We start from the raw sequence: 144,179 nt of genomic DNA on the forward strand, positions 1-144,179 counted from the left end.
AGAGAGACTCACTATCCCAAAACAATCAGGAGCTGCACCTGGATCAGGCAGGCGCAGGCTGCGGCCAGCCATGACTATGAGAGACTTTTGGCATTTTTGAAAAGTAGTGTGTACAGAGAACCACGTAGTGACTTGGTACTGCAGTGGGTGTTCCCAGAGATACTTTTGAAAAGAGGAGCTGAAGCTTGCTGGGCAGGAAACCTGTGTGCAGCTTCCCTGCCAGCAAAGGGACAACATTGAAAGTACAGTTTGCTCCCACTGAATACAGCCGTATCAGCAGATCAGAAGCTTGCAAAGCAAAGAGATTTCTGGTCCTCAGCCCAGTGCACCTAGCAAGCCGGAGGCCGAACAACAGAGTTTGGGACTGTGTCTACTGTGAGGACAGTGGCCTGAAAATTAGGCAAGAGTTGAGCACCTGAGATTATTTATAGCCAGGCAGAAACCCCTTCCCAAGCAGAGTTCAAACCTCTAGGAAGGGAAAGACATGCCCAGCCCCAACCTCATGCAAGACTGCAAGCACCACATCCAACAAGGAAGCTCTGCAAAACAGTGAAGACAGGCTCAAGAAGACGCTGCCAGGTGCATACCCCCAGGAGAAAAACAGGAAGAGAAACTCCAAAAGGGCCCATTTTAAACCTCTCTCAGGAAGACAAAATACACTGGTTACCAAGGCCCTATTCTACTGAGGCCAGCAAGGCAAGGAGACCAGAAATTGGTGCAACAGGGGAGATTCAGGGCCCTGCCCAGCCTTGGCTCACACACAGGGCCTGCCATCAGCACCAAGCAGGTAAGAACTGACCTTCTTACACAGGTTGGCCCCTCCCTTAAAATGGATAGTTAATTCATTAGAAACTACACATTATTGGAAATAAGCTGGGACAGACAAGCTAGGTGGAACAGCACCAGGGAAACACACCCACAGTTTTCCCAGAAGACTGAATAGTGCCTCCCATGGGAGACCCAGGGATCCCACCTTCCCAATCACAATAGAAGGTCCCTTCTAGATTCAGATGAAGGTGATACAGGTGGTGCTGCCAGAAGTTCAATGAGCCACCCCTCAAACTTAAACTGATAAAAAGCCAGAGGTGGATCCAGAAGAGAAAGACAGAAGGCAAACAGTAAACTTTGCTGAGACAAATTCCACCTCATTCTTCTTCAGTATTTGCATTATTTTCTTTTTCTTCAATTGTATTCCAACTAATTTGCTATTTTTTATTTTATTTTTTATTTTTATTTATATTTTTATTTAATTTTATTTTTATTTCAAATCCGACCTTGTACCCGTCTCTTGACTTATGCCATTTTGACTTCTTCCTTCCCTTTCTTATTTTCATTTAAAATTGTATTCTCCTCTTTTCTATGCTTTGTTTCTATTTCCTCCTATTATAATTAATCCTCCCTCTATGTTCTCAGAATCATTTTTCTTTCCTTTAGTCAGCTCACATTCTTTTTCCATTTCTTATAATATTCTTATTTTCTTTCCACCTTTATTAATCATTGCTGGTTTAGAATGAATATTGCTGATATAGTAGGAGGATATTTTTGCTGGCATGGGTTTGATTTTCTGAGTAGTTTTTCTTTGTTCTGCCAGCACCTGTACAACAGTATACAAGACACTGTGAGAGTTGTGAATCTCAGCCAACTGGAGAGAATTCATTGATGAATGAGCCATCAATAATCAAAGCCCAAATACAACAAAAGAGTCCACATAAACTGAATAAAGGGCATCCCTAGAGCATCCATATCAGGAGCTCAAAGAGACTGCACCACTGAGTCCCACAGAACTCCTACCACAGAGGGCCACAAAGACATTCAGGCAAAGCAGAGCAATCTGAGACACATTGAAAGAAAAAAGAGTCACCTTAAATGGGGAGACAAAGAAACAGCCCCTAATCGAAAGGTCTTAAAAGAGGAATCCCCAGAAAAAGTGCTAAATGAAAATGAGGCAAGCAATCTATCAGACACGAACTTCAAAATAATCGTTATAAGGATGCTCAAGGAACTCAATGAGAACTACAAGGAACTTTACAGTAGCCACAAGGAACTCAGTGGGAATTACATCAGCATGAAAAAGGACATGGACTATGAATAAGAATCAGAAAGAAATGAAGAAAATGATATCTGAAATGAATACACTAAAAGGAATTAAAAGCAGGCTAGATGAAGTAAGGGACCAAATCAGCAAGCTGGAAGATGAGGTTAAAAAACAAACAAACAACAACAACAACAAAAAAACTCCCTGTCAGAGCAACAAAATGAAGAAGAAAAAAAAAAAAAACTTAAAAAGAAAGAGGATAGTTTAAAGGCGCTTCAGGATATTAAATGTAACAACATTAATATCATAGGAATACCAGAAGGAGAAGAAAAAGAGCAAGAAATAAAAAACCTGTTTGAAAAAATAAATACAGAAAACTTCCCTAACTTGGTGAGATAAAAAAGTCACACAAGTTCAGAAAGCACAGAGGGTCCCAATAACTATGAACCCAAAGAAGCCAACTATAAGATGCGTCCTATAAAATGGCAAAATTTAAAGACAAAGAGACAATCTTAAAGGCGGTAAGAGAGAAACAGCTAGTAACATACAAGGGAGCTCTGATAAGCCTATAGGCTGATTTCTCAATAGAAACACTATAGGCCAGAAGAGATTGATATGAAATATTCCAAATAATGAAAAGCAAGGGCCTACAACCAAGACTACTCTATCCAGCAAGGTTCTCATTTAAAATGGAAGGTGAAATAAAGAGCTTCCTAGACAAAAGAAGGCTAAGAGAGTACATCTTCACCAAGTCACACTGAAAGAGACACTAAAGAGACTGATTTAAGAAGAACAAAGAGAGAGAGAAAGAGAGGAAGATAGGTAAAAAGGGGGAAAATGGCAATGAACAAGTACCTATCAGTAATAACCTTAAATGTAAATGGATTAAATGCTCCAGTCAAAAGACATAGGGTAGCCGAGTGGTTAAGAAAGCATGATCCAGCATATGCTTTCTTCAAGAAACAACCACAGAACAAAAGATCTACAAAGGCTGAAAGTGAAGAGATGAAAAATATATATATTCCAAGCAAATGGACATGAAAGAAAAGTTGGGGTAGCAATATTTATATCAGACAAAATGCACTTCAAAACAAAGGCGCAACAAGAGACAAAGAAGGTCACTACCTAAAACTTAAGGGAGTTATCCTATAAGAGGATATAACCCTTATAAACATATATGCAACCTATATAGGAGCACGTAAGTAAATAAGAAAAATCTTGGAGGACTTAAAGAAGCAGATCAACAGCAACAAAGTCATCATAGGGGATTTTAACACTCCACTCTCAACAATGAATAGATCTTGCAAACAAAGAATCAACAAGGATATCATGGCATTGAACAACACACTAGATCAAATGGACTTAATGATATTTACAGAACATTTCACCAAAAAGAAGCAAAGTATGTATTATTTTTAAAATGTACATGGATCATTTTCAAAAATAGACTGCATGGTAGGACACAGAAAAAGCCTTAGCAAATTCAATAAAATTAGGATCACATCAAGCATCTTCTCAGACCACAATGGCTTGAAAATAGAAACCAACCTCAAGGAAAAACCTCAAAAAAATTCAAATATATGGAGACTGAATAACATTTTATTAAATAATAAATAGGTTAAGAATGAGATGAAGAAAGAAGTAAAAATATTTCTGGAATAAAACTGAACATGAACATACAACAGCCCAAAGCCTATGGGATACAAGGAGGCAGACCTCTGAGGGAAGTTCATAGCAAAACAGGCCTACCTAAGGAAGAGAGAGCACTGGCTGGTATGGCTCAGTGGACTGAGGACCAGCCTGTGATCCAAAGGGTCACTGGTTTGATGTCCAGTCAGGGCACATGACTGGGTTGCAGAACAGGTTCCCAGTTGGGGGCGTGCAAGAGGCAAACACATATTGATGTTTCTCTCCCTTTCTTTCTCCTTTCCTTCCCCTCTCTCAAAAAATAAATTAATTCAATATTTAAAAACAAAAAGAAAATAGAAAGGTCTCAAATAGACAACCTAACACTAAATCTAAAAGAATTAGAGGAACAAAAACAAAAGAGTCCAGAGCAAGTAGATGGAAGGAAATAATCAAGAACAGAAAAAAATCTAATGAAATAGAGACTAAAATAAAAATTCAAAAGATCAATAAATCCTGGAGCTGGTTCTTTGATAAGATAAACAAAATTTACAAACCTTTAACCAGACTCAGCAAGAAAAAAAGAGAGAGGACCCATATAAATAAAATCATAAATGAAAGAGAAGTAACAACTGACACCACAGAAATACAAAGGATTGTAAGAAATTACTGTGGACAACTATATGCCAAGAACCTGGACAACCTAAGTGAAATGGATAAATTCCTGGAAACATACAACCTCCTAAAACTGAATCAAGAAGAGGCAAAAAGCCAGAACACACCAATAATAACTAGTAAAATTGAAGCAGTAATCAAAAAACTCCCAGCACACAAAAGTCCTGGACCAGATGGATTCATGGGCAGTTTTTTTCAAAGAATAACATCGATCCTTCTCAACTATTACAAAAATTCAAGAAGAGGGAAGACTCCCAAACTCTTTTTTCAGAGGCTAGTGTGATCCTAATTCCAAAACCAGGCAAAGACACAATAAATAAAGAAAATTCTAAGCCAATATCTCTGATGCATGTAGATGCTAAAATCCTCAACAAAATATTGGCAACCCCGATCCAGAAATCCATTAAATAGATCATACACCATGATAAAAAGGGATTCATCCCAGGGATGCAAGGATGATATAATGTTTACAAGTCAATAAACATAATACATCACATAAGCAAAATGGAAGACAAAAATCATATGATCATATCAATAGATGCTGAAATAGCATTTGGTAAAATCCAGCACTCATTTATAATAAAAACACTCAGCAAAGTGGGAATAGAGGGAGCATACCTCAACATAATAAAGGCCATATACAAGAAATCTACTGTCCACATCATACTCAATGGGCAAAAACTAACGGTGTTCCATTACGACCAAGGACAAGCCAAGAGTGCCCGCTTTCACCACTTTTACTCCACATAGTACTGGGCATTCTAGCCACGGTGATCAGATAAGAACAATAAATAAAAGGCATCCAAATTGGAAAGGAGAAAGTAAAACAGTCATTATTCACAGATGACATGATAGTGTGCATAGAAAACCCTATAGTCCCCACTAATAAACTACTTGACCTAATTAGTGAATTCAGCAAAGTAATGGAAGACAAAGTCACTATTCAGAAATTGATGGCATTCTTGTACAACAAAAATAAATTATAAGGAGAAACCAAGAAAACTCCCATTTACTATAACAAGAAAAATAAAGTATCTAGGAATAAATTTAACCAAGGATTTAAAGACCCCTGCTAGAAAAAATATAGAACACTGAAAAAATAAATTGAGAAAGATACAAATAAATGGAAGCATATACCATGTTTATGGATTTGAAGAATTAACATCTTAAAATGTCCATACTACACAAAGCAATCTATAGACTTAACACAATTCCTATTAAAATACCAATGGCATATTTCATGATCTAGGACAAATTTTCCAAAAATTTACATGGAACAAAAAAAGACCCCAAATAGCCTCAGTAACCCTGAGAAAAAAGAACAAGGTAGGGGGAATCACAATACCTGATATCAAACTATACTACAAGGGCACTGTAATCAAGACAATTTGGTACTGGCATAAGAACAGACACAGGGGTCATTGAAACAGAATAGAGAGCCAGACATAAACCCATGTCTCTATAGTCAATTATTATTTGACAAAGTGGACACAAGCAAACTGCAGTAAAAACAGTCTTCTCAATAAATGGTGTTGGGAGAACTGGACTGATACATGAAAAAAAAATGAAACTAGATCACCAACTTATACCATACATCAGAATAAAGTAAAAATTGGTAAAGGAGTTAAATATAAGTTGTGATACCATAAAAGTCCTAGCAAAAACATAGGCGGTAAAATTTCAGATATCTCATGCAGTAATATTTTTGCTGATATATCTCCTAGGGTAAAAGAAATAAAGGAAATATAAACAAATAGGACTACATCGAATTAAAAAATTCTGCATGGCTAACAAAGCCATCATCAAAACAAAAAGGGAACCAACCATATGAGAGAACATATTTTTCAATGATACACCGGACAAGGGTTTAATCTCCAAAATATGTAAAGAACTCATATGACCCAACACCAGGAAGACAAACAACCCAATTTAAAAATGAGAAAAGGAACTACACACATACTTCCCAAAGAGGACATACAGAGGGCCTATAGAGCTATAAAAAAATGTTCAACATCACTAGCCATCAGAGATGCAAATTAAAACCACATGAGATATTACCTCACACCTCTAGGAATAGCCATCATTAATCAAACAAACAAGTGCTAGTGAGGATGCAGAGAAAGGGGAACCCTAGTGCACTGTTGGTGGGAATGCAGACTGGTACAGCCACTGTGGAAATGGTATGGAATTTCCTCAAAATCCAGAAATCCCACTGCTGGGAATATACTCTAAGTCTCCTGAATCACCAGTTCAAAAGAACTCATGCGCCCCTATGTTTATAGTAGTGCTATTTATGATAGTCAAGCGTTGGAAACAGCCCAAGTACCCATCAGTAAACGAGTAGATTAAAGAACTGTGGTACATTTACACAATGGAATACCACCCAGCAGAAAGAAAGAAATCCTACTTTTGCAAGAGAATGGATGGAACTGGAGACTATTGTGCTAAGTGGAATAAGCCACTCAGCAAAAAACAAATACTATATGATCTCACTTCTAACTGGAATTTAATGAACAAAATAAATTAATGAGAAAAATAGAGCCAAATACATGGGAACATAGAACAGACTGACAGCTGTAGGAGGGGAGAAGGCAAGGGAAATAGTGGAAGGAAGGGGAAGAGATTATTCTTTGAATATGTATGAATTATTCATGGATGTGGGCAGCTGAGAAGGGATTGACTGTGGGTAAGAGGGGTGGGCTAGGAGGAGGGAGCCAAAATGGAAAAAAATGGGACAACTGTAATAGAATAAAGAGTAAAAAAATAGAGAGAAAAATAAAATAAATGAAAGTATAGCAATCATCCAGAAAAGTATCAAAATCTTAAGTGAACAGCTAGATGAATTTTTCAAAGCTAGCCATATATGTTAACTATGAGAGATAAAGATAGTAAATGCCACAAACTTTCCTGAAGCCTGTTTTTGAGTTTTATATAAATGGGATCAAACAGTAAAAGATAAATAAATAAATAAAGTGCCATATGCACATTCTTAATAGAATACAAACTCCCATGAAGAGAGATCTTCTATCAGTGATCAGAGCCATTTAGAAGCTATTAAGGGGTGGCAGAAGGTTGAAGAGTATAAAGGGGTGATAAATAGTGACAGAAGAAAACTTGACTTTGGGTGGTGAACACACAATACAATATTCAGATAATGTACTGTAGAATTGTATATCTGAACCCAATATAATTTTATTAACCAATATCACCCCAATAAATTTAATAAAAATTATAAAACAAAAAAATATATAAAGAAAAAAAAGAAATATGATGGCTTATACATTAAAAAAAGAAGATACTTTCCTGGCTGGTGTGGGTCAGTGGGCTGAGCACCAGCCTGTGAAACAAAAGGTCACTGGTTTGATTCCAGGTAAGGGCCTGGGCTGCATGCCAGGTCCCTGGTTAGGAATGTGTGAGAAGCAACCGATTGATGTTTTTCTCCCTTTCTCTTTCCCTTCCCCTCTTTCTAAAGATAAATGAATTCTTTAAAAAAGAAGCTATTAAAGAAAAAGAGCAGCATATTTAATATTAGGTATTGTTTGTGTTTAATATAATACTATACCTAAAGAAGTTCTTTTACTTTTCTACACCAAAAACAATTACCCTTAGCCAATTAATCATATACATAGTCCACTGGGATCTTTTTCTACTCCAAGCTAATAGAAGTGACCCGCAGGAGTGAAATCTTGATTGAGTCCTCTATGTCTATACAATAATTCTGACAGATGCATTCACTCCCTGTGACAGAGGCACAGTTCCCTCTTTCCCAATTCCCTAGAAGCCTTCTTCCCTCTGTGGAAGCCTTCCTCCTTGACTTCTCCCATGGACCCTTCAGTCTTTCCACTCACCTTACCTCTGATAGTTCAGCCTGCCCTACTCCTGGTCAATCAGAGTTTTAGTCATTCAGTTCTATTTATTGTATCACCTTTATTGACAGAGCTGGAAAGATCCCTTGATGTACAGAGTGAAAAAAGACAGAGTATCTTGTTCCTTTTTAAATTCAGATTAAATTTTTGTGAGACAGTTAAATCATTTATGATGTGAAGAATGGCAAGTATTAACACCTAGTCCCTTAGATCTACAATTTTTCCCTGACCTAGAAAGTTCAAGCATTTCTTTTAGTCTTTCCCTGTTCCAGTCTTGGTTCTTAACGTGAGTAACATATATACTAATAATCATAATTGCATCTCACTTGAACAACAGTAGTGTGCTTATTGCCAAACACCATATTATTTTAATCTACAAAGTATGCTTAAGACATATATGGATTCATAGATAACTACAGGAATTGTTATAGGAATATCCATAGTAAGGGATTCATCATAGTAAGGGGTTCTCATCTGATGCTAGATGATGGTGGTTTTCTTCATTTATTCATCAGCATCACTTATCCCTTTGCCCAGTGCAAAGACTCAAGCCCATAGATCAGCCCTTTCAAAAATTTTTTTTCACAATGACCCCATTTTTGTAAATCTTGCTATATTTTTATAACTTTTCCATTTATTGAATCAGAAATATAGAATATTTTTTATAATGATGTTTTTGCTTAGCTATGCAAGTGATATGTCTCCTTGAGTAGAAAAACTTTGTGACCATCCATCCTGTCACTATATTAGTATTTTAAAAGTTTTCAAAATATCTTTTCAAAAGGGAGGTCTGGAGGTGTTTTCTCAGAAATGTAAAGCAATTTCTCCAGTAAGGATTTCTCACTTCTCTAATTAAGAGGAAAAAAATTAAATATTTGTTCTAAACATGCCTTTGTTTTCTTTAGTATTTTATTCTTCAGACAGTAAATTGATTTTATATTTCCATATTAGAAAGTTCTTTATTGTTATTGTCATCTGGCCCTTTATTTTCTATGGCAAAAAAAAAAAAAAAAAGTATTCTCTATTGTTCATTAAGTTTTATTTTTCTGAAGAAAGTTTTTATTTTTTTAAATTTTATTTTTATTGCTTTTCTATTACAATTGTCCCACTTTTTCCCTCATTTCTACCCTCCACCCAGCCAACCCCTTCTCCCACAGTTGACCCCGACACCATTGTCCATGTTCATGGTTCATTTATATTACTTCCTTTACTAAACCCTCCCCCTACTTATAGCCCTCCCTCCCTTCCCCCTCCCCCCTGATAACTGTTACTCTGTTCCTTATTTAATTTTGTTTATTTGCTTGTGTTGTTCATTAGTCTCCTGTATGAGGTGATATCATATGATATTTTTCTTTCATTGCCTGTCTTATTTCACTAAGCATAATTCTTTCTAGTTCCATCCATGTTGTTGCAAATGGCAGGAATTCCTTCTTTCTTTCTGCTGCATAGTACTCCATTGTGTTAATGTACTACAGATTTTTAATCCACTCATCTACAGATGGACACTTAGGCTGTTTCCAGCACGTAGCTATTGTAAACAGTGCTGATATGAACACAGGGGTGCATAGGTTCTTTTGAATTGGTGTTTCAGGATTCTTTGGGTATAATCCTAGGAGTAAAATCGCTGGTTCAAAAGGCAGCTCCATTTTTAGTTTTTTGAGGGAATTCCATATCGTTTTCAATAGTGGCTGCACCAGTCTGCATTCCCACCAACAGTGCACTAGGGTTCCCATTTCTCTACATCCTCGCCAGCACTTGTTTGTTGATTTGTTGATGATGGCCATTGTGACTGGTGTAAAGTGGTATCTCATCGTGGTTTTTATTTGCATCTCTCTGATGGTTAGTGATTTTTGAGCATTCTTTCATATGCCTATGGACGTTCGGTATATTCTCCTTGAAGAAGTGTTTGTTCAGGTCCTTTGCCCATTTTTTAATTGGGCTGTCTTCTTTGTGTTGAGATATATAAGCTCTTTGTATATTTTGGAGATCAATCCCTTATCTGATGTAACATTGACAAATATGTTTTCCCATATGGTTGGTTCCCTTTTCATCTTGCTGATGTTTTCTTTTGATGAACAGAGAAGCTTGTTAGTAGGATGTAGTCCCATTTGTGTATTTTTTCCTTTATTTCCCTTGCCTTAGGAGATGTAACAGTGAAAATATTGTTACATGGTATATCTGAAATTTTCCTGCCTATGTTTTCCTCTAGAATTTTTATGGTGTCTGGTGTCATGTCTTACATTTAAGTCTTTGATCCATCTTGAGCCTATTCTGGTGTGTGATGTAAGTTGGTGGTCTACTTTCATTTTTTTGCATGTCCCTGTCCAGTTCTCCCAGCACCATTTATTGAAGAGGCTCTTCTCATTCCATTTTTCTTCCTTCCCCCTTTGTCAAATATTAGTTGACCATAGAGGCCTGGGTTTATTTCTGGGCTCTCTATTCTATTCCATTGATCTATATGTCTGTTCTTATGCCAGTACCAGGCTGATCTGATTACAGTGACCTTGTAGAATAGTTTGATGTCAGGTATTGTGATTCCTCCTATTGCGTTCTTCTGTCTCAAGATTACTGTGGCTATTCGGGCTCTTTTTTGGTTCCATAAAAATTTCTGAAGTATTTGTCTTAGGTCTGTGAAATACGTTGCTAGTATTTTAATAGGGATTGAATTGAATCTATAAATTGCTTTGGGTAGTAAAGACATTTTAATGATGTTGATTCTTTCCATCCATGAACATGGTATTTGCTTCCATTTATTTGTATCTTCCTTAATTTCTTTCTTAAGGGTTATGTAGTTTTCTGAGTACAGGTCTTTTACCTCTTTGGTTAAATTTATTCCTAGGTACTTTATTTTTCTTGTTGCTATAGTAAACGAGATTTCTTTTCTAATTTCTATATCTGATATTTTATAGTTGGTGTACAGAAATGCCTTAGATTTCTGAATATTGACTTTGTACCCTGCTATTTTGCCAAATTCACTTATTAGGTTGAGCAGTTTTTTCATGGAGTCTCTAGAATTTTCTATGTATACTATCATGTCATCTGCAAATAGTGAGTTTTACTTCCTCTTTCCAATTTGGATGCCTTTTATTTCTTTTTCTTGTCTGATTGCTGTGGTTAGAACTTCCAATACTATGATGAATAGGAATGGAGAGAGTGGACATCCTTGTCTTGTTCCTGATCTCAGGAAGAATGCTTTCAGTTTTTGTCCATTGAGTATGATGTTGGCTTTGGGTTTCTAGTGCATGGCCTTTATTATGTTGTGGTATGCTCCCTCTATTCCCAGTTTGCTGAGTGTTTTCCTCATAAATGGGTGTTGTACTTTCTCAAATGCCTTTTCAGCATCGCTTGATATGATCATGTGGTATTTTTCTTTCATTTTATTTATGTGGTGTATTACATTTCTTGATTTTCAAATATTAAACAATCCTTGCATCCCTGGGATGAATCTCACTTGATCGTGGTATATGATCTTTCTAATGTGTTGCTGAATCCGGTTTGCCAATATGTTGTTGAGGATTTTAGCATCTATGTTCATCAGTGATATTGGCCTGTAGTTTTCTTCCTTTGTTGCATCTTGACCTGGTTTTGGAATTAGGGTAATACTGGATTCATAGAAAGAGTTTGGGAGTCTTCCCCCTTCTTGGATTTGTTGAAATAGGTTGAAAAGGGTAGGTATCAGTTTTTCCCTAAATGTTTTGTAAAATTTGCCTGTGAAGCCATCTTGTCCAGGGCTTTTGTGTGCCAGGAGTTTTTTGATTACTGTTTCAATTTTACTCTTTGTTATCAGTCTGTTTAGGCTTTCTGCTTCTTCCCAATTTAATTTTGGAATATTATATGTTTCTAGAAATTTGTCCATTTCATCTAGGTTGACACGTTTCTTGCCATCGAGTTGTCATTAATTTCTTACAATCCTTTGTATTTCTGTGATATCAGTCATGATTTCTCCTCTTTCATTTCTGACTTTGTTTATGTGGGTCCTCGCTCTTTTTTTCTTGATGAGCCTGGTTAAAGGCTTGTTGATTTTGTTTATATTTTCAAAGAACCAGCTCCTACTTTTGTTGATCTTTTAAATTGTTTAATCTCTATGTCATTTAATTCTTCTCTGATCTTGATGATTTCCTTCCTTCTACTCGCTCTGGACTTTGTTTGTTGTTGTTCTAGTTCTTGTAGCTGTAGCATTAGATTATTTTTTTTTTATTTGAGATTCTTCTATCCTTTTTAAGTAGGCCTGTATTGCTATGAACTTCCCTCTCGGGACTGCTTTTGCTGTGTCCCACAGGTTTTGGGCTGTTGTGTGTTCATTATCATTTTTTTCCAGAAACTTCTTGATATCTTCCTTGATGTCATTGTTAACCCATTCATTATTTAATAGCATGTTATTCATTCTCCATGAGTTTGAATGTTTATGGGTTTTTCCTTGCAGTTGATTTCTAGTTTCAAGCCATTGTAATCTAAAAAGCTGCTTGATATAATTTCAACTTTCTTGAATTTATTGAGGCCTGTTTTGTGTCCTGCCACGTGGTCTATCTTTGAAAATGTCCCATGTGCACTTGAAATAAATGTATGTTTTGCTTCTTTGAGGTGAAAAGTTCTATTTATATCAATTAAGTCCATTTTGTCTAGAGTGTTGTTCAATGCCTCAATATCCTTGGTGTTTCTTTGCTTTGAAGATCTGTCCATTGTTGACAATGGGGTGTTAAAGTCCCATACTATGAGTGTGTTGCTGTTGATACATTTTTTGTAGTCTTCCAATATTTTCCTTATATATTTCGGTGCACCTATGTTGGGTGCATATATGTTTATCAGGGTTATATCTTCTTGATGGATTGTTACCTTAAGTATTATAAAATGTTCTTTGTATCTTTTTATGGCCTTTGCTATGAAATCTGTTTTGTCTGATATAGGTATTGCTACCCCAACTTTTTTTTCATGTCCATTTGTTTGAAATACTTTTTTCTATCCCTTCACTTACAGTCTGTGTAAATCTTTTGTTTTGAGCTGTGTCTCTTGTAGATAGCATATACATGGGTCATGTTTTCGTATACAATCCACTACCCTATGTCTTTTGACTGGAGCATTTTATCTGTTTACATTTAAAGTTATTAGTGACGGGTATTTATTCATTTCCCTTTGTACCTGTGTTCCTCTCCCTCTCTCTTTATCTTCTTTTTCTTACAGCATTCCCTTTAGCATCTCTTGCAATTCTGGTTTGGTGGAGATGTGTTCTTTTAGTCTTCCTTTTTCTGGGCAACTCCTTATTTCACCTTCCATTGAAGGAGAATGTTGCCGGGTAGAGTAGTGTTTGTTGTAGGCCTTTGTTTCTCATTGTTTGAAATATATATTTCTTGCCATTGCCTTCAGGCTTCTAGTATTTCTGTTGAGAAATCAGTTGGTAGTCTTATCAAAGCTACCTTTTATGTTATTTGCTGTATTTCTCTTGCCACTTTTAGAACTCTCCCTTTGTCTTTGAATGTTGCCATTTTAATTATGATGTGCCTTGGAGTAGGTTATTTTGGGTTCATCTTCATTGGGACCCTCTGTGCGTCCTGAACTTGCATGACTTTTTCTCTCATCAAGTTAGGAAAGTTTTCTGTCATTACTTTTTCAATCAGGTTTTCTATCCCTTGCTCCTCTTCTTCTTCTTGTATTCCTATGATTCTGATGTTGTTTTGTCTCATGTTGTCCTGCAGTTCTCTTAAACCCCCTTCACTCTTTTTTAGTCCTTTTTTATTTTGTTGCATTGTTTGGGAATATTTTTCTACGTTGTCCTCTAACTCACTGCTCTGATCCTCTGCGGCATTTAGCCTGCTTTTGATTGATTCTACTGTGTTCTTCAGTTCAGATATTGTATTCTTCATTTCCTCCTGGCTCTTATTGATAGCTTCCATGTCCTTTTTCATGCTGGTGTAATTCTCAGTAAGTTCCTTGTAGTTTTTCTGGAGTTCTTTGTAGTTTCTGCTGAGCTCATTGAGCTTCTCCATAATCCATGTTTTGAATTCCATATCTGATAGTTTGCTCCCCTCTATTTCATTTAGCACTCTTTCTGGGGACTCTACCTTTCCTTTTGATGGGGGTTGTTTCTCTGTCTCCCCATTTTTGTGACTCCTATTGTTTGTTGGTGCTTCTTAGAATGATCTGCTTTTATTTTTGGCCTTTATGGTGTGACCTTCTTTCACACAGTGCTTGACCTGCTGCCTCCACCTGACACCACTTGGAGGGGAGCAGTCTGCTTAAGTTATTGCTCCTGTAGCACCTGGGATGCTTCTGTACTGTGACCTCGTCCGCGGCTCTCCCAGCTCTTTCTTGAAAGCCAGCACCCAAAAGTTATTAAAAAGTGCCTCTAGTTCATTTCACTCTCCTTTGGCCTCAGCCAGAGGCGAGTGCATTCCCTAAGGGGGCCAGGGGCCAGTTGACCTGTTGCGCACCGGGACAGGCTGGTCCAAGGCAGAATGGTTGCTCTCCTGTTCCCACGGAGGGGCAGGCCTCTCTCTACATGCTGGTGGGTGGGTTTGTTGTGGGCCTATTGGGGTGGCCAGCGTATTGGTTTCATGCCTTTTGGGGCTGGTCCAGGTAGTGCCTGTGTACGGCAGCCAGCGCGCTGGTCCTGTGCCCCTGTGCAGTGGCTGGAGAGTTGGTTTTGCACCCTTTGGAGTGGGGCCATGGGCACCTGTGCACGGCAGAGGTGGGCATCTCTGCCTGGCAGCCAGTGTGTTGATTTTGCACCTGGTAGGGCGGTCTGAGGGGCACCTGGGTACAGTGGCCCAGCGGACTGGGGCTGTTCTCTGTGTGCAGTTGCGTGACCCAGGGGGAGGGTTGGGGAGTGGGCGAGTGTGCTTCTGCACCTACACTCCTCAAGAATCTCGTCCCACCCCTAGCCTCTCCTCCCCTCTCTGCAAAATACAAAAGAGAAAAAGAAAAAACACATTCATACACACACAGCAGTACACTGTTCCTTGCCTCACAACGCCAGATACCATCTGGCCCACTCCTGACTCTGCCAGCGGGCAGAGCCCCGCTCTCCTTCTGATTCCTCTCTGGGGAAACCTGGGGTCACTAAAGTATCTGCATACTGCCAGCCGCAGCTCAGGGAGCCAACCCAGTCAGAAATCCTATCTTGTCCGTTTCTCCTCCACTATCCTTACCAAACAGGTCGCTCCCAGGCAGTCTTTCTGATCCAGCAGCGCCAAAGCTCAACTCTTGCCAGTATCCAGATGTTAACTGAGATGTTCTGTCTGCAATTAGTCCAAACTACAGACAGGTCTTGGGAGCAAGCAAGCGCTGCCTCCCCTCACTCCTCTGCCATCTTCTGGACCCCAAAGCAATCTTTTTCTGAAGAAAGTTTTAAATACTGGCCTGACACAGTATTTATTTAAGCAATAAAAAATTAATTTAATTGGCTGTTAAGGCTAATAATTTAAGTAACCATAAGACCCAGCAATTCGACTTCCGGCCAAGATGGAGGCTTAGACGGACATGCTAGGTCTCCCTCTACAACTAGAGAGGAATACAACTACTTCAAAACAAAGGACAACTAGAAATTCCAGAAAATAAAACTACACGGAAGCCCAACATATGAAGTTATAAACCAGCGGTGCCATTTGGGCAGGTAAGAGTTAAAGAGGGCAGCGCTGTTTGCGGTCGCACCTGGGACAGCGGCGGGGCGGCGAAAAATCCCTGCGGCAGTCAAGCCCCTGCCGGTGCGCGACCCCAGCGCTGGGGAAAGCAGCCACCGCATCGCCTTGAACAGTGAGGCCCAGGGGGGCGGGAGGACGGATCCCCGTCTCCTAGCTGAATAACTGTGTGAATCCATCTTGGACCCCCGCCCCCAAAGAAAGCACCACAGGGCTGCGAAATAGGTCGCGGACAGGCAGGCGCCGGTCGCTGATTTATGACGCGTACACAGGCACTGCCCCCGACAGCCGGCCCAAGAAAACAAAACGCATCTGTCAAAATGAGGCAGACAACTATAGAAATCCCGGTGGCACAGCTCACCAGGCAACAGATAGAGAACCTGACAGATGAACAGATAAGAAACCTGTCAGAGGCTCAGTTCTGGGCCATTGTTATCAGGTGGCTTACAGAATTCACAAAAGAGCAGGAAAAAGATAAGAAAGAAGCGAAAAACATTCATAACGAAAGGAACAAAACCACATACAAGACAGATGGTGAGGAAAAAAAATCCAGAGTTCATTTCAACAAACTGGAATATGGAGAAGGAACAAGCAGTCAACCAATGCAGAGAGAGGAAATGGGAAGCAACAATGAGAGGATCAGAAACCTCTGGGACAGCTATAAAAGGCCCAACATAAGAATCATTGGTTTGCCAGAGAGTGAGGAAGATGAACTAGAACTTGAAAAATTGAGTGAAAATATAATAAAGGAGAACTTCCCAGACTTGGGGAAGGGAATAGACTTGCAGGTCCAGGAAGCAAGGAGAGTTCCCAAGAGACTGGACTCAGGGAGAACCACTCCAAGACACATTATAATCAAAATGTCAAAAATTAAAGATAAAGAGAGAATCTTAAAAGCAGCAAGAGAGAAGAAAAGAATTATGTACAAAGGGGTCCCAATTAGACTATCAGCTGACTTCTCAAGGGAGACCCTACAGGCAAGAAGGGACTGGCAAGAAATATTCAAAGTAATGAAAATCCAAAACCTACAACCACGAATACTCTATCCAGCGAAATTGTCATTCAGAATAGAAGGACAGAGAAAGTCTTTCCAGGACAAAATAAAACTGAAAGAGTTCATTAGATCCAAACCACTGTTATATGAGATGTTAAAGGGACTGGTTTAAAAAACAGAAGCTAGGGAGATGAAACAAAGGCAAACTAAATAGGCAACGAGAGTGGAAAAGGAACTGTGGGTACGGGAAGCATATTGGGGGGAGGTCAACAGGGAGGGGGAGTGGGGAGAGGGAGGGAGATGATATAGGAATTGGGGATCATGGTAGGAGGGAATGGAATAGACGGAGAGAGGTTGGGAGGAACTGTATGCACAACTAATGGACATAATCTAAAAAGGGGGGACAACTGGAGGGAGGGGGGCCACCGGGTGGAGGGGAGCAGAGGGAAGGGAAAGTGGCACAAATGTAATATTTTAATCAATAAAACACATTAAATCTGAAAAAAAAAAAAAGAGACCCAGCAATTCCACTTATGGAAATTTATCTGAAGAAAACAAAAACACTAATCCAAAACAACATATGGACCCATATGCTCATTTTTCTTTATTTACAGTAACCAAGATATGGAAGCAAAGTAAGTGTCATTGATAGATGAAAGGAAAAAGAAGATATGGTACATATACACAATGAAATATTACTCAGCCATAAAAAGCATGAAATCTTGCCAACTGCAACTACGCAGATGGCCTGAAGGGTATCACTTATGCTAGTGAAATAAATCAGACAGAGGAGAAGAAAAACCAACAGTATGATTTTACTTATATGGTAGAATCTAAAAAACAAGCAAATAAACAAATAAAACAAAACAGAAACAGAGTCATAGATAAACACAGAATAATCTGATTGTTGCCAGAAGCAAGGAGATTTGAGAGATGGGTAAAAAAGGCACACAGATTAAGAGGTGCAAACGTCCAGTTTTAAAATAAGTAAGTCACAGAGATGTAATGTACATCATAGGGAATATAGTCAGTAATATCACAACATTGTACAGCAATAAATGGTTACTGGACTTATTGTGGTGATCACTTTGTCAGGTATATAAATGTTGAAACATTCTGTTGCACACTTGAAACTAATTAATATTGTATTCCAAATTTAGTTTTTCAAAAAGGAAAGAAAAAAGATAAAAAAGATTAATAAATGTCACTAATATTGCTGTCTTTAAATAATTATAAGCCTGGCCAAAATCTTGATCCTATTGTTTGCTTACTTCTGTATTTGGTTTTATACCTGACAGAATTTTTGTTGCAAGTAACTGCTTGAATGATTTAATTAGAAAAGGAAGCAATTGACATAATCTCTGGAAAAGCGGGAGGCCTCTGGGGAGGCTCAGACAAATGGAGAGGCTAGTCAGCTAGGTCCTGAGCTGAAGACACTGTGGCTGCTGCGACTCATCATAGGACATGGGCACCACGAGGGCTGCTGCCCCCACTGGCACACAGCTCCTGCAACCTGGGCACGACCGCTGCTGGTCCTGCTGTAATGACTATGTACATGACAAGTACAAAGACTTTAGTGCTGAGGAAACACATTTAAATCCAGATTAATTTTCTATTCTTCAGAGAATACACAGTAAGGAAAAAAACCCACCGAATATGTAATCTTATTCACTAGGTCAGGAGTCAGAGCAAACTTTTTTGTAAAGGTCAGATAGAAAGTAAATGACTTTGCAGGCCATTTAGTCTCTGTCACAAGCATTCAACTGCCTTTAGAGTACACAAACAGCCATAGGCAATATATAAATAAATGGATGTGGCTGTGGGTTAATAAAGCTTTATATCTGAACACTGAAATTTGAATTTCCCATAATTTTTACATGCCATGAAGTGGTCTTTCTTTTTTTTTCCAGCCACATGAAAACAGGCAATGGGCAGGATCTGTCCTACAGGCTGTAGATCACCAACATCTGTATTAGAGCATTAAGATTTCACACCATGGTGCGGCACTCTAAATGCATTTACATAAAATTCATATATACTCACGCTTTAGGCTAAAACTTCTGTGTCAATTATGCTCTAACTTGTTTGTTCCAAGTCTATCATTAACCTACCAAAACCATTAGGTGCATAGATACTAATTGAAGGTTAGCTTTATTTTCAAATATTTACAAGTGTGTTTTGGGTTTAAACAATTACTGTAGTTTTCAATTTATTAAAGTTACAAATTTTACAAAGAGATTCTTCAGGATATTATATTCATCCAGAATATCATTTTTCTTCTGTTCACAAGTATAGTGTATTTTTAAAAACACTTTCTAGAGACATTGGTTCCATTTTACAATACTAAAGAAAAACCTTTAAGTGTTTCAAAACACATTCCACTTAAATTAGTTTGCCCATTCAGGAAGAACACAGGTACCATCTCCGTTAACAAAAGTTATTTACAATCTAGTTTCAGTCTAATATGAGTCCTGAAGCTACTGACATGGATACTGAGTATTTTCAATGAGCCATCTTTAAAATAACTATTTCTTTAGCTACAACAGTCAAAGGGAAATTAATCACAGACACATATAACTCCTACCTAGGTTGACCCATGGAATTTTATTATCTGTTATTCTTAAAACGTATGCTTGTATTTAACAATTTATCTTTAATGACCCTTAAAGGGATGATGGGATCACGAGGTTTATTTTCAACCTAAGGAGAAAGACCACTGAATGCTGTGAAATATTACATTTTTTCATATATTTGCTATCAATAAGAATAATTGACATGATATTCTCATTGAATTTTGGATAACTCATGTTGGTTCATATGACTTGTAGTTAAAATCCTGAAGTCCTTCTATTAAAGCAAGCTAAGATGAACAGTGAGATGTAATGCTCAGAGGTCTGTTATCAGCGTGGCTTTTTCTTTCCAGTCCTCATCAGAGCCACCTGAGGCCAATGCCAATACATCACTCAGAGTCATCTGTGATTCAGGCTCTGTTTCTTCCCGATCTCAGTCAAATGGTCACAGCAAAAACTCCATGAAACCATAGCTGTGCACTAAGAGAGAGCCAGCAGTGTGGCCTCCTTATGCAAATGGCTTACACATACTGAAGCCCTACAGTAGGGATCTGGTTGAACCAAAATTATGACTAGATGGATATGGTAACATGATGAGCCACAGGTTTATCTGCTGCTCTATAGTTAACTCTTTAGTAGATGTGAGATAGCAGGAGTAAGCCAAGGTATGTTTCTGAGGAACAGAATGGTTACTTTCCCAAGAAAGCTTGGCATCATTTAAAAACACTAGGGCCTTCAATATACTTTTTTTATTGTGCTTGCTACCAATTTCCTACAAGACCATAGTCAGCCAGAGAATGTTAGTCATAAAGGATAAATTAGTATAGATTATAGTGCAGGCAAAGACATTAAGGACCCTATCAAAGATAGCAGCATTTTAGAACAGTAGGTAAGTTACTGTGAGCAATACAGTCAAAACTAATATATCGTCGTCGGCAGCCATCCGTCTCGAGAGACAATGGTGTAGCTTCTTAAGAGTCTATCTGCACCGCCGAGAATGGTTGTGCAGTCCGACTTGGGAGTGACACGGTATCTGTCTCCTCCTGTGTTGAATCGACATCTTGCGATGACGCTGGAGTGTCCTCTCCAGTGAAGCTGAAGCTACAGAGCCTGGGCAGGGTGATATGGAGGGTCTGCTGTTGCCCATGCAGCAGACCCCCCCTCTCTTCGCAGCTGAAGGGTCCAAGGGAAAGACGGAGTCAATACAGCTTGGCTTCAGGTGCGCCGCAGGAGTTGCCGGTGTTGACTACAACGTCAAACCGCCTTAGGGACTCCGGCTCCGGATTTTCTGTCGGGGTTTACTCCCTTAGCCTTTCCCCTGAAGAGGTATGCCGCAAGGCAGCGGAGGTTTTTTGGAGTCAGAATTTTCCTTCTCTGATGTGCCCTGACTGGAAGATTGAACCAGCGACACTTAGCTCGCAGGCCGACGCTCAATCCACTGAGCCAAACCAGCCAGGGCATCAAAACTAATATATGCTGCACACAAAATCGAAGATATCAACATAATGTTGTTTCTCTTTGTTAGAAGAACCAGTCACTTGCTTTAGTAGTAATATCCTTGTGTGTTTGCCCCTTTATAGCGATCAACAGAAATTTCACTGAAATATGTCTTACTAAGGAAACTTTATTCCTGCTACTCCCTGCCATTCAGTTGCCATGATCAATAGGCCATTAAAACAGCAAAACCAGCACGATGCCTTGTCATGGGATAGTAAGATTGCCAATGTCACTGCAGACTAAACTGTGGCACAGAAATAAGTGGTCGTTGTGCTGTAGGTCATGATGGTGAAGGTATATTGCTGTCCTTAGTGGGGTGAAACAAATTATTTTTAAAGTTAACATCTTCCTGAAATAAAGAAAAAAAAACTGATGAGACCAATGGTTTCATTTCAAGTGTCTAAGATAATACTAATTAGTGTCTAAGATAATACTAATTAGTTCCAGCAAGAATACCACATTTGGGACAAAGTCTGCAACAAAAGTCACCACCAGATTAGGCTTACAACTGTCCATCATCGTTATCATGTCTCATTTATCTTCTATAATCAACAAACTGGAGAAGTAAATGTCAGTGTGATACAAATAATCACATCTGAACCTCTCACGCCTTTGATGATTACACTAATCTCTACCATTCCTTCAAAAATGTGGTAATACTTTTTCATTTATTATTTGGTAAAAGGGAAAATCTAGGGACTTCTAGGGTCTCCAACCTTACTTTATTTTCTTTCCCTTTTGACCTATGCAACCAATGGTATCAGCTGATTTTGCCACTTTCTGGAGATATGTACAAATATCCTATATCTGGATTTTTGACTCTGATGTAGTCAAAAAACCCAGAAAGAGCAAAATGAAAACACTGAATAAAAAATAGTATTCATAAAGAATCCATTGTGCATATAAGAACATTTTGTGAACTGGCAGCTTTCTAATCAACAGTGGAATGAGGCTCAGAGATATGCTATTCCAGAACACCTTATATAGTGAAAATGCAAAGGCTGTTTATTCTTTAATGATAAACATTCTTTATAGCATGAGAGTTTTCTTAGTGATAAGGGAAGGCTTAAAAGTGGTTACATTATGCCAAATTTTGTGAACAGCTTAACTTTCGTTTATGATGTTAATTGGTATTTAAAAGAAATAATCTAAAAGCTAGATTTAGATTTGCTTGCATGACTTAAATGGTTTTGGATGCTCAGGAAATTTTCAAAGATGGTCTCCATTTTGTATTTAAATATATATGCCATATGCTCAGAAACTGAAAGAATGGTCATAGGAGTTTCTGGAGGAAATGATTCACAATATGTATCTTTCCTCAAGAATAACTGGTTACTTTCTAAAGTCCTGTCACTCAGTAAAGAAACTCAGGCCTTAGAATCGAGTGACCAGCCATGAATTTCAAGCATTATGACTTTAAGACACATGTATTTTCCTACAGATGAGAATTAAATAGGACTTTAAAATATTAAACAACTACTGTAATGACAGGGCTCCCAGTGAGACAGCATCAATAATTTCAATAATTTTGGTTTTTTTAATAATCATGTCTTCCCTGCTAAGCATTATGTAATTAATAGGCAAATACTGATAAGAAAACTAGAAGTATGTAGAGGTAAGCTTAATTTTTTTTCAAATTGAAAAATTTGTAAAGATATTTGTAAAAAATGAAGTAACACTCATCTGAAAAAATAAAATGGGAAATCTTAAGAGTTGAAAAATATTACAATGTGGTAAAATATGTATCAATCATTAAAAATAGGTAAAATCCCTGTAATGGATGGAAGAGGAGATATATTGAACATGTAGCTGGGTGCTGAGATCTTCATTAATGGCATGACTAGAATGAATCTGTTAATGTTCTTGTTTCTCTGCATCAGTAGCTTCTAATTCAGAATTTTGGATTATTATTTCTAACTGGCCATGGCTAGGTTAAAGCTCCCAATCATGGGTCTTGTTTGTGAATGTGTTGTAGGGTGAATATTTTTTAACTTTATTTTTATTGTTGACACTATTTTAGATGTCCCCATCCCCCACCCCTTTGCCCAACTTTACCCATCCCCCAAACCCCCTTCCCTCTAGCCACACTGTTGTCTGTGACTAGGGTTATGCATATATATAAAGTCTGTCCAGAAGTATCCAGCCATGTAATAAGAAAAATAGGGACATTTATTGATGAAGATACAAGAAACATTGTACATAGGACAATATACATCTCAGTTCACTTCAAAGTAGGCACCCTGAGACCTCACACAAGTCTCTCAATTGCCATTAGCTGCCCCATTGTATTTTCCTTAATTTCATCAATAGCTGAAAATCTTTTCCCTTTCAAAGGTGACTTCAGTTTTGGGAAAAGCCAGAAGTCATAAGACACCAAATATGGGCTGTAGGAGGTCTGAGTCACCTGGGTGATTTGATGTTTCACCAAATCACTCTGCACAAGACATGCTGCATGAGTGGGCACATGGTCATGATGAAGCTGCCAATCACCAGTTGCCCATATCTCCAGCCTTATGAATCATTCAAATAGTTTCTGAAGAGGAATGTTCAAGCTTAATGCAAAATCTGATGCAGATTTGTTACTCAGTCATTTTAAATGTGAAGGCTACACAGTACACATGCTTACTCAATGGTGTCTACCACCCCCACTGACTAGTACAGTGAAGTCATCATTGTTCACACATACACATTCCAGTTCACTCCCCTTGGCTGCCAGGCTACATCAATGTTGTACAAACTGTTCAGGTTATACTAACATTGATTGGACTTTTTCCAGACAGACCTCGTATGTTCTTTACCTAATCCCTACACCTTTCATCCACTCTCCCCTACCCTCTGACACCTGTCAGTCTGTTCCATGTGACCATGCCTCTGTTTCCATTTTGTTTGTCAGTTTATTTTGTTCATTAGATTTCACATATAAGTGAGATCATATGGTATTTGTCTTTCTCTGACTGGTTTATTTCACTTAGCACAATAGTCTCCAGGTCCAACCATGCTGTAACAAAAGGTAAATTTCCTCCTCTTTTGGGGCTGAGTATTAGTCCACTGTGTAAATGTACCACAGCTTTTTTATCGACTCATCTATTGGTGGCCACTGGGGCTGTTTCCAGACCTTGGCTATTGTAAATAATGCTGCAATGAACATAGGGGTGTATATATTCTTTTAAAATAGCATTTCAGCATTCTTAGGATATATTCTCAGAAGTGAAATCACTAGGTCAACAGTCATTTCCATTTTTAATTTTTTGAGGAAACTCCATACTGTTTTCCACAGTGGCTGCACCAGTCTGCATTCCCACTAACAGTGCACTAGGGTTCCCTTTTTTCCACATTGTCACCAGACTTGTTTATTGATTTATTGATGATAATGATTCTGGGAGATGTGAGATGATATGTCATTGGGGGCTTTTTTGCATCTCTCTTATTATTAGTGACCTTGAGTATATTTTCATATGTCTGTTGGCCATCTGTATGTCCTCTTTGGAAGTCTATTCAGGTCTTCTGCCCATTTTTAGTTGGATAGTTTGCCTTTCTGGTGTTGAATTATAGAAGTTCTTTATATATTTTGGAAAATAGTTCCTTATCAAATGTATCATTTCAAATATGTCCTCCCATACAGTATGTTTCCTTATCATTTTCTTTATGGTTTCTTGTGTTGTGTAAAAGCTTTTTAGTTCAATGTAATCACATTTATTTGTTTTCCTTGCCCTAGGAAATATAGCAGCAAAAAATATTGTTATTAGAGATGTCTGAGATTTTACTGCCTATGTTTTCTTTTAGGACTTTTATGGTTTCATGACTTATATTTAAGTGTTTTATCCACTTTGAATTTATCTTATATATGGTGTAAGATGGTGGCCTAGTTTCATTCTTTTTGCATATACCAGTCCAATTTTCCCAATACCATTTATTGAAGAGACTATCTTCACACCATTGTAATCTCTTGCCTCCTTTGTCAAATATTAATATTAATTGATAATAAAGGCATGGGGTTATTTCTGTGTTCTCTGTTCTGGTTCACTGGTCAATATGTATGTTCTTATGCCAATACCCAGCTGTTTCGATTACAAAGGCCTTATAGTATATAGTGATATCAGGTATCGTGCTATTTCTGACTTTCTCAAGATTACTGGCACTAACTGGGGTCATTTTTTAGTTCCATATAAATTTTTAAATATTTGTTCTAGATCTGTGGAATATGCCATTGGTATCTTAATAGGCGTTGCACTGAATCTATGGATTGCTTTGTGTAGTATGGACATTTTAATGTTAATTCTTCTAACCCATGAACATGGTATATGCCCCCACTTATTTGTATCTTCCTCAATTTCTTTCTTCAATGTCCTGTAGTTTTTTAAATATAGATATTTTACTGACTTGATTAAACTTATTCCTAAGTATCTCATTTTTTTGTTGCAATAAGAAATGGAATTTTTTTAGTTTCTCTTTTTTATAGTTCATTATTGGTGTATAAAAATGACACAATTTCTGAATATTAATTTCTGACCTGCTACTTTGCTGTGTTCATTTATTAGATATAGTATTTTGATGGAGTCTTTGAGGTTTTCTATGTACAATATCATGTCATCTGTGAACAAATGAAAATGAAGATGCAACAACCTCTCAGGACACAGTGACAGCAGTCCTGAGAGAGAAGGTCATATCATTACAGGCCTACATCAAGAAGCAAGAAAATTCTCAAATAAATTAGCTAACCCTATACCAAAAAAGATCTAGAAAAAGAACAATTAAAAAGCCCAGAGTAAGTAGAAGGGAGGAAATAATAAAGATCAGAGTGAAACTCAATGATATAGACAAAAAAAAAAAAAAATCGATGAAACCAAGAGCCTGTTCTTTGTAAAGATAAACAAGATTGATGAACCTCTAACCAGAAGTTAAGAAAAAAATGAGAAAGGACCCAAGTAAATAAAATCAGAAATGAAAGAAAAATAACAACCCACATCACAGAAATACAAAGATTGTAAGAATTGTAAGAATATACTATGAACAACTTATTCCAACAAACTGAACAACCTCGGTGAAATGGATAAATTCCTAGAAATATAAAATCTTCCAAAACTAAATAAGGAATAATCAGGAAACCTGAATAGACTGAATAAAACTAATGAAACTGAAGCAGTAATCAAAAATTCCCAGCAAACAAAAATTCAGGACCAGATGCCTTCACAGGAGAATCTTCTTAAACATTCTAAGAACTAACACCTATCTATCTCAAACTATTCCAAAAAATCCAAGAGAAAGGAAGACTCCCAAATTCTATGAGGCCAGCATTATCATAATTCCAAAACCAGATAAAGACACATCAAAGAAAGAAATTATAGGCCAATATACCTGATAAACATGGATGTTAAAATCCTCAACAAAATGGTGGCACACTGGATCCAGAAATACATTAAAAATAACATACACCATGATAAAATGGGATTTATTCCAGGGACTCAAGGTTGGTACAATATCAGCAAATCAATAAATATAATACATAACATAAACAAAATGAAAATCACATGATAATATCAATAGATGCAAATAAAGCATTTGATAAAATCCAGCACCCATTTATGATTAAAAAGTCTCAGTAAATTGGGAAGAAAGGGACCATATTTCAACATAATAAGGCCCATATATGAAAAACCTATATCCAATAGAATACTCAATAGGCAAAACTCTAAGTGATCACTTAAAATCAGGAACAAGACAGGGATATCAGCTTTCACCACTCTTTCCCAACATAGTACTGGAAATCCTAGTCATTGCAATCAGAGAAGGAGAAGATATAAAAGGCATCCAAACTGGAAAAGAGGAAGTAAAATGGTCATTATAGCAGGGTAAAATTGAGGGTATTTGAATATAGAAGCATTTTTCTTTTGGTTATAAGATGTGGGGATATCACTTTTCCTATAATAAACCTCCAGAATTCAAAATCAATAAAGGCATTATCATTGAAAATGTTTTTTTTTGTTGTTGTTGTTTTTGTTGTTTTGAGAAACATAACATTTTAACAGATGAAATAAACACTTCAGTATATGCAAGGTAAAAACTTGACACTTGGGGAAAAATCACTTTATGGTGTAAATTAGAAAAAAAACACACAGTAGATTTGTCCCCACCCCCACCTCATTTGCAAATCACACAGCAAAGTCATGGTGTAATGTTTAGAACTCCAGACTTTGATTTTGTCTATCTTGTTAACATTGCAGATGCAGGCTCATGTTCACATAGCACTCCATATATTTGTTAAATCAATTAATTTGTCAATGAACGAACACCAGCAACTGCCTAAATATAATAAGGATTTTCAGATGCAAGACAGCCAAAAAATGGCAACTGCTTCATGATATTTTCAGTGTTGTTTTTCCTACATTAAGTAGTCTTCCTGATTCCTCTGCATTCATCTACACTCTCACCCTAATAATTTCTCTCTTTCCCATTCTGACCTAGCTCAGCAGACAAAAAAATTATGGAGTAAATATTTTGGCATCAAAAAATTCATAAAAGTCTCGTTGCAGGTTGCCTTTCATCACATTGAATACTGCTTGCCGGTCCCTTCCTGCCTGCAAAGTGTCCTCTGAGAAATCAGCCGACAGTGCTATAGGTAACCCCCTGTAGGCAACTCTCTGCCTCTCTCTTGCTGTCCCCAGAACTGTCTTTATCTTTCACCTTTGGCATCTCAGGCATGATGCGTCCTGGTGAGGTCCCCTCTGGGTCCAGCTCGCCCGGGACCCTCCGTGCCTCCTGGACCTGTATGTCAATCTCTTTTGCAAAATTTGGGAAGTTTTCCTAATTTTTTTCAATTCTTGCTTCCTCATTGCCAGGATTACTCTATCCAGCAAAGCTATCATTTGGAATGGAAGGGCAGATGAAGTGCTTTCCAGAGAAGGTGATGCTAAAGGAGTTCATCATCACCAAGCCATTATTATATGAAATGTCAAAAGGAATTACTGAAGAAAAAGAAGACCAAAACTATGAACACTAAAATGACAATAAACTTACAACTATCAACAACTTAATCTAAGAAATAAAAACAAAATTTAAGCAAACCAGAATAGAAACAGAATATTAGGTATAGGGATCATTTGCAGGGTTATCAGCTGGGAGGGGGGAGGGGGAGAAATGGGGAAATGGTGCAGGGACAAAGAAGCATAATTGGTTGGTACAAAACAGACAGGGGGGTGTTAAGAATAATATAGGAAAGGGTGAAGCCAAAGAATTTATATGCACGACCCATGGACATGAACTAAGAGGGGATGGGATTGCTGGAGGAAAGCGGGGTACTGGGCAGAGGGGAGCAAAGAGGGAAAAATTTGGACTACTGTAACAACATAATCAATAAAATATACTTTAAAAAGTTCATAAAGTCTCTTTGTTTTAGAGAGTACACTGGGCATAAAGAATCTACTCATCTGATTTTTAAAAATAGAAATAAATATGACCTATTGTAGTTTTCAAATAGAAAATTCTATAAGTGCTAAGTATGAATAAAATAACAAAATAACATCTTAATATATAGCATCCATACTAATTTGGCACATTTATCTTTTACAATCACAAAAATTTAATAAAATATTAATTCTTTATATCCTATACATACATGAATATGTCTCAAATATTTAGTTTAAACAGTTAAATTTTTGTTTATTCTCTTTTGTAATACAAGAAAAATATACAAATTATTTAAATAATTTATAAAGTAGGAACCAGATACCCAAAATATTACAGAAAGTTTTAAGTAAGTAATGTGAGAATCCAGATGAGAACTTTGAAATAATGTGCTTTAAGTATTCAATGACTAGGTTACTACCCAGTGTTTAGCATTGTCATTATTAAGCTACCCAATCAACTTGGCAAATCATCCCTAGTCTTTGTTAACTCAGCTCACCGAGGCTACCCACTCCACCAATATAAGGTAGGGAAAGTAAAGAACACGTTATTTGTATCATTTTTTTCTATTGAATCACTAAGAAGGAGGGCAAATGGTAGGAGCAAACTAAAAACAAATAGATTTCATAAGAAAATATAATAATACCATATGTTAAGTAAGAGAGAATATAGTGTGAAGGTGTGTGTCATTCTATTATGATGACATGTTCTTGTCTCTATTATCATCTATCCAAGGCAATACAGTAAGATCTATGTCATTCATTGATAAGTTAAATATTTGATTAAGAAATTCTAACCTGAGTCTCAGTTTCTGGAAGCAGAAATAGAGAGTGAGAAAGAAGAAAGTTCCACTTAAGATTAATGAAATTCTCTCCTAATTCCTGTGCAAATGTTTTGTTTTTCCCTACAGCTTTAAATGTCATTATTTGCACAGACTTTAGTAAAGGATTTTCTCACTCAACCTTCATAATAACACTGAGAGGTAGGTACTGTTTTTTGCCTGTCTTGCATGCATCAAAGCTGAAAATCACTGAGTTGAAGCTATGTCTAAATTCCCCAAAACTAGATAAAACACCATTTGAAATACACTCATTCTGGCTCTGAAGCTAGTTCTACTCAGAGAGCTAAATTCTGAAAGCGTAATATAAAACTGTGTCTTAATTATAATATTGCAATTATATCTAGAAATTACTGAACATTACCATGAGTGAGAAAATATGCTAAAAGCATTATATGTATTTTCTCATTTAATTCTTAAACAAAACTGTAGTATTAGTGTCACCATGTTATAGATGAAGAAACTGAATAGACTTTGAGAGTCTGACACACAAAAAAAAATACTTTTTTTTCTTTTTGCTGTTCATTAAATTAGCTGTGGCCCCTATTAAGGAACAAAAGAAGTTCCTTGAATATGGTAGATACCAAAAAAGGAGTGGGAAGGTGAGAAATCTAACCAATGCATAGAGAACAGAGAGGAAAGCAAGAGGCAGGTAGAAGAGTGACAGGATAAATTACCTACATTACAATTTTGGTTCACTGCAGCCTGAGTCTAGTCATGCCAGACAACTCCAGCATCCCACTTTTGAAAGTAAGATTACAGGCCTACACTCTATTCTACGGGTTACTGATGATTATCAATGTCCAAACGCTTTTTTGTATTATGTTTTTGTTGTATTATATTTTAAAGAAAATACACAGTGCCATTTCATAGAGCTCCATTGGACTTCAGAGTTCATGTATTATCTCCCATTTTCTTTAAATGCTAATAGTATAACTTTTCTTTTTCCAAGGTAGCATTTATGAATAGTACATCTCTGAAAGTTACTTAAGATGATTTAAATGACACATATCTTTGGCCATTGCATGTGTTCAATAAATAAATAAGGTAACATACCTAGCAAGATAAGATGAATTCTCACTTCAGAATATTCACTAGCATCTGTAAAGTTCAGTAAATAAATAAGGTAACATACCTAGCAAGATAAGATGAATTCTCACTTCAGAATATTCACTAGCATCTGTAGAACACCTGGGTACTCATAATAACCCTATGACATGCTAGCATTATTATCACACTTTTATAAATGAGGCAGTTGAATCTGAGACTAACTTGCTGAGTATTAAGACAATAGTAAGTGCAAAACAAAGGCTTAAGCCCTCTTCTTATAAACCCCTGTGTTTTATGCACTTCAGAGAGCAGAGATTAGGCTCAAATAAATAAGTACTGAATTTCTATCACAGACTGTGCCCAAATACAGGCAGAAAAACTTAACAGAGAGGTACAGGTCTTTAGCTATAAATGAACTAGGTGGTTTCTGAAGTGCCTCTTAACTCTGAGAGGCTGAGTTACATTAAATATAATGTTTTTGTACATCACGACTATCTCAGTCTCAGCTGCCTGTTCCATGCCATTGTTGCTCTCAGGTTGTTACATGGCGATCGCAGACTCAAGGAAATGTAGTGGCTCTCCACATAAACGAATGGCTTACATTGTGCCATTATGCTTTAGTTTTTAACACATTTTTACATATGTGGTTTTGTTTCATTTTTGCCACAACCTATGCAGTAGAGAACACAGCTGTTTTAATTTCTGTATAACAAAATTGATAATTAGGCCCCTACAAGAAGAAGAGTGGCTTTTCCAGATTTCCAAATTAATAATTCATAGAATTGGGGTAGACTTTAGTTCTTCCCCCTACATTTTCTGCCTTTAAGATGTGTACCTAATATAATTCCTCTCCACCCAACCCCCACCTTAGTTTTTCCAGGAATGGAAAAGAAACATCTTTAAAAGCTACATTTCTCTTGAAATGTCCAGTGCCTATTAAGTGTCACTTTGTTATCTGTAATTTTATGCTTGCTTTACACCAGGAAAATGCAAACATTAACCAGGTAATGAACTGTTTTATCTCTGATGCCAAATAGCCTATATTCTATTTGCCTCCTTTTAAATTTGCTGCTTCAGTGCTTTGTGGAGAGACTTGGTCTTAATCTATAAGAGCAGACTGCCAGCAGTTAGTTGAAAAACAATTTGCCTTAGCCTTTGCATGGCTAGTTTTTTATATTGAAACGATATTGGCACAACACTTACACCATTTGATAACTCAACTGCACTGACAAGAGAAGTTAACCAAGAAAGAAAGGACAGCCAACAATGTTGCTGTCACTGCTATCTAATCAGGTGTTGCTACAGAACAAGCTAGAAGCTTTGCAGAAAGGAAGCTACCTTGAAGAATCAGTTTGCATAGGACTGGGGAACATCTGTAGCTCTTGGCCTTTATAGCCTTTTCTATGTTGCCAGTATTTCCTACATATTCTGTGATACGTTCCTTGAAGTTAAAAAGACATATGGGCTCTAGACAGAAGCAAAGCTAATTCTACATTATTGAAACTTTCTTTTCTCTCAGAGAAAAGAATCCATTTACTTTATTGTTCTGAGAAAAAAAACAATGAGCATACATGAGTACAACTTGATTCCTCACCTCCTAACTGCACACATAAGCTGATCCTCTTAGCTCCATAGACCCTTTTAACACACCTATATGAAAACTCTATGCTGTGGTGCAATGCTATTCTAACTTAATGAGAGGCAAAAAGAGTCTCGTTTTTTACACAAATGAAATCACCGTTGAGCACTCAAAATTGTAATTTAGCAGATGCCTGGAAACTACAGGCTGGTAATAAAGGTGAACATATGGGCAGTAGCCTCCAGGGAGGGAACATTTCAGAAGCTGCAGGGAGTCATGAGAGCAGAACAAATGCTGTGGACAGTGGAGGGGACCAGAGTTGTCTCAACCTGCATGTTGAGTCATGTTTCTCTAAGGCTGTTGTGCTTCCTGAAGTATAATATTTTGCCAACACCTGCCTTAAATGAGGGGGTAGCAACAGAGCCTGAGATAATGGGAGGACTATACATTAGTAAAATTAAATTAAGGGATGTGTCATTTTAGATATTTTAAACAGTGAGAACCAGAAGACTCAACTCAAACAGGCCTGGAAAATTAGGAAATGCATTATTTCACAACTTAGAAGTTCAGCAGAGCAGGCTCCAGAAGCAGGACAGTTGGTGGGATCATTCTGCTTTGTGCTCTGCTGCCTCACTGTCAACTTTGTCCCAAGTGTGCACCTCCCCTCCCGCCACTGGTTACCATATAATCTCCATGGCACTTAGGGAATCAGGTCAACTGAAAAAAAAAATTGTCATCCTCAATGGAAAGAAAAATATTGCTTAGCTGTGAAGAACTAAATTTGCAATAAATTACTTTAGAGGAACATTAAAAATATGAAAGCAATCAATTGCCTAGTCTCTAGTGTGGTCTTGTAGTGGGAAGAGAACTTTCAGAGGGCATTTATTCTATAAACTTATAGTTTATTATTTAAAACTTGAAACTGTTACCAGACCCGGAATGCCAGGTTCTTGAGTCTCAACATCATAGAAATGTGCACTGAACTTAGTACAAGATCTAGCAGATAGTTTATTGAAAATAGCTTGTAAACAAGGGAGTCGACCAGGAAAGAGTAGTTGAGCTCCTTGAGGGATCTTGTGGAGGGCTTATACAGGAGCCTAGGGGTGGGGGTAGAGCTTGGAAATTAGGATGAGGTTCATTGTCCCATGATTGTCATCTGGTGATAGTTGATCTCAAGGTGGTTATGAGATGTTTACCAGGGTCAGTGGACTACTCTAGTTACCATTTGATTGACAAAACAACTATATTGCAGAACATGGTGTTAAGAAAGCATGTGCCTGTGCCCTAACTGGGTGCTCAGGTGGGTAGCTGTCCCCTACGCCAAAAGGATGCAGGTTCCATCCCCAGTCAGGGCACATGCCCAGGTTTGATCCTGATTGGGGCAAGTATGGGAGGCAACCAATCAATGTTTCTCTCTCACATCCATTCTCTCTTCCTCTTCTTTCTCTTTCCCTTCCACTCTTTCTAAAATCAATAAGCATATCCTTGGGTGAGGATTTTTTTTTTTAAAGGATATTATCATCATACATTCCTTCCTTTAAGAATGCAGTTAGGTTAACTTCAATTATGGAGTTTTACTGAAAGCAAGGAGTCAGAGTCAGACTTCCAAGATGGAATCCAATGTTACCTCTGTACTGTCTCAAAAGAACCCAGCAGAATAGATATTAACCCAGATTATATAGCTCAGAAAACTGAGGCTCAAATGGAATTAATAACTTGTCACAAATATAATATCATCATGACCAATTTTACCAAACTCATTGGTTGGAATAGAATCAAACACTACAGAGAAAAGTATCCTTGTCTTTAACTAAAGTTCATTATAATAGGGCAACCAGAGATGTCTGTACTGGGATATAAGAGGAGGAGGAAATATCTTATTAATAGATCAAAATCAAGAAAGGATAATATGAGCTGGGATTTAAAGGGTAGGTGGGATTAGGATCGGCAGAACTGGGAAGGAAGACACCTGAAACTACAGATTAATTTGATTAAAATAAGCAGGTATGAAAGGAATCTGGTCTGTTGAATGTAGGCTAATTACAATGAGCCAAACATTTCTTATGCACTGCTTCACACTTTGGTAATGACCGCAGTAACTAGCTCTAAGCATTTTTGACCAGCTTAGGCCAGCTTCTTGTAAGTGTAATTCAAGTGTGCCCACCTTAGCTACCTACGGTGGGTCTCTTTCTTTCTGTCCTAAAGTTTCTCAGACATAGAATTCAGATAACTGCAGAATCCCTTGGCACTGAGATGCTTACATCTCAGAGTTCTGGAAGAGTTAAGAAGTAGAGTAGCCCCTATCCAATAGACCACTAAAGATGTTAGCTAAATGCCTATTCCTTCCATTCTTCCAGTTGATGGAGGTTAGCCACATGCCATAAAGTGTCTTAGAAGACCTCCGCAAAGAGGAAAGAACCCATGGACATGGAAAACAATGTGGTGACTGCTTGGGGAGGGAGATATAAGGGGACTAAATAGTAATGGAAAAAAATATAATAAATATTAAATTTTAAAAAATCACATGCTCATAGTTTCCAACTCTAATCTGCTTTCATTTTATCTGAGAATTTACATACCTGTCTCTCCCACTAATCTTTTAAAATATAATGGTCTCAAAATATGTTGGAAAATAATGGACAAATAAAAGCAAAATAAAAATGTGTCACACCATCACACAAAATAATAGTTCAAGTGACCTTAATCATCAGTGGAAAAATATAGAAAGAAAAGGGCTGACATAGAATCTGAACTAAGCAAAAGAATCATCAGAGAGTATGGAGAAGCTCTAAACCTGCATAAAACTGGTTTTCCAGAGGGAGAGGGTAATTAACAGGTATAAACATGAAAGAAAATCAAAGAAGGAAGGATTACAAAAGATATTCCACTTGAAAACTAAAATAACCAATGACTTGAGAGTACAGTTTTATTAAAGTGACAAAAAACAAGTCATAAAATTTTGAAGAGTAAAAAGTGGTAAGAAAATAAAATTATATAAATTCTGGTCTTTGGAAAGTTTTTCACTGAATGTACAAAAATGTGGAAAGGGAAGGAATAGCAGTTTTGAGACTTTGGAAATATAAGCTTGTATGACATTTAAGGGAAAGGATATAAAATAGAGAATCCAAAGTACAAGAAATTGACCTTGTTAACATTAGACCACATTCCTAGAAGTAGATGATGACTAGCATTCAATACAGAAATGGGTAAGAAGAGTTTGTCTTTAAAATGAGATGATATATAGCTTTCTTTGAGGTAAATGACAAAAAGAGAGAATGGGTATAGTTTTTTTAAAAAGATTTCACATGAGAAAAAAGAACAAAGGCAATCATATTTGGTCACAGTGATATTAGAAATAAATTTTTTAAAGATAATTAAATAATTTAAATTTAACTAATTAATTCAAGCAATATAAAAGTTGATTCAGATTCTCTTAGACTGAGGAAAAATCCCATCTTCACAAAAATAGTTATTAATTATATTACAAGTAAAAATAAATGAATGATGACTTCTGGAAAAGTATTTAAAAATAATACTGAGTATTAACTTGTTTCTCAACAAAATAAAGTAAAACACATTTGAAATATAGAGAATATTTTTAAACTTGTGATGCAAGAGCAAGAAAGCATTGATTTACCTCTAAAAAATATATTTTTTCCCTTGACCTTTCTCTACCTTTAATTTGATTTATCCTCTAATCTCTCTCAATTCACTGGCAAGCCCCTATGCACATGAAGAAAAATCTCCATTTCGGTGACTTGGCTAGGTCTACCCTTTTCTCTTCTCAATATCTACTCATACTGTGAAGCCATTTTAGACTCCATTTTCTCATCTTTAAGTTTCAGTCAAACACTAGGATACTAACTCAAAAAGGTTTATGCATCCCCTTGTTCATAGCAGCATTATTTATAATGACCAACATATAGAAACAACTTAAGTGTCCACTGATGGATGAATGGATAAAGAAAATGTTATATATATATATATATATATATATATATATATATATATAATGAATATTATACGGCCATTAAAAAAATAAAATACTGATACTTGCAACAATGTGGATGAACCTTGAACTTTGAGGGCATTATATAAATGAAATAAGTTAGACAAAGAAAGACAAATACTATAAGATCTCACCTATATGTGAAGTCTGGAAAAAAACAAACAAAAACAAGCTCACAGATACAGATTGGTGGCTGCCAGAGGAGGGGCGGGAGTGAGGGTTGAGCAAAATGGGTAAAGCGTATGAAAAGATACAAACTTTCAGTTATAAAATAAGTGATGGGATGTAATGTAAAGCAGGATGACTATCTTTTATAATGCTGTATAGAATTTGACAGTTGCTAAGAGTAGATCTTCAAAGTTCTTACCACAAGAAAATAAACTAATTATGGATGGTGACAAATATTAACTATACTTATTGTGGTGATCACTTCAAAATACACACACATATTGAATCATTATGTTGTGTGCCCGACACTAATTTAATGTTATATGGCAATTATACCTCCATTGAAAAGAAAACCACTAGGACCAATAAATTCTGCAATGGATTTAGGAATTTTTTTTCCTATTCTTACTTTTAGTGTTCAGAGTTATTTGCTTATTTACTCTCATCCACGCTATTACATTTTACTAATAGGTCAGTTTACTAGAAGCCTTCTTTTCTAATCCATAAAATGTCAGCAGTAGTTTAACACTTCTAAACAGATTATCTAAATCAAAACTTATCAGAGATTTCTCTATTAGAGCCTAACAAATTAAATACGTATCTTCATCTTAATTTTTTAAAAGTACTCATAAAGTAGCCCTACTAAATTCCAATCATTGTCTTACATTTCTTTCAGATTTTTATTTTATGAGGCTGGCAAAGAGTATGACCAGCTGTTATTTGGAAATACCCAATGGTCTGAACAGCTCTTTTTCAGCTCAAGTAATCATCATTTCCAGGAGAGCCCTTGTCTCACCCTTACCCTTAATTATTTCCTGTAACAAGTAGAGCCATTCCTCAATTCCTTAAAATCCTTTCAATAGCTTTTACACTGATACAATTTTTAAACTAGCATCAACTTCACCTTTAGATTAAAGAGAATTCCCTTTTCTTTAAATATAAAAAGAATGCAGACATTGGACTTTTTTAATCATAATTACTTTGCACCCTCCATTGAAATTATAAATCAAAGTGTGAAAATATATTAAATATAAAAGAGTGAATGTTCCTTAAATATCGATTTAGATGGCTACTTCCTTGAGATACATGTTAGATCTGTACCTTATTTTTTCCCAGTCACAGTGCCTCTTGGACATTTAAGAATTCAATAAAAATTCTGTGAATTAAATCATATTTTACTTATGAAGAATACAAGTATGCATGTACACCATCATTGAGAAGATAAGTTAAATGACAGGATTTAGAGATTCTTCTATCTTATCCTTTTTACTTAATATTATTTTATGTTGTTTTAAACTAGTATAAGTAGAACCATCTCAGCAAATGTTGTACGTTTGTTAAATGTACTACAAATTTAAAATTTGTTCAGTCCTATTTGTTGAGTTGCACAAAAATAATATCATAAGTTAAAATATTTAACTTTTTTTATTAAAGTATAGTCTCCATAAGAAAAAATGTAAATAAGTCTATAGCTGAATGAATCACCACAAAGTGAATAAAACTATGAAATCATTACCCACTTAATCAAACTAAAACAAGTATCTTCAGAGGACACCTCTTCCTGCAATATTTCAATTGCCAATCTCATCCTCTTTCCCCAAGAAAATTGTTATTCTTACTTCTTTCAAAATAAGAATTGTACTGTTTGGGGACATTTTTTCCCCATTAAACTTTGTTTTAATGGATCTCAAAATTCCGTTTTGTTTTAATGGGTTTTGAAATTATGTTTCCACTATTTATTTATTTTTAGAGAAAAGGGAAGGTAGGAAGAAAGAGAGGGAAAGGAACATCAATGTGTTGTTGCCTCTTTTGCACCCCCAACCGGGGACCTGGCCCACAACCCAGGCATGTGCCCTGACTGGAAATTGAACTGGTGACCCTTTGTTTCACAGGCCAGTGCTCAGTCCACTAAGCCACACAAGCCAGAGCTGTTTCCATTTAAAAGGTACTGATTTTAAGAACTAATAACTTTTAAAAAGGCCATGCACACACTCACACATACACACAAAACCTAAATGGTCCACAAAATGTCCTCCTTTCCTTCTGAAGGTTTTACGATGCGTTTTAATTTTTAACCAATCTTTTACTATTAAACTTAAATGGCCAATTGAAACAAAGCATTCTGACACCATCCTTACACCAGTGATTAAAACTGGGACAACAGATATTGGGATAATATTCGTTTAGCCTGCTAAGCTTTCTGGGCAGACTTGGTGCCTTTACCAGTTCTAACTGCCTTCTTGTCCACTGTTTGATGACACCCACAGCAACTGTCTGCCTCATGTCATGAACAGCAAAATGACCCAGAGGTAGATAGTCAGAGAAGCTCTCAAAACACAACATCAGCATCCCCAAATTTCAGATAATTTGGGCCATGTTGCAGCCTTTTCCCAGAAGGATGATCAATCTTCTCCTTCAGCTCAGCAAATTTATGAGCATTGTGAGCTGAGTGACAAACCAGCACAGGCGTGGTACTAGCACTGATGTGGCCTGGCAGGTTCAGGAGAATCGCCTGGGCTATACAGCCAGCAGCTTCCACTGGTGAGTCATTTTGCTGCCACCAGCCACATTGCCATGATACTCATCTTTGACAGATACATTCTTGACATTCTTGACACTGAAGTCTACAATTTATCAGGAGAGCTTCTCTCAAAGCTTCATTTCGACTGACCTTATTTTAGTTGTAATGCTGACTGGAGCAAAGGTGACGGTCATGCCTGGTGTGAGAACACCAGTCCCCACTCAGCTCACAGGGACAGTACCAATACCACCAATTGTGTTAGACATCCTGGAGGGGCAGACACAAAGGACTGGTAGTTGGATGAGCTGGTGGTAGGACCAACCAATCCAGAGCTTCAAGCAGCAGGTTCCATGGCATTGCCATCTTTACAAGTGACTTTCCATCTTTTAAACCAAGGCATGGTAGCACTTGGCTCCAGCATGCTGTCGCCATTCCAACCAGAAATTGGCACAAATGCTACTGTGTCAGGGTTGTAGCCAAATTTCTTAATATAGGTGCTGACTTCCTTGATGATTTCCTTGTATCTCTTCTGGCTGTAAAGCAGCTGAATGAAATCCATTTCATTAACATCAATAATCAGCTGTTTCACACCCAGTGTGTAATTCAGAAGGGCATGCTCACAGGTTTGCCAATTCTTGGAGATACCTGCTTCACATTCACCAACACCAGCAGCAACAATCATGACAGCACAGTCAGCCTGAGATGTGCCTGTAATGATGATTTTGATAAAGCCTCTGTGTCCTGGGACATTAACAATGGTCACATAATACTCGGTCTCAAATTTCCATAGGAAGAAATCAATGGTGATACCATGATCGCATCCAGCTTCTAGTTTATCCAAGACCCAGGCATACTTAAAGGAGCCGTTCTCCATTTCAGCAGCCTCCTTCTCAAATGTTTCCATGGTTGTTTTGTTGATCCCATCATACTTGTGGAAGGTGGCCAGTAGTGGTAGACTTGTACAAATGACAATGATGTTGACATGAATCTTTTCTTTTCCATTTAGGCTTAGATTTAGTGGTGGTTTTCATGATACTTAGATTCTGAAGGCAAACCCATTATCAAAAGCTGTTTTTGGACTTTATATCAGAGGGATTATACAATATTATACTGTTTTGTGTTTGCTTCTTTTGCCCAATATTGTACTTGTGAGATCCATCTGTTTGTTTGTTTTTTTTTTTAATAGCTACAATACACTCATTACATGACTACATAACAATTTACTTTATGGTTGATGGAAATCTGGATGGTTTCCAGTGTGAAGCTATTACAAATAAAACGACCACAAACATTCTCAAGTAAGTCTTCTGTGGTACACGTGAGTGTATTTCTGTGGTATATGTATGCCTGGGAGTGAAATGCTTTAGAAGTAAGTTATATGTTTTTTCATTTTTAGAAGACAGTGACAGTTTTCCAAAAAAGTTGAGCCGGTTTATATTATTGCAGTATTATAGTATTGCCTCTAGTATATAAAAGTTTTCATCACTTCATATTCTTGCCAATATTCACCACTGTCTTTTTAATTTTTATGTATTTACTCATTTATGTCTATATGTTAGCCAGCTAGTTGTGTGTGGTGATATTTCATTGTAGTTTTAGCATATAGTTGAACATGTCTCCATATATTTATTGGCTACTGGTAACTATCTGTTTTTCATGAAGTGACTGTTAAATTCCTTTGCCTATTTCTATGAGATGATTTGTTTCTACTATTAAGTTTTATATAAAATTTCTTCATGTTTTCAAAGCAATAAAGTTGCTTATATATCTTGCAAATATATTTCCTGTTATATGGCTTGCAATTTTACCACCATCTTTATGTTGTTTTGTAAATTGATGAACACAAGATTTTATTTCCAACATATCTCTTTCCCTGGCTGGTGTGGCTCAGTGTATTGAGTGCTGGCCTGCAAATCAAAGAGTCACTGGTTCAATTCCCAGTCAGGGCACATGCCTGGGTTATGGGCCAGGTCACCAAGTGGAGGCATGCTAGAGGAAGCCACACATTGATGTTTCTCCCCCTCTCTTTCTCCTTCCCTTATTCTCTTTCTTAAAATAAATAAAATCTTTTAAAAAATATTTCCTTATCCAATCTATGTTCAGGAAAATATTCTCCTATACTCTTTTAAACAATTCATTAAAAATGCCCTATATTGGCAAGTATTTAATTTTTTTTCTTTTGGATCTTGTATTGGGTCATTTTCAGAATAGTTTTCAATACCATAACCCTTTCCTAGTATTTTACAGTTATGAATTTTTACCGAGAAGCTATGATTCTACAGCAGGTATTTGTATTGAATTTAGTTATTTTCTCCCAAGCTATTGATAGAAAATTAAGTTTCATAATTTTACTTTCAATTGAATTTTAATGATTCTATGTGAATTTTTTTTAAATGTGGGTAAACATAGCTTAAATAATATAAATATTACATTTTTATTTTATTTGAGAACTCAACTATTAGAAATTGCTTGCCTTTTCTAGAACATTATTTTGGCCATATGTACAATTCCTTAATTTTTATTATAACATTATTACATAATGTCTTCTAAAATCAAAAGTATGCCATTATAAATAGTAGGTAGGCATTACCATTTAAGAAAAAAATTATTGAATTCATGACATGCCAAAACAAATTTATGGCTGATAAAATGAATGGTAATCACACATGTATAATTAGTTTTATTTTTTAAAAATTCAAACAATGACATAAATTAATAACTAATATCAATCACTGTGACAGAACTAAAACTAATTACCTAAAAATGGTGAAATAAATATTGGGAATGTGAGTGGCACACAAAATTCTCATACACAATGACTAATTCCAAGTTAGTTAACCACTTAGTGCAATGGCTCTAAAAACTTATGAGTACATAAAAAGCCTAGAAAAAGCTTGTTAAAAGTACAGAGTCCCAAATCCCACACTTAATTATTTTATTTCTATAGGTCTGATATTGAGAATAGAAATCTGAATATTATCTGGTCCCTCAGAAGATACTGATAGAGGGAGTATAAAATCCACTCAGGGTTAAGCTTGTCCTGGGTAAATCCATAAAATAAAAGGAATCTATCACTAACATCCTTGTGGTCCCCATTTCTCTCAAGCTCATCCTTTCTGCATACTTAAGTCTGGGGTTCACACTGACCAGGCCCACACTGAGCAAGGTTTGTGGCAAGGGATCTTTCTAATCAACAACGAGCAAGATTCTTCTTCAGTGAATAAAATTCAAATAATTATAATATTTCACTTTATTAGTTCTCAATATTATCACCAACCTAGATGCAAAATACAGGCTAAAAATTATATTTTCTAGCAAATAATCAAAATACTATATATTATTTATACTTCAATTAATATGCTTAAAGTATAACTAAAAATATGTAAAACAAGTACAATTAACCTACAGTAGAAGAGACAGTGGTATAGGGTATGAAAGGAAGAATTAAATCTATTATAGAACACTTCAAAAGGGAAAATAAAAACTACATTGATATTAAACAAATATAGAATAATGTTTAAAATTACATAAATAAAGCAGAAGTTAATAATAGGTATGTTATGGAGTGGATCTCTAAGTAAGGGGAAATTTTTCCATTTAATTTTACTTTATGTGCTGTTTGAATATTTTAACATGCATTACTTTTATAATTACATCAATTATTGACTTTTTCTAAACTATATTATGTGATTCTCATTTTAAAATGGCTTTGGCATGCTGTATCTTCCTATTCATGGAGTTAAATTTTAGTATAATTCAAAACCTAATCAGTACACATGTTCAGCACCTATGAAAGTTTCGTGACATACTCAAGGAGTTCTCAGTATATTGATATCATATTTCATTAAGAAAATATTCAATAAACACTTAACTGTTACTTAATTTCTTGACATGGAGATATTAAAAGATCCTCTAAAGCAAAAGATGGCAAATTTTTCTATAAAGGGCCAGATAGTAAATATTTAGGCTTTGTGGTCACTAAGGTCTTTGCTGCCAACTACTCAGCACTGCTGTTGTAGCTTTAGAAGAGCCACAGTCAATGACTGAAGGATGAGCGTGGCTGAGTTCCAATAAAGTTTTATTTACAAAAACAAGTGACTAGCCATATTTAGCACACAAGGCCTTATTTTGTCAACAAATGCATTCTAAAGTAATCCAGACTTGTCTGCATTTCTACATGCCTGTTTCCTTGTTACCTATTTGTACAATTTTGTCCCATTATAATATACATCTTAATATTAAAATTCTGGGCAAGTTGTAGCAAATTATGAAGTAGATCTAAATCATTTTTCTCTGCTTCATGCTGAGCACATACTGCTTTCCAAGTTTTTTTTTTTTTAATCAGTTGATTTAATAGAATTATAATTGGTTTCATGATCCAGATCCTTTACACTGATTAGAAACAGGGAAGTTTCCTACACTGACCCTTGAGAGAATGCAATCAAATCCACACTTGCTTTCATGTTGTCTACCTGAAAATTCTAATTCCCTGATGCTTGTAACTAAAAGGGCTAAATGCATTGTGAAGTATTTTTTTAAAATGCTTGCTACACTAAGATAAAAATGATGTGCATTGCAATTCAATTGGGTCACTAACAGAATGACCTAATTTCTATTCAGTATGCTCTGGTACACTTTCAGATGTCGATGAGAAATAATGGGCCTACACTGAATATTGCCCGCCAGCTTGATAAAACTGACAAGAAAGAGATAAGAAAGTTCAACATCCTCTTATTTCCATGTTTAGCCCTTAGGGTGTTTTGTATTTGAGTATTGTTGCTGCTTTGTCTGGTAAAGCCGGGTTAAGATTATTTATGGAAAGATTGTGATACGCTCAGAAGGAGAGAACTGACAGCAATTTGAGACACATACAATGGAGCTTGAAATCTCTAAACAGAAATTCATGCTGATGCCAAAATTTTTTTAAAAGTCATTTGAATCCACTGATGTTTAATTTTGATGATACCACACAAAAGAGGTACATTATATATAGTGGGCTCTTCTTATTTTTCTCAGAACCTAAAAAGGGCATGTGCAGAAAGTTTTATGCTGATTGTTGTATAGTTCTGCCCTCTAAAGTTCAGAAAAGGTGTCTGTCTTCGAGTACTACAAATTTCAGCCGTCACAGAGAAGAAGCTGAGTTCATAGTAAGCAGGATTAGAGTGGGAAGGTCTTGTATTGCATTATGCCCCGCCTACACCTAGGCTGCGGCTGGAATGTCACTCCTTTGTGAATCCTAGTGATTCGTTTTTGCTCCCAGTCCTGAAAGCTCCTCACTATGCACCTACCTCCAAAGTAGAAAACATGTTTTTCTTTCTTAATGCTCTTCAAGAAAGACATCGCTCTCCACTTTTGGCGAAACAGAAGTGAAGACCAGTGGATCTTAAAATACGTTTGATATTTATGTGTATACTTTCCTACCAGGTAGTCCTTCCATTGACAGCCCAACATCTATCTTTTCTTCTTTTAAACAAAATAAAAAATTCTCTTAGAGATTTTGTAAGTACTGCAAGTTAGAGTTTGACTGCAACACAATCCTTCCTCATAAACCTTTAAACTAGAGAATGGGTGACTTCTTAAGGAGCAAGCACAAACTGCTACTGTTTCATCTCCTCTAGCACAAAGATTTACAACATTAATTTGGAGAGGGCAAGTTTACTTAGCGTCAACATCCACAGGCTATCCCTCTTTTCCGCCTCTGAAGCAAGCACTAGACTATCTCATCCTCTAAAAACGCATCATTTTCTACATATGAGGATATGTGGAACATCATAGGCAAAGGGCTGAATAACTCTTCTAGTCAAATTAGGGTCTCTTAGCCATTCTGAAATCAAATCAGTTACTGAAACCCATTTTCCAGACACTAAACTGGCTCTGGAGGCACCTGGTTGGAATTTGTTGATCTTCCTATCACTCACTACCTGGTAAAGGCTGACTGCAAATTGTTGGGGGAATATAATTAAAAACAAAATCTGCCATCCCAGAAAATCTCTTCACAATAGAAGAAAAACAGTTTTATTATAGAATAAACATTAAATCAGAATCTGATGTCCATCACAAGCAATCACTGAAGAGTTTACAAACACAGAAAGAAACCTCATCCTTTTAATCAGGTATAAGCCATTACATACATGTTGTCAAGGTAAACGATAACTAGTCCTCAAGTAGGAGGACTTTCAGCACCATTTATCACACATAATTCCCTTAAATTTACCCGGCAATTGGGCTGGCCATCTGTGATAGCTAATTGCCTGTATCATAAGGAATAATAAAACTTCACACTCATATCTCCAGAACATTAGGTAGAACTTGGAGCCTGATGACCTATGTTAAATTCTCATGTGGATGGGGACATGGGGGCCCTGTCTTCTTTTTGTAATTATATTTCCATATGACAGCTCCCAGGTCCTTGAGAAAGATGTTCCCCAATTATAAAGCTGAAAAAAAGGCTTTTATTTAGTATTTTAAAAGGCTTTTATATTAGAGATATTGTGAGCTTGGTTCCAGACCACTGTAATAAAGAATATCACAATTAAAAAAATTATAATCTTTTTTCTAGTGGAAGGTCTTGCCTTCAATTTGAGCATGACACACAATAAAGTAAAGTAAAGCCCTGACCAGTGTGGCTAAATTGGTTTGGTATCCTCTCACAAAGCAAAAGGTCACGTGGTTCAATTCCCAGTCAGGGCACATGCCTGGGTTATAGGTCCTGTACTCATCAGGGTGCATACAGAAGACAACGATAAATGTTTCTTTCTGACATTAATGTGTCTCTCTCTTTTTTTCCATTCCTTCCCTTAACTCTAAAAATAAATAAATAAAATTATTTTTTAAAAAGTGAAGCACAGTTATGCCTATATAAATAACTGTGCATCTCGATTGAGCAGAGAAAAAGTTCACAATATAAGTATTCTAAAGTAAATGCTCTAAGAAAAGGGAGATGGGGAATCACTTTTCCCTTTCTGCACCAGGAGAAATTACAGTTTTTAATTTAGATTTGTATTTACACTTTATAGAATCTATCTTGAGAAGGTTCCCTAGCATCATGCATATACACCCTACTGGGTCTGCCCTAGGTACCGCTCATTGTGACATTGCAAGATATGCATTTGCTTTCTTCAAATCCTTGAATAAATTCATGTATGTTGAGAATTCATACATCCCTCCTAACAGCAATTAGGTTTGATATTATTTATCATTTACTAACTACAAGTGTCTTCTGCTTAAAGTTCCCTAAAACCTTGAAAACTCAGTTTAGTAGCTTTTGAGTCCCTTGTCCTCTATTGTCTATTATTCCCCAATAAAGAAAATTTCACTAATTTGTTGATATGCCACTTTGATACTCATATAAATCTCAGTTAGTCACTAACTTAAGGGCAGTAGTTTAAAGAACAGTGAAGAAATTCCATGAACCATTAAAAAGAAGAAGAACAGTAACTGCAGCACTACTATGTGCAAGTGTTAAATTTTATAAAGTAGTCAGTCCATAATGAAGTTAGTGCTGGGAACCATTGGGCTTTAAAATAGCTAATCAATTAGTGAATCAATGCTTATGTATTTCCTGCAGATATACATAAATAGATAACAAACAAATACAGGGAAAATATTGAAAATAACAACTTGTTTAGTACTTAAAAGATTAAGCAGCAAAAATTACTAAGAATTTAGGTCATATGAGTAAGAAAAGTTGTTTGATTAAATTCAAAGATATCAAATTCTGTCTCTAAGACACAAAGTTAATTTTTCCTGTACATGTAAAATATTGATATAAAGTGAACTGGCTTCAAAAATCAAAGGAGTGGAAACAAAAATTAATAACAAAAATATAAACAGAGGAAAGAAGAATGTCATTTGGGGGAAAAAAATCCACTTAATGTCTGAATCAATGAGTTAAATCCAAACATTAATTATGGAATTCTTAAAGATTAACAATAATGAAAGCAAGATATTAAAATGCATAAAAATTTTCCAAAACTGTACTCTGAAAAAATATGTAATATGTAATTATTTGTGTTATTAAACAAGAAACTATGATACTATATTAAACTAAGATTCAAATTAAAGTATAAATCCTGGTGTAAATTGCAGTTTTAAAAACATAATAATAACAAAACCTGCCAAAGCTTAGAGACTCTCTTCAAAACTATATTCAGACACAAATGCAGTCTTTAATCATTTTTATTGTTAAACAAAAATAATAACCATAACATAAATTGAACTTAGTTTTAAAATTTATAATTAAGACAAATGTAACTGAAGTAGAATTGAGCAATGTTAAATTAAATAAAAATACAGATATATTTTTAATAAGAAAGGAATAAAAGTAGCATGACTGAATTTAATAATTTTTGATTTTATGTAATGTATATATGATGTTTTCTGCAACATAATCCAAAAAGCAAAGGTAAAAACAAAAATACACAGACTTAGAAGGCCTAAGTATTTTAACTATGAATATAAACTATTTAAAATGTAAAAATACCCATTCGATATTCCAATTATCTTGGAAACTAATTTGAAAACTATAAAAATTATAATTTTAGGTATACACACACATAGAAATACACAGCCTGTCCAGAAAAAGTCCAGCATTGTTAATATAAGAAGAACGGTTTGAGCAACATTGATATAAGTTGGCAGTCAAGGAGAGTGGACTGGAATACACATGTATGAACAATGATGGCTTCACTGTACTAGTCAATGGGGGTGGTACATGTCATTGAGTGAGCATGGGTACTGTGTGGTTGTCACATTTACAATGACTGAGCAAGTAGAGCAATGAATCTGTATCAAATTTTGCTTTAAGTTTGAACACTCCTCTGTAGAAACTATGCAGATAATTCAGAAGGCCGCAGTGATGAGCAACTGGTGATTGGCAGCTTCATCACAACAATCCACCCACTTAGGCATCTCATCTCATGCAGTGTTTTTTGAAAAACAGCAAATCACCCAGGTGACTCAGCACCCCTACAGTCTAGATGTGGTCCCCTGTGACTTCTGGCTTTTCCCAAAACTAAAATCACCTTTGAAAGGGAATAGATTTCAGACTGTCGATGAGATTCAGGAAAATATAATAGGGCAGCTGATAGCAATTGGGAGAACTGTGTGAGGTCCCAAAGTGCCTATTTTGAAGGGGACTAAGGTGTCTTTATCATATGTACAATGTTTCTTGTATCTTGTATCTTCTTCAATAAATGTCTCTATTTTTCATATTATATGGCTGGGTACCTCCTGGGCAGGCTTCTATACTGGCAATAAAACTGTTACACAGTAATTTTAAATAAAAATTTAGTAGTATATACAAAGTTAAAATGTGTTTACCTTTAGACTCTAGCAATACTCTTCTAGATACATATGCTAGAGAAATTTCTACATAATAACACAAGAAGATATATGTGAGGGTGTTTACTATGACATCCTAAGGTGCAGTTTACTATGCTTCAATGTGTTCAACTGAAAGATTAAATGTGGCATTATCCTGAGCTGGAATACTATGTAATTAATAAAATACATCACAAAATCGATTGACTTTTTAGCAGGAATTATCTCAAATTTAAAAGGGCTGAAAAAAAAAGCAAGTTGCAATAGAATATGTACATTAAATATATATAATTTTAAAAGCCCATACAACACATTATTATTCACTTATATGTATATCTATAAGTGAAGGTAGAGATGGAGGATTGGCAGGTGAAGCATTAACTTGTTACAATGTATTTTTATGATGAGAAGAAATGGTATTAAAATAAAAGTTTTTAAAAATGGGAAAAAATGAGGTCTCAACTAAGGTGAGTGATGAGGTGAATCAATCTAAGCCTGTGCACCTAAGATCAATAATGAAATGAATAACTCAAATTAACTAAAAATATGCAATAAGACCATATCTTAAAATTAAAGGTCTTGGGTTTTTTTTTCTATTTCTATCAATCTATGAAATGACTGTGAATATGACATTGACAAGAATATGTAAGTGTGAATGTCTATAAAACTTTTTGCAATCTTTCCATCCCACATCAAACAGAAATATAACCAAATTAATGTGTAGGTATCTCCTTATGTTTATAAAGCATGACAGCTGGCTTGCTCAAGGCTGAGTTGGTAATTCTCCATAAGAGACCGCAGCCCTTAGACATCAAAAGGTAGAAATTTCACTTTTTCAGATAACTAATTCCTAACACCACAATGGAAATTTGAATGGACACACTGAAATGCAAAAAGCAAAAACTTCACTCAGATAAATAGAATTCACTCAGTACCATCTCTAGTGAATGACTGGAAGAGTTTTCTAGATAAACTTTCCATGAGGGAATTGATTGTGTACTGCAGTACAGAGGATTTGATTAGATATTTATGATAATGTGCTTTAGTCATTACATTCAGACAGGTGCTGAGAAGTAATTAAAAAACAAAATAACTCTCAAGTTTTTTTGTAGATTAGATTTAACTAATAGATTAATAATATTGAGATAAATTTTAATCATCATATGTGCTCCAAATAATTGATAAACAAATGGCCCTATTTCCATAGGCTTCCCTGGTCACTTGGCAATTTTTTTTGTGCCTGTATCTAGAGACACCTGTGGTCATGTAATCTCTTCACGTTGCTTCTGTGGTTGTCTCATAAGACAACTCTTCCAGTTACCCTTGACCTTGTTTACCTGCTCAATACAGAATTGAAAATGTCAAGATTCAATCCTCTAATTCAATAATTACAATGTTCTTCCTATTGAACTGCAATACAGTATTCTTTCACTTATCATGGATATTACGTTCTAGACCCCCAACCCCCACAATAGGTGAAAATCCACGAAGTAGAAACCTTACATTTATCTTAGTATTTATGTATATTGTAAGGCTTTATAAACCCTTCCCACACCCTTATAAGCCATTCCCAGTCCTTTATTAACCTTTCCCACTCCTTTATTAACCTTTTCCTCACTTTTATAAACACTACTTATGTTCTTAAACATATTCTACACTCTTAAACTTACATAACTTTAACAACATATGTATACAGTACTACGAAATCCCACGATATAGCAAAAAATACATGATAAATAATTAAATATAATATTTTTAGAAATCCCGCGATACAATGAGGCCGCGATAAGTGAACCACAATATAGAGAGGGAGTACTGTAACTGCTTTTCTCTTCCTGTTTTTAAGATTCTCTCTTTGTTTTTAACCTTTAGAATTTTAATTATGATGTATCTTGGAGTGGGCCTTATTGTGTTCATCTCATTTGTGACTCTCTGCTTCCTGGACTTGCACGTATACTTCCTTCGCCAAATTAGGGAAGTTTTATTTCACTATTTTTTCAAACACATTTCCAACTCTTTGCTCATTCTCTTCTTCTTCTGGCACCCCTATGATACAAATGTTGTAATGCTTGAAGTTGCCCCAGAGGCTGCTTACGCTGTCCTCGTTTTTTTTTGGATCCTGTTTTCTTCCTGTTTTTCTGATTGCTTGTTTTTTGGTTCCTTATGTTCCAAATCATTGATTTGATTCTTGGCTACATCCACTCTTACTGTTATTTCCCTGTAAATTGTTCTTTATTTCAGTTAGTGTATGTTTCATTTCTGACTGGATCTTTTTTATGCTGCTGAGGTCATCTCTAAGTTCCTTGATCATCCTTATAACCAGTGTTTTGAACTCTGCGTCTGATAGATTGCTTATCTCCATTTTGTTTAGTTATTTTTCTGGAGTTTTGATCTATTCTTTCATCTGGGCCATGTTTCTTTGTCTCCTCATTTCAGTAGCCTCCCTGTGTTTGTTTCTATGGATTAGGTAGAGCTGCTATGACTTCCTGTCTCAGTAGCGTGACCTATTGTAGTAGGTGTCCTGTAGGATTCAGAGGCACAGCCTCCATTATCCTCCAATCTGGGTACTCAAGATGCACCCTTCATGTGGTCTGTGTACACTCTCCTGTTGCAGCTGAGCCTTGACTGCTGCTGGCACATAATGGGAGGGATTTACCCAGGCCATCAGCTGCAAGGACTGTCTGTGACCATTGATCACCAACTGTCTCCCTCCATGGAGGATCAGCTGTGCAGGGTCAGGGTGGTGGTGCTTCAGTGTGGTCTGTGATTGTCTACTGGGTGTGCAGGCTCTGGGGTTTCCCGGGTAGTGCAGGCCAAGGTCAGCCCTCACCTCTGTTTTGCCTGGGGCCACCTGGCCTGAACTATAAAGTAATCTGAGATGGCTGCTACTTGTTTTGGTCTTGCAGATTTTCAGAAAAAGCCAAGCTGTGAATCTAGGCTGGTGGCTGCTAGTACTGGGCTTGTGGTCACTTAGCAAGAAATGCAGGGGCTGGGGGCTCACTATGGCTGGCTATTCCTTGTTTGAGAGGATTTGGGAAATTATGAAGCATGAGCCAAGACCACCCATTCATATGGAAAAGCAGCTTGGGTGGCCCCATAAAGCTGGGTGGGAGAGAGTCTCTGGGGATCTCCAGGGCGGAGCAAACAGTGTTAACCAGGCTGATAAGTCTCAGACATGGCACCAGCCTGCTGGCTCTGTGGCTCTGTGAGGGGAGGGTTCAGAAAATGAACAATGGCCTCTGCCTGCCTGTTTGGGAGAAAGCTGTTCTTCAACTCTCGCCTTGATAATCAGACACTTCAGTTTCTCCCTGTATGCCAATGGAGCCTTTCAAGCTGCTACCCTGGTGCTGGAGCTCAGAGAAAGTGAGTTTAAGTTCATGTGTGGGTTCTTTAAGGAACTGCCTTGGACTCTAAGTTTCCATCTTCCTCAGCCTCAGTCCTCACTGGTTTTTGCAGCCACAAGTTATGGGATTTATCTTCCTGGCACTGAAACCCTGGGCTGGTGGGGCTGGTGGGGCTGGTGGGACTGGTGGGGCTGGTGGGCCTGTTGGGGCTGGCATTCCTTGCTCCCTAGATATCCCTCCCGAATTTTTATCCACTTCATGTGGGTGTGAGACCAGCCCATTCTGTATCTCCACTCTTCGAGCCAGTCTGGATGGATGTGGTTCCTTTTATTCTGTAGTTGTCAAACTTCCATTCCACTCAATTTTGAAAATTCTGAATTATGGTTGTTCTATTTTTTTGTAATTTTGATGTAGTTGTGCAAGGAGGCAAGTCATGTTTACCTATGCTGCCATCTTGACTGGATGTCCAAAGTGAAGATTTAGATTGGAAATGTTCATCAAGGAGGAATCAAAAAAGCTAAAGATGAAGTTAGCAGCAAGCTTTGGGGATTTTTTTCAAAAGCACTTTGGTAAAATGGGCTTCATCTAACTTTTTAAAAACAAAATTCTCAATTCAAAGAATAATAAATATCTCTTTTCACTACTTTTGTCATAAAAATGCTTTTGCATTTTCAAGTACTTCTGAATCTACTTTAGATATATTCTAGGATTATCCAAATAAGTAAATATACTATAGAAAAAAAGAAGCTAAGTTTCTCACTGTCAGAGAAACGACTTACATATAAGGATAGATGGAAGTCTAAGATGCTCCTAGTGGAATTAAAATAAATATGGATGTCTATGTGTTCATGAATTATAATATATACATATATTGTCTAGTTCTGTAGTTCTGTGTGATGAAAGGACCAAGAGGCAAATATACCCTAGTAGCAATGAGCACACCAAGTACCCAAATCATGGGGAAAAATATGTATATAAGTATATATAATGATAATTATATAAAACTACATATCTATATATCTGTGTGTGTGTGTGTGTATGTATATATATATAATCATTTTAGGAAACTAGAAATATATATCCAACACAAGGTAAGCACAGCCTCAATTTGTTGTTTTTAAATCCTTGACCGAGGATATGCCTATTTTAAAAATGGATTTTAGAGAGAGAAAGGGAAAGAGAGAAAGATTAATCAGTCGCCTCCCATACATGCCTTGACCAGCGATGGAACCTGCAATCTAGGTATGTGCCCTGACCAGGAATCAAACCTGCGACCTTTTTGGTGTACAACATGACACTCCAAGCAACTGAGTCACCCAGCAGGACAGCCTTGATTCCTTTTGTTTCAAAGTCTTTATGGCCACCAATACATAATGATTCATTTCATCTATCAAGCTAATACCTGTATCTATAATGTCCCAGGCATGTGTTATATTCCTGTTCTCTAACCATACACAATACAGAAGCTCTTTCTCACCTCCTGCCCCTTATTTTCAGGTGGAGGGGACAGATATTAAATAATAGAAATGAAATATATCTTCAGATCATGATAATCACTGTGAACAAAATAGAAATGTATCATGAGAAAGGAACTTGACTGGTTTGACAGGGAAAAAGAGTGGTCTCCTAAACAGGATGATGAGGAATGACAAACCTCTCTTGCTTGGTTAACTAAAGGGGGTTAGTAAGTTTTCTCTAACTGCAGAATTGCATTTGTGAACAAAAGCGTAGAAAATATTTTGGCCTATTAGACAAATAGTAAAGAAACCACTGTGCCTGGATCTTAAAGGAGAGAGGGGTGTGGATTATGAAACTTAGAGGTAGGCAGAAATAAATTTGTGAACATTCAGATTTGGATTTTACTTCAAAACTCTAGCAAAAGCTCAATATAATCCGAGATTTAAAAGTTTCAACTTAGTACTTTCAGCAGAGGGTGAAAATTTCACTTCCATATTCTTAAAACTAGAATCGTCTTTTGTTAAATGCAGTGATATCTTACCTTGGGGAATTAAATTTCATGTATCAAAACTGAACAGAAGTATACAAAAAATTTTTTTTTCCAATTTGAATTATATGGCACTTAATTTCCCTCCCCATCCCTAAACTGAGCCTGGAGCTCCTTTCTCCCATATAACTTTTTGAGCACAAATAAATATCTCCAGGAAAGTGGACATACCTAAGGAATATAAATGTCCTCTAGCTGCAGAAAATCAATACTATTGCCAAAAACATAATTTATTGATAATGTGTTAAATGCTGTTTTTTCTTTATTTAAGATAATAGGAATAAATTAAATTAATATTTCCCAGAAGCTCTTAATTGTACCCTACTCTTAGAGAGTTTTTGGTATGACCTTTAACTCTGTAAAGGAATATTCCAGGTCATGCCTTCATTATTCATGGTTGTCTAATAGCAGATACCAGTTAACAAATGCATGTATTCATTAACTCTGTTGCCATTTGTGCCTAACTTCATGAGCTTATTTTGGAAAGGCTCTAATCAATGGTTAACTATTTCTATTCCTCATTTGGTTATCTCTGAATTCACGGTCTCCTGGTCTCAAGGATGACTGCAGAAATATGACCATAAAACAGTAACTTCTCATTACACCTGGAAGCAATAGGAGTATAGTATTTATAATCTCATTATCTCAATGGGTAGTAGTGGATGTGCACATGCTCTCATTATCTCTACTAGGAGTTGAAATGAATTTATATATATATATAGTCTCATGTACTGTGCTGTGACGTTGGAGAGTTACACATAAAACTGAGTGTTCTGCACCGCAAGTAATATAAGGTGTGTGGATACTAGCTGAAGTACATATACTTTTTTTTCTCTTAGAGTTTCCAGCTTTCATTTCCATGTGATATGTGCTTCTCAAAGTTTTACAATTAGAAAATTCTGGTAACAGTAGACAAATAAGAAAGGGAAATGAATTAAAATACTGAAGAAAATGTGAGTTTAGAAAAAATAAGACAAACTATCAATGTTATGGATTATACCCTCTTCTTCCCCCCACACCCTTCCACCCTGAGACAGTCATTCAAATAAAATACAAATGAGAGATAATATGGTAAGAAGTTCACATGACAAAGAAATAATTTTAGTTTTGAACTTTCCTGTTTTCATTTCAATCTCTTAGCTATCAGCTTCTTTATATAAGGAATTATAGAAAATATCCTTTGGTTATAATAATTCTTCATAAATGAAGCAGTTTAGTTTAGAGCACTTTGTAAATATAATGTCAAACAATCTCATAACAATTTCAGAGAGGTAAGTAAAGTTCAAAGAGAAGGACAAAGAAAAACGCTCGGTTCACACAGCTTATAAATTATGCTTCCAAATAAACTCCTCCAAAATGAAACCAGAGACAAAGGTAAAATTTTAGTCCTCAAAGGCTAAATTGTGGTATAAATTTCCAAGCAGCCTGCTAATGTGTTATACAAACAAATCTCCTAAACTCAATTTTCCCACTTTTTATTGAGAAATTTAATATTATTTAGACTTATGGCTTCAAATAAAGAGGAAGTACATACACAACTGTAGACAATTTCAATATTACTAGTAGGTTCAATTCACTAACCTTAGGAACAATTAAATCACTTCCCTTTTTAATATTTACATTAAATTCTAAGGCCATTCAATTTCTTTGTCTTGGAACTTCTCACCTCATTTTTGTCTTTACAAAAATCCAAAGAGACTAATTCTCTTTCCAAATTCACAGCAAAGAGAGAACTAGAGAATTAAATATTTTTGACTGCTATTCTCTCATGCAAGTTTCGCTGTGGAAAATACTTTCACCAGTACTAAGCTGATCTTGTTAGTCCAAGTCTCAGTGCAGCTTGTACAGTTCCTGTCAGGCATTCAAACAACAGTGGTTATCTGATTGGTCCCCTAGGTTAATTGGTCTTTAGTTTACTTTCAAATGGAAATATCACTCAATGTTCCATTCAGTGATTAGCAGTATCCGGCTCAACCCTACCCTACTTGCCTTCATCCACTGATAATCCTCACACACAAGTACTTGAGCTTAACGTTGGGCCCAGGTTCACTCCAACTATGCCCCAAATAACTTCCCTTTTTGAGGTCCTAGGACTTCCTTCCTGATCACACCATCCATCAGAGCTTCTAATAATACTGAACTCTGTTGAGAGGTTCCTACTCTTATACTCTCTTACCAGTAGGCACCAAGGCAGATATTTTTAACCCATTTAAGGAGATCAGGTAGTGTTAAGGCAGTAACATTTTGCTCTGGCTGGATGGCTCAGTTGATTGGAGTGCTCTCCATTGGAGCATTGTCTGTAGACAAAAGGTTGTAGTTTTGATCCCGCCGGGGCACCAACCAATGTTTCTCTTTCACATCAATGTTTGTCTTTCTCTCTCAGGTATCTCTCTTCTCTCTCTTCTTTCTCTTTCTCTCTCTCTTTCTCCCCCTCCCTTCCTTCTTTCCTCTCTCTCTAAAATCAGTTAAAAAAAAAACATATCTCAGGTGAGGATTAGAAAAAAAAAAAGAGAGCTAATGTTTTTATTAACACAAAATATCTTGTCATATCTCTCTCCTGTCCAATGGCTGCTTTCAGGCCTTATATTTACATAACTGAGAGCATCAGTCAAAGTGATCCTTCAGAGATCGTAGGAAATCCCTCTTCTAGGAACAATCCAAGAAAAATCCAGCAATTTAAATCATGATCTTTCCACATCAGACTAAACTAAGCAGATATTACTCTATGAAATTATTTATCTAACGGAGAGTTAAGAAGTGATGAGAAGTGATAGGATTTTTTAAATCCAAATTTATTTTTATAATTTATTCTAACAGTAACAGTACAGTGTATCATTTGTTCATGTGGCAAATACTTACGGGTTAACACTAGATATGCACAGCAGTGAATAAAACTGCTAAAAGCTGCCACCTTGGAGCTTTCATTCTGGTGGAGTATGAAAGACAGCAAGCAGTGAATAGATTAAGTAAATTACATATCATATATAAGAATCCAAAGTGCTAAGGGAATAAAAGAGTAGGATAAGAGAGATCAGAGTGTAGAGGGAAAGAGTTTTGATTTAAATTACAATAAGGTAGTCTAAGTAAATTTCCATGAGAAGCAGGCCTGAGGATGGTGAGAGAATTAGCCACAGGACTAGCTCTTACCCTTTGCTACAGCTTGGATGGACCTGAAGAATATTATGCTAAGCAAAATAAGCCAGTCAGAGAAAGACAAATACCATATGATTTCATTCATATGTGGAATCTAATGGACAAAATAAACTGACAAACAAAATAAAACCAGAGGCATGGGACAGATCTCAGAAGGGAGGGAGTGGGTGGGACTGGAAAAGATTAACCAAATAATATATTTGCCTATCTGCACAACCCAAGGACACAGACAACAATGTGGTGAAGGCCAGGGTGGGGTGAGAGGGGCTGGGTGAAGGAGGACAAAGGGAAGAAAATGGGGGACATCCGTAATAGTATCAACAATAAAATAAAAAATATATAATAATAAAAAGCATTCCAGTTAAGAGGAGCAGTTAGAATACTTTATGACTCTTAAATGCCATATAAGGAATATAAGCCTTCAAATGTGTATAATGAAATTACAGAGCTCTGAAAATGGAATTTGGGGAAGCTATTCATAAACTGACTCTTGATAGAAATCACCCAAATTTCCAAGTATTTCCTCCAGAACCTTCCTTAATCTTATCGCTCCAAAAACAATATTTTGTGAAATGGGTACTATTAATATTTGCTAAAGAGATGTTAGCTGCTTTATTTACATTTTAAGGAATGAAGTCTGGATCCCAGAAACTTAATAAATCTGAACAGCATCTATATTTTTTACATAATTAGTCTACATATAATAAAATCATAATCTTTATATTGTCATGTAATTAAAAATTTCTACCTCTCTTTGTCTCTAGATAGCAATCTCATCATAGTTTATGAATTTTATCAAAAACTTATAAACTGTACGCATTTCAATGAACTATTATATCAAATAATTTTAGTTTATTCTGCCAGCACAACAGAATATGATTCTATTATACTCCTTACTAACTCTGTTTGGTTAGCAAGTTTATAAGTAACAGCTCTTAGTAAATATAGACCAGACATTGGATTTAATTTCTAAGTGGGACCTAACCATGATTTGGTGCATAGCCACAGATCCATACATACCATTAGAGGACTGAGAAGGCTTTGCTCCTCTACACAAAAATAACTACTTTGAAATCTGTGCCCTTCATTTTCACAAATTTCTATAATTGTATGTGCTATAGAGTATCACCACAAACACATAAGTAATGTGTTGCACTCTGATATTATGATAGCTACAATGTCAAAGGGAGTAGGAGTTCTTCAGCTCCATTATAATCACATGGGACCACCATTGTATATGCAGTACTTTGTTGAGCAAAATATCATTATGTGGTTCATGACTATACATCCTGATTTAATATTTATATAATTATGAAATGACCCCCATGAAAAGTCTAGTTGTTATCTGGTACCATGCAAAGTTATTGCAAGATTACTTAATGTACTCCCTAGTACATTACTGCAGACCTTCCGTGGATCAAGGGTGCCAGGAAAACCGCTGTCATCGATAGGGAACTGGCACGACTAAACATCGACATTGCGGCTCTACAGGAGACCCGGTTGGCCGACAACGGAACTATCAGAGAAACCAACTACACCTTCTACTGGCAAGGGAAGTCTCCGGACCAACCAAGACAGCACGGTGTTGGGTTCGCTGTGAAGAACACGCTTGTTAACTCCATAGAGCCACCCACAGGAGGCACAGAGAGATTACTTACCCTCCGATTGTCAACAACTTTCGGCCCAGTCAGCATTCTTAGCGCGTACGCCCCAACCCTCTGCGCCACCACCGAAGAGAAAGAACAGTTCTACCATGCACTGGACGAAGCATTATCCAAGATTCCCAGAAGTAACGCTCTCTATCTCCTTGGAGACTTCAACGCAAGAGTAGGAGCCGACCACATGGCCTGGCCCACCTGCCTTGGAAACTTTGGGAGAGGAAAGATCAATGAGAATGGTCAGCGACTGCTTGAGCTTTTGTGTCACCACGGCCTGTGCGTGACAAACACATTCTTCAAGTGCAAAGAGATCCACCAGGTGTCATGGAGGCACCCCCGCTCCCGCCATTGGCACCAGCTTGACCTCGTCATCACCAGAAGAACGGATATTGGCAGCACCCTCCTCACCCGCAGCTACCACAGTGCAGACTGCGACACGGACCATGCCCTCGTGGTAAGCAAGGTGCGCATAATGCCGAAGAGGTTGCACCATTCCAAGATGAAGGGTCGCCCACGCATCAACACCAGTTGTGCCAGCAACCCAGTTAAGACCCAGCAATTCATCAACAAGATGGAAGATGCACTCGGCGAGGGAGTGGCGGCAGATGACATTATCGAATCCAATTGGCCACGTCTCCGCGACGCCATATACAACTCCGCCATTATTGCTTACGGGAAGAAAGAGCGGAAGAACGCTGACTGGTACGAGGCTCACTGGGAAGAAATGGAACCCGTGATCGAGGCTAAGAGGAAGGCCCTACTGGCTTACAAGGTCACGCCCACTCCCAGTACACTTCAAGCTCTACGGGCTGCCAGGAACAAAGTCCAGAAGACCGCCCGCCACTGTGCCAACACCTATTGGCTAAACCTGTGCAGAAGCATTCAGGAAGCCGCCGATATAGGCAACGCACGAGGAATGTATGAGGGTATCAAGAAGGCAACAGGCCCAATCCCCTCCAAGATCGCCCCCCTTAAGTCCAAGACAGGTGAGGTCATCACTGACCAGGAACAGCAAATGCGGCGGTGGACCGAGCACTACCTCGAGCTGTACGCAACGAAGAACACCGTAACAGACACTGCTCTTAACGCCATCCCAGACCTACCAGTCATGGAGGAGCTAGACACCCCACCTACTGCGGCAGAGCTCGGCAAAGCCATCGACCGCCTCGCTTGCGGGAAAGCACCAGGAAGCGACGGAATCCCTCCAGAAATCCTAAAGAGCGGGAAACCAGTCCTGCTACAGCCACTCCACCATCTACTCTGTCGCTGCTGGAAGGAGGGTTACATCCCCCAGGATATGAGAGATGCCAACATTATCACCATGTACAAGAACAAAGGAGACCGCAGCGACTGCAACAACTACCGGGGCATCTCTCTCCTCAGCGTCGTTGGCAAAGTATTCACCCGGGTCGCTCTTGCCCGCCTGCAGACCCTTGCTTCCCGCGTCTACCCAGAGTCCCAGTGTGGCTTCAGAGCTGGCCGATCAACAGTGGACATGATCTTCTCCCTACGCCAGCTGCAGGAGAAGTGTCATGAGCAGCATAAACCACTCTACCTCGCCTTTATCGACCTCACGAAGGCGTTTGATCTGGTCAGTCGAAGCGGACTCTTCAGCTTGCTACGGAAGATTGGCTGTCCACCACATCTGCTTGCTGTGGTCATGTCCTTTCACGACAACATGCACAGCACGGTGTCCTACAACGGCGCAACCTCTGAGGCCTTCCCAGTCAGCAGCGGAGTAAAGCAGGGCTGCGTCCTCGCGCCTACGCTGTTCGGAATCTTCTTCTCCATGCTCCTCCAATACGCCTTTAAGGACTGCAGCGAGGGTGTCTTCATTCACACCAGATCCGATGGCAAGCTCTACAACCTGGCCCGTCTACGAGCCAAGACCAAAGTCAAAGAGGTGCTCATCCGTGAGATGCTCTTCGCCGACGACGCAGCTTTGACATCACACTCCGAAGAGGGACTCCAGCAGCTAGTCACTTGCCTTTCCCACGCATGCAAGGAGTTCGGACTAGCCATCAGCCTGACGAAGACGAATGTTATGGCTCAAGGCACGGGGACTCCCCCATGCATCACCATCGACGGATACACCCTGGAGGTTGTCAACGACTTCACTTACCTCGGGTCCACCATCTCGAGCTCTCTGTCAGTCGACTTGGAGGTCAACCGGAGAATCGCCAGGGCAGCCACAGTTATGGCCAGACTGAACCGGCGAGCGTGGAACAATTCCAGCCTCACTGAGAAAACCAGACTGCGCATCTACCAAGCCTGCGTACTCAGCACTCTCCTCTATGGCAGCGAGACGTGGACCACCTACGCAAGGCACGAAAGGAAACTCAACAGCTTCCACATGAGGTGCCTGCGACGCGTCCTGCATGTCGCCTGGCAGGATAAGGTCCCCAACACCGAGGTGCTGAAGCGAGCCAATATGAGCAGTTTGCATGCAGTTCTTAGCGAGAGACGCCTCAGGTGGCTCGGCCATGTCAAAAGAATGGATGCAGGCCGTATCCCCAAAGACCTCCTCTACGGCGAGCTAGCAGAAGGCAAGAGGATGACAGGGCGCCCAAAACTGCGGTTCAAAGACATCTGCAAAAAGGACATGACACAATGCTCCATCAATCTCAACACATGGGAAGTTCAAGCAGACGACCGCCTAGCCTGGAGGCTCGCGGTCAGGCAAGGTACGTCACGCGCGGAGGCTGCGCGCAACGAGCAGGCGGTCCAGAAAAGATCGAGGCGGAAGCAGCGTCAGCAGCAGCAACAACAGCCATCTGCCTTCACCTGTACCAAGTGCGGCAGGGATTGTCACTCCCGAGTTGGACTGCACAGCCATTCTCGGTGGTGCAGATAGACTCTCAGGAAGCTACGCCATCGTCTCTCGAGACGGACGGCTGCCGACGACGACTCCCTAGGCTGAACATTACATCCTTGTGACTTACTGATTTTATAACTATAAGTCTGTACCTCTTAAACATCTTCACTTATTTTGTCCACCTCTCCCATCTACATATCTATGAGTTTCTTTCTTGTATCTATAACTCAGTTTCTCTTTTATTCTTTTGTTTCTTGTTTTTTGTTTTTTGTTTTAGATTCCACATATAAGTAAGACCATATGGCACATGTCTTTCTCTATTTCACTTAGCATAATATCCTCTAGGTCCATTCATGTAGTCACAAATGACAAGATTTCATTTTTTTATCGCTAAGTAATATTCCTTTGTGTATATCACTGCTTCTTTATCCATTCATCTACCAATGAGAACCTAGGTTGCTTCCATGTCTTGGCTATTTTAAATGCTGCTGCAATGAACATAAGGGTGAATATATCTCTCTGAATTAGTGTTTCCATTTTCACTGAATAAATACCCATAAGCACAATTGCTGGATCATGTGTTATTTCTAATTTTAATTTTTTGAGGAAGCTCCATACTGTTTTTCCACAGTGGCTGAAGCATTTTACTTTCTACTGACAGTGTACAAGAGTTCCCTCTTCTCTACATCTTGGCCAACACTTTTTACTTTTTGTTTTTGCAACAACAGCCACCCTGACAGGTGTGATGTGATATCTCATTGTGGTTTTGATTTTCATTTCCGTGATGATTAGTTATGTTGAACATCTTCTCATATGCCTTTTGGCTATCTGTATGATTTCTCTGAAATAAATGTACATTTTCAAGTGCTCTGCCCATCCATGAATAGGGGTTACTTGTTTGGTTGGTTGGTTGATTTTCTGATATTAGGTTGTGTAAGTTCTTTATATATTTTACATGTTAACCCCTTATTAAATGTATAATTTACAAATATCTTCTCCTATTCAGTAGGTTGACTTTTTGTTTTGTTTGACTTTATCCTTTGCTGTGAAAAAGCTTTTTAATTTGATGTAGTCTCATTTATTTATTAGTTTTGTTGCCCTTTCTTGAGAAAACTGGTCTAAAAAAGTATTGCTAAGACCTGTGTCAAAGAGCTTACTGCCTATGTTTTACTCTAGGAGTTTTGGTTTTAGATCTTACACTCAAGTCTTTAATCCATTTTGAATTTATTTCTGTATATGGTATAAGACAGTGGTCCAGTTTCATTCTTTTGCATGTAGCTGTCCACCTCTCCCAATGCCATTTATTGAGAAGACTGTCTTATCCAAATTGCATATTCTTGCCCCTTTTGTCATAGATTAATTTACCATGTATGCATAGGTTTATTTCTGGTCGCTTTATTCTAGTCCATTGATCTATGTGTCTGTTTTCATGCCTGTACCATATTCTTTTGATTTGTCAGCAGCCGTCCGTCTCGAGAGACAATGGTGTAGCTTCTTAAGAGTCTATCGGCCGAGAATGGTTGTGCAGTCCGACTCGGGAGTGACACGGTATCTGTCTCCTCCCGTGTTGAATCGACATCTTGCGATGACGCTGGAGTGTCCTCTCCAGTGAAGCTGAAGCTACAGAGCCTGGGCAGGGTGATATGGAGGGTCTGCTGTTGCCCATGCAGCAGACCCCCCCCCTCTCTTCGCAGCTGAAGGGTCCAAGGGAAAGACGGAGTCAATACAGCTTGGCTTCAGGTGCGCCGCAGGAGTTGCCAGTGTTGACTACAACGTCAAACCGCCTTAGGGACTCCGGCTCCGGATTTTCTGTCGGGGTTTACTCCCTTAGCCTTTCCCCTGAAGAGGTATGCCGCAAGGCAGCGGAGGTTTTTTGGAATCAGAGTTTTCCTTCTCTGATTCTTTTGATTACTATAGCTTTTATAGTATAGCTTGAAATCAAGAGGTGTGATGACTCCTGCTTTGTATCTCTTTCTCAAGGCTCCTTTGGTTATATGAGGTCTTCGTGGCTCCATACAAACTTTAGAATTATATATCTAGTTTTGTGAAAAATGCCATTGGTATTAATGAAACCAGAAAAGTCAGCGTTCGTGCTGTCACTGCCAGAACCAATAAGTAGAAACAAACATTGAATGTTTATGGGTGCTTTATTCAGATCCTGGTGACCTCAAATTCCCCTATCCTGATGAGGACTGCATTGAATCTGAAGGTTGCTTGAATAGAATCAATGTTTAAATAGTCCTAATTCTTCAAGTTGGTAAACACAGTATATCTTTCCATTTTTTAATGTTTTCTTCAATTTCTTTCATCAATATCTTACAGTTTTCAGAGTACAGATCTTTCAGATCCTTGATTAAATTTATTCCTAGGTATTTAATTCATTTTGATCTAATTTTAAAGAAGACTTTTCTTAATTTTTTTCTCTGATAATTCTTTATTAGCATATAGAAATGTAACCAATTTCTATGTGTTAATTATATATTCTATGACTTTACTAAAATTATTTTTTAGTTCTAACATATTTTTTTGGTGGAGTATTTGGGGTTTTCTCTATAGAGTATCATTGATCTGCAGTGACAGTTTTAGTTCTTCCTTTCCAACTGGGATGTCTTTTATATCTTTTTCTTGTCAAATTGCTGTGGCTAGAAAAAGAAATAACTTTGTTGAATAAAAGTGCCAAGAGTAACCATCCTTGTCTTGTTTCTGATCTTAGAGGAAAAGCTTTCAGCTTTTCACTGCTGAGTATAATGTTAGTTGTGGATTTGTCATAAATGGCCTTTATTATGCTGAGGAAGGTGTGGGGAAGGGGAGGCATTCTATAGTCCTATGATTAGGTAACAGTTTAGGTATCAGTATTTTTGTGAGCCTATTCCTCCAAACTATAAACTTAACACTTAGTTCCTCTCCTCCTCAGGTGTGACAAGGATGCCTAGAGTGGGCTTAAAGGCCAGAGCCAGCTGAAGTTGGTTATTTCACTTCCCAGGTTGCTTAGACTCTAATAAAACCCCAGCACGTTCAGCTTTGCTCAGACAGTTTGTCCTAGGGGCAGACTTCATCAAGAAGAACAGAATGATCTGATATATTTTCAGATGGTTCATTTTTCCTTCTTCCTTATGGAAGGGTGAAGGGACAATCTCTGATCTTCACTGTGTGAATCTCACAGAGCTCTGTGAGGCAAAACTCACAAGTGTGGGATTCCCCCGATGACTGGGTCATCCTGCAGTTTTAATCTTTCACTTTTCCACACTGAGCTTCCAGAAATTGATCAATTAAAGTTCAGGTTTCCCTTACCTTGGACTGGTTTCTGTGGAAGTTTCAGTTAGTAAGCTTCTGCTTTGCTAAGTTGTGATTCTCTGTATTAGCTTGTCACTCTCTCCAATTTGGGGGCAGCAGTTTACTGTATGATCCCATTTCTCTTATGGATCTGTTAGGTAGCAGCTAGGAATAAGCGGCCAGAAGGGAAATAAAGGAAGAGTCCTCACCATTAGAATCCAACAAAGAACTTAATACAGGAGACAGAAGCAAAGGAAGACATGTCTCACCCACTGACCCAGCAGTCCCGAGCCTGGTCCCATAAGATTGCCAGACATTCTGAACAACAAGCAAAACCATAATAGTACAGGAGGAGGGAAAAGTCCTTGAGACTGAGCTTCTGTAAGCTTCTATAACAATCTTCCTAAGATTGCTGTGTGTCTTGAACCTCCCAAGGCCTAGAAGGCACAAGGGGAGACCTTGAAATTCTATGTACCATTTCCACTATCTGGGAAAGAACCACCACACATATCTACGTTTGAGTAGTCACATCATCCTGAAGAAACCTGGCACCACCTTTACCCACCAATCAACATGTAAGTCCCTTACACCCCTCCCATCAATTATGCAAGTCCTCAGAACAAAGGACCTGATGTCTCTTGCCACTCTTGCCTCTTGCCACCCTTGCTTTTGCCACCCAAGCTCTTGCTTTTACCCCCACCTTAGCTAGGCCCCTTCTCTTCCATGAGAACTTAGCACTAACAGACTTGGCTTGCATGCTAATAGGTTTGCTGATCTTTAATTTTTTACTGTGTCGACAAGAAGAACCAAGTTAAGTTTCTCCCTTAACAGATCTAAAAAGAGTTGTTAATATTTTATTTTGTTCAGCTTTTTATTTGTTGTTAGGATGGAATGTGTATTTCTAAGCCTTTTACATAAAAGACCAGAAACTAAAAGTCTGCTTCAGGTTTTTCAGAAATATGCTTATTTTATACACAAAAGTTTGTCTTTGTGGCCTACCCTTCAACATCTTCCTGCCTATTTTTTAACTTGTTTAGGATGTGATAGCTTGAGTTGCTGAAGTCATCTTATAACCAGGATGGAAGACTCTGCTGACATACTAAGGAGGGCAGATAAGAAAGGTGAAAAAATTTGGTCCCCAAATTATCTCTTCTATATCTGAAACTGTCCACCTCTGGAATTCCTGTTATGTGAGATAAAAGTAAGTCTGTGTTAACCAAGGACGCTTAACGGTAAGTAGTTTACACTTCTCTTCCACAACCAGAGGGTAAATATAGCTTAGATCACTCTACTCAGGGAGATAACAGAAATCCAGTTAGTACCATTTGTGCCAGCCACACCCAAGGACAGATGAAGTTAAGAGAATAAATCTCATTTTGGTACATCTGCATAAAGTTGATGAATATTCCGTGAGATCCTCCCCTAAACCACCAGCCTTTAAAACTCTCAAGACAGGACCCAGCTGTGTTCTTCTTTCAAGAGCACACCCATGCCTTTCCCTCCCTCTTCCTCTTCTCCAACAGATGTGCATCTTCTAAACTCTAAGGGACCTCATGAGACTTGTAACCAAGGGAGCAATTGACGGCAGCAGCTCATCCCAGGTTAGCCCCCTGAACTTTTCTCCAAGGCCCCTTTTCTCTGGCTTCTCAGTAAGCCAAAACAGTCCTGCCTAGGCTCTCTCCTGCTGATCCTTCTATCCTGAGCCCTTCCTTGTTTCACTGTCCCCAGCCTTATTAGGCAAACTCTCAAAGGAAAAAAAACAAAAAAAACTGTGTTGTCAAGTCACTTGTGGTCAGTTTTTCTTTTGCTTTGCAGCTATAAGTAATCCAACTAATAGATTTTAAAAAGAAGAAAAAATCCAATGTTAAATCAGCCAATTTATGGTACTACAGCCTTTTCCTTTCAAATTGTTAAAGCAGTCATCTCTTTGTATTCTGTTCTCCCTCTCTGTTATTGTCCCCAAGACTGATATGTGGGACTATATGAAATATTACTATGTTATTAAGGGCTCTTGAAAGGATCAAATCTCATCTCTCCACTGTCTTCTGGCTCTTCGTAGTTCTCTGCTGCTAAATGGCTAGCAAGGCTCAATTTCTGCTTAGTACAACTGCTCCTTTCGACCTTGGCAGCATGAGTATTTACCTTGCATTTTTTTTTTTTTTTTTTTTTGGTGTTTGTGAATAGTTTATTCTCTGCTACTTCAAGTTCCATGGGTCCCTGCCTGTTGATTCTGCCCCAGTTCAATTATTGCTGATGCTTCATATCCCCTGAAATGGCTATGACATTTATTCAAACCTTATTGAATGATCCCCTTGTGCTGTTTGATCACAGAGTCTTGCTACAAAGCACATGAAGGACCTACTTGACAAATTTTGCATCTCACTGAAACCAGTGAAGGCCAGGGGTAATTCAAGAAAGCCAAAAAATGGCAATCATAGTGGCTAAACACTCTACAGCATAGATAATATTCAAGTGTACATATCCCATCTTGTCATAGTTCAGTCACTTTCCACAGTCCAAAACATAGCTGGGGAATAAAAGACACATTATTTTGAAGTTCTACACATTCTTTGAAATGCTCCCCTCTTTGGTAGCTTCAGTCCTAATAAGAAAGACGAGCACATTTCTCTCACTACCTTGTTGCTCATCTTAAAATCTATTAGGGACCAACAGAGTAGATTTTCTACTTAATATTTCTTTTCATGCAGGCTTCCTTAACACCATGTCTTCCATACTTCTACCCCTTTCAAATATTATAATGATAGAATAACACTGAGGAGCATAATTTATGGGGAGAAAAATGAAAAGGTTTAGTTGTTAAACAATGCAAGATATTATTCCCTTTACCAAAGCAACTTAAATTGATAAAGGCTAAGTTAATAAGAGAGAGATTTTACTGGAATGATAGTGGATAGCTCAAAAAACTAAAGAGAATGCTTTATAACTGATCAGAAGAAAAGCAAGGGTAACTCAGTATGTAATGAAAACCAATGTAAGACTCTTCAAGGTACCAAGAATTAGTACACATAAATTAGTTCCAATCGTGCTCAGTCATTTTACATTCAGTTTGCTCAAAGTACAAATTCCCAGGGAGGAAGGTCACCTTGGCCCAGTTTGAATTTCATTCCCATTTTGTAGCTGAGACACGACTGGACAAACTCACTAGCTCAAATGGGAGAAGAATAATTGCTCACACAAAAAAACAGGGTTTTCTTATAAGAAAGCTAAATAGATGTGGGCATCAAAAATGACAGATGTCTATTACATGAGGAGAGCATTGGACAAGGAAGATATCTCTACCTCTTTCTCCCTCTGAAAGATTTCCATACTTAATAATCCTTAACATAATGCTGCTGTCATTTCCTCTAGAGTAGAAGATATAGTTCCACATCAGTAAGCAATAGAAATAAGGATTATTTTACAATTAACGAATTTTATCTTCTTAATCATTTTAGTTGATGCTAAGGGGACTCAGAAACACTAGGGTCCAGAAAAATAGCACAATTAACTAACAAAAAACATGTGGATTAGGTTTTAGGAGTATCTCACCATCATCATTTAAAAATAAACACTTAACTATTTACCATCAGTAAAGAAGCAAAAAACTTCCAGTCCCAGTTACATAACTAATATAGAATTATGGCAATAAAGTTTAAAGAAATTGTATTTTTTATTTGATAATCCTTGACTCAGTTTCCCAATATGTAAAATTGGGACAGTGACTGTGTTTTTCTAAACTATCTTGTAGGAATCAGGGAAAAACAAATAAGATACTAAAAATAACATGTTTTAGAGTACAAACTATGCTCCTTAGCATCAGTACTAAAAGTTTGCATTAAATTAATGCTAGATAGATGAAGACTTTCATCAAGAAAGAATACACTGAATATGGCTTATGTAAAATACATTATAAAATTATTATAATCTTTCACAAACAAATTTTTGAATCAATATTTATTCATAACTCTCTCAAGGCTAACTTCAAAGTATTCAACTGAATCACTAATTCTACTTTTTCCCCTGAAGAAGCAACATGTAGTAATCTTCAACAAAATATTTCTTTTCTCTTTCTGAAAGGAAGACAGTCAACTGCCAGAGATGCCAAACCATGACATATCAAAGATATATATCAACATACCAAAAAGAGAAAAATAATCTTATCCCTCTTCTATTTTATATAATCAAAATAAACTTTGATATTTTGTTGCCAATATTTCATAAAGAAATATAAAGGAATTTTCTCCCTTCTCATACAAGTGTTTGGCAGAATAAATCCTTACAATATTATGAACAGAGTCCTTAAATTACATTCCAAGGCAAAAACAGATCTCTCTAGGGTATGTGATATTCTAGGACATCAGAAATTTACAGTTTTAAGAAGTTCTACCTGAGAATATCCATTTTTCAGTCTGTCCCCAATGCCAATATACAAGACACAGACTATTTATAATGCAGTAAACAGACACTCAAATTGGCCTTTTTTGCTGAACAGTTTAAACAAGGCCACTAAAACAATGACACCCAAAAATGACCTCTTTCATCTTGTGTATATTCAATCGATATTAAGACACGAGAATGACTATTGCACCAAAATAAGTAGTTTGAAATATCTTGCTCTACTTGCTCTAGAAATAACAGCATGGATAACAATTTAAAGTGTGGAAATGTATTACAAATATATGAAATATGAAAATGTATATATTCCAAAATGAGATAAAATGCAAATTAATGCATGAAATGATGATTGTGCTTTAAGTCATAAGACAAAAAACTACCTGACCAATAAATAAATAATTAAATAGATCATCTAGTTATTTTGGCTAGCAAAAGTCCTACACCCTCTATTTCCATTGATTTGTCATTTAAAAAAAATGTTTTTGGAATTCATTTATTGTTTATATTTATTTGTGTAATATACAAACCATAAACAAAAGTTGTGTTTATTTTTCTAAAATAAATTAATCCTACTTCATTAAAAATATGATGTAATCACACTTCAATTCAGATAAATAAAATATATTGACTAAGTAACTTCTAGAATAGCATGAGTTATATTTGGATATGCAATACAACAAACTCATTAAAAAGAAGTCATAGCTTTAAACATAATCATTTATCAAAATAACAATATTCAGAGTAGTATTTTTATAAACTAAGATAATACTATTTATTACATATTATGGATGTGATTTGAAAGGACAAAATAGAGTCATGTTCCCAAGAAATACAAAAGAAGAAAGCCATATATTAAATTAGGACTACATTTAGAGTTTGCAAAAGCTGATACAATTTGCATATATGCTATATCCTCAAAGAATGAGTGAACTGATAATCAACGATGAAAAATGTCATTAGTCTCTACCTTAGCAGAGGTGATTGTAAGCTTTTGTAAATAGGTGTTTTTATTAAACTAAATGTAACTATTAGCAATTCTCAATTTATAGTCAATAAAATATAATAATAAGATAATATCAGCAGCTCTTATTTATTGAATATCTAATCTTTACCAAGCACTGTGCTAGTTACTAGTAACATGAATACATTGTCTAATTTAAAATTTATAAAAATACAGTGACAGATAATTTCTGTATACTGATAGGTACTTGACATTTAGAGAAATGAAAAATGTTTTCAACTCTAGTAACCTATATTAATTGGCATCTGTAGTTCAGTAAAAAATAGGTTCTTTTATTTTTTTGATAACAGACTTACCAACCAGTTCTTGTTCAGTTTATCTAGCTCAACCTCCAATTCAGTCAACAGGATTAACTTTTCTCAAGGCAGTCAAAAACAAGCAAAATTAGGGGGAAAAGGTGCAGTTGACATGATTTTTCATGTACTTTATCTCTGCGATATGGAAAGGGCAAAAAATTTAAGCCAGTGTGAAATAACAAGAGTAGGATGGAACATTAGCCAATTTTATTTTCTTCTGTGGTTATTTCTTCAAACTGAATTAAACATTTTTAGTTAAAAAATTTTCTTGTAAATTAATTACTATTTAAGTTCTAGATAGCATTTTAGTGAAAGGACTAGAAAAATCACTGACATATTTAAGAAATTTGAGAATTATCTATTTCATTCTTGCTTACAGCAATTAGAAACTCAGAGTATATGATGTATGCTATGTACTTACAGAGTTCTTAAAATGGTTTTAATGTGTTTTCATGACTATTATTTTTGAAAACTCTTCTTGGAGGATGCAAAATGTGATAGAACTACAATTTATTTTTTAACAAGTTAATGATGCAGTTATTATAAGTAAATTCAAGAACATAGTGATAATTCACATGCCTTGATCCTGTTCTTTCTTTTACACAATTACATACATAATTCAAGGTTTTTATTTGTCATTTGATTTGGGTTTTCAAGTATAAATAAAAAGATACTCATCAAAGATCACTGAATTTAAAACAACATAAAATTTGACAATATGTTTATTGATTGGCTATAAATTAATAGTCTACTCAGTTTAACTAAATGTCTCCAAATAGGCATATAATTACACATTATCAATGACTTCTTAACAGCTAATTCTAAAACCTTTTTTTCTTGAGGTTCTTCCTCTTCAGTCTTCAAATCATCTAAATCATCTAAACAAGTTTCCCACTGAAACCTGAATCCCTTGAGTTCCATGATGCTGTTTATCCCCCTCATCTTTGGGGCTACATCTTCTTTGCCTCCATAACCACCTGCTCTTGTTAACACTGTTCTCCTTGTATATGAATTCTAAGGTCTATTCAGAGGATATCTTCTTTTATTTCGCAGTTTCATAAATCCTCATTGGCTGCCCTAGCACCGTCATGCATGTAACTCCAAGCTTTTCTTTAGCAATGGTGGGGTTTGTTTTGTTTTTTAAAATATCGTTGTTTTCATGCATAATTATATTTCTTTATGGTTTCTACCTTGAGTTTTGTACGAGAAAAAGGCATTTAAAATATAAGGTTTAATAAATATTGGCAGGGACGTTCTTCTACATACTTTTTTTTTTTCCTCGTAACATGTTTAATCTGGAATACATTTTTATAACAGATGTAAGATAAAAAATAAACCTTTAGTTAGTTCACTTTATTAAGCAAAGTATGTCTATTTCTAAGTTACAATCTTATTGAACTTTAATTTAGGATAATAAAGTTTCATTTCATCTCTTAAATCTATCCAGTAGATTTCATATGATTAGAGGATTACAGAAAAATGAGAATTTTATTGTCACTTTTCCAACACTATTTAACTTTTTAAAATATGAATAATAGTTTAAAATAATAACATCAAATACCCTTGAATTAATTACTTTAGAACAAGCTGACTATCATGTTTTATTACTAATTGGGATGGTAGCTGCTAAGGATTATTTGTTGTGATATGGAACCATGAGTAATTTTTCTAATCTAAGAACACTAAAAGCTTCATTTGCTTCATTGTGTAAATCATGAATAGATCATCTGCTAAAAATATAGTTTTCAAATTCCCTATATTCTGAAAAATTTGGATTATTTTAGTAAGTATTTGTACTCTACAAATTAATAAAAACTGCCTTTAAAGTTATTTGGCCAGGCAACTTTGAGTTAAATTTTATAAAATGTATATAATTTTCCTATTTTATTCTCAGATTTTTATTCACTTCTTTTGTTTGTTAATTAGCATTTTTGTGAGGGTGTGAGAGGTGAAACTGCATTGTGAGCAAAAACAGTTTCAGCAGAAACTAAGGACAATCATGATGTTGGAATTATAAGAAATGAGCTTCAAACTTGCAACTACAAAAATGTTCAAGGACTATAAAAAGACTGCAATAAATTAAGGGTACATATTATAATCCTGCATAGAGCAACTAATCAAAAAGTAACACAAAAAAATTTAGTTTACAAGCTGGAGAGATATTAAAACAGAATACTGAAAAACAACCCACCAAACAAGACAGAAAAAAATACACAGGGGAAAAAAAGAAACTCAAAACATGATGTAACAATTAGAAAATAATAAATTGTCAAACAAATGCAAACATTACAAAAAACTGTTTACTATAAATGTGTTAAACTCTCCAATCTAAAAGCCCTTAGGCTTTTATTTTCAGTGCATAAGATCTAAATAAACAATGTCTATAAAAGATGGACTTTAAAGATGGCTATCTCTTGAAAGTAAAAACAAAAAATACACACAAGAAAACAGAAAGCATAGTAACCTGGATCAGCTACATTAATATCAACTAAAATAGACTTCAGAAGGGTTACTTGCCCTGACCAGTGACTCAGGTGGTTGTAGTGTTGTCATGTAACAGAAGGGTTGCAGGTTCAATCCCTTGTCTGGGAGCATACAGGAGGCACCAAATAAATGTTCCTCTCTCACTGCCTTCCTCTCTTACTAAAAGCAATGGCGGGGGGGGGGGGGGATCCTCAAGTAAGGATAAAAGAAAGAAAAGAAATATTACTAGACATAAAGTGGGACATTTCAAAATTATATAAGGATTAATCAGGATGATATAATAATAAATGTATATATACCTAAAAACTTAATTTTAAAATACATAAAGCAAAATTGAGAAAAATCAAGGGAGAAACAGAAAAATAAAAAATGGGGATTAGAGATTTTAACCAGATGCCATTCATAAATTCCTAGGTGATGTCACCGCAAATCTAAGCAAGGTTTAGGATGTGGTCATAGACGTTGCAATCCTTCCAGAATTGCAGCAGTGCCTTCTCCAGGTTTCCCTCAGTTGCAGCAATAACCTGGGCAATGGTTTTTCTCAGGTAGTAGGCCTTAAAAACTATGATAACTTTTTGATCCATAGGTTGTATCAAAGAGATAGTGTTTAGAGGGAGAAACAGCAATTTTAAAAAAGATGCCCAGGACCATTATAAACAATAGGCAAAACTGAGAGGTGTTATTCTCTACACAGTACTTAATTTCACTAGCATAGCAATTCAGGAGGGCATCTTGGAAGAGGAGCTAAGTCATCCATGACTTCTTTTTTTAAAATATTTTATTGTTGTTCTATTATAGTTGTCCAAATTTCCCCCCTTCTTCCTTCCTCCACACAGTTCACCCCCTACTCCTACACTCAGTCCCCACACTGTTTTCCATGTCCATGGATCATTTATACATGTTCTTTCACAAGTCCCTTCCTCTTCATTCCACCATGTCTCCCCTGGTCACTATCACTGTTCCATATGTCCATGCTTCTGGTTTTATTATGCTCATTAGTTTGTTTCTGGTCATTAGGTCCCTCTTATAGGTGAGATCATATCATATTTGTCTTTCACTGGATGGCTTACTTCACTTAGCATAATATTTATTCTCTAGTTCCATCCATGCTGTCATGAAAGGTAGGAGTTCTTTCCTTCTGCTGCATAGTATTCCATTGTGTAAATGTACCACAGTTTTCTGATCCACTCATTTACTGATGGGCACTTAGGCTATTTCTATCACTTGGCTATTGTAAACAATACTGCTATGAACATAGGGGTGCAGAGCTTCTTGTGAATTGGTGTATCAGGATTCTTTAGGTATAATCCCGGCAGTGGAATTACTGGGTTAAAAGGCAGTGTCATTTTTAGTTTTCTGCGGATGTTTCATACTATTTCCCACAGTGGCTGCACCAGTCTGCATTCCCACCAACAGTGAACTAGGGTTCCCTTTCCTCCGTATCCTCACCAGCACTTGTTTATTGATTTGTTAATGATGGTCATTCTGTCTGCTGTGAGGTTGTATCTCATTGTGGTTTTAATTTGCCTCTCTCTGAAGGCCAGTGATGTTGAGCATCCTTTCATAAGCCTATGGGCCCTCTGTATGTTCTCCTTCGAGAAGTCTTTGTTCAGGTCCTTTACCCGTTTTGTAATTGGATTGTTTGTCTTACTGATGTTGAGTCATATGAGTTCTTTATATATTTCAGAGATCAAACCCTTGTCTGAGGTATCATTGGCAAAAATGTTTTCCCATACAGTTGGATCCCTTTTCATTTTGATAATGTTTCTTTATCTGTGCAGAAGTTTTTTACTTTGATGTAATCCCAGTTCTTTACTTTTTTCCTTTATCTCCCTTGCCCTAGGAGATATATCAACAAAAATATTCCTGCATAAGATATCTGAAATTTTACTACCTATGTTTTCCTCCAAGACTTTTATGGACTTTTATTTGTCTTTTATTCATCTTAATTTTATTCTGGTTTATGGTGTAAGTTGGTGGTCCATTTTCATTATTTTGCATGTACTTATCCAGATCACCCAACACCATTTATTGGAGAGGTTATTTTTACTCCATTGTATATTCCTGTCCATTTTGTCAAATATTAATTGACCATATAGACCTGGGTTTATTTCTGGGTTCTCTACTCTGTTCCATCAATCTATGTGTCTGTTCTTATGGCAGTACCAGACTGTTTTTTTTTTTTTTATGTGTTTTATTGATTACAGTGTTACATTAGTTCCAATTTCCCTTCCCTCTGCTCCCCTCCACCTGGTGGCCCCCCTCCCTCCCCTTGTCCCCCCTTTTTAGTCCATGTCCATTGGTTGTGCATATAGTTCTTCTCAACCCCTCTCTGTCTATTCCATTCCCTCCTACGATGTTTCTTAATTCCTATATCATCTCCCTCCCTCTCCCCCTTCCCCTTCCCTGCTGACCTCCCCCCAATATGCTCCCCATACCTATAGTTCTTTTTCCACTCTCGTTGCCTATTTAGTTTGCCTTTGTTTCAATTCCCTAGCTTCTGTTGTTGTTTCTTGTGATGCAGTTTTCATTTTAGTGTTCATAGTTTTGATCCTCCTTTTTCTAAACCAGTCCCTGTAACATCTCATATAACAGTGGTTTGGATCTGATGAACTCTTTCAGTTTTATTTTGTCCTGGAAACACTTTCTATGCCCTTCTATTCTGAGTGACAGTTTCACTGGATAAAGTATTCATGGTTGTAGGTTTTAGATTTTCATTACTTTGAATATTTGTTGCCAGTCCCTTCCTGCCTGCAGGGTCTCCCTTGAGAAGTCAGCTGATAGTCTAATTGGGACCCCTTTGTACATGATTCTTTTCTTCTCTCTTGCTGCTTTTAAGATTCTCTCTTTATCTTTAACTTTTGACATTTTGATTTATATGTGTCTTGGAGTGGTTCTCCCTGGGTCCAGTTGTTTTGGAACTCTCTGTGCTTCCTGGACCTGTACGTCTATTTCCTTCCCCAAGTTTGGGAAGTTCTGCTTTATTATATTTTCACTTAATTTTTCAATTTCTAGTTCTTCTTCTTCGCCCTCTGGCAATCCGATCATCCGTATGTTGGATCTCTTATAGCTGTCCCAGATGTTTCTGATCCTCTCATCATTTTCCTTGCTTCCCGTTTCCTCTCTCTGCACTGGTTGACTGTTTGTTCCTTCTCTATGTTCTGGTTTGTTGATTTGAACTCTGGATTTTATTTCCTCACCATCTGTCTCGTATGTGGTTTTGTTCCTTTCAGTATGAGTGTTTTTCAATTCTTTCTCATCTTTTTCCAGATCTTTTGTTAATTCTGTAAGCCACCTGATAACAATGGCCCTGAACTGAGCCTCTGATGTGTTTCTTATTTGTTCATCTGTCAGATTCTTCATCTGTTGCCTGGTGAGCTGCGCCACCGGGATTTCTATAGTTGTCTGTCTGCCTCATTTTGACAGATGCATTTTGTTTTTTTGGGTCGGCTATAGGGGGCAGTGCGTGTGTACTCGTCACAACCCAGCGACCGGCGCCAATCCGCAACCTTTTTCGCCACGCTTTGGTGCTTTGTGGTCACAACCCAGCGTCCGGCAGCGATCCGCAACCTATTTCGCAGCCCTGTGGCGCTTTGTGTGGGGGCGGGGGTCCAAGATGGATTCACACAGTTATTCCACTAGGAGACCAGGATCCGTCCTCCTGCCCTCTGGGCCTCACTGTTCGGGGAGATGCAGTGGCTGCTTTTCCCAGCGTTGGGCTTGCAAGCTGCAGGGGTTAGGCTGCAGCTGAGATTGCTTTCCCTGCCGCTGTCCCTGGTGCTACCGCAAACAGCCCCGCCCCCTTTCTCTCTTCCTACCTGCCCAAACGGCGCCTCTGGTTTATAACTTCATACGTTGGGCTTCCGTGTAGCTTTATTTTCTGGAGTTTCTAGTTATCTTTTGTTTTGAAGTAGTTGTATTCCTCTCTAGTTGTAGAGGGAGACCAAGCGTGTCCATCTAAGCCTCCATCTTGGCCGGAAGTCCCTCCAGTACCAGACTGTTTTGATTGCAGTGGCTTTGTAGTAAAGTTTAATATCAGGTATTATGATCTCTCCTAGTTTGTTCTTCTTTCTGAAACTGCTGAGGCTATTCAGGGTTGTTTTTGGTTCCATATAAATTTTTGGAATATTTGTTCTAAATCTGTGAAATATGTCACTGGTATTTTAATAGGGATTGCATTGGATCTATATATTGCTTTGGGTAGTATGGACATTTTAATGATGTTAATTCTTCCCATCCACGAACACAGTATAAACTTCCACTTATTTGTATCTTCCTTAATTCCTTTCTTCAGTGTACTGTAGTTTTCTGGGTATAGGTGTTTTACCTTCTTGGTTAAGTTTATTTCTAGGTACTTTATTTTTTGTTGTTGCTATATTTAATGGAATTTTACTCCTAGTTTCTGTTTCTGATATTTAATTGTTGGTGTACAACAATTTCTTTGATTTCTGAATATCAACTTCATATCCCGCTGTTTTGCTAAATTCTCTTATTGAGTAGTTTTTTGGTGGACACTATAGGGCTTTTTATGTACACAATCACGTCATCTGCAAATAATGAAAGTTTTACTCCCACCTTTCCTATTGGTTTTAAGAGGATGAAGCAGGGGAAATAGTAAAAGTGTGGAATAGAAACAAGCCAAAGCTAGAGAAAAAATAAAATTTAAAACAAAAATAAGAAGAGGAAGAAAGAAGGTAAAATGCAGCAAGAGAAGAGAGCAGCAAAATATGAGATTTAAAAAAAACTAAAATATAAAAACTAGTGAAATAACTGGCACAAACTGAAGGAAAAGAAATGAATGTTAAAAAGCATAGTCGTCGACTTCCAGCCAAGACAGAGGCAAAGACCTACACACTGTATCTCTCTCCACAACTAAGAAGGAATACAACTACCTCAAAACTAGAAACAACCAGAAGTTCCAGAAAATCAAACTGCATGGAAGTCCAGCAAACAAGGTTATAAAGAAGAAATATTCATCCAGACAGGAGGGAGGGACGGATCAGGGGCAGAGAGGATGCGGTGTGATGGTGGCAGCAACAGCAGAAGGCCGGCAGAAAGTGCAGTCACATGTTTTAAAAAGTCAGGAAGGACACCCGGGTAGTGTTCCAAGTTCCTCACCAGACTGCACAGCTCTTGGTCCCAGAGTGGGGGAAAATAAAGCTTCATTGTTTCTGACTGTGCAGACAAGTGGTGGTTGGGGTGGAAGCCTAAACAGCCGGTTTCAGCAGAGTCCGCTTGTTTAAAGGGCCCCCATGGTACTAGAACATCTGCAGACTCACCCACTCTGGGAACGAGGGCCAGGGAAGCAGCTAGAGCAGCGCCAGTCCCATACAGAAGAGGGAGAAGTGCCTGGAAAAGGGGCAAATGCTGGGCAGGTGGCATTGTTCCCTCTCACACCCCTACCCCACATATGGCACCACAATGTGGTGAAACAGGTTACCCTGTACTGACGAATCCCTAAGGCTACACCGCTTACAATGTAACAGGAGCAACAGCTCTGCCTGAGACGCAGAGGCAAACAAACGCAGGAGCCTGTCAGAATGAGAAGACAGAGAAGTATGGCCCAAAAGGGGGAATGGATCGAGGTTCCAGTGGGAGAATTAAGCGATGAGGAAATAGCCAACCTAACAGATGAGGAGATAGACAACCTAACAGACACAGAATTCAAAACACTTGTGATAAAGATGCTCACAGGCTTGACAGATATGCTTGAATACGGCAAGCACATAAGAGAAGAAGTGAAGGCTATGCTAAGTGAAATGAAGAAAAATCCACACAAAACCAATGGTGAAGGGAAGGAAATCATGGTTCAAATAAATGATTTGGAACATAAGGAAGAAAAAAACGGTTAACCAGTGCAGAATGAGGAAGCAAAAATTGAAAAAAATGAGGAAAACTTCCCAAATTTTGTGAAGGAGATGGACAAACAGGTCTGGGAAGCACAAAGGGTCCGGGACAGGCTGGACCCAGAGGGGACCACACCAGGATGCATCATGATTGATATGCCAAAGGTGAAAGATAAAGACAGAGTCCTGGAGGCAACGAGAGAGAGGTGGAGAGTTGCCTACAGGGGGGTGCTTATAGGACTATCAGCTGATTTCTCAGAGGACACTTTGCAGGCAGAAAGGGACTGGCAAGCAGTATTCAATGTGATGAAAAGCAACCTACAACCAAGACTACTCTATCCAGCAAAGCTATCATTTAGAATGGAAGGGCAGATGAAGTGCTTCCCAGACAAGGTAAAGCTAAAGGAGTTCATCATCACCAAGCCATTATTATATGAAATGTCAAAGGGACTTACTGAAGAAAAAGAAGATCAAAACTATGAACACTAAAATGACAACAAACTCACAATTATCAACAACTGAATCCAAAGAATAAAAACAAAATCCAACTAAGCAAACCAGAATAGGAACAGAATCATAAGTATGGGGATCATTTGGAGGGTTACCAGCTGGGAGGGGGAAGGGGGACAAATGGGGAAATGGTGCAGGGATTAAGTAGCATAATTAGTTGGTACAAAATAGACAGGGGGGTGTTAAGAATAATATAGGAAAGGGTGAAGCCAAAGAACTTATATGCACAGCCCAAGGACATAAACTAAGAGGAGTGGGATTGCTGGAGGGAAGCAGGTACTGGGCAGAGGGGAGTAAACGGGAAAAATATTGGAGCTACTATAAAAACATAATCAATAAAATATACTTTTAAAAAAGTGTAGTCGGATATTTTTTATATATATATGTATATATATGTATATATATATATATTTCCTCAGAAATTCTCTCTCTACATCATTGATTTCTTTACTCATTACTCATATATTAGATATCATTTAAAAATCAGTTCTGTTGTACTTGCTTGACTTCAGTCACTAACAGAAAAAAAGGGCAGTGTCTTCTACACTATGTGTTTTATCCCAAGCAATTAGGACAGTGTTTGATATAAAATAATAATACATGCTCACTAAATATGTAAAAAGATTATTTAAATGAGACTGTAATATGTAAATTCTATTGTCTTTTATATTTTGCTTTTATGATTTATCATTTTCTTAACTTTGTCCTCTTTCACTAAATGGGTTCCCCTACCACCCTATCTTATATTTACTCTATCCAAGTGTGCTTTGTAAGAAAAACAGTCAATCATGCTTTCCTCTAGAGTCACTTTTTCAGATTTTTTGTCATGACTATGCCTTTAATGTATTCAATCTCATCAAATGTTCTTTTGAATTTTATTAAATATGAGTTGAAGATTTATAAAGTTCTCCTGTTTGTTACAGAAACACTGTTTTTCAAAGGGCCATGATTTTGTCCCAATACAGAAATTAGTTTTTTTTTCTTTGTATCTTATGCTAAGTTTTTTTTACAAGTTATATAAATTATGTTCATTATATTCATAAATTGTCATCAGGCCTTTGACCTGAAAATCCATATTAACCTAGGTCCCGCCTTGCCAAGAGGACTCAAATAGAGGATTACACAGCATGAAGTAATCAAATAGTATGTTAATTATAACTGGGCCTTTGGTCTAAAATCACTACGCAATGCATGAAGGATGTGAATGAACTGACATGGAACATTCTTTTGCCTCATATACATTAGACTGGTAACCAAAGCCAAAGCAAATAAAATTAACAACTTCCCCTAAGCCATGAAAGTATCAGAATTTATAATTTCATTGAGATGAGCTGTGCCCAAACTTCAGAAAACAGATCTAGAGAGACAGAGTAAAACACAGAGTTCATTCTCAATGTCTAGAAACTTCAACCCAGCCATTTCTAAATTGTAGCAACAACTTTCGGCAAGGTTGTTATGTGAGAACCAGATGGACAAGGAGAAGACAACAAACATAAATGCAGAGGAGAAAGGATAAGAAGGAGACAATAAAAAGAAAAGGATTCACTTTAACAAGCAGCCCTGGCTTGCTTATCATATGTGGAGATAGTATTTTCCAAAGAGAGTTGCAACACAATCCATCAATCTCTATGGTCTTCTCCAGTGTGACCCTGCCACTTCACACACAAGGCGTGAAGGCTATTTCTCTATCACCCTGAATTTAGACAGGCCTTGTAACTGTTTTGACTAATAGAATATGGCAGAAGTGGCACTGTACCAGTTCTAAGCATAGTCTTTAACATACCTGGCAGCTCCTGCTTCCTGACACTTGTACTTTCAGAACCCAGTTGCCATGTTTTAAAAAGCCAAAGTCACAGAGAGAAGCTATGCTTCAGTCAACGTGCGCAGCTTATCTTTAGGCCAACATCAACCACCAATCATGTGAATGAATCATCTGAAATGTGCTGTCCAGTCAAGACTTCAGAAGACTTCAACCCTAGCCAACATCTGACTACAAATATGTATAAGACCTCAGAAAGAACCACCAGGGAGTCTGGTCAAACCACAAAGTTGTGAAAGATAATAATAAATTGCTGTTTTAAAGCACTATGTTTTACAGTAGTTTACTACTCACCAATCTATAACTAGAAAATAATTTGTACCTAGAAGTGGAGTACTGTTACAACAAAAACTTAAAAATATATGTCATTAGCTTTGGGATTGGGCAGTGAGCAGAACATTATTCATGGGATTAAAATGACAGTGGGTAAATTTTTATTCGATGATGAAGAAAAGATGACATTTATTCTACAAAGTAACGTATGGGCTGTTATTTTTACACTTTATTATTCCTCTTCTACAAATAAGAAAATCGTGGCTTAGCATAAATTTAAATATCATATCTAGAGGAAAACACCTATTTGCTAGTGGCAGATGAGTGATCCATACCCACATTTGTCTGACACCAAAGGGTATGCTCATTACTACTACATAATATGATATATGAATAGAAAGATATTGCTATTTTCCTATAAGCAGAGGTGTTTCTCCTTCTTGAGAGAAGTAAAGCAAGGAATGTTATTAGTAACTCCTAGAAACAAACACCAAGTGAGGTAAATTGTCTTCCTCTTCTTTCTGTAAAATGGCCAGTCTGTGTTTTCCTAATAAGGAACTGATGTCAGTTCATACCATCAGTTAATTATACAACACAGCCTTTTGAAGGGAGGATGGAGGTAACTGAATCATGGGCTGTTTAGTAGTAACTGTTTTCTTTGTATAGACTCTCCCTTGTTTCTGGAGAGTCCTATGCACCAGGGCCAGATTCCATGGCACAAATATAATGAGACCATGTTTACTCTCTATCCTGGAGCTGCTGAAATATATATTAGCCCTGTTGTATTAAGAAAAAATCATGTCATGGGGCAGTCACAATTTCTGTCTTTATTGTCACATGTACCTTTGGTCCATACTCTAAATACAACATGTGATTATCTATAGCTTCTCAGGTTTTTGACTGTCATGCAAGTAAAGGGCAGTTCATTTTGAAAAGTACTGATAACAGTGGAATGTTAAAAGGCTACAACTGATTTCCCAATCTGTCCTATAGTTTCACACCGTCTTCATCTCTACTGCTTCCAAATAGGCATAACAGGATCTTATTTTGTTTTCATATTTGTACTTAGATGTGTTTTTGAGACAATGGTTTGATATCGTCGTCGGCAGCCGTCCGTCTCGAGAGACGATGGTGTAGCTTCTTAAGAGTCCATCCGCACCGCCGAGAATGGCCGTGCAGTCCGACTCGGGAGTGACATGGTAGTATCTGTCTCCTCCCGTGTTGAATCGACATCTTGCGATGACGCTGAAGCTACAGAGCCTGGGCAGGGTGATAAGGAGGGTCTGCTGTTGCCCATGCAGCAGACCCCCCCTCTCTTCGCAGCTGAAGGGTCCAAGGGAAAGACGGAGTCAATACAGCTTGGCTTCAGGTGCGCCGCAGGAGTTGCCGGTGTTGACTACAACGTCAAACCGCCTTAGGGACTCCGGCTCCGGATTTTCTGTCGGGGTTTACTCCCTTAGCCTTTCCCCTGAAGAGGTATGCCGCAAGGCAGCGGAGGTTTTTTGGAGTCAGAGTTTTCCTTCTCTGATGTACCCTGACTGGAAGATCGAACCAGCGACACTTAGCTCGCAGGCCGACGCTCAATCCACTGAGCTAAACCAGCCAGGGCGGTTTGATATCAGCATTTAATATAATGACATATGCATTCAATTTAGGAAAAAATCTTTGATATTCATTGTTACTTATTTTTCAGTATTATATAAATTTTCCTATTTTCATATTACTTCATTACAATATTATTGCATACAACCTTTCAAGAAGTTTATAGGTGGGTGTTATTACCACATTTTAACATGAAAATAAACTAAAACTCATTGTGGCTGAGTATGATGTTCCAGGTCATAGAACTGAAGTGGCAAAGTGAGAGTGTGTGCCCTGGCCTATAAGACCCCTTCTTGGCACATTCTCTAGTCCTTTAAGAGATACTACCTGCCACCCATATTTCCAAAAAACAAAAGTGTGCATCATGGAAAAAAACAACTGCTGTGGTAGACAAAATTTTTTTAAAATATCTACTTAGTACCTCACAGATCATGTGATCTTAGTCACTTTTAGACTTAATTTACTATCTATAATACAGTCAAATTATCATGAGGAATTCAAGGATTCTCTAACAGACAACACCCAAAAATCAAAATAGCCAAATAAACAATTTCTTCTTTAAAATCTGCTCTTCATTTTCTTTCCAATTTAAGGCATAACAGCATCAATGATCTAAGTTTGAAGCCAATTATCTTTGACTCTTTCCTCACTTTCATTTTTAATGTTACCAAAAACATTAATTCTAACTCTAAACTACCTATCACAATATTCTAGTTTTTTATTTATATTGCCAAAAAGAATTTCCTATTCCCTGGGTAACTGTAATTACCTCCTTGCTTCTCCCAGGCTAGAAATGCTTCCAAAAATAATGGTTCTAAATTCTAAAGTCATTTCTTAAAAAAACTGGCCATAGTCAAGTTTGAATTCTGAATCCTAGTGACCATGTATCTTCCACCAAAGCAAAAGTGAGGTATTCTGTACTACTGAGAACACATTCCACATTCTCATACTATGTGCTCAGACTGGCCTTTTAGCCTCTAATGTTTTCTCTCTGTGCCTGCCTACAAGAAATTTTAAAGACAGGACTCAGCTACCACTTCTTCATATAGAGTGTTATCAAAAAGTTCAGCTAGAGATAACTATATCTCTGTTTTACTTTATTATAAAAATTAAGTTTTGCTAATTGTATGAAAACATTACTAAACTCTGCCTTGAATGAAAATGATTTGAATAAAAACTTCTAAGGAGCACAGAACAGCATAAATAACACTGTATTACTGCTTCCCAAAGTCCTTACACATCATGAGTTCAAATTTATTGAATATTATTTCCTTTGTAATTGCTACCTTTATCATATATTTTCATTTTCAAATCCTTTTTTTAAGTCCTCTCTGGTCTTCTTATTCTGGAAAGATTCACTTTAAGACTTTATACATAAATGTGAGAATGCATCAAGCAATTGCCAGTAAAGTCCTGGAAACAAATTAAGATATGGTTTTGAGAAATAGTACCAGTCAAATATAATTCTAGAACTGGGCATATAAAACACTTGTTGTTTCTTTGGGAAGACTCTCATTGCCAAGCCTGAAAATGATGAAGTGTTAGTCTCTGTGAAAAGAAGCTCATGCATCTTGAGTTTGAGTTGGAAAGTGGCCATATGTATGCATCAACTTAGACATAATTTTCTACTTAACTACAGCACATAAAACTCATTATGTGTGCTCCGTTTGATTTTTTAAAATCTGAGTGCACAATATTTTCTTAAGTATGTCTACAATCTAACTCATAAATCAAAGCACATGTGCTTTTCTGTAAAAATTCAATGGCATTACAAAAACTGAGATAATCCAATAAATTCTAATTTTTTGTCAAAGTGATAAATGATTTTTGGTTTCACTTGTTATTGATGTAATATTTAATTAATTTAATAATTATTATTTATTACTTTAATATTAATTAGGCTTCCACTAGGACTTTCTTCTTAAGATAATTTAATAATTTTATTTTAAGAACCAATTGGTAATTTAGGCTAAAGAAATCTGCCCACTTTGGATTCCAAATTTTACTGGAAACATGTCAGACACACAGCATAATCCACTGTTAAAAAAAAATAGAATGTTTTAAAGTAGGATAATTTTGAAACTTATGTTGAATTACTATATTTCTAAACTAAGTCATAGGAAAATGAAACTGAAATATAGGCAAAGTAATATACAAGAGCAGGAAAAATATCCCTTGATAATGCAATTATTCCAAGTACTTTAAGATAAGATTTTTTAAAAATACTGTGTCTGAGTGCATTCGATTATTTGTAGTACTGCATGGATTATCTCTAAAATTACTAATGTAGTTTAAATCTATTTGTTTAAATATCAAACAAAAATCAACATCATGAGCTGCTACTATAATTAAGCACTGGTTTGTGAGCGATTCTATTTTTGGCTCCCATTTACTTGTGCAACATGTAGAATCATCACCTGGAATTCATCCTAGTAGTCTCTAACTTGTACAGTAGCAAAATGAATAAACTTTGCTGCCGATTCAGTTATAGTGTCACAGTAATTTATTTTCCCTCTTAACATAAAATTTATATTTTTAATGTGAGCAAGATCTTTAAAATGAAAAGAAAATATGGTGTCATTTCCTCTGGTCAATGCCTAAGGTATTAATGTGACATCTAGATGTTCTTCCTAAAGTAGCAGAACCAGCAAACTTCAAATGCCTCTGCTGCCTTAGAGCCCTTATTTGGAAAAGGGGTAATAACACTTCGGCAAAGTCCTCAAGTATTTAGTAAGTCTGTCTTTAGTAAGCATTTAGTAAGCATGTTATATATACATATCTGTTATATTTGTGGAAGATTTCAAAACATTCACTAGACATCCCTGAGCATTTAGCAAGAATTTTTATTTAAGATTCTATTCAAATGTTAGCATAAGAGTGCCCCAAAATATTTAAGGCAAAAATTAGGTTGCTACAGCATATTTGATACCATTTAGGTATTGTGAACTAAAATTAGTTGAGGTAGCAATGCTTAGACATTTAAAATATCTAAAATCAATTTTAAATTTTTAGAAAAAGAAGCATGATAGGACTTTCACTTTCAGTTCAAAAATATTAATATAAATGGCTTCAAAGTGATCACTCTCATTCTTACAATGAGGAAAAACCTGGGAAAATGAAAATGAGTGACTTTTTTGGATCCATTGGAGAACCGAGGTCTTGGGGGCAAACTGCCACTCTAAGACATGGAGAGAAAGGTGAATCACAATTGAGATCTATGTACCTACAGCAGAAACTGCTAGAGCAGTGGACAGGAACACTTAAATGACAGTTTTGACAAATTGCTACACACTGTGTGTAGACTAACATGAAAGTGAAAAGTTTCAAGGTGGCCTAATGATTATGGGGCCCATACTTTCCTGAGTTTTCCTTCCAAGAACAGATCCACTGTTATGGTGAGGATACAGGAAAGAACCACTGTAGCCATGGCAAGTAAGGATGAAGAGAAACATTGTGAAACACGTCTAGAGCATTCACCATAACAAAAGCCTACCCTCCATGGGATAGTAGTCTGTCAAGTCACAATTTTAAAATTTTGAACCCTAATTCTAACTGGGGAGAGGGATTCCTCTCAACTACAGTCCCCACTAGATTTATCTCACCTAAAGGGAAAAAAATTGCATGGCTCAGGATATCAAGAAAATAGACTGAGGACTTCTGGCCAAGATGGAGGCCTAGACAGACATGCTACAGCTCCTTCCACAACTAAGAAGGAATACAACTACTTCAAAACTAGAGACAACCAGAAGTTCCAGAAAACCGAGCTGCATGGAAGTCCAACAAAGACTTAAAGAAGAAATACTCATCCAGACAGGTAGGAGGGGTGGAGCAGAAGTGGAGAGGATGCGGTGTGGTGGTGGCAGCAGCGGTGGGAGCGACAGGCTGGCAGAAAGTGCCGTCACATGTTTTAAAAAGAAAGGAGGAACACTGGGGAGCATTCCCAGCACCACACCAGACTGTGAAGCTCTCGGTCCCAGAGCCGGGGAAAATAAAGCCTCATTACTTTTGACTGTGAAAACCAGTGGGGGTTGGAGCAGAGAAAGAAACTGCTGATCTCTCAGCAGAGTCCGCTTATTTAAAGGGCCCCCACAGTCCTAGAACATCCGCAGACCCACCCACTTGGGAAACAATAGCCAGGACAACACCTAGAGAGGCACCAGTCCCATACAGAAGAGGGAGAAGTGCCTGGAAAAGGGGCGAGTGCTGGGCAAGTGACATTGTTCCCTTTCACACCCCTCCCCCAAATATAGTACCACACATTTTGAAACAGGTCGCCCTGTACTGACAAATCCCCCAAAGTTCTGCCCCTTACAAAGTGACAGGAGGGACAGCTTGTCAAAATGAGCAGAAAGAGAAGTATGGCCCAAAAGGGGGAATGGATCAAAGTTCCAGTGGGAGAACTAAGCGATGAGAAGAGAGCCAACCTAACAAATGAGGAGATAGACAACCTAACAAATGAAGAGTTCAAAACACTGGTGATAAAGATGCTCACAGGCTTGACAGATGTGTTTAAGTACAGCAATCACATAAGGGAAGAAGTGAAGGCCATGTTAACTGAAACAAAGGAAAATCCACACAAACCCAATGGTGAAGGGAAGGACACCAGGGTTCAAATAAATGATTTGGAACATAAGGAAGAAAAAAACAGTCAACCAGTACAGGATGAGGAAACAAGAATAGAAAAAAAAAATGAGGAGAGGCTTAAGAACCTCTGGGACAACTTTAAACACGCCAACATCCAAACCATAGGGGTGCCAGAAAGAGAAGAGGAAGAACAAGAAATTGAAAACTTATGTGAAAAAATAATGAAAGAAAACTTTCCAAATTTTGCAAAAGAAATGGTCATACAAGTCCAGGAAGCACAGAGAGTCCCAAAAAGGACCACACAAAGACACATCATAATTAAAATGCCAAAGCTGAAAGAGAAAGAGGGAATCTTAAAAGCAGCAAGGGAAAACAAAGAGTTACCCACAAAGGGGTGCCTAAAGAAACTTTGCAGATAAGAAGGGACTGGCAAGAAGTATTCAAGATGATGAAAAACAAGGGCTTACAACCAAGACTACTCTATCCAGCAAAGCTAACATTTAGAATGGAAGGGCAGATAAAGTGCTTCCCAGACAAGATAAAGCTAAAGGAGTTCATCACCAAGCCATTATTATATGAAATGTCAAAGGGACTTACTTAAGAAAAAGAAGATCAAAATTATGAACATTAAAATGGCAACAAATTCACAACTATCAACAACTGAATCTAAAGAATAAAAAAAAAATCCAAGTAAGCAAACCAGAATCATAGGTATGGGGATTATTTGGAGGGTTATCAGTTGGGAGTGGAGAAGGGGAAAAATGGGTAAATGGTGCAGGGATTAAGAAGCATAATTTGTTGGTACAAAATAGACAGGGGGAAGTTAAGAATAATATAGGAAAGGGTGAAGCCAAAGAACTTATATGCATGACCCATGGACATGAAGTAAGCAGGGTGGGATTGCTGGAAGGAAGGTGGATACTGGGCAGAGGGAAGCAAAGGGAAAAAAAATTGGAACTACTGTAACAACATAATCAATAAAATATACTTTAGAAAAAAGAAAATAGACTGAGAATATTGAAATCAGAAAAGTAAGTAGGAGTGGGAGACAGAAACACTTGTGAAGGTCAGAGCCTGAGATGCAGGCCCGCTGAAAGACTAGGACTTAATTGGATTATAGAATGCTCCTCTCCCCCACACTCTACCACCACACTAATGCTGCTCCAGTACATTATAGCTGAAAGAGCTGCAAGAGGCATGCTGTCTCTGAGAGCAGTACATAGAGAAGCCCCAAAATCAGGAGGAGAAATCAATAAAGGATATTACAGGAATTTGAAATCTATGGCACCTACTGCTACAGCAAAGATCAAACACAACCCAACTCCCAGTCAGATTAACATAAACACTCACATAAAAGCCTATTTACTTCAGTTCTTATTATCCAATATAAACTTGCCTAGTCTACAACAAAAAAATTTAAAGGCCTGCCAAAGGGCAAGAACAAATGTTGTCTGAAGAGACAAAGCAATTATCAGAACCAAAATCTGATTTAACACAGATGCTAGACTTAGGAAATTTAAAATAACAATGATTAATATTTTAAAGGCTCCAATGAAAAAAGTAGACAACATGCAATATTAACAGAGATAAAAAACTACAAGGAATCAAAAGTAAATGCTAAAAATCAAAAACACAGTGAGGAAATGAAGAATGCCTTAGATGGATGGGCTCACTATCAGATGATACAACTGAGGAATCAGTGAATTTAAAGGTATATCAATAAAAGTTCTCAAACTACCAAGAGTGAACTATAATATAAACTTAAGACTCTAAGTGATGATGTGTTAATATGTACTCTGGTGAATATAGGTTGTGAGGAAAGTTGCATGAGTGTAAGGTAAGTGGTATGTGGAAACTCTATGTACCCTCTTCTAAATTTTGCTGTGAAACTAAGACTAAGCTCCCCAAACTGAAGTGCAAGAGAAAAAAATGAAAATTAAAAAAAACTGTGGGACAATTTCAAAAACTGTAACATACCTATAATTGGAAGTATAGAAAAAAAACAGGAAAGAATGAAATAGGAAAAATATTTTAAGTGATAATGACTGAGCATCTATTAAAATGAATGGCAATGACCAAAACACATATTACTGAAGCCCAGAGAACACCATGCAGGGTAAATAAACATGCAAAATTTCACCCAGGTATATCATATTTAAACTGTAGAACATCAAACAAAATAGTGGAAGAATCAAGAGATAAACAAAGAACAACAATTATGCTAGACTTCTCATTAGAAACCATGAAAGAAAAGAGTTGGGCAAAATATTTAAATAGTTGAAAGAAAAAAATATACCAACCTGAAATTACATATCCTGTAAAATTACTTTTCAAAAGTGAATGAGAAATAAAGACATTCTCAGATTAATCAGAAACACAAAATTCATTGCTAGCCCACTCACCCTTCATGAAAAATTTAAAGAACTTCAGGCAGAAGAAAAATGATATAGGTCAGAACTTCATTCTGCATAAGTAAGCAAAGAATATCAGAGAAGGAATAAATGAAGTTAAAACATTTTTATTTTTAAATTCCTAACAGATCTAAAAGATAATAGTTTGTTTAAAGTAATGCTAGTTAAAAATGTATTAGGTGGTTATAGTGTATGGGTAAGCAAAATAAATGATACTAATTGCTATAGAATGAATTATGTCTCCCTAAAATTATGTTAAAGTCCTAATCCCCAACATTATTTATTAGGAGATAAGGCCTATAAGAAGGGAATGAAGTATAATGAGGTACCAAGGGTGGAGCTTTGATCCAATAGGATTAGTGACCTTATAAGAAGAAATATTGGAAACCTGGAGACTTTGGGATCTCTCTCTACCACATGAAGACACAGCAATATAAAATCTGCCTTCTTGTGTGTGTGTGTGTGTGTGTGTGTGTGTGTGTGTGTGTGTGTGTGTGTGTGTGTGTATATAGAGAGAGAGAGAGAGAACCCCTGGCTGGTTTGGCTCAGTGGATTGAGCGTCGGCCTGCGAGCTAAGTGTCGCTGGTTCGATCTTCCAGTCAGGGCACATCAGAGAAGGAAAACTCTGACTCCAAAAAACCTCCACTGCCTTGCGGCATACCTCTTCAGGGGAAAGGCTAAGGGAGTAAACCCCAACAGAAAATCCGGAGCCGGAGTCCCTAAGGCGGTTTGACGTTGTAGTCAACACCGGCAACTCCTGCGGCGCACCTGAAGCCAAGCTGTATTGACTCCGTCTTTCCCTTGGACCCTTCAGCTGCGAAGAGAGGGGGGGTCTGCTGCATGGGCAACAGCAGACCCTCCATATCACCCTGCCCAGGCTCTGTAGCTTCAGCTTCACTGGAGAGGACACTCCAGCGTCATCGCAAGATGTCGATTCAACACGGGAGGAGACAGATACCGTGTCACTCCCGAGTCGGACTGCACAGCCATTCTCGGCGGTGCAGATAGACTCTTAAGAAGCTACACCATCGTCTCTCGAGACGGACGGCTGCCGACGATATATATATATATATATATATATAGAGAGAGAGAGAGAGAGAGAGAGAGAGAGAGAGAGAGAGGGAGAGCTCACCAGAAACCAAGTTGGCTGGCACCTTATTCTTTGACTTCCCAACCTCCAGAACTAGTAGAAAACATATTCTGTTTTTTAAGCCACCCAATCTGTGGTATTTAGTTATAACAGACTAACAGAGTAATATCATAAGCAACAACAGGAATTAGGAATATTCTGAGTACCTGTACTACTCTGAAGTGGTGTAGTACTTCTTATGGGTAGACTTAGATAAGTTAGAATATATATCTTAAAATCCAAGGAAATCATTGGGAAATCGTTTGTTAAAAAGTACAATTGATATACTAAGAAAGGAGATAAAATTGAATTATATAAGAACTCAAAACCAGGAAGGCAGAGAAAGTGGTGGTGGGGGGTAGAGGAAACAAAAAGCAAGGGCAATGAATAAGAATGGTTACAAATAGTAGATAATAATAAACTATGACAATGAACAATAATCACTTTAAATGTGCATGGTCTGAAAACATCAATTGAAAGATAGGAATTGTCCAAGTGCATTAAAAATCAAAGAAAAAGGAAAATAAGACCCAAATATATGTTGTTTACAAGAAATATAAAGACTACATAAAGGTGAAAAGTAAAGGGATGGAGAAAGCTATGCTAATACCAATCCAAAGAAAGCTGGAATAGCTCTATTAGTTTCAGACAAAGCAGATTCAGAAGGTTATCCAGGATAAAGAAGAGCACTGAATAATGAATGATAAAAAGGTCATTTCTCCAAAAGACATAAAAATCCTAAATGCATATGTACCTAAGAACAGAGCATCAAAATACAGGAGGGAAAAAAACAATATAACTTAAAAGAGAAATAGACAAATCCACTATTACAGAGAAATCAACATCCCTCTGTCAGTAGCTGGTAGATTAATTCAGTGGATTTGCATCACCTGCACAGCAATAAACTTGATCTAATTGACATCTATAAAATACTCCACTCGACAGCAGAAAAATCTGTATTTCTCTCAAGCTCACATTAATATTCACCAAGACAGACCACATTCCCGGCCATATCTTAGTTTTAAAAGAATATAAATTACACAAAGTATGTTCTCAGTCAACAATGGAATGAACTTATAAATCAATAACAAAAAGAAAATCCCCAATAATTTACATAATAACACAATTCTAAATAACTCATAGGTCAAAGAAGAAGCCCCAAGAGAAATTTTAAAATATTTTAACTGAATAAAAATTTAAAAGCAACTTACTATGATTTGCAAAAGGCAGTTAAAGCATGGATTAAAGGGAAATGTATAGGAATTTAGAAAATTCCTTGATCCTTCAAGCTCTCCCCACACCTGGAAACCAAGTGGCAACTCCACGATAATTTGTTCTCATTCCTTAGAGAAGAGCATTACATCCACCCCCCGAATCCTAGAAGACTCTCTCCCAGGATAGCATCCCAAGACAGAAGGAGGACCTTCTCCCAGAGCCGCTGGAGAAAGGTTGCACCCGGCTCTGCTTCCTCAGTTTCCTGGCTGGCCCTCTCAAGGCCGGACGGGTGATGTCCCCAAGACCTCAGAAGAAAGAGGCCAATAGCTAAGTCTTGAAGGAATGGGACCCCAAGGCCAGAATCTGACTTCTCTGATGAGGCTACCAGCAAAAGTCCACCCCCACCAAGGGAACTGTTAAGACATCTAGTGTGAAAGCTTCCTGGGACCAGAGGCGAGGCAGGAAAAGCTCTCCCCCCACCCCCCACCCCCCAGGAGGCAGTAAGGGTCCTATTCCCCCTTCCTAGGCGGCTTTACAACCTGAACTGGGACAAGCTGGATGACCTAAATTTTATTCCATTGGAGACGGCAGAGAGGCCTGGCTTGTGGCCACGGAGAACTCACCTCCAAGCCAGCAGGTGCTTTCAGCTTCAGGGGGTGACAGCCCTGTGGAGCAGACCACGGAAGGCGCTACCAAGGGAGCAGCGGAGGAAGGAGGGAACCTCGAATTCTCTGGCGGCATCTGCTTGCACCAGCAGTCGGGCGCAAGCCCTCTTCTGCAGCCTTCGGAACCTTCCTTGGATCTGAATGAGGAGTCTTGATGGGTCTCAGCTGAGGTTCTAGGCACTGGGACCAAGGTGTATTATCTGGAGCAGCTGGTGCTTCCCGTTCAAGGAGAGGGCCTTGAGGAAACAGTCCTTCTACCCCAAGTTCCACCAGCTCTGGAAAGGCAGAGACCTGGGAAGGCGCCTTTGAGGCAAGCCTGGGGCACAGCGCAGGAGCGCTTTCCTCCAGACGTCTGTCTGAGTCGACATTGGTAGGACTTGAGTTCCTGAGAGCTCGGAAGTTCCTGTGCTGGGCCCGCCTGCATGTTCTGGGGCTTGGGCGCCCTTCTGGGCCACGAGGGCCATAACGCATGGACCGCAGTACTGGCAGAACGACCTGGAACTGGCAGTGGAAGCGACACAAAAGGAGAATCTGCTTCTAAAGAACAGGGGTGAGGAGCTCCATGGGAAAAACCTAGAGATAGACCCAGTCAGGGACAGTTTGAGGGGATTCAGCATCAGACGATGGAGACTCAGAAAAAGAAGGAACTTGCCAAAGCCGAGGCCCAGAAAGTTCCGAAAGAAGACTCAGTTACTGCAGACCTGAACTCCATGGAAAAGTCTTTTTCTGGCCTCTTCAGACAGTTTGAGAAACAGAAGGAGGTGATCGAAGGCTACGTGCAAATGGAGGAAAACGTGCTGTTGGAATGTGTTGAGGATTACATAAAAGAATGGAAAAGCAAGGCTGGGGACACCATGCAGAAGAGAAACTTAAGCTGGCAAACAAGGACAACAGCCAGGTCCAGAGCCAGACCCAGATCAGAGGTCTTGGCCCTCCAGGTGAGCCTGAGGAAGGAGCAGTTGTGCATCCACTTCCTAGAGAAAACCACTGCACAGAAGACAGGAGAAAATGATGAACTGACCAGAACTTGTGACTTTGAAGGCAGGAAACAGAAAAAGTAAAAATTAACTCCAAACTGTAATCTGTGCATATAGAGACATAAAAAGTATGACTATATTTATATACATTTTTGTTTTAAATAGACAATGATACAGTTCTTGGCAGTGTATGACCTATTACAGTTTATCTTAAATATCAGAGAAATGCTAGGAGATCTAGATCTCATGAACTATGTGGTAGATTACTACAAAAGTCAGAACGTGAGGCATAATTTTAGTAAGTACTGAAGCTTAAAATAATAAGCAAGCTTGCCACTTGGTTTAGACCAAGATCTTAATATTTTCACAATTTTTCTTTATACTAATTTTAAAATGAAAGAGTAAAAAGGGAGGATGATGCAAATAAATGCAGATAATCATAAAAAATATTAAAATAAAATTATTTACATAATAAAAAACAGAACAATTTAGAAATGAATAAACAAGTCTGTTTTAAGTATAGGGTTTAATTTGTTACATGTGGACAATATAATATTTTTAATGACTTTAGAAGTCCAGGGAAATACAGCATACTTTTGCTAATCTGAACCAACTATTTAAAACAATTCATGATGGTGCCAAGTGGGTACTTGAGATATAAGGAATATCACTTTGTAAAATATATGATCGTCTAATCACTATGTCATACACCTAAAACTAATGCAAAATAATATTGACTGTAAAGTTTAGTAATTGAAAAATAAAATAAAACAATTCATTTGAAGGGTTTACTCATTTGTACCATAAACATTAAAAAGAGACTTTCATTTTTTCATAAAGTGAACCTTAACAAAGTTATGCTATTTGCCAAGATCCAAGTGCAATTAAAAAGCCAGTAGAGTAGATGTATATCTAAGTCAGGAGCTGCCCTCTGACCCACATAATGAGCCACTGAGTAAAAGTTATATTTTATTGCAGAAAAGTCTATACTTAAAACTTTTAGTAAGGACAAATTTAATATAATAAGTAATCATCATAATGAAATCAACCCTCAGATACCCATCATACAGTTTCAATAATTATCAAATCGTCAGACTCACAAACTCATCCATTTCCCAACTCCATATCATTATGAAGCAGATCTCAGACACTGTGTCGTTTCATCCATAAATATTTTACTCTCTCTCTCCATGATAAAGTTTTAAAAAGCATAACCATAATACCATTATTAAAAGAAACAGTTGATTCTTATTATATTTACCTAATCAGTAAGTCAAATTTCCAGATGTCTTATAAATGTCATATTTCTTTTTGATAGTTTGTTTAAATTAGAATACAAATAAAGTCCACATTTTGTGATTGGTTGACATGCCTCATATTTCTTTAATTTTCATTTTTGCCCCTAAGTTTTTAAATATTGGCAATTTTTAAAAAATTACATAATACTCTGCCAGAAGGAAATTAATTTATTTGAATTTATTAAGTCAAAAAATTATTTTTATCCTAGAAGAAATCACTTTAATGTGTATACTTTATTGATAAAGGAATTTATGCATAAATGGATTAAGTAATTTTTCTCAATGAAGGTGACAAAGCTCAAAGTTATTAGACAGTGCCATTAATAAAGGAGAGAAATATAATTAATAATTATTGGTGGGGCTGTTTTAAGCATTTGAAATAGGTGTTTTTCAGCCAATAGTTTTCAAATCATTTTCATTGAAATCTATTCAAATAAAACTCCTTGCAATTTGTTCAAATAAAACTTTAAAAGATCTCTCAGACTCTACAGAGAACTCTTAAAGACATTTTTCTAAGTATTAACCCTCAGAGATTATCTGGACAGAATTTTCTTCTCTAAAACCACTCTAAAACTTTCTAATATTATAACAACACTTGAATGGAGAAACTGAACAGAATTAAATTCTTTGTTTCTAAAACTTTTATTAATTGAAGTGAGCCTCCTCTCACGACAGAAGGAGTACGTTTTGCCCATTAGTTTAAACATTTCTAAGGCAAAAAATTGCTTCTAGGCATATCATTACATACTGGCGCGCCTATTCATTTTCTCCTGTCACAAGAAATACTTGATCCCCTGTCAGCACTTGAGCTCTTTGCCATTCAACATATGATTAGCTACGAGATGGATCAGAGATACAGCAGAATGAATTTACACAATATATGCATCTGCACTGATTTTTCAGAGAATGGATTTTTTGCTGCACCATAAATCAAGTCTGTGAAGAAATCCCCATCTTATAACTAATATAATACTCTGATGCCCCTGTATGTCAGAAGATAAAGGGCAAATACTTTCTGTCAATAATTAGACCTTTTTCAAGTTTACTTCTTAAATATTTACAACTGTACCCATATAAAATCAAGGTGTTCAACATCTCAGGAGAGTACCATTGTGGATAATGCAAGTACTGAAAAGAACACATTATATTGGACACAAATAGACTAACACATTTTGAAAGTCAGGGCATTTACTATACTTGAAAGTTTTTCATTAAAAAAGTCATCTTATGTTTTTAATTTATAATGCATATTAATTTCAAACATGAAGGATATAATTACAAGCTGTCATAAGGAATGCTATCAATGTTTAAAATGGATTAATTACTTGCCACTGCTACATATTCATTTAAAAAGTATTTTCATATGCAGCAATTGATATTGTGAACATTTGATTTATTCTCCACTTCTTTTTAATTTTTAATTTTTAACAGTCAATATTATTTTATATTAGTTTTAGGTGTACAGAATAGTGGGAAAACAATGATATAATTTGGGAAGTGACCCCCTTGACAATTCTAGTACCACCTGGCACCATACCCACACACAGTTAATACAATGTTATTGACTAAATTCCCTGTACTGTATTTTTCATCCCCATGACTGTTTTGTAACTGCCAATTTTTAATTCTTAATTCTTTCACCATTTTTACCTAGCACCCCAACCCTCCTTCATTATGGAAACCATCAGCTTGTTCTCTGTATCTATAAGCCTGTTTCTGTTTTATTTGTTCATTTATTTTGCTTATTAATTACACATACATAAGTGAAATCATATGGTATTTGTTTTTCTCTGTCTGACTTACTTCACTTAGTGTATAATACCCTGTAGATTCATCCATGTTGTCACAAGTGGTAACAGTTCATTCTTTTTATGGCTAAGTAATATTCCCTTGTATATATGTACTATTTCTTTATTCAATAGTCTACTGATGGGTACTTAGGTTGCTTCCATATTTTGGCTATTGTAAATAACACTGCAGTGAACATAGGGGTATATGTATCTTTTTAAATTAGTGTTTTGGATTTTTTCAGATATATGCCCAGAATTGGAATTGCTGCATAACAAGATAGTTCCATTTTAAATTTTTTGAGACACCTCCATACTGTTCTCCAGAGTGGCTGCACCAATTTGCAATCCCACCAATAGTGTACAAGGGATTCCTTTTCTCCACATCCTTGGCAACACTTGCTTGTTAGTTTATTGATGATAGCCATTCTGACAGGTGTGAGGTGGTATCTCATTGTGGTTTTAATTTGCATTTCTCTAAAGATTAATGACATTGAGCATATTTTTCTGTGTCTATTAGCTATTGTGTGTCCTCTTTAGCGAAGTGTTTATTCAACTCCTCTGCCAACTTTTTAATTGTTTATTTTCAATTATTAATGTTGAGTTTTATGAGTTTTTAATAAAATTTGGACATTAACTCCCTATTGGATGTATCACTGGCAAATACCTACTCCCATTCAGTAGGTTGTCTTTTCATTTTGTTAATGGTTTCCTTTGCTATGCAAAAGCTTTTTGATTTGATATAGTCATGATTGATTGTTTTTTTCTTTTGTGTCTTTTTCCTCAAGAGATATATGAGAAAAAATATTACTAAGAGCACTGTCAGTGTTTACTGCTTATGTTTTCTTCTGAAAATTTTATGGTTTTGGGTCTTACCCACTTCTTTTGGTCATATTTGTAAAAGTATTTTGGTATATGGTCCAGAATCATTAGCTTCGTATAAATATTTTTATATTAATATATTTTATATTTTTCTGGTTTTGTTACAGATATAGTTAATAACACCATTATTAGAATAAAGCAAGTCAGGTGCTTAAAATCATAAAATACCTTGTTTTCTATTTCTCCTGATAAATATAGCTTATATACATTTTCGGTATATTTCCACTAAAGGAACATGTGTTTTTTTTTGGTTTCTTTTAAATATCTGCACATAAATTTATATATCAAAAATCATCATTTTAAAGCTGAATCTATAGGACAGCAAAATACTCAATGACTCAAAAAACCTAGGCAACTTTAAATAAATATATAAATTAATAGATTGCAAACATATCTGATAAAATACATAATTTGATTGATAGCTAAGGTAATCCACAAAAATGATCAATTAGATTGCCCAATATAAAACATAGCTTGAGTAGATATGTACTGACACATAAAAGTATTTAAAATATGATTTAGATCATCAGTTTTCAAAGTCTATTTCTTAATAATCCATAAAACTAAAACTTATCTAGAGAAAACATATTCTTTCAACTATTAGTACATTAGCAATCTTGGATTTTCAGCAGAGGCATTTGTAGGCTCTTGCTTTGGAAAAATAATATTGTTCTGTTTGTTTTACTCAGAGTCTATTCAATAATCTAAAGATGTTTTACTATAATAAGCATTTCTTTTTTTAAAATATGCTTTATTGATTATGCTGTTACAGTTGTCCCAATTTCTTTTCCCTTTGTTCCCCTCCACCCAGTGACCACCCTCCCTTCAGTTGTTCCCCCCTAGTCCATGCCAATTGTTTATGCATATAGTTCTTCTCAACATCTTCCTGTCTACTCCACTCCCCCTACTATGCTTCTTAATTCCTGTATCATCTCCCTCCCTTTCCCTCCTTCCCCCTCCCTGCTAACCTCCCCCTACAATGTTCCCCATGCCTATGATTCTTTTCCCACTCTCGTCGCCTACTAGTTTGCTTTTGTTTCGGTTCCCTGGCTTCTGTTGTTGGTTGTTTTGATACAGTTTTCATTTTAATGTTCATAGATTTGATCCTCTTTCTCCTAAACAAGTCCCTTTAACATTTCATATAACAGCGATTTGAATCTGATGAACTCCTCTAGTTTTACTTTATCCTGGGAGCACATTCTCTGCCATTCTATTGTGAATGACAGCTTTACTGGATAGAGTAATCGTGGTTGTAGGTTTTTGCTTTTCATTACTTTGAATATTTCTTGCCAGTCCCTTTTTGCCCGCAGTTTCTTTCGAGAAATCAGCTGATAGTCTTATTGGGAACCCTTTGTACATAATTCTCTTCTTCTCTCTTTCTGCTTTTAAGATTCTCTCTTTCTCTTTAATTTTTGACATTTTGATTTAATGTGTCTTGGTGTGGTTCTCCCTGAGTCCAATTTATTTGGAACTCTCTGTGCTTACTGGACCTGTAAGTCTATTTCCTTCCCCAATTAGGGAAGTTCTGCTTTATTATATTTTCATATAATTTTCCCATTTCTAGTTCTTCTTCTTCACCTTCTGGCAACCCTATGATTCGGATGTTGGCCTGCTTATAGCTGTCCCATAGGTTTCTGAGCCTCTCTTCATTTTCCTCACTTTTCATTTCCTCTTTCTGCAGTGGTTGACTGTTTGTTCCTTCCCTATGTCCCAATCTGTTGATTTGATCCCTGGTTTTATTTCCCTTACCACTAGTTTCATATGTGTTTTTGTTCATTTCAGCAGGACTAGCCTTTGTTCTTTCCCTGTCTTGTTTAAGATCTGCTGTTAGGTCTGTAAGCATTCTTATAACCAAAGCTCTGAACTGTGCCTCAGAAAGATTTCTTATCTGCTGCTTCATTACATTAGATATTTGTTGTCTGGTCATCTGCATCACCAGGATCTCTATCATGATTTGTGCCATCCTGACAGTTTTGCGTTTACCTTTGCTTCCTGGGCGGGGTTTCCACACTTATCATGCTATAGGGGGCGGAGCCCTGTGCACTAGTCACAAGTGGGAGACCCTTCTCACCACCCTGTGGCATTTTCTATGGGGGTGGGGGTCCAAAATGGATTCTTGCCTTCACTCACCTCTGAGAGACTGGGAGTCTCCTCCTCTGTCTCCACTCCCTCTGGCCCTCACAGTCTGGGGCAATGAGGGTCTGCCTTCCTCAGCATTGGAATCAGAAGCTGACGGGTCTGGTCTACAGCTGGGGTGCTCCCCAGGTGCTTCTCGTCTCCCCTTAAATACAGGTGTCTGTGCTTACTGCCTTCCCACCACCATTGCCCACTGCTGCTGCCGCCAGCACAGCTTGACCTCTCCACCTAGCTTTACCCCTCCTACCCGTCTGGACAAGCACCACTTCTTTATAACTTCATAGTCAGACTTCCATTTATTTTCTGGAACTTCTGGTTATTTCTGGTTTTGCGGTAGTTCTATTCCTTCTTAGTTGTGGAGGGAGATGGAGCATGTCAGTCTAGACCTCCATCTTGGCCAGAAGTCTCCTGTGTGTGTTTGTCTCTGTGTCTTAGGGAGAGCTGTCACTCCTGTTATGTTGTGAAGGGCAGAGCCTTAGGGATTCGTCAGTACAGGCGACCTGTTTCACCACATTATTGCGCTGTATATGGGGTATGGGTCTGAGAAGAAACAATGTCGCTTGCCCAGCACTTCCCCTTTTGCAGACACTTCTTTCACTTCTTTGTGAGACTGGTGCCTCTCTAGCTGTTTCCCTGGCTCTCATTCCCAGAGTGGGTGGGTCTGCAGACATTCTAGGACTGTGGGGGCCCTTTAAACAAGTGGATTCTGCTGAGAGACAGACAGGTTCTCCCTCTGCCCCAACTGGTTTTCACAGTCAAAAGCAATGAGGCTTGATTTTCCCTGGTGCTGGGACCGTGAGCTGTGCTGTTTGGTGAGGAGATGGGAACCCTCTCCAGGTGTCCCTCTGACTTTTTAAAACATGTAACTGTACTTTCTTCTGGCCTGCTGCTGCCGCCACTGCTGCCACCACCACACTATGTCCTCTCTGCCCTGGCTCCACCCCTCCTACCTGTCTGGATGAATATTTCTTCTTTATATCTTTGTTTGTTGGACTTGCATGCAGTTTGATTTTCTGGAACTAATTGTTGTCTCTAGTTTTGAGGTAGTTGTATTCCTTCTTAGCTGTGGAGGGAGACACAGCATGTCTGTCTACACCTCCATCTTGGCCGGAAGTAACAAACATTTCTTATGGATGTTCAAGGTAGCATTGACAGTCTATTTTTACTTTACATATTATATGTACTTTATTTCTGATATTTTATTACTTTTTATAAAAATTTAACTGCCTTCTAAATTTATCAAATTGTAAAATTATCCAAAGTTACATATTTATCCTTCTAGTGAGTACTTCAGCTCCTATCATTCACTTCCTGATTTACATGCTATTTTTGTATATTTGAGTTCTATCTTGTGTTAACCCACAGATATTATTGCTTCTGATAATGAATATTTGTGTAGATTTATAACTATATTTGATGCTTTCTTTTTTCATCGTATCTTCATGTATCTCAGGCCTGCTACTTGGGTTCAATTTTCCTCTGCTTAAATAATATCCTTTCAAATTTTATTTAGTGAAGTTCTCTTGGTAATAAACTCAATTCTATTATTTTATTGTTTTGTTTTGAAAAATGGAATTGCTTATTCAATTCTACATTGACAGTATTGTTTTGTTTTCTTTTTAGGTCATTTTACTTCACTGCTGCCTCCTCTCCATTGACACTGAAGAAGTCAGCTACTTGCTATTGCCATTCTTTTAAAGTGAATTGGCTTTGCTCTCAGGCTATTTCTGAGATTCTTCTTTGCCTTTAGAGTTCTACAGTTTCATTTTTATATATGTCTAGGTGAGAATTTCTTTAAATTCTTCCATTTTGAAATCCAATGGACTATTTAGGAGGCAATGACTTCATTGAGAGGCAGTTCTCAATGGGTCCATCTTACACTTCTGTACATCTTATGAAGAGATACTGGCAGCTTTGTTCTGCATTGTCTTTTTAGGGATGTCTGCATGGAAAACAGCCTTCGAATACAGAGAATGTCTTCCTCCAGGTTAACGGAGAAATTTGTTTCTTGATCAAGATAATAAAATCAATGTGTTTCACCAGGCAAATATTGGACAGGGTTGCCAATATCACCTTTAAAAATTTGTGTTCCCTAAACTCAGCGTTCCTCAGCTGTCACACAATGCATTATGCATGCCATATCTTGTCAAGATTCCTACTGTTCCATGAGTAACAAAGTTGTTTTTCTCTGACCAGAAACCTTGTATCCTCCTGCCAACTTCTATAAAACTATGGCAGACTGACTTAATAGCTTGCAAGTACTGTAAAATCTCAAACCCTTCAAAGTTATTTTATTAGTTCTGCAGAATCCTTAGCAATTATTTATTTATACATTTCCTTCCTGGTCCCCTAATTAAATATTCTTAGTATTTTTTTAATTCTATTTTTCTTTCTGGACATTTTTTTCATGTGTTTCATCTTTTTTATTGTCACATTCAATTTCATATTTTTAGGTATATCTTTCTAGTTCATTAAAATATAATCTACTGTATTAGTCTGCTAAGGCTGCTGTAACAGAATACCACAAATGGGCTTAAACAACAGAAATTTATTTTCTCACAGTTGTGGAAGCTAGAAGTTCAAGACAAGTGTGTCATTAGGGTTGGTTTCTGGTGCGACTGCTGTTCTTATCTTAGACTGTTGCTTTTTCATAGTGAACCTCACCTGGCCATTTATCTGGGCACATGCATCCCTGGTGTCTCTTCCTTTTCTCATAAAGACACCAGGTTTTTTAGGTAGAGCCCCACCCTCTGATCTCATTTAACCTTAATTACCTCTTATTTCCAAATACAGGCTCTATTTTCAAATACGGTCACCTGGAAATTAGAGCTTAAACATATAAATTTGTTGTGGCAGGTGGGGGAGAACACATTTCAGCCTGTTACATCTACTAATGGTCTTTTATAAATTTTTTTTTGAAAATATACAGCAGATTATTTGGTAGTATGGAAGGATACAGAAGAAATTTATATATAGTTGATATTATTGGAGAGAACAAGAAATCAGTAGCTATTACTGGAGAGAACAAGAGATTACATTTCATTTTCTTTTATGCACTTCATGTTACATATTTCTGCATGGCTTTAATTTTTACCATATGGTAGACAGACTTTAAGGTGACTCCCCATGATGCCTCTATCCTGGTACTTATGCCCTGTATAATTCCTCACTCTTGTACACTTCCTTCCCCTTGAATGTGGACATCTGTGACTTGCTTCTCACCAATAGAATAAGTCAAAGGTGATAAAATGCCACTTCCATGATTAAATTGTGTTAAAATAAGAGATTTCAGCTTAGTTGTAGGCTCACTCTTTCTCTCTTGACTGGCTTGATAAAATAAAGGACTATGTTGGGAGGCCCATGTGGAAAGAAGTTGAGGGGAAGCCTTTAGGCAACAAAAAGAAACGAGGACCTTCAGTCTCACAACTGCAAGAAAATGATTTCTGCAACAACCTGAATGAACTTGAAAGCAAATTTATTCCCCCGCTAGTTTCCAGATGGGAACACAGTCCTGGCCAACACTTGGACTGTAGTCTTGAAAAGTCCATAGCCAACTTGTGACCCACAGAAACTATGAGTTATAAATGTGTGCTGTACATTGCTGTTTGTAATAATATATTATGCAGCATGGGAACTAATACATGTCATATGCATATAAAACTTTAAAGTATAAAATACATTTCACAGAAAGTTATAACTTCATGTTTTGACAGAACAAGTATTCATAATATAACAATTTAAGATTTTTAAAAATTAAATATCTTTTTCATTTCTGAAATTTGTATTTTATTCAGTTTGAAGTATGCATGGTCATTTAGTAATCTGTTTCTGCTGTTCATAGTTTTAGTTTCTCCTTTCATCCCTTTAAGAAGTACTTTTTAAAAGCTCCATGTGGTAAATCCAATGCCTCACATGATTCTGTTTCTGAGCCTTCATTGTGTTGCTTCTACTGTATCTCACTTATGATACTTTGTTATCTTATGAGTTTTTTGATTTCCTATGAGAAGGCTGACATTTTCTGGAACATTAAGTGTGAGAATTATTTGAGGTCTGTGTGAAGTGGGTTTCTCTAGGCAGGCTCTGCTTTTGCTTCTCTCAGGCAATTAGGGCCACTATCAACTCAGTCACTTCAAACTAAATACAATGCTTGAAATTTTCAAGACAGGTGGTGAAATTTCGTGTTATGGCTGATGTGTAGTTATTATTCCCCTTCTACTCCTTTTTTTAGTCAAGTTTTGAGGTCAGCCTGACCACCTAAATTTTTGCAGTTTTCTAAAATGTTTTCTCTATTTCAACTCACATTTACTCTCAAATTTATTATAGTCAGTATCTTCGTTTCCCCCAAATTCTTCAGAAACTACACTCAAGAGATACCAATAAATTTTATGTTCAAAGCACTGGCTTCTTTTTTATTTTATTTTTTTCTTTTTTGGAGTGTTTAATTCAAACCTATATTTGCTATTTCTAAAATGCTGATCCACAGACCACTTTCTTGTTACACAAGTATACCAATGAAAACAAAAGGCAAAGAGAATCACTGCCATCCCTACAAAAGGAATGGCTCCTTTTCTAACATTCTTTAAAAATATACATTGTACAGTCCTTGCACCTCACCAAAGGTGGCTATGTAATAAATACACTGGCTTAGTTCTCCTCACTGTTCACCAAGGTCCAACAACTACCTGTTATAAGCCCTCTCCTTTTTGGATTTCTCCAGGGCTTTGTCCATGGTTTTCTCGTTCTCCCCTCGACATTTGGGACAGTACCACTTCCCCTTTGGTTTATGATTCAGTCCTACACAGGAGAAGTGGAACCACTCAATGGGACACTCATCGTTGTCACAGCCGATCATTTCTCCATAGGAGACCTGATTGCACAGACAGTACGTGGGCTCATTTGGGTCAATGGGAAGGTCTGCAGGTGATGCTTCCCTTTCTGCTTTGGCCTTGGAGCGTTTCTTCTTCTTGGAGGCCTTTGCTTTCTTCTCCTTCGGTGTTCCTGAGGTGATGTCATCGTGGTCATGATTATTAGCTGCATTCTCCCGATTCTCATTGTTCCGCTGTCGCGGAGACCTCTTGTTATTGGGCTTTTCTGCCTGTGTGATTGTCTCATTCTTGGACTTATCCTGGCCGGCTTTGCCACTGTGGCCAGTGGTGTCATTGACCTCCTGGTGTGCCTCAAAGAGTTCCACATGACTGTCTACCTGCCTGGTCCGGTTCTCCACCAGCTCGACCATCTGACTCACAATCTGAATCTTCTCGTCACCCAACTCCTCGCTCCAAATCAGGGCTCTCTGAATGCACTGCAGTACTCTCCTCTTCTGAGTGCCGTCCGTCTCCCATTTAAACTTCTCATAATACTCATCCAGTTCCTTCAGGATTTCTTCATAATGGCATATATTTCTTGGATGCCCCAAGCAAAGTACTCTAACTGCTCCACAGCAATATTTCTTGGTATTCCGCGTCGATCTCCCGCATCAGCGAGACGTTTCTCTGCAGGTCGAAAGGCAGAGACTCGATGGAGTCCAGGTAGTCCTCCACATAGTTCACCAGGTGGATCTGCTCCCCGTTGGCAGGGCTCAACATGGTCCACCGAGGTCCCCGGCGACTCGGCGCGGCTTTCCGCTTCCTCTAGCCCCCGCCCCTTCGGAGCCCAGCCCTGCAAAATGCAAACCTCCTGCCCGCAGGTGCCCCGTGCCGCTACATCTGCGAGCCGCGCCGCCAGGGCCCGGGGACCGGCGCGGGCGTGCCGGGCCAGCGCTAGGCAGCCTCGGGTGCGGGGCTGGCGCGGGCGGGCGCGGGAAGGGGCGCGCGCTGCCCATCGCGCCGCACTTATCCAACGTGGAAAACCCAAATACCCAATGGCTTCTTTTTAATGTCATTATTTTACTTCATTTAACACTATGGGTCACTTTTTCCATGTCTTCTGTATGGTAGTTTTTCTTGCTCCTCCTACCAATCATCTCTCATTCCTCATTCCTTTCCTGACTGACAAAATTCTTTTAATACACAATATTTGTCTAACCCTCTTCTTAATTTTCCATGTTTTATCTCAAATTCCTCCTTCATTTCTTGACTTCAAATATTAACTATACTATACTAATCTTAATTTTATGTTACTGTTACCAGTGGAGGAGCCTGTATACTTGCCCACCCCTTCTCTCCAAGACAAGGTGCCTGATGCTCTGTAGACTGTGACAAGCTGCAGAGAGGAGGTGGTGTCCCTATGTGAGTGGGCATGGAGCTCAGAGGCTCTGCTGATCATGGAATCTTGGCCACACATCTTCCTGGCCCAGTGGTGTCTCGCCTCCTCAAGTGGGAGCTGTGGTTGCGTCCAATTGCAGTGTAGCATTCACTCAGAGATGGCAGAGCTGCCTCAGTGTGGACCAAGTCCCCTAGAGTAGGAAAGCCAGGCAACCTCAGGATGCAGTGCAGTCAGGGGAATCTCCCACACTGGCCAGGATGGCAGGATGGTGGCATGGGGAGACTTTTCCATTGAGCACACTAAAGGCTAAAGGAATGAAAGGATAGGTCCCCAAGTGGGCTGAAAGCTAGAGAGATGAATGGGCAGGGCCCAAGCATGCCAAGAGCTAGAAAAATAATTGGATGAGGGGAAAGGCTATGCCTCCCTGTCCTTCACCCATACCAGATTGGGGGTGGGACCAGGGGAAGGCAGGCACATGCTCCATAGAAGTCAGAATGGCAGCAGAGGGAGGTACTGGACCAAAGAGGTCTGTCAGTCTAGCCTGGGGAGAAAAGGGGTTGATCGAGAGGTGGACCAACCCAAAGCTCCCAAAAGTTTAGGAAGTTAATTGGTCATTCTGATAAAGCACCTGGTCTGTCCCACACCCAAAATAATATAAACCAATGGGAAGAAAGAAACACACTCTTGCTCATTGCTCACGTGGTCTTGGTAGCCACATGGCCCATGGCATCTAGGAGAAAGCCTCTCTCTTCTCTTTCTCTCTCTCCTTCCAACCTGGTGAAGCATTCACCAGTGCATTTGCATACCCTCTTTTGGGGGGAGCACATGACCTTGCAGCCCTACCAACAATGTGGCCCATGACCATGTCAGCTCTACACGCAGCCTCCAGGAAGGAGTCAGAAGCCAGACAGTAGCGGGAACAAACTAAGCTACCTAGATGTCTGCTTAGCAGCTGCCTGCAGACTTCAAAGGACAGTACTTTTTAAATGGATCAGGCAATCTGGGCGCTGGCCTTTGTTCTGATCTTTCTGAGGATGGCTGGGCTTGGTCTGGGTTTTGTGGAAGAGATGACCTTTGAGATGGCGAGTCCTCCATTCTACAAGATAGCAGAGCATCCAGATGAAATCCTTTCCTTTGCATTAGCACCCACCTCACAGGTTTGACTTTTGTGGTGGGAGGCAACTGAACCTCTGTTTTTCTTTTTGTTTGGTAATATTACCCCAAGCTGTAAACTCCAATAATCCTGATATGTCCACAACTACAGAGTTATAGTCATAATAGCCCTGTGTATTTTAATTATTCATTAGATTTCAATATAGTATCAAAGTACACCAATTCACTGTTTTTCAAAGTCTATCTCTACTCATTATTTTTAATAATAATAACAATAATAATAACTGCATATCCATGCTACACAGAGAGAGGCCTGTCCAGCATTTTTCTCCGTTCCCACAAACTTAAAGGGAAATTTTCACAATGTCAGGAGCCTTTGATGTCCTGTAAATGGAGGGGGAGGATGACCTCAAATTCCTTGCAGCAGGAACCCACTTAGGTGGCAGCAACCTTGACTTCCAAATGGAACAGTACATTTACAGAAATGAGAGTGATGGCATCTATATCATAAATCTAAAGAGAACCTGGGAGAAGCTTCTGCTGGCAGCTCGTGCCATTGTTGCCATTGAAACCTCGCTGATGTCAGTGTCATATCCTCCAAGAATTCCAGCCCGTGAGTTGTGCTGAAGTTCGCTGCTGCCACTGGAGTCACTGCTATTGCTGGCTGCTTCACTCCTGGAACCTTCCCCAACCAGATCCAGGCAGCCTTCCGGGCGCTGAGACTTCTGGTGGTAGTTACTCGTCCCAAGGCTGAGCACCAGCCTCCCACAGTCTTATGTTAACTTGCTGACTATTGCTGTGTGTAACACAGGCTCCCTTCTGCACTCCGGACATGCCTTCCCTTGCAACAACAGGGGGCTCACTCAGTGGGTCTGATGTGGTGGATGCTGGCCTGGGAAGTACTGCACATGCATGGCACCATCTCCCATGAACATCCATGGAAGGTCAAGCCTGATCTCTACGTCTACAGAGATCCTTAAAACACTGAGAAGGAAGAGAAGGCTGCTGCTGAAAAGGCTGTGACCAAGGAGGAATTTCAGAGTGCATAGATTGCTCTGGTACCTGAGCTCACTGCTGCCAGCCTGAGCTTGCTGCCTTGTCTGGAGGCGCAGGTGCCCTCTGTGCCTATGCAGTAGCTCCTACTGAAGACTGGAGTGTTCAGCTGCACTGAAGACTGGTCTGCAGCCCCCACTGCTCAAGCCACTGAATGGGTAGGAACAACCCATTCTTAAGCTGTTCTTCCACAAACTCTTAACAGAATGGAAATAAAGTTGACATAAAATAAATAGTTTAATAATAATCGCGGAAACATATGTAGAACATATCTGCCAGATACTGCTCTCAGTGCTTCACATACATCACGCTATTTAATCCTAAAAAGAACCTTATAATGTAAAGGTTATCACTATTTCCTTTTTACAGACTTATGGAGCTGAGACACAGGGAAGTTAAATTATTTGCCTAAGGTCACACAGCCATTTAGTGGTTAATCTAGCACTCACTGTGTCTACAGAATCCTGTCTTGATTGATACTCCCATAAACAGTCAGTTAATAACTTTTCTTCTTCCTAGAAACATATATACATATGTGAATTCTATGTCTAGACTCTCTCATTAAACAAATTGTCATATATCATAATAATCAATAGAAATAAATTTAATTTAATATAAATCCTAAGTCCTTATCTTACTGCTAGATTAATTAATGTGCTAGGGGTAATTAAATCAGCATAAATATCATAGCTGAATTTTATGAAAAAGATCAGAAAAATGTTATGCCCATTAATAACCTCTGTAACTCTTAAAGCAAATATAAAGCAATAAGGATAATTAAATCTTGTGCTTCAGGAAGCACGTAGCTTTGCTTAAGGAGCAGGAAGGAAAATATGCCTCTATTGTCTGCCCTAGAGAGAATCATTGAAAAACTCAGTATGTATATTAATAGGGTAAAGGGGGTAACATCTGCTGTTTTCTGAAATATTACAGCTGTGTCTGAGATAGAATTCACTGATTTATGTGATATTGAATTATGATAACTTTCATTTACAATAAGGTGAAAACAAGTTCTTCTAATTTCATTTTAGTTTTAATTTACTATCTATAGTACAAAAAATGTTATCTTGTAAGTGCACCAAATATTATAGTTTAGAAGTGCTTGGCAGGAAATGCTTTTAATGATTTTTAATTTTTGTTTTCAAAATTAATTTCAATGATATTGAGTTCTTAGAACAAAAGTTTACTTTTATTTTTTCCCAATTGTTCCCACACTGGCCTGACTCTGAATTGTCAATAGACTACTGCAGGCAGCAGAAATAATAAACATGATGAGTATGAAATACCAAGCCAGTTACAGAGCAAAATGCTTAATTATAATTCATAATAAAACGGTACTATTTTTAATCCTTTAAAATAAAGATGGTCTAGGATTGGCAGCAATTGCCTTAATAGACTGAATAGAAAATTCAAATGTAACGTCTGAAAAAATGATAATTTCTAATTTTAAATACATACCTTTGTGCAAAGTGACTAATCTACCAACTTTAGTGGTCTCATACACTCATATCAATGAGTTTTATTAGACTTAAGAACTCTAATTCAGGTTCTCAATTTCAGATTGTAAGTATATTTTTATTTTAATACTTTTCTAGAATTTAATTTTATTCCTATCTGCCCTCACTTTTTTCATGGCTGGGCCTCTGGGCTCTGCCAATTTGCATATTTGAATTAATGAACCAAATAATGTTTGAAAATCTAATCTTATTAAACGCCTTTAAATTCAACACTTCTCCCTGACTAGTTAGACCTTATTAATTAACCCACATGTTATCCAAACCTCATGCTGGCTGCAGTTGGTTGTCTCTGGGGGTCAAATTAACCAACTGGTTCCCTTAAATAAACACAGTACTGAGTGTGAGTTAGATCTCAAAAAAAAAAAAAACCTCATTTTCCCACTAACCTGAGACTCCATGAATTATAGAATTTACTGGTTGACTAATTGCTTAAGAGTTGACAGTTATTGAGCTAGGATTTTTCATCTCATTTTCTCTCCCCTGAGTAAATCTTTGTCATTAGCAAGTTTAAAGAGGAAAGTAAAATGATTTATATGTTCCATATGCTACAACTGCACTAATGTTAACTTCATTGAGTAGTAATGGGCCTAAGGAAAGAGGAAGGAAAAAAACTGACAGTTAACTGTAAAAACATATTAAAATATTAACAACATCCCTTTCAATGAATAAAGACACAAATACCAGTGGCTTTATATAAGCAAAAGGGAAAGAATGTCAAAAGTGTAGTTGTGCTATAAACTGTATGGAATATATTTATTTATATTTAAATATATAAATATATTTTAAAAAGTGACTTGTATTGTCAATTATATATAGGACATAATTAGTGATAAAATTAAGCAATAAATGACTATTATTTTCATGGTATAAGTCTCAGATGATACGTACTTTACTTCTTAGAATTAATGAGTTCAAGATGAGAGACAGTTTTCATAACTACCTGAGACTAAGCAATAGAAGTTGAGTCAAGGGCTACAGTTATTCTAGAAGAAAGGATTATAGTTAAGATCTTCTAAGTAAAACAGCTAATATAAAACATGTGACCATCTCCCCAAGGGACTAGTTCTTGCATCCCTCTACCTTATACAACCAGATATACAGTTATGAAATACTTGCCTTTACCATCAATGAGGGTCTCCTTATGCATGAAGCTGCAAGAGATATTTGGAGAAAGCCCACTTGTCCATCCATTCTTAACAGGCAGGATTACTGGACAACAGGGATTCCCAAACCACATCACCCCTAAACCTCTGAACATAAATCTTAGGGACAGAAAGTCCAGTGTAAGGTTCATTATTTGTCATAATTGTTTAGTAATATTAACCTACTAAAATTCACTTTTTTTTCTTTTAGTAGAAGATGTAACAGAAAAATTGTTCTTTACTTGTAAAAGTTATTAATAGCTTATTATGTACAATCAGGGTTTATGATACACACTTGCCCCCACTTGCCAACCTTGAATGTGTTTGTGGCTGTTTGTGTATGTGGTAAAGGGAAGGATCAGATCCCTTTTAAAACTTGTGATATGTTTCTAAAAAGTAGTACAAGTTTGGCTAAATATGACTGTCATAATAATTAAAGTGATGAATAGGACATGACAAGTGCTGTTACAAGTGTTACAATGGCACCTCATTCTTGGTACCAACTTCTGTGCTGGTCAGCTATTGTCATAACAAAATGTACAAAATGATGGTTGAGAATGCTCATTTCCAAAAATTAAAATATAAAACTAAAATTAATATTGCCAAATTAACTACAGTATTGGCTTAGCAAATAGAAATTTCTAACAAAATGGATATTTTTAAGAAACATTTTAAAGAGGAAAACCTTACCTAAAACATTTTATTAAATATACTAGGCAATTCCCGCTCTTTAGGATTTCTGGAGGGATTCCGTCACTTCCTGGTGCTTTCCCGCAAGCAAGGCGGTCGATGGCTTTGCCGAGCTCTGCCGCAATAGGTGGGGTGTCTAGCTCCTCCATGACTGGTAGGTCTGGGATGGCTTTAAGAGCAGTGTCTGTTACGGTGTTCTTCGTTGCGTACAGCTCGAGGTAGTGCTCGGTCCACCGCCGCATTTGCTGTTCCTGGTCGGTGATGACCTCACCTGTCTTGGACTTAAGGGGGGCGATCTTGGAGGGGATTGGGCCTGTTGCCTTCTTGATACCCTCATACATTCCTCGTGCGTTGCCTATATCGGCGGCTTCCTGAATGCTTCTGCACAGGTTTAGCCAATAGGTGTTGGCACAGTGGCGGGCGGTCTTCTGGACTTTGTTCCTGGCAGCCCGTAGAGCTTGAAGTGTACTGGGAGTGGGCGTGACCTTGTAAGCCAGTAGGGCCTTCCTCTTAGCCTCGATCACGGGTTCCATTTCTTCCCAGTGAGCCTCGTACCAGTCAGCGTTCTTCCGCTCTTTCTTCCCGTAAGCAATAATGGCGGAGTTGTATATGGCGTCGCGGAGACGTGGCCAATTGGATTCGATAATGTCATCTGCCGCCACTCCCTCTCCGAGTGCATCTTCCATCTTGTTGATGAATTGCTGGGTCTTAACTGGGTTGCTGGCACAACTGGTGTTGATGCGTGGGCGACCCTTCATCTTGGAGTGGTGCAACCTCTTCGGCATTATGCGCACCTTGCTTACCACGAGGGCATGGTCCGTGTCGCAGTCTGCACTGTGGTAGCTGCGGGTGAGGAGGGTGCTGCCAATATCCGTTCTTCTGGTGATGACGAGGTCAAGCTGGTGCCAATGACGGGAGCGGGGGTGCCTCCATGACACCTGGTGGATCTCTTTGCACTTGAAGAATGTGTTTGTCACGCACAGGCCGTGGTGACACAAAAGCTCAAGCAGTCGCTGACCATTCTCATTGATCTTTCCTCTCCCAAAGTTTCCAAGGCAGGTGGGCCAGGCCATGTGGTCGGCCCCTACTCTTGCGTTGAAGTCTCCAAGGAGATAGAGAGCGTTACTTCTGGGAATCTTGGATAACGCTTCGTCCAGTGCATGGTAGAACTGTTCTTTCTCTTCGGTGGTGGCGCAGAGGGTTGGGGCATACGCGCTAAGAATGCTGACTGGGCCGAAAGTTGTTGACAATCGGAGGGTAAGTAATCTCTCTATGCCTCCTGTGGGTGGCTCTATGGAGTTAACAAGCGTGTTCTTCACAGCGAACCCAACACCGTGCTGTCTTGGTTGGTCCGGAGACTTCCCTTGCCAGTAGAAGGTGTAGTTGGTTTCTCTGATAGTTCCGTTGTCGGCCAACCGGGTCTCCTGTAGAGCCGCAATGTTGATGTTTAGTCGTGCCAGTTCCCTATCGATGACAGAGGTTTTCCTGGCACCCTTGATCCACGGAAGGTCTGCAGTAAGTCCGGGGCACATGGTCCTGATGTTCCAGCTAGCGAGGCGAAGAGCCGGAGGCTTCTTTCTTGTTGTTTGCTTGGAATTAACTGGTGCGGGTGTTTTGTGGCCCACTTTTCGAGAGGCGCCTCTCTGATCCCCACGCACCCAGTGGGGCAGGCCAGCCATGGCGAGACGGTAGCTGTCCAGTGAGGTGCGATGACCTCTCCCACCGTCAGAGGAGACCCCTGGTGCTCGTTTCCTTCGCCAATCGGATGAGCTGATAACCGGTATCTGTCTCCTCCCGTGTTGAGTCGACATCTTGCGATGACGCTGGAGTGTCCTCTCAAGTGAAACTGAAGCTACAGAGCCTGGGCAGGGTGATATGGAGGGTCTGCTGTTGCCCATGCAGCAGACCCCCCCTCTCTTCGCAGCTGAAGGGTCCAAGGGAAAGACAAAGTCAATACAGCTTGGCTTCAGGTGCGCCGCAGGAGTTGCCGGTGTTGACTACAATGTCAAACCGCCTTAGGGACTCCGGCTCTGGATTTTCTGTCGGGGTTTACTCCCTTAGCCTTTCCCCTGAAGAGGTATGCCGCAAGGCAGCGGAGGTTTTTTGGAGTCAGAGTTTTCCTTCTCTGATTTTAGAGATGTCCTTCCTCTTTCCTCCTTTACAGTCTTGAGGGCAGCATTTACAGGCTAAAATAGAAAACTGGCAGTGTAACCTTCTAAGCAGATACTACCAATACCCTGCTTGGGTATACTCACCCAACAATAAACATCTCTTAAATGTCCTCCAAGTGCCATGCCTCGAATTAGTAAATGGCAGTGCAATGGCAGCCAAACATTTGGATCAGTTTCACTAAGTAAACCACCAACACAAGTAGGTTTTTAAAACAATAGAATAGTGTCTCATTTTATTAAAAATAATAACTATTTTTAAGCAACTTACCAGCAACACTGAATAAAAACCTGGCTGTGTTTCCCACTGTTTCAACTGCTCCTCAGCTGGCTTTAACACAGCAGTATCCTGACTGGTGGCCTGAGTTAAGACTTGAAGAACAACAGTGCTGGCACTATTGAGATCCATGGAAACCAATTGGCTCAGTCCGAATAGCCCGGCTCTCCAGCTTCCACTGTCCAACACGAAGTGGCGTCGGTTGGTCCCGCGCCCCATGCTTGCAAGTCCACGCACCGCCGCCCACTGATGCCGAAAGCGGCTTCTAGGAACGCGCCATGTTCTGAGTCACAGCTCTAAACGATGCGGACGCTAGAATATCGCGTCACAGACATCCACAGCAATAAAAAAGATCAAAATACTGATACACAAAACAACACAAATGAATCTCAAAAAGCATTACGCTAAGTGAAAGAAGCAAAGCATAAAAGTCTACATGAAGTTCTAGAAAATGCAAAATTATAGAGACAGAAAGTAGATCACTGGTTGCCTTGGGCTATGGGGCTAGAGGAAAGGATGATACAACAAGACACAGGATAATTTTTAGGGAGATGGAAATGCTTTAATCTTGATTCAATAGTAGTTATGCTACCGAAAAGCAATTTGGGGTCCTGCTGCCTGCCGCCACCCTCTAGGCAAAATTCCAGAAGCAAAGGTTTGGTGATAAAGAAAGTCTATCCAGTCACAGCTTCAATTACTTAAGCCTATCAATTAAGGCTAAACTCTAACACCTGGGCCCTGCTATCATTTCCCCCTGTTTTAATCACCTTATTTCTATAGGGCTGGTTACAACTAAAACAGCATAAAATACAAAAACTACACAACTTTGGAAGAATGACAGGCTTCTGCCTCATAGCCTGTTCCCTCTAGAACACCCAAAGAATAAACCAGAGACCCTCTGCCAGGCCAGCCCAATCCTTTAGAAAAATAGGAAGCCCCACACTTTGTTCTTCCACAGAGACATGAACTTAACAATATACTGTCTAAAAACGCTTTAAGAGAACTCCAGAAACCAGTTAAAAAGTCATAATATCCCAGGAAAGTGCAAAGCCAAAACCAGCTACATTAAAATGGTTAAAAAAATTATTTCACCCATGAGAGCCCCTCCCCTAAGCCAGCACAGAAACAACCTTAAAGAAATGAAGACCTAATAATTATGAGACAAAAATAAAAATGACCATCTTAAATAAGTTCAATGAACTTCGAGAGAAAACAGACAACTAAGGAAAATCAGGAAAATGATGTATGAACAAAATGAAAATATCTTAAAAAACAGAACTTCAGGAATTGAAGAATATAATAATTCAATTAAAATATTCACTAGGAGGACTTCTGGCCAAGATGGAGGCATAGACAGACATGCGGCGTCTCCCTCCACAACTAAGAAGGAATACAATTACCACAAAACTAGAAACAACCATAAGTTCCAGAAAATCAAAGTGCATGGAAGTCCAGCAAACAAAGATATAACCTGCAACCAGGACCACCCTATTCGGCTGCACGTTTACATACTACATAAAACACTTTTAACTTTGAAATAACTGTAGGCTGAGAAAAGGGAATCAAAGTTGCAAAGACACGACCTGAGTTCTGCACGTCCCCTCACAGCGTATAGTTCCAGAAAATCAAACTGCATGGAAGTCCAACAAACAAAGATATGAAAAAGGAACAGTATGCAAAGAGAAGTGAGAACCCGGGGAGGGCAGGTACCTGGTATTCTCCACAGGATAATATTTTCCACCAATGTACAGTCTCATCTTAGTTTGTTATTTAATATCAAGTACATCTCTAAGAGCAGGAGGCAGATTGGCACAGAGGAAACAGCTCTGGGAAACCAGTCCTGCTACAGCCGCTCCACCATCTACTCTGTCTCTGTTGGAAGGAGGGTTACATCCCCCAGGATATGAGAGACGCCAACATTATCACCATGTACAAGAACAAAGGAGATCGCAGCGACTGCAACAACTACCGGGGCATCTCTCTCCTCAGCGTCGTCGGCAAAGTATTCGCCCGGGTCGCTCTTGCCCGCCTGCAGACCCTTGCTTCCCGCGTCTACCCAGAGTCCCAGTGTGGCTTCAGAGCTGGCCGATCAACAGTGGACATGATCTTCTCCCTACGCCAGCTGCAGGAGAAGTGTCACGAGCAGCATAAACCACTCTACCTCGCCTTTATCGACCTCACGAAGGCGTTTGATCTGGTCAGTCGAAGCGGACTCTTCAGCTTGCTACAGAAGATTGGCTGTCCACCACATCTGCTTGCTGTGGTCATGTCCTTTCACGACAACATGCACAGCACGGTGTCCTACAACGGCGCAACCTCTGAGGCCTTCCCAGTCAGCAGCGGAGTAAAGCAGGGCTGCGTCCTCGCGCCTACGCTGTTCGGAATCTTCTTCTCCATGCTCCTCCAATACGCCTTTAAGGACTGCAGCGAGGGTGTCTTCATTCACACCAGATCCAATGGCAAGCTCTACAACCTGGCCCGTCTACGAGCCAAGACCAAAGTCAAAGAGGTGCTCATCCGTGAGATGCTCTTCGCCGACGACGCAGCTTTGACATCACACTCCGAAGAGGGACTCCAGCAGCTAGTCACTTGCCTTTCCCACGCATGCAAGGAGTTCGGACTAGCCATCAGCCTGACGAAGACGAATGTTATGGCTCAAGGCACGGGGACTCCCCCATGCATCACCATCGACGGATACACCCTGGAGGTTGTCAACGACTTCACTTACCTCGGGTCCACCATCTCGAGCTCTCTGTCAGTCGACTTGGAGGTCAACCGGAGAATCGCCAGGGCAGCCACAGTTATGGCCAGACTGAACCGGCGAGCGTGGAACAATTCCAGCCTCACTGAGAAAACCAGACTGCGCATCTACCAAGCCTGCGTACTCAGCACTCTCCTCTATGGCAGCGAGACGTGGACCACCTACGCAAGGCACGAAAGGAAACTCAACAGCTTCCACATGAGGTGCCTGCGACGCGTCCTGCATGTCGCCTGGCAGGATAAGGTCCCCAACACCGAGGTGCTGAAGCGAGCCAATATGAGCAGTTTGCATGCAGTTCTTAGCGAGAGACGCCTCAGGTGGCTCGGCCATGTCAAAAGAATGGATGCAGGCCGTATCCCCAAAGACCTCCTCTACGGCGAGCTAGCAGAAGGCAAGAGGATGACAGGGCGCCCAAAACTGTGGTTCAAAGACATCTGCAAAAAGGACATGACACAATGCTCCATCAATCTCAACACATGGGAAGTTCAAGCAGACGACTGCCTAGCCTGGAGGCTCGCGGTCAGGCAAGGTACGTCACGGGCAGAGGCTGCGCGCAACGAGGAGGCGGTCCAGAAAAGATCGAGGCAGAAGCAGCATCAACAGCAGCAACAACGGCCATCTGCCTTCACCTGTACCAAGTGCGGCAGGGATTGTCACTCCCGAATCGGACTGCACAGCCATTCTCGGCGGTGCAGATAGACTCTCAGGAAGCTACGCCATCGTCTCGAGACAGACGGCTGCCGACGACGACTAGGCAATTAATTTGCTCTTTTCTTAAAAATTTATATTACATTCTTCTTATAATTAGTCGTGTCGTCGTCGTCGTCGGCAGCCGTCTGTCTCGAGAGACGATGGTGTAGCTTCTTAAGAGTCTATCTGCACCGCCGAGAATGGCTGTGCAGTTCGACTCGGGAGTGACATGGTATCTGTCTCCTCTCGTGTTGAATCGACATCTTGCGATGACGCTGGAGTGTCCTCTCCAGTGAAGCTGAAGCTACAGAGCCTGGGCAGGGTGATATGGAGGGTCTGCTGTTGCCCATGCAGCAGGCCCCCCCTCTCTTCGCAGCTGAAGGGTCCAAGGGAAAGACGGAGTCAATACAGCTTGGCTTCAGGTGCGCCGCAGGAGTTGCCGGTGTTGACTACAACCTCAAACCTCCTTAGGGACTCCGGCTCCGGATTTTCTGTCGGGGTTTACTCCCTTAGCCTTTCCCCTGAAGAGGTATGCCGCAAGGCAGTGGAGGTTTTTTGGAGTCAGAGTTTTCCTTCTCTGATGTGCCCTGACTGGAAGATCGAACCAGCGACACTTAGCTCGCAGGCCGACGCTCAATCCACTGAGCTAAACCAGCCAGGTTATAATTAGTAATACAAAAGATTAAATACAAGAATTTATAGTTGAAATTAGCAGATATCACTTCCATAGCTATGCAACTAGATTATTATGTCATTAAAAATAGGATATTTAACAGCTTAAATTTCTGTGTTAATGCTGGAATTATAAGAAAGAACAAAATTGTAGTTGTAATATTTCATCAGTTTTCAAAATCTCTGTGTGTCATCATGACTATTACATCAATAAAAATGTTTTTTAATATGCCAAAAATAAGTATAAATAAATTAAAATTGGTAATTCATTTGAGAACAACATGGATCATAACACGATTAATCATTATAGTGTGCCAAATCTGTGTTAGAGATTTGCATATAATACACTGTATACTCATTACAACAATATTAGGTACATATTATTACCAGTATTTTAGATATAAAGTATGACCAAGAATTAGTAAGTATTTAAGATCTTGGTTTAGCTACTCAATATATTTTAACCACTAGCCTATGACTTCTTATTTAGCTATATATTTAAGAGATAAGATCATGTCTTCCTGAAAGCATCTAATTCTTTCTCCTTTAATCATCACAGAAATTGCAAAATTTTTATCCAATTATGAAACAGAAAACAAAGTCCAGGATCTCATGATCTGCATGAAGTCTAGATGCAATGTCTCTTGATCTGAAGACCTATGAACTAAAAAGTCAAATTGTCATATAATGCTCATATAGAGAGAGACAGGATAACTACAGCAAATACTGTTACTAAAAAAAGGAAGAATGGAAGGTATTGAGCTGTCGCTGCTGCATAATAATTCTGAAATTCCACTTGGTATTACTTGGGGATAGAAAATATTTCTTGACATAAGTTCTGGTAGTACATCCATAGACCATTGTTTTCAGCTCTGCCTTCTTGAAAATTTTTTTGAATCATCTTCCTTGGCCACTTATGAAGAGAGGATTGAAGAATATGTCATTTTTGCCTGCTGTTAACTAGTTGTAGAAACTTGAGCCCAAAAATTAAATAACTCAAGGATTCCCAATCTAAGGTGGTGGTACTTTTTGCTGTAACAGCTTTATTTTATAAGATTATGAGTCTCTGTGTACTTCTCGGGTCCACACTCTGAAAATCTATGTAAATAATTCTTTTTTTTTATTTTTTTAAAGTATATTTTATTGATTATATTGTTACAATAGTTCCATTTTTTTCCCCTTTGCTCCCCTCCACACAGTATCCCCCACCCCCAGGAATCCCCCCGCCAAGTCCATGCCCATGAGTCATACATACAAGCTCCCCTACTTCACCTTTTCATATATTCTTCTTTTTTTAAATAAGTAATTAAATAATTATTTTAACAATAAAAAATGTCAATCCCTCCCTCTCAGACTTAAGACCCTTTATAAACTTATAAAGGACAATGGGCGAAGGTCTCAAGCTCCTCTAGCTGCTTCAAGATGGACATGGTCGTCATCCTACCTACCCTTGGGTCCAGAAATTCCTAATAAGATAGGGGGTGTGGAGGGGAGGGTGGCCTTCCCACATGGGGAAGGATCGTGCACACTCCAGGTCAGTTGGCTATCCCCGGACAATGGCGTGCTTGGTTTAACAGACTGGCATCCTTGTTGTATTCTGGGAACAACAGATTTGGAAACAGTGTTAAAAGGCATTATTCAACCCATAACCACTAGATGACAAAAGACAGGTATTAATTTTTCAATGTCCCACATTAGGGAATAAAAGGGCTTGTTTGGAGGAAGGTGTGCCAGATACATCTCACCTGTCCAAAACCCTTTTGCCCATTATACTTAGTTTGTACTGAGGGACATATTTTAGGTTTCCCCCTCTGAGACCTCTGGGCTCTTTCTGTCTAAGCCATTAGGATAGAAAAGAGAAATAAGTTTTAAAGTGAAGCCCACAGACCACCCCTTAATTCATCAACCCAGCCACTTAGTTCAGCCAAACCGTTGAGTCTCAGGAGGCAGCAATGCAGACAGAATTAAGTAAGGCCTATACATAGAGACAATCACTCAGGTAATGAGTTCATGGGCTTATGTCCTTTGAAAACAGAAAACACATGTTAATTTATGCAACATAATGCACAAACAAATCTCTAAATCTGTAAGACTCTTATTGGAAAGACATCCAGTTGCAAGGCATTTGACATTCTTCTTGCATGTGAATTAAACACCTTTGATGATACCACAGACATAGTTTAACTTTCAAATGAAAACATATTTTAAATGAAAAGAAACTTTAAAGACGGTTAGCTGAACTACTTTATAGTCTACCACTGAACATCGTGATTTTCCTTGAATCGTGATTTTTCTCCCTAAGATTACCCTCCTTGTCTTTAAAGGGACTGCATTAAGTCCATTTTTAATTTATCCTGTTCATTTGCATAAACACAACAAGAACAGCAAATGATCACTTATGATCTTTAGTTCTTCTTTGCTGGAACTTACACAAGGAACATTTAGGGTGACCTTCAATCTGCCTTTCAGGACACAGAAGCTGAGCCACATACCTGGCATTCAGCCTTGCCTGTACACACCTGCCTTTTCCAAGTCCTTCTGGTTTTCCATTGTGCCTTAAGGTCCCTTCTAGCCATCTTTCAGGAAAACAACCTTCATTCCTTCCCTGGAAAAATTGCTGTGGACCGCACAACCAACCAAGGTACCAGGCCTTTTATCTTGTGGGCTTTTATTACCTTCACAAGTCAATCCCAGTTCCTCAGTGCTTTTTGGTAACAACCAGAGCCCAAGCATGTCTCCTTTAGGCATGACATTCCAGTCAAAGTCTTGGTCAATAAAAAAATACCTTTATTAACAACTGGTCTTATTAGTTTTATGCAAAGAAACTTATGTCATTACTTACTTCTTTAGAATGCCAAATTCTGGAGGGATCAGATAGGGGGAAAAATATACAGTGTGAAGGAAATCCTTGTCCTTCTAATATTCACTGAACTTGCATTTCCATTCTTTATATTTTCATTTTTTCCCCATTAAAAATTTTTTTGTTTGTTTTTCCATTACAGTTGTCCCACTTTTTTCTCCCTCTTGCTTCCCCGCACCCTGCCCCCCCTTCTCCTACATTCAGTCCCCACTCAGTTTCCTTGTCCATGGGTCATTTATACATGTTCTTTGACTAGACCCTTCCCCTTCTTACCTCCTTCTCTCCCTTCACCTCCCTCCTTGTTATTGTTAAGTTTATTCCTTGTTTATATACATCTGGTTCAGTTTTGCTCATTTGTTTGTGTTGTTCATTAGTTTCCTGTAATAGGTGATAGTATAAAGTTTTTTTTTTTCATTGCCTGGCTTATTTCACTAAGCATAATTCTCTCTAGTTCCATTAATGTTTTTGCAAATGGTAGAAGTTCCTTCTTTCTTTCTGCTACATAGTACTCCATTGTGTAAATGTACCACATTTTTTTGATCCACTCATCTACAGATGGGCACTTAGGTTGTTTCCAGCACTTGGCTATTTTAAATAGTGCTGCTATGAACATAGGGATGCATAGGTTCTTTTGAATTGGTGTTTCAGGGTTTTTCAGATATAATCCTAGCAATGGAATTGCTGGTTCAAAAGGCAGTTCCATTTTTAGTTTTTTGAGGAAATTCCATACTGTTTTCCATAGTGGCAGCACCAGTCTGCATTGCCACCAGCAATGCACCAGGGTTCCCTTTTCTCTGCATCCTTGCCAGCACAAATTGTTTGTTGATTTGTTGATGATGGCCATTCTGACTGGTGTAAAGTGGTATCTCATTGTGGTTTTTATTTGCATCTCTCTGATGGCTAGTGATGTTGAGCATTTTTTCATATGTCTATGGACCCTCTATATGTCCTCTTTGGAGAATTGTTTGTTCAGGTCCTTTGCCCATTTTTTAATTGGGTTGCCTGTCTTCTTGGTGTTGAGTCATATAAGTTCTTCATATGTTTTTGAGATCAATCCCTTGTCTGAGGTACCATTGGCAAATATATTTTCCCATATGGTTGATTCCCTTTCCATCTTGCTGATGTTTTGTTTTGCTGAGCAGAAACTCTTTAGTTTGATGTAGTTCCATTTGTTTATCCTTTCCCTTATTTCCTTTGCCTTAGGAGATATATCAGTGAAAATGTTGCTATGTGGGATATATGTAATTTTCTTGCCTATGTTTTCCTCTAGGATTTTTATGGGGCCATGGCTTACATTTAAGTATTTGATCCATCTTGAGTTTATTCTGGTGTATGGTGTAAGTTGGTGGTCTGGTTTCATTTTTTTGCATGGCCTGTCCAATTCTCCCAACATCATTTGTTGAAGAGGCTCTTTTCACTCCATTTGATGTTCCTTCCCCCTTTGTCAAATATTAGTTGACCATACAGACCTGGGTTTATTTCTGGGCTCTCTATTCTGTTCCATTGATCTATATGTCTGTTCTTATGCCAGTACCAGACTGTTTTGGTTACCGTGGCCTTGTAGTATAGTTTGATATCAGGTATTGTGATTCCTCCTACTGTGTTCTTCTTCCTCAAAATTGCTGTGGCTATTTGGGCTCTTTTTTGGTTCCATATAAATTTTTGAAGTATTTGTTCTAGGTCTGTGAAATATGTCACTGGCATTTTAATAGGGATTGCATTGAATCTATAAATTGCTTTGGGTAGTATGGACATTTTAATGATGTTGATTCTTCCCATCCATGAGCATGGTATATGCTTCCATTTATTTGTATCTTCCTTAATTTATTTCTTCAGTGTTATGTAGTTTTCTGAGTACAGGTCTTTTACCTCCTTGATTAAGTTTATTCCTAGGTACTTTATGTTTCTTGTTGCTATGGTAAATGAGATTTTTCTTTTAGTTTCTATATCTGATATTTTATTGTTGGTGTACAGAAATGCCTTTGATTTCTGAATATTGACTTTGTACCCTGATATTTTGCTGAATTCTCTTATTAGGTCGAGTAGTTTTTTTGTGGAGTCTATAGGGTTTTCTATGTACACTATCATATTGTCTGCAAGTAATGACAGTTTTACTTCCTCTTTCCAATTTGGATGCCTTTTATTTCTTTTTCTTGTCTGATTGCTGTGGCTAGAACTTCCAAGACTATGTTGAATAGGAGTGGAGAGAGTGAACATCCTTGTCTTGTTCCTGACCTCAGGGGGAATGCTCTCAGTTTTTGCCCTATGTCCATAATTCTTTGCTCAAGCCTCTATCTCTAGATTTAATTATGTGTTTTTTGGATGTATCTGTTTTAGTATAAATACTACTTCATTCATTATAAGTCACTTTTTTCCCCACTAAATCATATATTAGTTATTTTAGAAGGATGGTCTGCAAGGCATATTAATTATTTTAGAAGTTTTAACAAAAGGTTTGCTGACACCACCACTCATTGGATCTTTACCCTCATGGTAACCTCTTTTCTTTGAAGCTATGTCTTAATGGCTGCCTCTTTAATTTTGTGAAAAACAATTTTATTTAGTCACCCTGAAATTCTGAACTACTAGAAGGATGGTCTGCAAGGCATATTAATTATTTTAGAGGTTTTAACAAAAGGTTTGCTGACACCACCACTCATTGGATCTTTACCCTCATGGTAACCTCTTTTCTTTGAAGCTATGTCTTAATGGCTGCCTCTTTAATTTTGTGAAAAACAATTTTATTTAGTCACCCTGAAATTCTGAACTACCTCTATTACTTTTAAATACATATTAAAAACTAGCCATTTCTTTTGATTTCATAATTTTCTTTTAATGCCTATATATGTTTATCAGGTACATAATCCTCCTTCCAGTTTTAGGCAATAATTTTAGTTTTTCAGTACTACATACCATAGGTCACAATTTTTCTAGTGTCCTATAATAGTTTCCTCACTGGAGCCTACAGCCTTGATCAAAAACATATTTTAGATTATTCTCACAATGGTACCTCATTCCTGGTACCAAATTATGTAACAGTCAGCTATTGCCATGATAAAGCTGTATAGTCTATCACCACAAAACTAAGTGGCTTAAGATTATATTATTTATTTTTATTCGTGTATCTGCAAATCATATGAAAGTGTCTCTGCAGGTACCAATAAGGCATAATTAAGCTAGTTCCTGGCTGCATGTTTGGTTTAGTCTGTTCTGTATATATCTCATTCTCTGAGACCAGTGGCTTTCCTGAAGCCATTTGTTCTCTTGGTGTCCAGAACATAAAATGACAACTTTGCCCAAACAAGCACAATTCAATCTTCTGCTTGAGTCATCTCTGTTGATATCACATTGCCATAATAATTAAATGGCCAAGTTCACCATCAAGGGGCAGAGAAGTACACCTTGAATTAGGATGTACAAATTCATATGGCAATGACACAGTCACACTGATGGATGAAGAATGAGGATCCATTTCATCCATTATCCTAAGGGAAAGGGTCTAGTCAAGGAAAAAGTATAAAGGACCCATGAACATGGACAACATAGTGGGGATTGATTGTGGGAGCAGGGAGTTGGGCAGGGCAAGGGAGAGCAATGGGGAAAAATTGGGGCAACTGTAATTGAACAATAAAAATGATAATAATAATTGGGGCACAAAGTTTTGTCTGGCACAGCCAGTCTTCACCTTCTTAGTTCTAGCCACAGTATTTCTAGTAAAAGAGACTGAAGTTTGCATTTTTTTATTCATTAGCAATTCTACAATGTTTATCCATGGTGACACTATTGTAAGGTCTTGATTCTTAAGTCACTTTAGAAAAATGTATATAGAGAAATTATATTTTAGGCTTCCAAAACTCCCCACTTCTTTCAAAAAACACTATGGAAATTCTGGGATGTTTATGTTATATTCTTAGGTAACCTGCCTTGATAGACACATAGCCTTGCATGGCATTCTGTGGGTGACTTTTTATGAGCAACAGATCATGTGCCATGTCCAACACTATCTCATATCATTGGGAAAGTTTTGACTTTGCCTCCAGTTGTCGATCATGTCAATAATTTGATCAATAATGGGTGTCTTTGGTAGTAGGGGTTTTAGATCACATGTGTGTAGTAAGATGATCATGATTCTCAAAGCAGTAAATTTTTGTGAAAAGAACAGAATTTATGCTACATATGGGAGATGCAGCTAGATTTTCATAACTCTTTTGAATGTGGAAAATGAGGATAACAGCTCTTTTCCTGATAGCATATTCCAAATTGTGTGTATATGTGTTCAGATATTGTTCAGCTCAATGTACTGGTGATAGACACAAGCATCTTGTTGATTGTGAATTGTTGGACCTTGTGTAAAATCTACTGCAAAAAGGTGGTTCTGGACAGCATACTGGTGATATAAAATTCCTGCAGAATTGGTGTCAAGCAAAGGTAAGGTGTGCAATGGATCTAATGTTATTGTTACATATCACATTATTCTTGATCAAAAAGATATGTTTAAGAAATCACTTAATGCCAAGGCCAGAAACTGGATAATAGAATAGGTTTTTCTCACTTAATCTGGCAGTGACAGCTGGCAAAGTTATAAATCACCATTCACCCAATTATCATCAATTTTGCTGCTTTGTTTTCAAGCACAGACCAAAATGTAGAGACTTCTTAGTTTCTCTCTACTGCATCTGCTCTTATAGATACAGGTCATTTTTGCAGGTGTAGCTATGGAAGCCATCATTTACCTGGCAGTGATCTCAGGATCTCATATAGTCTGGAGGCACATAATCATTTACCAGTGGAGAGGGGAAAGTAGCAGTGAATGGTATTAGAGAAACAGGTAATAGTAATGGTAACATGGAGCCTTAAAACACTGTTAGATCTTTACATATACATCCATATATCTAAACTGGAAGCTGTGGGTGGTAGAATTGGGCAGAGTATCAAGCAAGTAGCTCTTATTAAGTGTGTAACTTACACATGACATAGTGATAAAAAGTGAGTTGTTTTTCTTGGCAAATCAAAGAATCTCTTCTAATTATGGAGTGGACATATTGAAGGACCATCACATTCCCTAAAGGACTGTACTGTATGCCAAACTTGTGACCTGATAAATCTATTTCAGAAATAAAAATGCTTCATAGGCTAAACATACCCTTCAGTCATTAGGAAATGTATATAAAGATTTCTACATCCATTTCAAATAAGAAATGTCTTGAAATTTTTTTTCTTCATTGTTATATTCCTTTAGGGAGAAAAATCCCAGTAAAACTTGAGACAGTGATAAAGGATCCCAGCCAAGAGTGCATTAAATCCTAGAAAGTCAGCAGTAGAATGAACTGAAGAGATTAGGAGAAGAAAGCCATCGCCTTGTGTCTCTCACAATAACATCCTCCGCCACCTTTGACCTTAGGTAATAAGGAAAGGTCTGAGAAAACACAGTTTATGTTTCTTGGGTGCATTGGTTTTGAGACAGGTACAGTAGATTGGGCTCTTTTTCTATTACTGTTTGTTTGAACTTGGGAAAATCACACAAATCACTAAATCTTAATTTTTCTCATTTTAAAATGATTATCTTAATAGTACCTATTGCAGGCAGTTGTTGACAAGATTAAATGACTATGCATACAAAGACATTACCTCTGTCCCCAGTAAAAAGCGAATACTGAAAAAAATATTACCACCCCTCTTTTTTTCCTCTCTTCTTATTTTCTTCTACCCATTTCAGGACCTCTTCCTCTCCTCTGTATTTCTCCTGTCTCCTCATATTTTCAAGAAACTGGGGGGATACAAGACATTAGATTGAATAATAAACATTAGAGAGAATAATTATTTGATGAGGATACAGAATTGAACCCTAGAAGGAAAACAGTAAAAACATCTGAGGCTTAGACATAAATACCTAGGGATTTAAATATGAGGCTGAACAGGTCTTAATATCTGTACAATAGACTATTTCTTGTGGGCATATAAATAACATTAGAGTCAAACATTAGCATACAAAATTATGCAACATCTTGATGTTAATGGCTAAGCTTTGAATGGATGTTCTATTAGACATCCATCTATTTGGAACACAATTTGCAAATAAATTTATAACTTTAAATAATATGTCATATTTGATATATTACCCACCCTTATTCTAAATGCTCTATTAAAGCAACTACAGAGACAAGTCATAGAAAACATATTGGACTATGTATCCAGTCCCTAAAATACAAATTATGGCCAGTCTATTTCCAGCCTTTTTCTTAGTAGCTGAAGGAAAAATGAAATAAACAAATACATTTTGTTAAACTTCAGATCTATAAAATGCAGATTTGAGAGTTCTTTGAGGAAAAGGGAATATTGTGTAGTGCTTTCTCCTCATACAATGCAGATTTTAAACTGTGGTCTTTACCTACAAAGGAAAGAGATCATTGCCTAAAGCTTTAAACAACTCAGAGCTTTATTTTTTCAGACTACAAGAAATTAGAAGCTAGATAGTTAGTGCTATTTATAACAGCTGGCCATGGCTTTCAGGGCCCAGGAGTGGGATCATCTTGGCTTTACCTTCATAATGTGAAGTTAGTAAAGAAAGATGTTGCAGCTCCAATTCTCACACTAGTATTTGAAGCAAGAACAAGAGGAACGGCAGGCCCTGGCTGGGTAGTTCAGTTGGTTAGAGTATTGTCTCAATACACCAAGCTATGGGTTTCATCCCTGGTCAGGCTATATATAAAAATCAATCAATGAATGCATAAATAAGAGAAACAGCAAATCGATGCTTCTTTCTGTTTCTTTTTTTCTCTCTCTCCCTTTTCTTCTCTCTCTAGAAATCAATAAGTAAAAGAAAAAGAAAACGGAGGAGGGGCAAAAGAACAATGAAAGGACCTATACTAGCTGATTTTCCCCTATTTTAGGGTCCTTTCTTAGAAGGTCTACTCAATGACTTCTGCTTACATGTCATTCAGTAGAACTGAGTCAATGCTATTTCTGTCTTCAAGAAAAGTTGGGAAATGTAAATTTTTAGAGGTTCCTGGTACTTATGTAACTATGCAAACCAGGGTTCAGCCACTTGGCACTTTCAATCTATATGACTTAACAGTTAGTATCGAAGGAAACAGGTTTCTATTAACAGGGGTCCAACCGTGGGGGGCCTAGAGCACTCGGGCTCAGAGTCGTCCTCTTCCATGAGATTCAGAACCTCCTTTGCTTCCCAAAAGGTCACAAGCCAAAACCATGCCCAGAAGTTCACCATATCCTTATCTGCCCATCAGTCAGTCATGCAAACAGATCTCCATCCTCTCTGGAATATGCGTTTGTGGGTTTCAGAGTCAGCATCCTCTCTCAGCAGCTCTCTCCTTCAGGATCTGGGGTGTGCTGTCCTCAGCCTCCACATAGCAGTTCAGGAAACCATGTGCTATGTTATAGTGTCCCAGCACGGGACCCTGCCTCCAGGAGTGAGTTCCCACCTCCGCAGGGTCTAAGCCCCTGGTGGGCCCTGCATCTTCTGGCCCCATGAGTGCTCCTGTCTCCATGGGAAGCAGGGCCAGAAGCCCAGAATATCCAAGTGCCAGAAACCCAGAGGGAGAGAGCTTGCAAAAAGCTCTAAAGTCCTATACCAAGAGCTCCCATACCAAGAAAATGATTTCTCCGTACATCCTTCAGAGAAGCAGAAGTCTGCAACTCAGCGTTCCCGGTCACAGGCCAGCTCCAGATACCTTTCACGTTTCTGTGCTTGGCCTGGTGGGTCTCTGAAGCTCCATCAGCTCTGCTGCCTTCTTCTCTAAGCAGACGTTATAGGCAAATATGTCATGGCTGACTCTTCTGCAGACCTCTCTGCAGACTTTCTCTGACCTCATGGTTCCTTTCCTAACCTTTGCCCATCCTCATTTAAATGCTTGGCTCAGAACTTCCTATGTAACCTCATATCCAGCTCTTCCTATGGCACATCAGTGTCCACCATTTTTGTCAAGTTTCCCAGTGCCTTTGATCCTCTTTCAGCTGCCATCTTTAGTCAGGGCAAGAGTTCCCAGTGACAGACATCTGGGAGGGCATCTGCATACCCCCCCCCCCGGCTGTGTCATGAGTCACTGCACATTCTCACAGTCACATACACAATTCACCCTGGGCAGCAAGCAGCCTTCTTCTCTTCAGAAAGGCACAGCTATTAATTTGCCTTTGTTATGCAACGTGTCTTAAAATACTATACCATCTGCTTTTCCCTGCTCCCAGGATTGTGGGGGTGTTCCCCTATTATCAGGGGACCCATGCTTACACTTACACCAAATGGAGTTTGATTAGCTAAGAACAAATTAAGGCTACTTATTATGTAGGTAATAACCAATCTCTCCTGCAGTACACGCTTTGCCTCCACAACATTCATACACACGTCTTTCTGTGCACAAGGCATACTTCCCACGTCCTCAGAGGAGACATCCACAAAGCCCCATCTTTTTTGGCATTCAGGTCAAAATATATGATCTCCTGGTTATTTTTTATTTTTCCCATGAAGTATGGATATGACTTCTTTGGTTTGATGACGCTAAACTAAATTACAAGTTGCCTGCTCATGATATATTTGAACAATAATCCAGTAGAAGAAAAAATTAAATTAAATTAAACTACCACAGAGAATGAAGAACGATGAAAAATGCACAATGCTCATTGGTCTCTAGCAATTATAAATCCTACTAGGGATACATCAAGGATTCTCTGCTTCATCAGTGAAGAAATTTTCTTGATTAGATAAGCTGGCAATTTCTTGTTCTATGTACTATGAATATCTGCTTTAAACACTGTCCTCAATGGCTATATTTGAAGAAGTTATTAGGAAGAAGGACTGAGCAGTTTTACAAACTATCCTCCATTAGTGCATGTACAGAGGTCCAGATGTATTCCACATTTTAAAACCACTGGTTCTTTTCTTTTATTCGAGAAACTTGTATCAGACTAGCACTCTTAATCAATACAAATGTAAATCATGGATTAATAACAACAAACTTCAGGATCTGAGTGACCAAGAGTCTATAATGAAAAGAATGACATAAAGAAGTTTAGCCCCTATTTCCTCCAGGGAATCTGTACATTTCCTATAATGTAAAAAGAGGACAAATGTAGTACAGGTCACTGGGTGATTGTGGGAGTTTCAGTGGACTATGGAGGCAAAGACTGAAGTTTGGGAATGGCCAAAAAAGAGCCATAATCCCAGAGAAGAGTTGATCAGAGATGTGAGCCTGAAATTCTCCATTCAATTTTTCCTCAAAGTTTTTGCCAAATTCTAAGCCTCTCCTGCAATAGCAGAATTCTTGACAGTGTCATGGATCTCAGATGGCAGTAGTCAGAATATATAGCTCAAAAGGCAAAGGGACTTTAGTGAAAACCCCAGCGTTTCAACAGATGCCACTATGCCTTAGATTTAAATGCCATCTCCAGGAAAGTCCAAAGGAGAAACTAACCAAGTCTTGGGAAGACTAAGCTCTCTCTCAATTCCACCAAGGTAATCTTTATGCAATCTTTTCCTCTGCCAGAAAAAAACCCAATCTTTTCAAAGCATTGAAGAAGTTAAAATTCAGTGTATTCATGTTTTTCACATTAAATATGAAAAAGTCTATTAAAACATGTTAATAAAAAATAGTTTCAGGAGATTCCATGAACTTTACATGAATCTGATACTAGTCTGTAGATTGAATTTTTATCTTCAGTTATTTGATTTTGTAATTACAGATTCATGTGAGGTTTATGAAGCCTCTTGAACCTTCCTCTTTATATTAGTTTTATAAACATCCTAACCAATATACTACTTTGGTCCCAACTTCAGTAATGCTAGTGCTTTTTAATCATATCTATTGCATCACATAATATTTCTGTATTTTCCATTGCTTATTTCCCCTATTTTAAAACTCTTCTTATTCAATAATACTATTTTATCTCATAATGCAATCTTATGAAGTAGGTGCTATTATTATTCCCACCTTATACAGGCAGGATCTGATAATCAGAGATGTGACACAATTTGTATTTATTTATTTTATTATTTGTTTATTTATTTTTAATGTAAAATTTTAGTTTTTACAGATCTAATTAGTGAATCAGGACAAGAGAGGCATAGGTGCTCCTGGGCTCTGAATAAGTTTCACTACTTGCTTCTTTGGAAGCACACTGCTTGTTACATTTCCTTGCACATTTTTAAATGATGGTTAGGAATAGCTTTTGGATTCCTTCCAAAACCTCATACAAAGATATTGGATTTTGAGGTGATCAGAGAATTCTATAGTAATACTAGAGTTTTGACATATTCAAGGGGAATATGAAGTACTTCTAAGAACTCTATCTTAAAGAAAGAAAGTAAGGTTACAAAGTTAGAGTAAAACATACATTATTTCTTTGACTTGCTAGTATATTCTCTGCATGTGGCTTTTAAATATAGAATGTATATGTATATGATACTGAATATGTGTGTGCGTGCATTTTTTTTCCTCTGAGGCTGAGGTCTACAGTGATTATCTCTGAGCTGATTTATGGATGATTTTTATTTTATTCATTAAGTTTACTCTATTTAAATATTTTTACACAATGGACACATGTAATTAGGAAAATACTTGAAATACTACTACAACAATTTTACACTTTTTGTATGTAAATATTTAGTTTAACCAAAACCATTTATTGAAGAGACTATCTTTTCCAAAGATTATTCTTGGCTCCAGTGTCAAAATTAGTTGACCATGTATATGGGGGTATATTTCTGGGCTCTTGATTCTCTTCCATTGATCTACATGTCTGTTTTTGTGCCACTATTATACATACTGTTTGATTGCTATAGCCTTGTGGTATAGTTTGAAATAAGGAAGCATGATTCTTTTTCAAAGTTGTTTTGGTTATTCAGGGTTGTTAATGGTTCCAAATTTTAGGAATGTTTTCTTCTATTTCAGTGAAAAATGCCATTGGAATTTTGAAAGAAATTACATTGAATCTGTAGGTCATCTGCATTGTGTTGCAAGGCCTAGCCACAGGTGTGTTCTCAATGGTAGGAGCTAGTGATGGGAGTCAGGGCCAGGAGTGAGCAAGTGTGTGGCTGCAGGAACTACATGTGTGGTGGTGTAGGCCACTGTCAGCAGGCAGGGCATCTCCTGGTACCCAGGTAGCTACAGGCGTCAGCCATAGTTTCAGCCTGCACTCCTTTGGCATCAGGAACTAGCCATAGGCATGTGCATGGCAGTGGAGGCTAGTGACAAAAGTTGGGGCTAGTGATATGCAGGTGTACAACTTCAGTGGCTGGCTGGGGCCCTGGTGGCACTAAAGGCCAATGACAGGAGTTAGGGCTGCATCCAGGCCCATGAACAGCTTTGTTGGCCTTGGCTGTTGGTGTGCACTTGTGCAGCTGCAGGGGCTCACTATGACACACATACAGCAGTGGAGGCCAGTGAAAGGAGCTGAGGCTGGGGCATGCAGGTGCAAAGCTGCAGGGGCTAGCCATGAGCATATGTGGCAATGCAAGCTGATGATATGATTCAGGACTTGGTCAAGTCCCAAGAGTAGCTATGGTGGCCTTGGCTGCCAGTGTGTGCTCGTGTGACTGCAATGACTCTCCATGGGGACACACAATGCAGTGGAGGCTGATGACAGAAGTCAGGGATGGAGGCAAAGAGATACACAGTGGCAGGATCCATCTATAGGTACATGTAACAGTGGAGACCAGTGACAGGACCCAAGGTCAGATGGGAACCATAAGCATGAAGCCACTTCTTAAATATGAACATTCCTTTCTTTATGTCAAGCCAAACTGGCTTGAAACGTTGCTGAAATAATACAGTATAAAAATTTAATGAGGACGAAAAATACAATATTCACAGCAGTCAATACTAACTAGAGAGAGAGATTACCACAGAAAGATGATGAAGTTATATAAAAGTAAAAGAAGCAAAAATAGAAGTAGAATTTTAAAGAATAAATAGACTTCATTTTCTAAATTTTACTCTATTGATATCACATTACTTTGGCTTTTCCTTTAGGACATACAGTTTTATGCTGAAATAGGCTGGATATCCAGAAATTTTTTATACAGGTAAGGACATCTGGTTGTTAATTTGCCTTGAGATTTCTGTGAGGTGCTGAGGACAAAGCAGCAGATGTCATCAATGAACTCTGTAGAGACAATAATCAAATCATCTCTTCCTGCCTTAACATATGAAACAAAGAGAGATAATGACTTAAGCACAGGAAAAAGAATTTAAGTGTCCTCACAACTGTAATCCAAAAACAAAGATTATTTGGTTGAGCTTCAGACTTGCATTTACTTCAACAAGAATCATTATAATTAGGAAGTAACTAGTAATAAGAACAAATAAATTATGTTGATTTCTATTGAGATATAGAGTATTTGGGGGAGATGTTTGCCTTTTCTTTTCTTTCCTTTTTTAAAATTTAATCTTTATTATGTACTTTTCTATTTCCATTCAGTCCCCTTATACTTAGCCCCAGCAGTCACCACACTGTTGTCCATGCCCATGAGTCCTTTTTCCTTTTTTCTCAGTCCCTCCACCCTCTAACCTTCCCTCCCCCACTAGCTGTCATTTGTTCTACATCTACCAGTCTGTGTTCACATCTACAGTGTCTACCAAATGAGTGTTACTGAGCAAACCAGGGCTCATTTACATGATGCCTTGGTGTATGACCCAACAATTAGTGTTGAGAAAAACAAGTCTTTATTTACAATATTCCAACCTTGGGGGCTGGGAACACTTCAGCTCAGAGCCCTGTTCTCCCATGACACCAGCACTTCCCTTGCTCCCCAAAAAGCTACAAACCAAAATCAAGCCCAATAGTTCCCCATCTCCTTACCTATCAGCTGTCTCCTTCAGGATCTAGGGTATGTTGTCTTCAGCCTCCATACAACAGTCCAGGAAAGCATGTGCTGTGTTGCACTGGATCATGGTGAAGTCCTCTCCATATGTCCTGAGTTCCAAGAATCCAGATAGAGTCCAGGTCTGCAAGGCAAACTCCTTGGTGGTTTTGGAGTCAGCTGGAGCAGGCCCAATCAAAGCAGCAGCATGCCTGCTTTTTTCCTAGCCCAGGCCACATGGTTGAATCATTTCTACAAACTTCATAGCTGCTTTGCTGCTCCTTACATGACTGCTACATCATGGCCTATTTACATCATGCTTCTCCAACATACTTCTTTTTCTTACTCCAGCTCTTAACCCAAAACCTCATGACACCTTCTTTCACACCAGACCTCATGGCACAACAGAACTCATGGTGGGTAGGGTGGGGGCCTTCTACATCTTTTCAAACTACATGGACCCCTCCCTCATGGCTCTCTCCATCAAGGTTGCCCAACCTTTCTTTTATATCCAGAAAATCTTGTACACTTTTTGCCCCGGGGCAGTAGCACAGCTATTATCTAGCTATCAGCTTGCCATAGATATGCAAAGTACCTTAAAAGCTGTATTATCCCTTCCCATCCCCAAACCATGGACTGGGGGGAAGATCTATACCCTGTTTCAAGAGGACATTATTAATGCTATCATAAATTAATAACATTAAATAATGGAATATTTTCTTTTAAAGCAGTGGTTCTCAACTGAGGGTGAATTTATACCCCAAGAGGACATTTTTCAGAGGACATCTGTCAAAAATGAAGACACTTTGCTTGTCACAATTGAGAGGTGCCACTGGCACCTAGTGAGTAGGCTAAAGATGTTGCTAAACATCCTGTAATATAGAGGAAGCCTCTTACAATAAAGAATTTTCTGGTCCAGAATGTTACTATTGCCAAGATTGAGAGATTCTACTTTAACAAAAACATTGCATTTTTATTATTTTAAAATTAAATGTGACTATAATACAATCCAGAATTTTTGAGTTGTTAGAATTAGAAAGATTGAGGCCATTATAAAAAAATAAAGAAAACCTTAAGGCAGAATTCCTTCTATAGAAACCAATGAATTAAAAACTGTGTATAGATCCTCTCTTACTGTCATACTTTAGACACTTATAAGTCAATGTGGTATACTGTTGTGTTTTCAACCTGTTTTAATATCTTTTAAAATATTTTCCCAAAAATTTCATATATGTGAATATATAAGAACAGTATATAAATATAATTAATTCAATTTTTAATATAAATATGATTTAGTAGTAAAGAGAAACCTTTGCCCTTAAGAGTAATTAGACCCTCAGAACCTAAAAGAGGTAAATATTTTGGAGGGCCATATAAAATTTATAGCTACAGAGACATAAATGTATAAGAATTGAAAGAGTAACATGAAGTTAATAACAGAGAACTCAGGGACATGGAATTTAGGCTTTGGGTTATCAGATTTTAATCTATCACTTATCTATATAAGATCATAAATATTCAGTGAAACCTTTAGAATAATGGCAAAAATATTGTCATTTTTGCCTTCTGCATGATGATTTATTTCTGTGAATAGTATCTACAATCATAGGGTGTAAAGGATTGACTTTAGAGTTGGCTGGTTCCATTGTTCTACTGCTTTTACTTCTATTACACTTGTCTGATTGCTCTCAGTCCTCTTAATTATTTTGAAGAATCAAAGAATACTCTGAATAATTACCTATTTTTTTCTAACAAAGAGGACCTCCTTATGACAGAGACTATGTTTAGAAGTGAGGCAGGAGACAGGAGGGAGGAAACCCTGGAGGTGCCCCAAATAAGACAAAGGACATCAATACCAGACAGAGACCGTGTTTAAAGACCCTGCTGTAAGACCTGTGATTCCCACTTTCTGGAAAAGCACTGAATCATGGTGAATTCTGACTGCATCTGCACAGAAGATGCTACATGACCCTGCTTCATTATAATAGCGTTATAATACATTAGCATTGTGAGAACTCCTTCCCCAGTGGTCAGTCAAGGTAAATCATGGGAGAACACATGCGCAGTAGCTTAAAAGTAATATAACTACTTGTACATGTGCAACCAAAGTCCACCAAAACTAGCCAGGAAATATCTGCCTTATAAAAATAGAATCTCTCCAGCCCCTGAGGTCAGTCTCTGCTCAGAGTTGACCCCTCCCAAGTTCTGTGGACTGTACTATCTGTTAATAAATCTTCTCTCTCTCTTTCTGCTATAAACTGTGTATTCAGTTCAATTCTTGGTCTGCAATTACCAAGAACCTGGTTACCTGTGACCACCTGCAACAGAAGTACTGTAAGTACATCAGCAAGGGGAATGTATTAAAGATTGTGGTTTATTAGGCATTTAAAATATGTACTACCATGAAATATTTTTCCAATCTATAAATTTCCAGGAGGTTTCAAAAAGGAACCATCAGCTTCTTATAAAACTGCTTAAATTAATTATATAGATGCCAATAAATAACATATCAGCCATTTGTCTTTCGTTTGACATAAGACTAAGACAGGAATAGTTAGTGCTACTCACATGTGATTAATTAAAATAATTTTTCAGTTAAAATGTATTGCTTTAGGACTTCTGGCCAGGATGGAGGTGTGGACAGGCGCGCTGCATCTCGGTCCATGGCTGGGAAGGAATACAACTACATCAGGCCTGGAAAAAGCCAGAAGTTCCAGGGGATTGGGCTGCATGGAAGTCCAGCAGATGAAGATGTGGAGAGGAGGTGCTCATCCAGACGGGTGGGGTGGGGGGCAGAGCTGGGGTGGAGAGGGCGCAGTGTGGTTGCCTCGGCAGTGGCGGTGGGTGGGGAGAAGCAGCAGAGGGACAGCGGAGAGCGCTGTCACATGTTTTTAAAAGTCAGGAGGGACACCTAGGGAGCGTTTCCAGCTCCTCACCAAACTTCGCAGCTCACAGTCCCAGCACTGGGGAAATTCAAGCTTCATTGCTTCTGACTATGCGGACCAATGGGGGTTGGGGTGTAGACAGAGGCTACTGGTTTCTCAGCAGAGTCCACTTTTTTAGAGGGCCCCCATCATCCTAGAGCATCTGTGGACCCACCCACTCTGGGAACAATGGCCAGGGAAGCAGTTAGAGGGGCACCAGTCCGGTGCAGAAGTGGGAGAGGTGCCTGGAAGGGGGGCGAGTGCTGAGCAGGCGGCATTGTTCTCTCTTGGACCCCTCCCCCACATACAGCGCCACAACATGCTGAAACAGGTCGCCCTGTGCTGACGAATCCCTAAGGCTCCGCTCCTTACAATATAACAGGAGTGATAGCTCTAGCTGGGACAAACACAGGAGCCTGTAGGAATAAGGAGACAGAGAAGTATGGCCCAAAATGGGGAACAAATTAAGGTTCCAGTGGGAGAACTAATCAATGAGGAGACAGCCAACCAGCATATGAGGAGACAGACAACCTAACAGATGCAGAATTCAAAACACTGGTCATAAAGATGCTCACAGGCTTGACAGATTCGCTTGAGTACAGCAAATGCATAAGAGAAGAAGTGCAGGCTATGCTAAGTGAAATGAAGGAAAATCCACACAAAACCAATGGTGAAGGGAAGGAAACTGGGGTTCAAATCACTGATTTGGAACATAAAGAAGAAAAAAACAGTCAACCAGTGCAGAATGAGGAAGCAAGAATTGAAAAAAATGAGGAAAACTTCCCAAATTTTGTGAAGGAGAAAGACATACAAGTCTGGGAAGCACAGAGAGTCTCGGGCGAGCTGGACCCAGAAGGAACTACACCAGGACGCATCATTGTTGAGATGTCAAAGGTGAAAGATAAAGACAGAGTCTTTGGGACAGCAAGAGAGAGGTGGAGAGTTGCCTAGAAGGGGGTGCCTATAGGACTATCAGCTGATTTCTTAGAGGACACTTTGCAGGCAGAAAGGGACTGGCAAGCAGTATTCAATGTGATGAAAAGCAACCTGCAACCAGGACTACCCTATCCAGCAAAGCTATCATTTGGAACAAAAGGGCAGATGAAGGGCTTCCCAGACAAGGTGAAGCTAAAGGAGTTCATCATCACAAAGCCATTATTATATGAAATGTCAAAGGGACTTACTTAAGAAAAAGAAGATCAAAACTATGAACACTAAAATGACAACAAACTCCCAACTATCAACAGCTGAATCTAAAAAATAAAATCAAAATCCAACTAAGCAAACCAGAACAGGAAGAGCATCATAGGTATGGGGATCATTTGGAGGGTTATCAGCTGGGAGGGGAGAGGGGGAAATGGGGATATGATGTAGGGATTAAGAAGCATAATTTGTTGGTACAAAATAGACAGGGGTAGTTAAGAATAATATAGGAAAGGATGAAGCCAAAGAATGTATATGCATGACCCATGGACATGAACTAAGGGGGGTGGGATTGCTGGAGGGAAGGGGGATACTGGGTGGAGGGGAGCAAATGGGAAAACAATTGGAACTACTGTAACAACATAATCAGTAAAATACACTTAAAAAATGTATTGCTTTAAAACAATAAGAAGCTTTTGTGGCAACAATTTTGAAAAACATGGTAAAGAACGTTTATCACAGGAGAATAGTTTCTGACCACAATCTGATCAAGCAAGAGCAAACTCAAGAGTTTGCTTTTGGTGACTGGGGAATAAAAGGCAGTAGAATCTCAATGTAGTAGTCTCATATATCACTTTTAATACTTTGAGCTTTCTTTCTGTTTGAGCTGTTGATCTAAATATTTTCAAGAAAAATTGTATTTTCAAGGAGTGAGGTTGGTTGAAATTTGAAGATTTGAGCAAGTTATAATACTGAAGAAGAACACAGAATTTTAACTTAAATTTAGAATACTATAGTGGAAGTGTTCCTAGTATAAATGTTTGTGCACATTTGCTTGTGATTTAATAAACCATTCAAAAAGTGCTAAGGGTTTGTGTTCCCTCAACTGTCAAATAGGCTGTAGTATTTTTTGAGCACTGAGAAATCATTGTGGTGGAAAGCAGAATATGTTTAAATACGAAAACTCAGATACTTCTGGGGGTGAAAAGGAAGTTTCCTGTTCTCATGTCTCCCCCTGAATAAGCAGCCTTCCTTCTCCAACTGTGGGGAGGAGAGCCATGTAAAGGCCTCACTGACATCTGAGGGATCTCAGCTTCTCTCCAATGTTCACATGTTATAAGTATATTAAAGAAATTAATGCATGTGCACAGAAGTATTGATAACAGATATCTGAAAGAAGGGGCTTATAAGGAAAATGGTTTAGTAAGGAGATCAGAGTGAGAGTTACAGGGTGAGATGATTTGAAAGGGTAAGGCTGCAGGACACTTGGAGAGGAGAGACAGGAGGACTCACAGCTCATGCTGTGAGCTATAAATTAGCCTTAGGTGGACTTTGGAAAATGGAAGTACATATTTTACTTCTAGATTGCATAGTGTTTCTCTGAATTCAATACTGCAGTAAGATTGAAACATAAGAAGGAGTTTCAGAATTAATTCAAGTACATTTGCATATACTTAATGATTTAAATTCTAAAAAGTAGATAGTCAGGTCCTTGCACTCGAATGCAATTTTATTCAGAAGTTTATCACTTCTATATTTGTATAGTAACATAGTGTTCTGCAAATGCTCAATGCCAGGCAGGTTCAATCTGGATTTGGACAGCTGGAAAAAAAGATGCAGAATGGGGGGGATATCTGACATGTCTTTATTCTGGGTACTGGGACACTCTGCATTCATCCTTGTTCACTTCTATCAGTGGGGGCGTTCCACTCTCCCTATATACTTTTCATAGACAAAGCTGGCTGCTTGCCAAAATATAATATCACTGGTTTCATAATGGCAAGTGCTCTAAGCATGCCAGTCTCTTAACTGTTATCTCTAAACTACTCATGCCCAGACATCTGGGTGACGGGGCCTGATTGACTCCATTTTCCCTACACATTGAAAAACTGTATTTACCAAGTTCATTGGGAAAAAAAATTGGGGGTTCTAAATAGTTTTCTGAATATCCCATTTTATTGTGTGTATAGAAATACCTTGATTTTTGTGCTTTATTTTTTTTTTATAAATAAAGCACATAGCGGTTATTTACTGTTAAAATCCAAATAAATATAATGCCATGATATAAAATTCCCAGGAAAGATGGATGATTATTGATTTCATTTTTTCTTTCTGAATGTAATATGTAATTTTCTGTTTCTTCTGTAGGCTAAACATGCATTGGCTATCAGTCTGGGAGGTTCCTATAACCTAGGTTTAGGCTTCATGAAGAGGAGTTGTCCCCAAGAATCAGTAACATGCTGTACAAAAAAATATGTTCCCAACGACACCACACTCCTATGCTGAATAAGAACGTTAATGCCCTTTGGGCAACAGCCAGAATTTCTGAATGTGCAGTTTCAATGTGCTTTTTTTTTGTCCAGCCAAGAGCTATTATTTACAAAATGCAAAGAAGTGTTATTAACAAATGTCAACTGGAAATTGCTATGAACTGAATTGTGTTCCCCCAACATTCATACATTGAAGCCCAATATGACTGTTTTGGGGGATAGCGCTTTTTGGTGGTAATTAAGGTTAAGTGAAGTCATAAGAGCGAAGCTCTTGACCTAATAGGATTAGACCCTTATAAGAAGAGATATCTGTCTACCTCCCTCTCTCTACACACACACCCAGACACACAAACTCACTCACTCACTCACTCACTCACTCACTCACTCACTCACTCACACTGAGCATGAACCACAGAGAGAAGGTAGGAATCTGTAAGGCAAAAGAAGACCTCTCACCAGAAACCAATTGGTCGGCAGTTCGGTCTTGGACTTCTCAGCATTCAGGACTGTAAGAAAATAAATTTCTATTATTTAAGCTACTGGTCTATGGTATTTTGTTATGGCAGCCTGAGCAGACCAACACAGAATTTTGGTACCAAGAAGTGAGATGCTACTGTAACAAATACCTAAAAATATGCAAGCAATTTTGGAAGTAGGTGGAAGATAGAGAGGCTGAAAAAGTTTTGAGGTGAATGTTAGAAATATGAATGTTAGAGGTGATTCTGGTGAGAGCTCAGAAAGAAAAAAAGAGCTTGAGAGAAAGCTTACATCTTCTTAGAGAATACGTGAATGATCATAAACAGAATGTTGTCAGAAATAAGGACATTTGGGCTATTCTGGTGTGCTCTTGGAGAAAAATAACAAGCATGTTACTGGAAACCAAAAAAAAAAAAAAAAAGGTGAACCTTGTTATATAAAATAGCAAAGAACTTGGCTGAAGTGTGTTGTAGAGTTCTGTGGAAGGTAGAACTTGAAAGTGATAAAATTAAGATTTCTAAGCAAAGTATTGAAGGAGCTTAGTTCCCTTTGTCAGCTACTAGTAAAATGTGAGAAGAGAGAAATAAATTGAGGAAAAATTATCATAAAGAAACCAAAACTTGAAAATTTGAAAATATATCAGTTTACCCCATTGCAAAAATTGAGAAAGCTTGCTTTGAAAAGAGCACTAGGGTAGAGCTGAATAACCATCTTATAAAGAGAACATGGGTGTGACTCAGGGACTTAATTAGCCATATCAGCAGAAGCCAGGGATAGAAATGAAATTATACCAGCAGACACACTGCCCTTTTGAATTAAATGGAAAAAAATAGTCAAAATAAAAGGTTATTTGACTTCTTAGATCCCACAGGAATTGACCATGTTGCTATTCAGCTGTGAACACAAGTGTGGGAATTAACTGCAGGAGCAAGGAGGTGGGATGGGTGCAGGAGGTCAAAGGAGGGAAAATTGGTACAGCTGTAATAGAATAAAAATAAAAATGATTAAAAAAATAAAAGAAAAGAAAAGAAATGACCCTGAAGGAAAGTCAGAGGACATTAGGGCTACATCACTGATTTTAAAGTATGGGGCCACCAACTCTTTCAACATGTGAAAGGCCTCTGACTAAAGGCTTAGGGGTAGGGCCATTCTGTGGAGCCTCATGGGCAGAGCCCAACTGACAATGCTTTTAGGGTATAATCCCTACCCAGAAGAGCCATGGACATGGGACATCACCCTGGTAGGTCCAGAAGGCAAGACTAACACCCTTGTGGGTCTGGATAGTGAACACTGAGTGAAAGAGGATTACTCTGCAACCTTAAGATCTCATGAAATGTGCCCTGCTAGGTTTTCAACTTGCTTGGTACCACTCTTTTCTTCTTTCTAATTTATCCCTTATGAAATGGGATGGTCTATCCTATGTCTGTCCCACTATTGTATTTTCAAAGAACATAGCTTGTATGGATTCATAGGCTCATAGCTGGAGAGGAATTTTTCCTTAGGGTGAATCATATATATAGTCTCACCCATACATGACCTAGTGGTACTTAGATGAGACTTTGTACTTCAGAGTCAACACTGAACTGAGTTAAGATTTGGGGGGCTGTTGAGATTAAATGAGGATATTTTGCATGTGAAAAGAATATGAATTTGGAGTATGCAAGAGTGCAATGCCATGGACTGACCATGTCCCAGCAAAATTTATATATTAAATCCCTAGCTCCCATTGTGATTATAGTTGGAGATAGGGCTATTAGGAGGAAATTAAGGGTCTATGAGGTCATAAGGATTAGTACCCTTAAAATAAGAGAAAGAGACACCAGGGCTTTTTCTCTGCCACGTAAGAACTGAGTAAGAGTGCTGCAATCTGCAAACCAGGATAACAGCTGTCACCATGAATAAAATTGGCCTCACCTTGACCTTGGACTTTTCCAGTCTGAAGACTGCAAGAAAATGAATTCCTGTTGTTTAAACCACCCAATCTATGGTATTTTGTTATAGCAAACCAGGCTAATAAAGAAATACACAAGAGAGCCACTGCCACTTTCAAGACTTATTTAGAGTAGACAAAATATGGAAGCAACCTAAGTGCCCATCAATAGATGAGTGGCTAAAAAAGTTGTAGTATATTTACACAATGGAATATTACTTTGCAATAAAAAGAATGAAATATTGCCATTTGCCACAACATGAAAAAACCTAGAGTGCATTATGCTAAATGAAACATGTCAGTCAGAGAAAGACAAATACCGTATGATTTCACTTATATGTGGAATCTAAAAAAAAAAAAAAATTAAAAAAGACTCATTGGTAAAGAATAGACTCATAGTTGCCAGTGGGAAGGGGGTATGGGGGCTAAGTGAGAAAGGTGAAAGGCTTATGACTTACAAATTGGTAATTACAAAATAGTCATGAGGATGTAAAGTACAGCATAGAGAATATTGTCAATAATATTGTAATAACTATGTATGGTGCTGCTGGGCACTGGAAATATCAATGGAAACATTTTGTAAAGTATGTGATTGCCTAACCACTATGCTGTACACCTAAAACTAATACAAAATGACATTAAATGTAAACTGTAATTGAAAAATAGAAAATAATAAATTTTTAAAATTAGAAAATTTTTGAAATTTTTAGTAAATATTCAAAGGAAAAATTAGAAAAATAACCTAATATATCATATTCCATACAAAGATATGCAAGCAAGGTATGTCAGAGTGGTCAAAATTTTTATGATTTTACTTTAAAGTTGTTTTCTTTCATGGTTTATGCTCTTGGTGTTGTATCTAGAGTTTAATTGTCATATTCTAAGTCACCTAAACTTCCTCCTATGCTTTCTTCTAGGAATACTAGAGTTTTGTCTTTTAAACTTAGGTCAAAAATCAATTTTGAGTTCATGTTTTTTGTGACATGACTAGATCTGTATCCGGATACATTTTTTTGTATGTCCAATTGTTCTAGTACCATTTGCTTTTTTTTTTTTTAAGCTATCTTTCTCTATTTAATTGCCTTTGTACACTTGTCAAAGATTAATTGCCTATATTTATATGGTTTTATTTTTAGACTCTCCCTTTTGTTTCATTTATCTTTGTGTCCATGCTTTTGCCAATACCATATTGTCCTGATTAGTGTAGCTTTATATATATGCTTGAAAATGATTGGTATGAGTCTTCCAACTTCATTGTCCTTCATTGTGTTGGTTAGTGTAAATATTTCACCCTTGCATGTAGATTTAAAATCAGTTTTTCAATATCTAGTAAATAATTTACAGGATTGGGATTAGGATTGTGTTGAATCTATAAACCAATTTAGGAAGAATTGACATGATAACAACTTTGAATCTTCCAATTCATAAATATGAAATAGTTGTTTAGATTTTTAAATTTATTTCATTATAGTTTTATAGTTTTCCACATATAGATCCTGTGCAAATCATACATGGTTTTGCCAAAGTAATGGCAAAACCTCATTTTCATTTAAAAAGAGAACTTTGATTATGTATGGAAAAAGAGTTAGTATGGTCAACAAGACTTCTAATGATGTGGTTAGTTGTACATAATTAGTAAGGGGAAAAAAGGAATCTGTTGATGCAACTGGGTGGAAGATAGTACCATGCATTCAGATGGTGCAGGTTAGAAAATAAGAGGATTCAATTAGAAAGAGACAAGAAAATTATTTAGGAAAGGCAGATCCTAGATCTAGGGGTGGTATGGGAGTTTGGCATGGTTAAGGACCAAAAAGGCTGGTGAAGCTGACAGCAAGAATCTCAAATGCTGGATTTGGCTCCTCAGAAACTTCTAAGTGCTGAATACAACTCAAGACATCGCATCCAGAAATTAAGCCACAATTATGATGCCATCAAAAGTATCCAGGGGAAGAGGTTTCTAAAGCTCTAGGGAGGGAAGAAAACTTTGAAAGGCATGGAGTAGACTCACGTATCATTCCTAAGATCACCAGTTCTGCCTGGGCTAAGAAAAATAGTGCCAAAATAAGAGTGAAAAGCCCTTTAAAGCCTTCTGAAGACAGGTATCTGAGCTGGCAA

The 144,179-nt window shown here is 38.1% G+C and overlaps 1 protein-coding gene and 2 pseudogenes across 1 annotated transcript; 1 reads left to right on the forward strand and 2 right to left on the reverse strand.

Moving 5' to 3' along the window:
- Positions 1 to 38,085: 38,085 nt before the first annotated feature.
- On the reverse strand, positions 38,086 to 92,750 carry LOC150015834 (elongation factor 1-alpha 1 pseudogene; annotated as a pseudogene).
- An 11,047-nt stretch (positions 92,751 to 103,797) lies between these two features.
- On the reverse strand, positions 103,798 to 104,978 carry LOC150015835 (inhibitor of growth protein 1-like). The gene is given in 2 exon segments (XM_090271835.1): positions 103,798 to 104,741; positions 104,791 to 104,978. Coding segments are annotated over 2 exon segments (882 nt in total). The 5' UTR covers positions 104,945 to 104,978; the 3' UTR covers positions 103,798 to 104,013.
- Positions 104,979 to 107,039: 2,061 nt separating this feature from the next.
- LOC150015836 (small ribosomal subunit protein uS2 pseudogene) lies at positions 107,040 to 107,908 on the forward strand (annotated as a pseudogene).
- The last annotated feature ends 36,271 nt before the right edge of the window (positions 107,909 to 144,179 follow it).

Source organism: Furipterus horrens, unplaced genomic scaffold (assembly GCF_987537825.1).
Source record: "Furipterus horrens unplaced genomic scaffold, mFurHor1.1.pri manual_scaffold_3, whole genome shotgun sequence".
Lineage (NCBI taxonomy): Eukaryota > Metazoa > Chordata > Mammalia > Chiroptera > Furipteridae > Furipterus > Furipterus horrens.